Below are 144,179 nucleotides of genomic sequence, written 5' to 3' on the forward strand. Positions count from 1 at the left end.
AGAAGAAATATCTCGAAATATGTCCGTCAGGACCCTTCCCTTGAGATAAATCTGCAAATATCTCGGAAACGAAGCGAGCTATGGCAAAATGTTAAGAGACCTTTTTTGTAGAGAATTAAGTTTCCTACTTTTTATGTTCTATGATATTTTTTGATCTGATGCGTAGTTCTCGAGATATATCAAGATATTTAAAAGCTCCGAAGCTGCACCAACATAATAGAGGTACAGAAACACCGTGGCCCCTTTCTTTGAGATAACTCTGCACTATTGCGAGCTGCAAATGCCACTTCCAGCTTAGCTGTGCAGAAGAAGAACAACAAGAATAAGAAATATTTCGAAATATGTCCGTCAGGCCCCTTCCCTTGAGATAAATCTGCAAATATCTCGGAAACGAAGCGAGCTATGGCAAAATGTTAAGAGACCTTTTTTGTAGAGAATTAAGTTTCCTACTTTTTATGTTGTATGATATTTTTTGATCAGATGCGTAGTTCTCGAGATATATCCAGATATTTAAAAGTTCCGAAGCGGCACCAACATAATAGAGATACAGAAACACCGTGGCCCCTTTCTTTGAGGTAACTCTGCACTATTGCGAGCTGCAAATGCCACTTCCAGCTTAGCTGTGCAGAAGAAGAACAACAAGAAGAAGAAATATCTCGAAATATGTCCCTCAGGCCCCTTCCCTTGAGATAAATCTGCAAATATCTCGGAAACCAAGCGAGCTATGGCAAAATGTTAAGAGACCTTATTTGTAGAGAATTAAGTTTCCTACTTTTTATGTTCTACGATATTTTTTGATCAGATGCGTAGTTCTCGAGATATATCAAGATATTTAAAAGTTCCGAAGCCGCACCAACATAATAGAGATACAGAAACACCGTGGCCCCTTTCTTTGCGATAACTCTGCACTATTGCGAGCTGCAAATGCCACTTCCAGCTTAGCTGTGCAGAAGAAGAACAACAAGAAGAAGAAATATCTCGAAATATGTCCGTCAGGCCCCTTCCGTTGAGATAAATCTGCAAATATCTCGGAAACGAAGCGAGCTACGGCAAAATGTTAAGAGACCTTTTTTGTAGAAAATTAGGTTTCCTACTTTTTATGTTCTATGATATTTTTTGATCAGATGCGTAGTTCTCGAGATATATCAAGATATTTAAAAGTTCCGAAGCCGCACCAACATAATAGAGATACAGAAACACCGTGGCCCCTTTCTTTGCGATAACTCTGCACTATTGCGAGCTGCAAATGCCACTTCCAGCTTAGCTGTGCAGAAGAAGAACAACAAGAAGAAGAAATATCTCGAAATATGTCCGTCAGGCCCCTTCCCTTGAGATAGATCTGTAAATATCTCGGAAACGAAGCGAGCTATGGCAAAATGTTAAGAGACCTTATTTGTAGAGAATTAAGTTTCCTACTTTTTATGTTCTACGATATTTTTTGATCAGATGCGTAGTTCTCGAGATATATCAAGATATTTAAAAGTTCCGAAGCCGCACCAACATAATAGAGATACAGAAACACCGTGGCCCCTTTCTTTGAGATAACTCTGCACTATTGCGAGCTGCAAATGCCACTTCCAGCTTAGCTATGCAGAAGAAGAACAACAAGAAGAAGAAATATCTCGAAATATGTCCGTCAGGCCCCTTCCCTTGAGATAAATCTGCAAATATCTCGGAAACGAAGCGAGCTATGGCAAAATGTTAAGAGACCTTTTTTGTAGAGAATTATGTTTCCTACAATTTACGTTGTCTGATATTTTTTGATCAGAAGCGTAGTTTTCGAGATATATCAAGATATTTAAAAGTTCCGAAGCCGCAGCAACATAATAGAGATACAGAAACACCGTGGCCCCTTTCTTTGAGATAACTCTGCACTATTGCGCGCTGCAAATGCCACATCCAGCTTAGCTGTGCAGAAGAAGAACAACAAGAAGAAGAAATATCTCGAAATATGTCCGTCAGGCCCCTTCCCTTGAGATAAATCTGCAAATATCTCGGAAACGAAGCGAGCTATGGCAAAATGTTAAGAGACCTTTTTTGTAGAGAATTAAGTTTCCGACTTTTTATGTTCTATGATATTTTTTGATCAGATGCGTAGTTCTCGAGATATATCAAGATATTTAAAAGCTCCGAAGCTGCACCAACATAATAGAGGTACAGAAACACCGTGGCCCCTTTCTTTGAGATAACTCTGCACTATTGCGAGCTGCAAATGCCACTTCCAGCTTAGCTGTGCAGAAGAAGAACAACAAGAATAAGAAATATCTCGAAATATGTCCCTCAGGCCCCTTCCCTTGAGATAAATCTGCAAATATCTCGGAAACCAAGCGAGCTATGGCAAAATGTTAAGAGACCTTATTTGTAGAGAATTAAGTTTCCTACTTTTTATGTTCTACGATATTTTTTGATCAGATGCGTAGTTCTCGAGATATATCAAGATATTTAAAAGTTCCGAAGCCGCACCAACATAATAGAGATACAGAAACACCGTGGCCCCTTTCTTTGAGGTAACTCTGCACTATTGCGAGCTGCAAATGCCACTTCCAGCTTAGCTGTGCAGATGAAGAACAACAAGAAGAAGAAATATCTCGAAATATGTCCCTCAGGCCCCTTCCCTTGAGATAAATCTGCAAATATCTCGGAAACCAAGCGAGCTATGGCAAAATGTTAAGAGACCTTATTTGTAGAGAATTAAGTTTCCTACTTTTTATGTTCTATGATATTTTTTGATCAGATGCGTAGTTCTCGAGATATATCAAGATATTTAAAAGTTCCGAAGCCGCACCAACATAATAGAGATACAGAAACACCGTGGCCCCTTTCTTTGCGATAACTCTGCACTATTGCGAGCTGCAAATGCCACTTCCAGCTTAGCTGTGCAGAAGAAGAACAACAAGAAGAAGAAATATCTCGAAATATGTCCGTCAGGCCCCTTCCCTTGAGATAAATCTGTAAATATCTCGGAAACGAAGCGAGCTATGGCAAAATGTTAAGAGACCTTTTTTGTAGAGAATTAAGTTTCCTACTTTCTTTGTTCTATGATATTTTTCGATCAGAGGCGTAGTTCTCGAGATATATCAAGATATTTAAAAGTTCCGAAGCCGCACCAACATAATAGAGATACAGAAACACCGTGGCCCCTCTCTTTGAGATAACTCTGCACGATTGCGAGCTGGAAATGCCACTTCCAGTTTAGCTGTGCAGAAGAAGAACAACAAGAAGAAGAAATATCTCGAAATATGTCCGTCAGGCCCCTTCCGTTGAGATAAATCTGCAAATATCTCGGAAACGAAGCGAGCTACGGCAAAATGTTAAGAGACCTTTTTTGTAGAAAATTAGGTTTCCTACTTTTTATGTTCTATGATATTTTTTGATCAGATGCGTAGTTCTCGAGATATATCAAGATATTTAAAAGTTCCGAAGCCGCACCAACATAATAGAGATACAGAAACACCGTGGCCCCTTTCTTTGCGATAACTCTGCACTATTGCGAGCTGCAAATGCCACTTCCAGCTTAGCTGTGCAGAAGAAGAACAACAAGAAGAAGAAATATCTCGAAATATGTCCGTCAGGCCCCTTCCCTTGAGATAAATCTGTAAATATCTCGGAAACGAAGCGAGCTATGGCAAAATGTTTAAAGACCTTTTTTGTAGAGAATTAAGTTTCCTACTTTCTTTGTTCTATGATATTTTTCGATCAGAGGCGTAGTTCTCGAGATATATCAAGATATTTAAAAGTTCCGAAGCCGCACCAACATAATAGAGATACAGAAACACCGTGGCCCCTTTCTTTGCGATAACTCTGCACTATTGCGAGCTGCAAATGCCACTTCCAGCTTAGCTGTGCAGAAGAAGAACAACAAGAAGAAGAAATATCTCGAAATATGTCCGTCAGGCCCCTTCCCTTGAGATAAATCTGTAAATATCTCGGAAACGAAGCGAGCTATGGCAAAATGTTTAGAGACCTTTTTTGTAGAGAATTAAGTTTCCTACTTTCTTTATTCTATGATATTTTTCGATCAGAGGCGTAGTTCTCGAGATATATCAAGATATTTAAAAGTTCCGAAGCCGCACCAACATAATAGAGATACAGAAACACCGTGGCCCCTCTCTTTGAGATAACTCTGCACGATTGCGAGCTGGAAATGCCACTTCCAGTTTAGCTGTGCAGAAGAAGAACAACAAGAAGAAGAAATATCTCGAAATATGTCCGTCAGGCCCCTTCCGTTGAGATAAATCTGCAAATATCTCGGAAACGAAGCGAGCTATGGCAAAATGTTAAGAGACCTTTTTTGTAGAGAATTAAGTTTCCTACTTTTTATGTTCTATGATATTTTTTGATCAGATGCGTAGTTCTCGAGATATATCAAGATATTTAAAAGCTCCGAAGCTGCACCAACATAATAGAGGTACAGAAACACCGTGGCCCCTTTCTTTGAGATAACTCTGCACTATTGCGAGCTGCAAATGCCACTTCCAGCTTAGCTGTGCAGAAGAAGAACAACAAGAATAAGAAATATTTCGAAATATGTCCGTCAGGCCCCTTCCCTTGAGATATATCTGCAAATATCTCGGAAACGAAGCGAGCTATGGCAAAATGTTAAGAGACCTTTTTTGTAGAAAATTAGGTTTCCTACTTTTTATGTTCTATGATATTTTTTGATCAGATGCGTAGTTCTCGAGATATATCAAGATATTTAAAAGTTCCGAAGCCGCACCAACATAATAGAGATACAGAAACACCGTGGCCCCTTTCTTTGCGATAACTCTGCACTATTGCGAGCTGCAAATGCCACTTCCAGCTTAGCTGTGCAGAAGAAGAACAACAAGAAGAAGAAATATCTCGAAATATGTCCGTCAGGCCCCTTCCCTTGAGATAAATCTGTAAATATCTCGGAAACGAAGCGAGCTATGGCAAAATGTTAAGAGACCTTTTTTGTAGAGAATTAAGTTTCCTACTTTCTTTGTTCTATGATATTTTTCGATCAGAGGCGTAGTTCTCGAGATATATCAAGATATTTAAAAGTTCCGAAGCCGCACCAACATAATAGAGATACAGAAACACCGTGGCCCCTCTCTTTGAGATAACTCTGCACGATTGCGAGCTGGAAATGCCACTTCCAGTTTAGCTGTGCAGAAGAAGAACAACAAGAAGAAGAAATATCTCGAAATATGTCCGTCAGGCCCCTTCCGTTGAGATAAATCTGCAAATATCTCGGAAACGAAGCGAGCTACGGCAAAATGTTAAGAGACCTTTTTTGTAGAAAATTAGGTTTCCTACTTTTTATGTTCTATGATATTTTTTGATCAGATGCGTAGTTCTCGAGATATATCAAGATATTTAAAAGTTCCGAAGCCGCACCAACATAATAGAGATACAGAAACACCGTGGCCCCTTTCTTTGCGATAACTCTGCACTATTGCGAGCTGCAAATGCCACTTCCAGCTTAGCTGTGCAGAAGAAGAACAACAAGAAGAAGAAATATCTCGAAATATGTCCGTCAGGCCCCTTCCCTTGAGATAAATCTGTAAATATCTCGGAAACGAAGCGAGCTATGGCAAAATGTTAAGAGACCTTTTTTGTAGAGAATTAAGTTTCCTACTTTCTTTGTTCTATGATATTTTTCGATCAGAGGCGTAGTTCTCGAGATATATCAAGATATTTAAAAGTTCCGAAGCCGCACCAACATAATAGAGATACAGAAACACCGTGGCCCCTCTCTTTGAGATAACTCTGCACGATTGCGAGCTGGAAATGCCACTTCCAGTTTAGCTGTGCAGAAGAAGAACAACAAGAAGAAGAAATATCTCGAAATATGTCCGTCAGGCCCCTTCCGTTGAGATAAATCTGCAAATATCTCGGAAACGAAGCGAGCTATGGCAAAATGTTAAGAGACCTTTTTTGTAGAGAATTAAGTTTCCTACTTTTTATGTTCTATGATATTTTTTGATCAGATGCGTAGTTCTCGAGATATATCAAGATATTTAAAAGCTCCGAAGCTGCACCAACATAATAGAGGTACAGAAACACCGTGGCCCCTTTCTTTGAGATAACTCTGCACTATTGCGAGCTGCAAATGCCACTTCCAGCTTAGCTGTGCAGAAGAAGAACAACAAGAATAAGAAATATTTCGAAATATGTCCGTCAGGCCCCTTCCCTTGAGATAAATCTGCAAATATCTCGGAAACGAAGCGAGCTATGGCAAAATGTTAAGAGACCTTTTTTGTAGAGAATTAAGTTTCCTACTTTTTATGTTGTATGATATTTTTTGATCAGATGCGTAGTTCTCGAGATATATCCAGATATTTAAAAGTTCCGAAGCGGCACCAACATAATAGAGATACAGAAACACCGTGGCCCCTTTCTTTGAGGTAACTCTGCACTATTGCGAGCTGCAAATGCCACTTCCAGCTTAGCTGTGCAGAAGAAGAACAACAAGAAGAAGAAATATCTCGAAATATGTCCCTCAGGCCCCTTCCCTTGAGATAAATCTGCAAATATCTCGGAAACCAAGCGAGCTATGGCAAAATGTTAAGAGACCTTATTTGTAGAGAATTAAGTTTCCTACTTTTTATGTTCTACGATATTTTTTGATCAGATGCGTAGTTCTCGAGATGTATCAAGATATTTAAAAGTTCCGAAGCCGCACCAACATAATAGAGATACAGAAACACCGTGGCCCCTTTCTTTGCGATAACTCTGCACTATTGCGAGCTGCAAATGCCACTTCCAGCTTAGCTGTGCAGAAGAAGAACAACAAGAAGAAGAAATATCTCGAAATATGTCCGTCAGGACCCTTCCCTTGAGATAAATCTGCAAATATCTCGGAAACGAAGCGAGCTATGGCAAAATGTTAAGAGACCTTTTTTGTAGAGAATTAAGTTTCCTACTTTTTATGTTCTATGATATTTTTTGATCTGATGCGTAGTTCTCGAGATATATCAAGATATTTAAAAGCTCCGAAGCTGCACCAACATAATAGAGGTACAGAAACACCGTGGCCCCTTTCTTTGAGATAACTCTGCACTATTGCGAGCTGCAAATGCCACTTCCAGCTTAGCTGTGCAGAAGAAGAACAACAAGAATAAGAAATATTTCGAAATATGTCCGTCAGGCCCCTTCCCTTGAGATAAATCTGCAAATATCTCGGAAACGAAGCGAGCTATGGCAAAATGTTAAGAGACCTTTTTTGTAGAGAATTAAGTTTCCTACTTTTTATGTTGTATGATATTTTTTGATCAGATGCGTAGTTCTCGAGATATATCCAGATATTTAAAAGTTCCGAAGCGGCACCAACATAATAGAGATACAGAAACACCGTGGCCCCTTTCTTTGAGGTAACTCTGCACTATTGCGAGCTGCAAATGCCACTTCCAGCTTAGCTGTGCAGAAGAAGAACAACAAGAAGAAGAAATATCTCGAAATATGTCCCTCAGGCCCCTTCCCTTGAGATAAATCTGCAAATATCTCGGAAACCAAGCGAGCTATGGCAAAATGTTAAGAGACCTTATTTGTAGAGAATTAAGTTTCCTACTTTTTATGTTCTACGATATTTTTTGATCAGATGCGTAGTTCTCGAGATATATCAAGATATTTAAAAGTTCCGAAGCCGCACCAACATAATAGAGATACAGAAACACCGTGGCCCCTTTCTTTGCGATAACTCTGCACTATTGCGAGCTGCAAATGCCACTTCCAGCTTAGCTGTGCAGAAGAAGAACAACAAGAAGAAGAAATATCTCGAAATATGTCCGTCAGGCCCCTTCCGTTGAGATAAATCTGCAAATATCTCGGAAACGAAGCGAGCTACGGCAAAATGTTAAGAGACCTTTTTTGTAGAAAATTAGGTTTCCTACTTTTTATGTTCTATGATATTTTTTGATCAGATGCGTAGTTCTCGAGATATATCAAGATATTTAAAAGTTCCGAAGCCGCACCAACATAATAGAGATACAGAAACACCGTGGCCCCTTTCTTTGCGATAACTCTGCACTATTGCGAGCTGCAAATGCCACTTCCAGCTTAGCTGTGCAGAAGAAGAACAACAAGAAGAAGAAATATCTCGAAATATGTCCGTCAGGCCCCTTCCCTTGAGATAGATCTGTAAATATCTCGGAAACGAAGCGAGCTATGGCAAAATGTTAAGAGACCTTATTTGTAGAGAATTAAGTTTCCTACTTTTTATGTTCTACGATATTTTTTGATCAGATGCGTAGTTCTCGAGATATATCAAGATATTTAAAAGTTCCGAAGCCGCACCAACATAATAGAGATACAGAAACACCGTGGCCCCTTTCTTTGAGATAACTCTGCACTATTGCGAGCTGCAAATGCCACTTCCAGCTTAGCTATGCAGAAGAAGAACAACAAGAAGAAGAAATATCTCGAAATATGTCCGTCAGGCCCCTTCCCTTGAGATAAATCTGCAAATATCTCGGAAACGAAGCGAGCTATGGCAAAATGTTAAGAGACCTTTTTTGTAGAGAATTATGTTTCCTACAATTTACGTTGTCTGATATTTTTTGATCAGAAGCGTAGTTTTCGAGATATATCAAGATATTTAAAAGTTCCGAAGCCGCAGCAACATAATAGAGATACAGAAACACCGTGGCCCCTTTCTTTGAGATAACTCTGCACTATTGCGCGCTGCAAATGCCACATCCAGCTTAGCTGTGCAGAAGAAGAACAACAAGAAGAAGAAATATCTCGAAATATGTCCGTCAGGCCCCTTCCCTTGAGATAAATCTGCAAATATCTCGGAAACGAAGCGAGCTATGGCAAAATGTTAAGAGACCTTTTTTGTAGAGAATTAAGTTTCCTACTTTTTATGTTCTATGATATTTTTTGATCAGATGCGTAGTTCTCGAGATATATCAAGATATTTAAAAGCTCCGAAGCTGCACCAACATAATAGAGGTACAGAAACACCGTGGCCCCTTTCTTTGAGATAACTCTGCACTATTGCGAGCTGCAAATGCCACTTCCAGCTTAGCTGTGCAGAAGAAGAACAACAAGAATAAGAAATATCTCGAAATATGTCCCTCAGGCCCCTTCCCTTGAGATAAATCTGCAAATATCTCGGAAACCAAGCGAGCTATGGCAAAATGTTAAGAGACCTTATTTGTAGAGAATTAAGTTTCCTACTTTTTATGTTCTACGATATTTTTTGATCAGATGCGTAGTTCTCGAGATATATCAAGATATTTAAAAGTTCCGAAGCCGCACCAACATAATAGAGATACAGAAACACCGTGGCCCCTTTCTTTGAGGTAACTCTGCACTATTGCGAGCTGCAAATGCCACTTCCAGCTTAGCTGTGCAGATGAAGAACAACAAGAAGAAGAAATATCTCGAAATATGTCCCTCAGGCCCCTTCCCTTGAGATAAATCTGCAAATATCTCGGAAACCAAGCGAGCTATGGCAAAATGTTAAGAGACCTTATTTGTAGAGAATTAAGTTTCCTACTTTTTATGTTCTATGATATTTTTTGATCAGATGCGTAGTTCTCGAGATATATCAAGATATTTAAAAGTTCCGAAGCCGCACCAACATAATAGAGATACAGAAACACCGTGGCCCCTTTCTTTGCGATAACTCTGCACTATTGCGAGCTGCAAATGCCACTTCCAGCTTAGCTGTGCAGAAGAAGAACAACAAGAAGAAGAAATATCTCGAAATATGTCCGTCAGGCCCCTTCCCTTGAGATAAATCTGTAAATATCTCGGAAACGAAGCGAGCTATGGCAAAATGTTAAGAGACCTTATTTGTAGAGAATTAAGTTTCCTACTTTTTATGTTCTACGATATTTTTTGATCAGATGCGTAGTTCTCGAGATATATCAAGATATTTAAAAGTTCCGAAGCCGCACCAACATAATAGAGATACAGAAACACCGTGGCCCCTTTCTTTGAGATAACTCTGCACTATTGCGAGCTGCAAATGCCACTTCCAGCTTAGCTATGCAGAAGAAGAACAACAAGAAGAAGAAATATCTCGAAATATGTCCGTCAGGCCCCTTCCCTTGAAATAAATCTGCAAATATCTCGGAAACGAAGCGAGCTATGGCAAAATGTTAAGAGACCTTTTTTGTAGAGAATTATGTTTCCTACAATTTACGTTCTCTGATATTTTTTGATCAGAAGCGTAGTTTTCGAGATATATCAAGATATTTAAAAGTTCCGAAGCCGCAGCAACATAATAGAGATACAGAAACACCGTGGCCCCTTTCTTTGAGATAACTCTACACTATTGTGCGCTGCAAATGCCACATCCAGCTTAGCTGTGCAGAAGAAGAACAACAAGAAGAAGAAATATCTCGAAATATGTCCGTCAGGCCCCTTCCCTTGAGATAAATCTGCAAATATCTCGGAAACGAAGCGAGCTATGGCAAAATGTTAAGAGACCTTTTTTGTAGAGAATTAAGTTTCCTACTTTTTATGTTCTATGATATTTTTTGATCAGATGCGTAGTTCTCGAGATATATCAAGATATTTAAAAGCTCCGAAGCTGCACCAACATAATAGAGGTACAGAAACACCGTGGCCCCTTTCTTTGAGATAACTCTGCACTATTGCGAGCTGCAAATGCCACTTCCAGCTTAGCTGTGCAGAAGAAGAACAACAAGAATAAGAAATATCTCGAAATATGTCCCTCAGGCCCCTTCCCTTGAGATAAATCTGCAAATATCTCGGAAACCAAGCGAGCTATGGCAAAATGTTAAGAGACCTTATTTGTAGAGAATTAAGTTTCCTACTTTTTATGTTCTACGATATTTTTTGATCAGATGCGTAGTTCTCGAGATATATCAAGATATTTAAAAGTTCCGAAGCCGCACCAACATAATAGAGATACAGAAACACCGTGGCCCCTTTCTTTGAGGTAACTCTGCACTATTGCGAGCTGCAAATGCCACTTCCAGCTTAGCTGTGCAGATGAAGAACAACAAGAAGAAGAAATATCTCGAAATATGTCCCTCAGGCCCCTTCCCTTGAGATAAATCTGCAAATATCTCGGAAACCAAGCGAGCTATGGCAAAATGTTAAGAGACCTTATTTGTAGAGAATTAAGTTTCCTACTTTTTATGTTCTACGATATTTTTTGATCAGATGCGTAGTTCTCGAGATATATCAAGATATTTAAAAGTTCCGAAGCCGCACCAACATAATAGAGATACAGAAACACCGTGGCCCCTTTCTTTGAGGTAACTCTGCACTATTGCGAGCTGCAAATGCCACTTCCAGCTTAGCTGTGCAGATGAAGAACAACAAGAAGAAGAAATATCTCGAAATATGTCCCTCAGGCCCCTTCCCTTGAGATAAATCTGCAAATATCTCGGAAACCAAGCGAGCTATGGCAAAATGTTAAGAGACCTTATTTGTAGAGAATTAAGTTTCCTACTTTTTATGTTCTACGATATTTTTTGATCAGATGCGTAGTTCTCGAGATATATCAAGATATTTAAAAGTTCCGAAGCCGCACCAACATAATAGAGATACAGAAACACCGTGGCCCCTCTCTTTGAGATAACTCTGCACGATTGCGAGCTGGAAATGCCACTTCCAGTTTAGCTGTGCAGAAGAAGAACAACAAGAAGAAGAAATATCTCGAAATATGTCCGTCAGGACCCTTCCCTTGAGATAAATCTGCAAATATCTCGGAAACGAAGCGAGCTATGGCAAAATGTTAAGAGACCTTTTTTGTAGAGAATTAAGTTTCCTACTTTTTATGTTCTATGATATTTTTTGATCAGATGCGTAGTTCTCGAGATATATCAAGATATTTAAAAGTTCCGAAGCCGCACCAACATAATAGAGATACAGAAACAACGTGGCCCCTTTCTTTGAGATGACTCTGCACTATTGCGCGCTGCAAATGCCACTTCCAGCTTAGCTGTGCAGAAGAAGAACAACAAGAAGAAGAAATATCTCGAAATATGTCGGTCAGGCCCCTTCCCTTGAGATAAATCTGCAAATATCTCGGAAACGAAGCGAGCTATGGCAAAATGTTAAGAGACCTTTTTTGTAGAGAATTAAGTTTCCTACTTTTTATGTTCTATGATATTTTTTGATCAGATGCGTAGTTCTCGAGATATATCAAGATATTTAAAAGCTCCGAAGCTGCACCAACATAATAGAGGTACAGAAACACCGTGGCCCCTTTCTTTGAGATAACTCTGCACTATTGCGAGCTGCAAATGCCACTTCCAGCTTAGCTGTGCGGAAGAAGAACAACAAGAATAAGAAATATTTCGAAATATGTCCGTCAGGCCCCTTCCCTTGAGATAAATCTGCAAATATCTCAGAAACGAAGCGAGCTACGGCAAAATGTTAAGCGACCTTTTTTGTAGAAAGTTAGGTTTCCTGCTTTTTATGTTCTATGATATTTTTCGATCAGAGGCGTAGTTCTCGAGATATATCAAGATATTTAAAAGTTCCGAAGCCGCACCAACATAATAGAGATACAGAAACACCCTGGCCCCTTTCTTTGAGATAACTCTGCACGATTGCGAGCTGGAAATGCCACTTCCAGTTTAGCTGTGCAGAAGAAGAACAACAAGAAGAAGAAATATCTCGAAATATGTCCATCAGGACCCTTCCCTTGAGATAAATCTGCAAATATCTCGGAAACGAAGCGAGCTATGGCAAAATATTAGGAGACCTTTTTTGTAGAGAATTAAGTTTCCTACTTTTTATGTTCTATGATATTTTTTGATCAGATGCGTAGTTCTCGAGATATATCCAGATATTTAAAAGTTCCGAAGCGGCACAAACATAATAGAGATACAGAAACACCGTGGCCCCTTTCTTTGAGGTAACTCTGCACTATTGCGAGCTGGAAATGCCACTTCCAGTTTAGCTGTGCAGAAGAAGAACAACAAGAAGAAGAAATATCTCGAAATATGTCCGTCAGGACCCTTCCCTTGAGATAAATCTGCAAATATCTCGGAAACGAAGCGAGCTATGGCAAAATGTTAAGAGACCTTTTTTGTAGAGAATTAAGTTTCCTACTTTTTATGTTCTATGATATTTTTTGATCAGATGCGTAGTTCTCGAGATATATCAAGATATTTAAAAGTTCCGAAGCCGCACCAACATAATAGAGATACAGAAACAACGTGGCCCCTTTCTTTGAGATGACTCTGCACTATTGCGCGCTGCAAATGCCACTTCCAGCTTAGCTGTGCAGAAGAAGAACAACAAGAAGAAGAAATATCTCGAAATATGTCGGTCAGGCCCCTTCCCTTGAGATAAATCTGCAAATATCTCGGAAACGAAGCGAGCTACGGCAAAATGTTAAGAGACCTTTTTTGTAGAAAATTAGGTTTCCTACTTTTTATGTTCTATGATATTTTTTGATCAGATGCGTAGTTCTCGAGATATATCAAGATATTTAAAAGTTCCGAAGCCGCACCAACATAATAGAGATACAGAAACACCGTGGCCCCTTTCTTTGCGATAACTCTGCACTATTGCGAGCTGCAAATGCCACTTCCAGCTTAGCTGTGCAGAAGAAGAACAACAAGAAGAAGAAATATCTCGAAATATGTCCGTCAGGCCCCTTCCCTTGAGATAAATCTGTAAATATCTCGGAAACGAAGCGAGCTATGGCAAAATGTTAAGAGACCTTATTTGTAGAGAATTAAGTTTCCTACTTTTTATGTTCTACGATATTTTTTGATCAGATGCGTAGTTCTCGAGATATATCAAGATATTTAAAAGTTCCGAAGCCGCACCAACATAATAGAGATACAGAAACACCGTGGCCCCTTTCTTTGAGATAACTCTGCACTATTGCGAGCTGCAAATGCCACTTCCAGCTTAGCTATGCAGAAGAAGAACAACAAGAAGAAGAAATATCTCGAAATATGTCCGTCAGGCCCCTTCCCTTGAAATAAATCTGCAAATATCTCGGAAACGAAGCGAGCTATGGCAAAATGTTAAGAGACCTTTTTTGTAGAGAATTATGTTTCCTACAATTTACGTTCTCTGATATTTTTTGATCAGAAGCGTAGTTTTCGAGATATATCAAGATATTTAAAAGTTCCGAAGCCGCAGCAACATAATAGAGATACAGAAACACCGTGGCCCCTTTCTTTGAGATAACTCTGCACTATTGCGCGCTGCAAATGCCACATCCAGCTTAGCTGTGCAGAAGAAGAACAACAAGAAGAAGAAATATCTCGAAATATGTCGGTCAGGCCCCTTCCCTTGAGATAAATCTGCAAATATCTCGGAAACGAAGCGAGCTACGGCAAAATGTTAAGAGACCTTTTTTGTAGAAAATTAGGTTTCCTACTTTTTATGTTCTATGATATTTTTTGATCAGATGCGTAGTTCTCGAGATATATCAAGATATTTAAAAGTTCCGAAGCCGCACCAACATAATAGAGATACAGAAACACCGTGGCCCCTTTCTTTGCGATAACTCTGCACTATTGCGAGCTGCAAATGCCACTTCCAGCTTAGCTGTGCAGAAGAAGAACAACAAGAAGAAGAAATATCTCGAAATATGTCCGTCAGGCCCCTTCCCTTGAGATAAATCTGTAAATATCTCGGAAACGAAGCGAGCTATGGCAAAATGTTAAGAGACCTTATTTGTAGAGAATTAAGTTTCCTACTTTTTATGTTCTACGATATTTTTTGATCAGATGCGTAGTTCTCGAGATATATCAAGATATTTAAAAGTTCCGAAGCCGCACCAACATAATAGAGATACAGAAACACCGTGGCCCCTTTCTTTGAGATAACTCTGCACTATTGCGAGCTGCAAATGCCACTTCCAGCTTAGCTATGCAGAAGAAGAACAACAAGAAGAAGAAATATCTCGAAATATGTCCGTCAGGCCCCTTCCCTTGAAATAAATCTGCAAATATCTCGGAAACGAAGCGAGCTATGGCAAAATGTTAAGAGACCTTTTTTGTAGAGAATTATGTTTCCTACAATTTACGTTCTCTGATATTTTTTGATCAGAAGCGTAGTTTTCGAGATATATCAAGATATTTAAAAGTTCCGAAGCCGCAGCAACATAATAGAGATACAGAAACACCGTGGCCCCTTTCTTTGAGATAACTCTGCACTATTGCGCGCTGCAAATGCCACATCCAGCTTAGCTGTGCAGAAGAAGAACAACAAGAAGAAGAAATATCTCGAAATATGTCCGTCAGGCCCCTTCCCTTGAGATAAATCTGCAAATATCTCGGAAACGAAGCGAGCTATGGCAAAATGTTAAGAGACCTTTTTTGTAGAGAATTAAGTTTCCTACTTTTTATGTTCTATGATATTTTTTGATCAGATGCGTAGTTCTCGAGATATATCAAGATATTTAAAAGCTCCGAAGCTGCACCAACATAATAGAGGTACAGAAACACCGTGGCCCCTTTCTTTGAGATAACTCTGCACTATTGCGAGCTGCAAATGCCACTTCCAGCTTAGCTGTGCAGAAGAAGAACAACAAGAATAAGAAATATCTCGAAATATGTCCCTCAGGCCCCTTCCCTTGAGATAAATCTGCAAATATCTCGGAAACCAAGCGAGCTATGGCAAAATGTTAAGAGACCTTATTTGTAGAGAATTAAGTTTCCTACTTTTTATGTTCTACGATATTTTTTGATCAGATGCGTAGTTCTCGAGATATATCAAGATATTTAAAAGTTCCGAAGCCGCACCAACATAATAGAGATACAGAAACACCGTGGCCCCTTTCTTTGAGGTAACTCTGCACTATTGCGAGCTGCAAATGCCACTTCCAGCTTAGCTGTGCAGATGTAGAACAACAAGAAGAAGAAATATCTCGAAATATGTCCCTCAGGCCCCTTCCCTTGAGATAAATCTGCAAATATCTCGGAAACCAAGCGAGCTATGGCAAAATGTTAAGAGACCTTATTTGTAGAGAATTAAGTTTCCTACTTTTTATGTTCTACGATATTTTTTGATCAGATGCGTAGTTCTCGAGATATATCAAGATATTTAAAAGTTCCGAAGCCGCACCAACATAATAGAGATACAGAAACACCGTGGCCCCTCTCTTTGAGATAACTCTGCACGATTGCGAGCTGGAAATGCCACTTCCAGTTTAGCTGTGCAGAAGAAGAACAACAAGAAGAAGAAATATCTCGAAATATGTCCGTCAGGACCCTTCCCTTGAGATAAATCTGCAAATATCTCGGAAACGAAGCGAGCTATGGCAAAATGTTAAGAGACCTTTTTTGTAGAGAATTAAGTTTCCTACTTTTTATGTTCTATGATATTTTTTGATCAGATGCGTAGTTCTCGAGATATATCAAGATATTTAAAAGCTCCGAAGCTGCACCAACATAATAGAGGTACAGAAACACCGTGGCCCCTTTCTTTGAGATAACTCTGCACTATTGCGAGCTGCAAATGCCACTTCCAGCTTAGCTGTGCGGAAGAAGAACAACAAGAATAAGAAATATTTCGAAATATGTCCGTCAGGCCCCTTCCCTTGAGATAAATCTGCAAATATCTCAGAAACGAAGCGAGCTACGGCAAAATGTTAAGCGACCTTTTTTGTAGAAAGTTAGGTTTCCTGCTTTTTATGTTCTATGATATTTTTCGATCAGAGGCGTAGTTCTCGAGATATATCAAGATATTTAAAAGTTCCGAAGCCGCACCAACATAATAGAGATACAGAAACACCCTGGCCCCTTTCTTTGAGATAACTCTGCACGATTGCGAGCTGGAAATGCCACTTCCAGTTTAGCTGTGCAGAAGAAGAACAACAAGAAGAAGAAATATCTCGAAATATGTCCATCAGGACCCTTCCCTTGAGATAAATCTGCAAATATCTCGGAAACGAAGCGAGCTATGGCAAAATATTAGGAGACCTTTTTTGTAGAGAATTAAGTTTCCTACTTTTTATGTTCTATGATATTTTTTGATCAGATGCGTAGTTCTCGAGATATATCCAGATATTTAAAAGTTCCGAAGCGGCACAAACATAATAGAGATACAGAAACACTGTGGCCCCTTTCTTTGAGGTAACTCTGCACTATTGCGAGCTGCAAATGCCACTTCCAGCTTAGCTGTGCAGAAGAAGAACAACAAGAAGAAGAAATATCTCGAAATATGTCCCTCAGGCCCCTTCCCTTGAGATAAATCTGCAAATATCTCGGAAACCAAGCGAGCTATGGCAAAATGTTAAGAGACCTTATTTGTAGAGAATTAAGTTTCCTACTTTTTATGTTCTACGATATTTTTTGATCAGATGCGTAGTTCTCGAGATATATCAAGATATTTAAAAGTTCCCAAGCCGCACCAACATAATAGAGATACAGAAACACCGTGGCCCCTTTCTTTGAGATAACTCTGCACTATTGCGAGCTGCAAATGCCACTTCCAGCTTAGCTGTGCAGAAGAAGAACAACAAGAACAAGAAATATCTCGAAATATGTCCGTCAGGCCCGTTCCCTTGAGATAAATCTGCAAATATCTCGGAAACGAAGCGAGCTATGGCAAAATGTTAAGAGACCTTTTTTGTAGAGAATTATGTTTCCTACAATTTACATTCTCTGATATTTTTTGATCAGAAGCGTAGTTTTCGAGATATATCGAGATATTTAAAAGTTCCGAAGCCGCACCAACATAATAGAGATACAGAAACACGGTGGCCCCTTTCTTTGAGATAACTCTGCACTATTGCGACCTGCAAATGCCACTTCCAGCTTAGCTGTGCAGAAGAGGAACAACAAGAAGAAGAAATATCTCGGAATATGTCGTCAGGCCCCTTCCCTTGAGCTAAATCTGCAAATATCTCGGAAACGATGCCAGCTATGGGAAAATGTTAAGAGACCTTTTTTGTAGAGAATTAAGTTTCCTACTTTTTATGTTCTATGATATTTTTTGATCAGATGCGTAGTTTTCGAGATATATCGAGATATTTAAAAGTTCCGAAGCCGCACCAACATAATAGGGATACAGAAACACCGTGGCCCCTTTCTTTGAGATAACTCTGCACTAGTGCGAGCCGCAAATGCCACTTCCAGCTCAGCTGTGCAGAAGAAGAACAACAAGAAGAAGAAATATCTCGAAATATGTCCGTCAGGCCCCTTCCCTTGAGATATATCTGCAAATATCTCGGAAACGAAGCGAGCTATGGCAAAATGTTAAGAGACCTTTTTTGTAGATAATTAAGTTTCCTACTTTTTATGTTCTATGATATTTTTTGATCAGATGCGTAGTTCTCGAGATATATCAAGATATTTAAAAGTTCCGAAGCCGCACCAACATAATAGAGATACAGAAACACCGTGGCCCCTTTCTTAGGGGATAACTATGCACTATGGCGAGCTGCAAATGCCACTTCCAGCTTAGCTGTGCAGAAGAAGAACAACAAGAAGAAGAAATATCTCGAAATATGTCCGTCAGGCCCCTTCCCTTGAGATAAATCTGCAAATATCTCGGAAACGAAGAGAGCTATGGCAAAATGTTAAGAGACCTTTTTTGTAGAGAATTAAGTTTCCTACAATTTATGTTCTATGATATTTTTTGATCAGAAGCGTAGTTTTCGAGATATATCGAGATATTTAAAATTTCCGAAGCCGCACCAACATAATAGGGATACAGAAACACCGTGGCCCCTTTCTTTGAGATAACTCTGCACTATTGCGAGCTGCAAATGCCACTTCCAGCTTAGCTGTGCAGAGGAAGAACAACAAGAAGAAGAAATATCTCGAAATATGTCCGTCAGGCCAGTTCCTTTGAGCTGAATCTGCAAATATCTCGGAAAGGAAGCGAGCTATGGCAAAATGTTAAGAGAAGTTTTTTGTAGAGAATTATGTTTCCTACAATTTATGTTCTATGATATTTTTTGATCCGAAGCGTAGTTTTCGAGATATATCGAGATATTTAAAAGTTCCGAAGCCGCACCAACATAATAGGGATACAGAAACACCGTGGCCCCTTTCTTTGAGATAACTCTGCACTAGTGCGAGCCGCAAATGCCACTTCCAGCTTAGCTGTGCAGAAGAAGAACAACAAGAAGAAGAAATATCTCGAAATATGTCCGTCAGGCCCCTTCCCTTGAGATAAATCTGCAAATATCTCGGAAACGAAGCGAGCTACGGCAAAATGTTAAGCGACCTTTTTTGTAGAAAGTTAGGTTTCCTGCTTTTTATGTTCTATGATATTTTTCGATCAGAGGCGTAGTTCTCGAGATATATCAAGATATTTAAAAGTTCCGAAGCCGCACCAACATAATAGAGATACAGAAACACCGTGGCCCCTTTCTTTGCGATAACTCTGCACTATTGCGAGCTGCAAATGCCACTTCCAGCTTAGCTGTGCAGAAGAAGAACAACAAGAAGAAGAAATATCTCGAAATATGTCCGTCAGGCCCCTTCCCTTGAGATAAATCTGTAAATATCTCGGAAACGAAGCGAGCTATGGCAAAATGTTAAGAGACCTTATTTGTAGAGAATCAAGTTTCCTACTTTTTATGTTCTACGATATTTTTTGATCACATGCGTAGTTCTCGAGATATATCAAGATATTTAAAAGTTCCGAAGCCGCACCAACATAATAGAGATACAGAAACTCCGTGGCCCCTTTCTTTGAGATAACTCTGCACTATTGCGAGCTGCAAATGCCACTTCCAGCTTAGCTATGCAGAAGAAGAACAACAAAAAGAAGAAATATCTCGAAATATGTCCGTCAGGCCCCTTCCCTTGAGATAAATCTGCAAATATCTCGGAAACGAAGCGAGCTATGGCAAAATGTTAAGAGACCTTTTTTGTAGAGAATTATGTTTCCTACAATTTACGTTCTCTGATGTTTTTTGATCAGAAGCGTAGTTTTCGAGATATATCAAGATATTTAAAAGTTCCGAAGCCGCAGCAACATAATAGAGATACAGAAACACCGTGGCCCCTTTCTTTGAGATAACTCTGCACTATTGCGCGCTGCAAATGCCACATCCAGCTTAGCTGTGCAGAAGAAGAACAACAAGAAGAAGAAATATCTCGAAATATGTCCGTCAGGCCCCTTCCCTTGAGATAAATCTGCAAATATCTCGCAAACGAAGCGAGCTATGGCAAAATGTTAAGAGACCTTTTTTGTAGAGAATTAAGTTTCCTACTTTTTATGTTCTATGATATTTTTTGATCAGATGCGTAGTTCTCGAGATATATCAAGATATTTAAAAGCTCCGAAGCTGCACCAACATAATAGAGGTACAGAAACACCGTGGCCCCTTTCTTTGAGGTAACTCTGCACTATTGCGAGCTGCAAATGCCACTTCCAGCTTAGCTGTGCAGAAGAAGAACAACAAGAATAAGAAATATCTCGAAATATGTCCCTCAGGCCCCTTCCCTTGAGATAAATCTGCAAATATCTCGGAAACCAAGCGAGCTATGGCAAAATGTTAAGAGACCTTATTTGTAGAGAATTAAGTTTCCTACTTTTTATGTTCTACGATATTTTTTGATCAGATGCGTAGTTCTCGAGATATATCAAGATATTTAAAAGTTCCGAAGCCGCACCAACATAATAGAGATACAGAAACACCGTGGCCCCTTTCTTTGAGGTAACTCTGCACTATTGCGAGCTGCAAATGCCACTTCCAGCTTAGCTGTGCAGATGAAGAACAACAAGAAGAAGAAATATCTCGAAATATGTCCCTCAGGCCCCTTCCCTTGAGATAAATCTGCAAATATCTCGGAAACCAAGCGAACTATGGCAAAATGTTAAGAGACCTTTTTTGTAGAGAATTAGGTTTCCTACTTTTTATGTTCTATGATATTTTTTGATCAGATGCGTAGTTCTCGAGATATATCAAGATATTTAAAAGCTCCGAAGCTGCACCAACATAATAGAGGTACAGAAACACCGTGGCCCCTTTCTTTGAGATAACTCTGCACTATTGCGAGCTGCAAATGCCACTTCCAGCTTAGCTGTGCGGAAGAAGAACAACAAGAATAAGAAATATTTCGAAATATGTCCGTCAGGCCCCTTCCCTTGAGATAAATCTGCAAATATCTCAGAAACGAAGCGAGCTACGGCAAAATGTTAAGCGACCTTTTTTGTAGAAAGTTAGGATTCCTGCTTTTTATGTTCTATGATATTTTTCGATCAGAGGCGTAGTTCTCGAGATATATCAAGATATTTAAAAGTTCCGAAGCCGCACCAACATAATAGAGATACAGAAACACCGTGGCCCCTTTCTTTGAGATAACTCTGCACGATTGCGAGCTGGAAATGCCACTTCCAGTTTAGCTGTGCAGAAGAAGAACAACAAGAAGAAGAAATATCTCGAAATATGTCCATCAGGACCCTTCCCTTGAGATAAATCTGCAAATATCTCGGAAACGAAGCGAGCTATGGCAAAATATTAGGAGACCTTTTTTGTAGAGAATTAAGTTTCCTACTTTTTATGTTCTATGATATTTTTTGATCAGATGCGTAGTTCTCGAGATATATCCAGATATTTAAAAGTTCCGAAGCGGCACAAACATAATAGAGATACAGAAACACCGTGGCCCCTTTCTTTGAGGTAACTCTGCACTATTGCGAGCTGCAAATGCCACTTCCAGCTTAGCTGTGCAGAAGAAGAACAACAAGAAGAAGAAATATCTCGAAATATGTCCCTCAGGCCCCTTCCCTTGAGATAAATCTGCAAATATCTCGGAAACGAAGCGAGCTATGGCAAAATGTTAAGAGAGCTTTTTTGTAGAGAATTAAGTTTGCTACTTTTTATGTTCTATGATATTTTTTGATCAGATGCGTAGTTCTCGAGATATATCCAGATATTTAAAAGTTCCGAAGCGGCACAAACATAATAGAGATACAGAAACACTGTGGCCCCTTTCTTTGAGGTAACTCTGCACTATTGCGAGCTGCAAATGCCACTTCCAGCTTAGCTGTGCAGAAGAAGAACAACAAGAAGAAGAAATATCTCGAAATATGTCCCTCAGGCCCCTTCCCTTGAGATAAATCTGCAAATATCTCGGAAACCAAGCGAGCTATGGCAAAATGTTAAGAGACCTTATTTGTAGAGAATTAAGTTTCCTACTTTTTATGTTCTACGATATTTTTTGATCAGATGCGTAGTTCTCGAGATATATCAAGATATTTAAAAGTTCCCAAGCCGCACCAACATAATAGAGATACAGAAACACCGTGGCCCCTTTCTTTGAGATAACTCTGCACTATTGCGAGCTGCAAATGCCACTTCCAGCTTAGCTGTGCAGAAGAAGAACAACAAGAACAAGAAATATCTCGAAATATGTCCGTCAGGCCCCTTCCCTTGAGATAAATCTGCAAATATCTCGGAAACGAAGCGAGCTATGGCAAAATGTTAAGAGACCTTTTTTGTAGAGAATTATGTTTCCTACAATTTACATTCTCTGATATTTTTTGATCAGAAGCGTAGTTTTCGAGATATATCGAGATATTTAAAAGTTCCGAAGCCGCACCAACATAATAGAGATACAGAAACACGGTGGCCCCTTTCTTTGAGATAACTCTGCACTATTGCGACCTGCAAATGCCACTTCCAGCTTAGCTGTGCAGAAGAGGAACAACAAGAAGAAGAAATATCTCGGAATATGTCGTCAGGCCCCTTCCCTTGAGCTAAATCTGCAAATATCTCGGAAACGATGCCAGCTATGGGAAAATGTTAAGAGACCTTTTTTGTAGAGAATTAAGTTTCCTACTTTTTATGTTCTATGATATTTTTTGATCAGAAGCGTAGTTTTCGAGATATATCGAGATATTTAAAAGTTCCGAAGCCGCACCAACATAATAGGGATACAGAAACACCGTGGCCCCTTTCTTTGAGATAACTCTGCACTAGTGCGAGCCGCAAATGCCACTTCCAGCTCAGCTGTGCAGAAGAAGAACAACAAGAAGAAGAAATATCTCGAAATATGTCCGTCAGGCCCCTTCCCTTGAGATATATCTGCAAATATCTCGGAAACGAAGCGAGCTATGGCAAAATGTTAAGAGACCTTTTTTGTAGATAATTAAGTTTCCTACTTTTTATGTTCTATGATATTTTTTGATCAGATGCGTAGTTCTCGAGATATATCAAGATATTTAAAAGTTCCGAAGCCGCACCAACATAATAGAGATACAGAAACACCGTGGCCCCTTTCTTAGGGGATAACTATGCACTATGGCGAGCTGCAAATGCCACTTCCAGCTTAGCTGTGCAGAAGAAGAACAACAAGAAGAAGAAATATCTCGAAATATGTCCGTCAGGCCCCTTCCCTTGAGATAAATCTGCAAATATCTCGGAAACGAAGAGAGCTATGGCAAAATGTTAAGAGACCTTTTTTGTAGAGAATTAAGTTTCCTACAATTTATGTTCTATGATATTTTTTGATCAGAAGCGTAGTTTTCGAGATATATCGAGATATTTAAAATTTCCGAAGCCGCACCAACATAATAGGGATACAGAAACACCGTGGCCCCTTTCTTTGAGATAACTCTGCACTATTGCGAGCTGCAAATGCCACTTCCAGCTTAGCTGTGCAGAGGAAGAACAACAAGAAGAAGAAATATCTCGAAATATGTCCGTCAGGCCAGTTCCTTTGAGCTGAATCTGCAAATATCTCGGAAACGAAGCGAGCTATGGCAAAATGTTAAGAGACGTTTTTTGTAGAGAATTATGTTTCCTACAATTTATGTTCTATGATATTTTTTGATCCGAAGCGTAGTTTTCGAGATATATCGAGATATTTAAAAGTTCCGAAGCCGCACCAACATAATAGGGATACAGAAACACCGTGGCCCCTTTCTTTGAGATAACTCTGCACTAGTGCGAGCCGCAAATGCCACTTCCAGCTTAGCTGTGCAGAAGAAGAACAACAAGAAGAAGAAATATCTCGAAATATGTCCGTCAGGCCCCTTCCCTTGAGATAAATCTGCAAATATCTCGGAAACGAAGCGAGCTACGGCAAAATGTTAAGAGACCTTTTTTGTAGAGAATTGAGTTTCCTACTTTTTATCTTCTATGATATTTTTTGATCAGATGCGTAGTTCTCGAGATATATCAAGATATTTAAAAGTTCCGAAGCCGCACCAACATAATAGAGATACAGAAACACCGTGGCCCCTCTCTTTGAGATAACTCTGCACTATTGCGAGCTGGAAATGCCACTTCCAGTTTAGCTGTGCAGAAGAAGAACAACAAGAAGAAGAAATACCTCGAAATATGTCCGTTAGGCCCCTTCCCTTGAGATAAATCTGCAAATATCTCGGAAACGAAGCGAGCTATGGCAAAATGTTAAGAGACCTTTTTTGTAGAGAATTAAGTTTCCTACTTTTTATGTTCTATGATATTTTTTGATCAGATGCGTAGTTCTCGAGATATATCAAGATATTTAAAAGTTCCGAAGCCGCACCAACATAATAGAGATACAGAAACACCGTGGCCCCTTTCTTTGAGATAACTCTGCACTGTTGCGAGCTGTAAATGCCACTTCCAGCTTAGGTTCGCAGAAGAAGAATAACAAGAAGAAGAAATATCTCGAAATATGTCCGTCAGGCCCCTTCCCTTGAGATATATCTGCAAATATCTCGGAAACGAAGCGAGCTATGGCAAAATGTTAAGAGACCTTTTTTGTAGAGAATTATGTTTCCTACAATTTACATTCTCTGATATTTTTTGATCAGAAGCGTAGTTTTCGAGATATATCGAGATATTTAAAAGTTCCGAAGCCGCACCAACATAATAGAGATACAGAAACACGGTGGCCCCTTTCTTTGAGATAACTCTGCACTATTGCGACCTGCAAATGCCACTTCCAGCTTAGCTGTGCAGAAGAGGAACAACAAGAAGAAGAAATATCTCGGAATATGTCGTCAGGCCCCTTCCCTTGAGCTAAATCTGCAAATATCTCGGAAACGATGCCAGCTATGGGAAAATGTTAAGAGACCTTTTTTGTAGAGAATTAAGTTTCCTACTTTTTATGTTCTATGATATTTTTTGATCAGATGCGTAGTTCTCGAGATATATCAAGATATTTAAAAGTTCCGAAGCCGCACCAACATAATAGAGATACAGAAACACCGTGGCCCCTTTCTTTGAGATAACTCTGCACTGTTGCGAGCTGTAAATGCCACTTCCAGCTTAGCTTCGCAGAAGAAGAATAACAAGAAGAAGAAATATCTCGAAATATGTCCGTCAGGCCCCTTCCCTTGAGATATATCTGCAAATATCTCGGAAACGAAGCGAGCTATGGCAAAATGTTAAGAGACCTTTTTTGTAGAGAATTATGTTTCCTACAATTTAGGTTCTATGATATTTTTTGATCAGAAGCGTAGTTTTCGAGATGTATCGAGATATTTAAAAGTTCCGAAGCCGCACCAACATAATAGAGATACAGAAACACCGTGGCCCCTTTCTTTGAGATAACTCTGCACTATTGCGAGCTGCAAATGCCACTTCCAGCTTAGCTGTGCGGAAGAAGAACAACAAGAATAAGAAATATTTCGAAATATGTCCGTCAGGCCCCTTCCCTTGAGATAAATCTGCAAATATCTCAGAAACGAAGCGAGCTACGGCAAAATGTTAAGCGACCTTTTTTGTAGAAAGTTAGGTTTCCTGCTTTTTATGTTCTATGATATTTTTCGATCAGAGGCGTAGTTCTCGAGATATATCAAGATATTTAAAAGTTCCGAAGCCGCACCAACATAATAGAGATACAGAAACACCGTGGCCCCTTTCTTTGAGATAACTCTGCACGATTGCGAGCTGGAAATGCCACTTCCAGTTTAGCTGTGCAGAAGAAGAACAACAAGAAGAAGAAATATCTCGAAATATGTCCATCAGGACCCTTCCCTTGAGATAAATCTGCAAATATCTCGGAAACGAAGCGAGCTATGGCAAAATATTAGGAGACCTTTTTTGTAGAGAATTAAGTTTCCTACTTTTTATGTTCTATGATATTTTTTGATCAGATGCGTAGTTCTCGAGATATATCCAGATATTTAAAAGTTCCGAAGCGGCACAAACATAATAGAGATACAGAAACACCGTGGCCCCTTTCTTTGAGGTAACTCTGCACTATTGCGAGCTGCAAATGCCACTTCCAGCTTAGCTGTGCAGAAGAAGAACAACAAGAAGAAGAAATATCCCGAAATATGTCCCTCAGGCCCCTTCCCTTGAGATAAATCTGCAAATATCTCGGAAACGAAGCGAGCTATGGCAAAATGTTAAGAGACCTTTTTTGTAGAGAATTAAGTTTCCTACTTTTTATGTTCTATGATATTTTTTGATCAGATGCGTAGTTCTCGAGATATATCCAGATATTTTAAAGTTCCGAAGCGGCACAAACATAATAGAGATACAGAAACACTGTGGCCCCTTTCTTTGAGGTAACTCTGCACTATTGCGAGCTGCAAATGCCACTTCCAGCTTAGCTGTGCAGAAGAAGAACAACAAGAAGAAGAAATATCTCGAAATATGTCCCTCAGGCCCCTTCCCTTGAGATAAATCTGCAAATATCTCGGAAACCAAGCGAGCTATGGCAAAATGTTAAGAGACCTTATTTGTGGAGAATTAAGTTTCCTACTTTTTATGTTCTACGATATTTTTTGATCAGATGCGTAGTTCTCGAGATATATCAAGATATTTAAAAGTTCCCAAGCCGCACCAACATAATAGAGATACAGAAACACCGTGGCCCCTTTCTTTGAGATAACTCTGCACTATTGCGAGCTGCAAATGCCACTTCCAGCTTAGCTGTGCAGAAGAAGAACAACAAGAACAAGAAATATCTCGAAATATGTCCGTCAGGCCCCTTCCCTTGAGATAAATCTGCAAATATCTCGGAAACGAAGCGAGCTATGGCAAAATGTTAAGAGACCTTTTTTGTAGAGAATTATGTTTCCTACAATTTACATTCTCTGATATTTTTTGATCAGAAGCGTAGTTTTCGAGATATATCGAGATATTTAAAAGTTCCGAAGCCGCACCAACATAATAGAGATACAGAAACACGGTGGCCCCTTTCTTTGAGATAACTCTGCACTATTGCGACCTGCAAATGCCACTTCCAGCTTAGCTGTGCAGAAGAGGAACAACAAGAAGAAGAAATATCTCGGAATATGTCGTCAGGCCCCTTCCCTTGAGCTAAATCTGCAAATATCTCGGAAACGATGCCAGCTATGGGAAAATGTTAAGAGACCTTTTTTGTAGAGAATTAAGTTTCCTACTTTTTATGTTGTATGATATTTTTTGATCAGAAGCGTAGTTTTCGAGATATATCGAGATATTTAAAAGTTCCGAAGCCGCACCAACATAATAGGGATACAGAAACACCGTGGCCCCTTTCTTTGAGATAACTCTGCACTAGTGCGAGCCGCAAATGCCACTTCCAGCTCAGCTGTGCAGAAGAAGAACAACAAGAAGAAGAAATATCTCGAAATATGTCCGTCAGGCCCCTTCCCTTGAGATATATCTGCAAATATCTCGGAAACGAAGCGAGCTATGGCAAAATGTTAAGAGACCTTTTTTGTAGATAATTAAGTTTCCTACTTTTTATGTTCTATGATATTTTTTGATCAGATGCGTAGTTCTCGAGATATATCAAGATATTTAAAAGTTCCGAAGCCGCACCAACATAATAGAGATACAGAAACACCGTGGCCCCTTTCTTAGGGGATAACTATGCACTATGGCAAGCTGCAAATGCCACTTCCAGCTTAGCTGTGCAGAAGAAGAACAACAAGAAGAAGAAATATCTCGAAATATGTCCGTCAGGCCCCTTCCCTTGAGATAAATCTGCAAATATCTCGGAAACGAAGAGAGCTATGGCAAAATGTTAAGAGACCTTTTTTGTAGAGAATTAAGTTTCCTACAATTTATGTTCTATGATATTTTTTGATCAGAAGCGTAGTTTTCGAGATATATCGAGATATTTAAAATTTCCGAAGCCGCACCAACATAATAGGGATACAGAAACACCGTGGCCCCTTTCTTTGAGATAACTCTGCACTATTGCGAGCTGCAAATGCCACTTCCAGCTTAGCTGTGCAGAGGAAGAACAACAAGAAGAAGAAATATCTCGAAATATGTCCGTCAGGCCAGTTCCTTTGAGCTGAATCTGCAAATATCTCGGAAACGAAGCGAGCTATGGCAAAATGTTAAGAGACGTTTTTTGTAGAGAATTATGTTTCCTACAATTTATGTTCTATGATATTTTTTGATCCGAAGCGTAGTTTTCGAGATATATCGAGATATTTAAAAGTTCCGAAGCCGCACCAACATAATAGGGATACAGAAACACCGTGGCCCCTTTCTTTGAGATAACTCTGCACTAGTGCGAGCCGCAAATGCCACTTCCAGCTTAGCTGTGCAGAAGAAGAACAACAAGAAGAAGAAATATCTCGAAATATGTCCGTCAGGCCCCTTCCCTTGAGATAAATCTGCAAATATCTCGGAAACGAAGCGAGCTACGGCAAAATGTTAAGAGACCTTTTATGTAGAGAATTGAGTTTCCTACTTTTTATCTTCTATGATATTTTTTGATCAGATGCGTAGTTCTCGAGATATATCAAGATATTTAAAAGTTCCGAAGCCGCACCAACATAATAGAGATACAGAAACACCGTGGCCCCTCTCTTTGAGATAACTCTGCACTATTGCGAGCTGGAAATGCCACTTCCAGTTTAGCTGTGCAGAAGAAGAACAACAAGAAGAAGAAATATCTCGAAATATGTCCGTTAGGCCCCTTCCCTTGAGATAAATCTGCAAATATCTCGGAAACGAAGCGAGCTATGGCAAAATGTTAAGAGACCTTTTTTGTAGAGAATTAAGTTTCCTACTTTTTATGTTCTATGATATTTTTTGATCAGATGCGTAGTTCTCGAGATATATCAAGATATTTAAAAGTTCCGAAGCCGCACCAACATAATAGAGATACAGAAACACCGTGGCCCCTTTCTTTGAGATAACTCTGCACTGTTGCGAGCTGTAAATGCCACTTCCAGCTTAGCTTCGCAGAAGAAGAATAACAAGAAGAAGAAATATCTCGAAATATGTCCGTCAGGCCCCTTCCCTTGAGATATATCTGCAAATATCTCGGAAACGAAGCGAGCTATGGCAAAATGTTAAGAGACCTTTTTTGTAGAGAATTATGTTTCCTACAATTTAGGTTCTATGATATTTTTTGATCAGAAGCGTAGTTTTCGAGATGTATCGAGATATTTAAAAGTTCCGAAGCCGCACCAACATAATAGAGATACAGAAACACCGTGGCCCCTTTCTTTGAGATAACTCTGCACTAGTGCGAGCCGCAAATGCCACTTCCAGCTTAGCTGTGCAGAAGAAGAACAACAAGAAGAAGAAATATCTCGAAATATGTCCGTCAGGCCCCTTCCCTTGAGATAAATCTGCAAATATCTCGGAAACGAAGCGAGCTATGGCAAAATGTTAAGAGACCTTTTTTGTAGAGAATTAAGTTTCCTACTTTTTATGTTCTATGATATTTTTTGATCAGATGCGTAGTTCTCGAGATATATCAAGATATTTAAAAGTTCCGAACCCGCACCAACATAATAGAGATACAGAAACACCGTGGCCCCTTTCTTTGAGATAACTCTGCACTATTGCGAGCTGCAAATGCCACTTCCAGCTTAGCTGTGCAGAGGAAGAACAACAAGAAGAAGAAATATCTCGAAATATGTCCGTCAGGCCAGTTCCTTTGAGCTGAATCTGCAAATATCTCGGAAACGAAGCGAGCTATGGCAAAATGTTAAGAGGCGTTGTTTATAGAGAATTATGTTTGCTACAATTTATGTTCTATGATATTTTTTGATCAGAAGCGTAGTTTTCGAGATATATCGAGATATTTAAAAGTTCCGAAGCCGCACCAACATAATAGGGATACAGAAACACCGTGGCCCCTTTCTTTGAGATAACTCTGCACTAGTGCGAGCCGCAAATGCCACTTCCAGCTTAGCTGTGCAGAAGAAGAACAACAAGAAGAAGAAATATCTCGAAATATGTCCGTCAGGCCCCTTCCCTTGAGATAAATCTGCAAATATCTCGGAAACGAAGCGAGCTATGGCAAAATGTTAAGAGACCTTTTTTGTAGATAATTAAGTTTCCTACTTTTTATGTTCTATGATATTTTTTGATCAGATGCGTAGTTCTCGAGATATATCAAGATATTTAAAAGTTCCGAAGCCGCACCAACATAATAGAGATACAGAAACACCGTGGCCCCTTTCTTTGAGATAACTCTGCACTATGGCGAGCTGCAAATGCCACTTCCAGCTTAGCTGTGCAGAAGAAGAACAACAAGAAGAAGAAATATCTCGAAATATGTCCGTCAGGCCCCTTCCCTTGAGATAAATCTGCAAATATCTCGGGAACGAAGAGAGCTATGGCAAAATGTTAAGAGACCTTTTTTGTAGAGAATTAAGTTTCCTACAATTTATGTTCTATGATATTTTTTGATCAGAAGCGTAGTTTTCGAGATATATCGAGATATTTAAAAGTTCCGAAGCCGCACCAACATAATAGGGATACAGAAACACCGTGGCCCCTTTCTTTGAGATAACTCTGCACTAGTGCGAGCCGCAAATGCCACTTCCAGCTTAGCTGTGCAGAAGAAGAACAACAAGAAGAAGAAATATCTCGAAATATGTCCGTCAGGCCCCTTCCCTTGAGATATATCGGCAAATATCTCGGAAACGAAGCGAGCTATGGCAAAATGTTAAGAGACCTTTTTTGTAGAGAATTATGTTTCCTACAATTTAGGTTCTATGATATTTTTTGATCAGAAGCGTAGTTTTCGAGATGTATCGAGATATTTAAAAGTTCCGAAGCCGCACCAACATAATAGAGATACAGAAACACCGTGGCCCCTTTCTTTGAGATAACTCTGCACTAGTGCGAGCCGCAAATGCCACTTCCAGCTTAGCTGTGCAGAAGAAGAACAACAAGAAGAAGAAATATCTCGAAATATGTCCGTCAGGCCCCTTCCCTTGAGATATATCTGCAAATATCTCGGAAACGAAGCGAGCTATGGCAAAATGTTAAGAGACCTTTTTTGTAGAGAATTCTGTTTCCTACAATTTATGTTCTATGATATTTTTTGATCAGAAGCGTAGTTTTCGAGATATATCGAGATATTTAAAAGTTCCGAAGCCGCACCAACATAATAGGGATACAGAAACACCGTGGCCCCTTTCTTTGAGATAACTCTGCACTAGTGCGAGCCGCAAATGCCACTTCCAGCTTAGCTGTGCAGAAGAAGAACAACAAGAAGAAGAAATATCTCGAAATATGTCCGTCAGGCCCCTTCCCTTGAGATAAATCTGCAAATATCTCGGAAACGAAGCGAGCTATTGCAAAATGTTAAGAGACCTTTTTTGTAGAGAATTAAGTTTCCTACTTTTTATGTTCTATGATATTTTTTGATCAGATGCGTAGTTCTCGAGATATATCAAGATATTTAAAAGTTCCGAACCCGCACCAACATAATAGAGATACAGAAACACCGTGGCCCCTTTCTTTGAGATAACTCTGCACTATTGCGAGCTGCAAATGCCACTTCCAGCTTAGCTGTGCAGAGGAAGAACAACAAGAAGAAGAAATATCTCGAAATATGTCCGTCAGGCCAGTTCCTTTGAGCTGAATCTGCAAATATCTCGGAAACGAAGCGAGCTATGGCAAAATGTTAAGAGGCGTTGTTTATAGAGAATTATGTTTGCTACAATTTATGTTCTATGATATTTTTTGATCAGAAGCGTAGTTTTCGAGATATATCGAGATATTTAAAAGTTCCGAAGCCGCACCAACATAATAGGGATACAGAAACACCGTGGCCCCTTTCTTTGAGATAACTCTGCACTAGTGCGAGCCGCAAATGCCACTTCCAGCTTAGCTGTGCAGAAGAAGGACAACAAGAAGAAGAAATATCTCGAAATATGTCCGTCAGGCCCCTTCCCTTGAGATAAATCTGCAAATATCTCGGAAACGAAGCGAGCTATGGCAAAATGTTAAGAGACCTTTTTTGTAGATAATTAAGTTTCCTACTTTTTATGTTCTATGATATTTTTTGATCAGATGCGTAGTTCTCGAGATATATCAAGATATTTAAAAGTTCCGAAGCCGCACCAACATAATAGAGATACAGAAACACCGTGGCCCCTTTCTTTGAGATAACTCTGCACTATGGCGAGCTGCAAATGCCACTTCCAGCTTAGCTGTGCAGAAGAAGAACAACAAGAAGAAGAAATATCTCGAAATATGTCCGTCAGGCCCCTTCCCTTGAGATAAATCTGCAAATATCTCGGGAACGAAGAGAGCTATGGCAAAATGTTAAGAGACCTTTTTTGTAGAGAATTAAGTTTCCTACAATTTATGTTCTATGATATTTTTTGATCAGAAGCGTAGTTTTCGAGATATATCGAGATATTTAAAAGTTCCGAAGCCGCACCAACATAATAGGGATACAGAAACACCGTGGCCCCTTTCTTTGAGATAACTCTGCACTAGTGCGAGCCGCAAATGCCACTTCCAGCTTAGCTGTGCAGAAGAAGAACAACAAGAAGAAGAAATATCTCGAAATATGTCCGTCAGGCCCCTTCCCTTGAGATATATCGGCAAATATCTCGGAAACGAAGCGAGCTATGGCAAAATGTTAAGAGACCTTTTTTGTAGAGAATTATGTTTCCTACAATTTATGTTCTATGATATTTATTGATCAGAAGCGTAGTTTTCGAGATATATCGAGATATTTAAAAGTTCCGAAGCCGCACCAACATAATAGGGATACAGAAACACCGTGGCCCCTTTCTTTGAGATAACTCTGCACTAGTGCGAGCCGCAAATGCCACTTCCAGCTTAGCTGTGCAGAAGAAGAACAACAAGAAGAAGAAATATCTCGAAATATGTCCGTCAGGCCCCTTCCCTTGAGATAAATCTGCAAATATCTCGGAAACGAAGCGAGCTATGGCAAAATGTTAAGAGATCTTTTTTGTAGAGAATTAAGTTTCCTACTTTTTATGTTCTATGATATTTTTTGATCAGATGCGTATTTCTCGAGATATATCAAGATATTTAAAAGTTCCGAAGCCGCACCAACATAATAGAGATACAGAAACACCGTGGCCCCTTTCTTTGAGATAACTCTGCACTATTGCGAGCTGGAAATGCCACTTCCAGTTTAGCTGTGCACAAGAAGAACAACAAGAAGAAGAAATATCTCGAAATATGTCCATCAGGACCCTTCCCTTGAGATAAATCTGCAAATATCTCGGAAACGAAGCGAGCTATGGCAAAATGTTAAGAGACCTTTTTTGTAGAGAATTATGTTTCCTACAATTTATGTTCTATGATATTTTTTGATCAGAAGCGTAGTTTTCGAGATATATCGAGATATTTAAAAGTTCCGAAGCCGCACCAACATAATAGGGATACAGAAACACCGTGGCCCCTTTCTTTGAGATAACTCTGCACTAGTGCGAGCCGCAAATGCCACTTCCAGCTTAGCTGTGCAGAAGAAGAACAACAAGAAGAAGAAATATCTCGAAATATGTCCGTCAGGCCCCTTCCCTTGAGATATATCTGCAAATATCTCGGAAACGAAGCGAGCTATGGCAAAATGTTAAGAGACCTTTTTTGTAGAGAATTATGTTTCCTACAATTTATGTTCTATGATATTTATTGATCAGAAGCGTAGTTTTCGAGATATATCGAGATATTTAAAAGTTCCGAAGCCGCACCAACATAATAGGGATACAGAAACACCGTGGCCCCTTTCTTTGTGATAACTCTGCACTAGTGCGAGCCGCAAATAGCACTTCCAGCTTAGCTGTGCAGAAGAAGAACAACAAGAAGAAGAAATATCTCGAAATATGTCCGTCAGGCCCCTTCCCTTGAGATAAATCTGCAAATATCTCGGAAACGAAGCGAGCTATTGCAAAACGTTAAGAGACCTTTTTTGTAGAGAATTAGGTTTCCTACTTTTTATGTTCTATGATATTTTTTGATCAGACGCGTAGTTCTCGAGATATATCAAGATATTTAAAAGTTCCGAAGCCGCACCAACATAATAGGGATACAGAAACACCGTGGCCCCTTTCTTTGAGATAACTCTGCACTAGTGCGAGCCGCAAATGCCACTTCCAGCTTAGCTGTGCAGAAGAAGAACAACAAGAAGAAGAAATATCTCGAAATATGTCCGTCAGGCCCCTTCCCTTGAGATAAATCTGCAAATATCTCGGAAACGAAGCGAGCTATGGCAAAATGTTAAGAGACCTTTTTTGTAGAGAATTATGTTTCCTACTTTTTATGTTCTATGATATTTTTTGATCCGACGCGTAGTTCTCGAGATATATCAAGATATTTAAAAGTTCCGAAGCCGCACCAACATAATAGAGATACAGAAACACCGTGGCCCCTTTCTTTGAGATAACTCTGCACTATTGCGAGCTGCAAATGCCACTTCCAGCTTAGCTGTGCAGAAGAAGGACAAGAAGAAGAAGAAATATCTCGAAATATGTCCGTCAGGCCCCTTCCCTTGAGATAAATCTGCAAATATCTCGGAAACGAAGAGAGCTATGGCAAAATGTTAAGCGACCTTTTTTGTAGAGAATTATGTTTCCTACAATCTATGTTCTATGATATTTTTTGATCAGAAGCGTAGTTTTCGAGATATATCGAGATATTTAAAAGTTCCGAAGCCGCACCAACATAATAGAGATACAGAAACACCGTGGCCCCTTTCTTTGAGATAACTCTGCACTAGTGCGAGCCGCAAATGCCACTTCCAGCTTAGCTGTGCAGAAGAAGAACAACAAGAAGAAGAAATATCTCGAAATATGTCCGTCAGGCCCCTTCCCTTGAAATATATCTGCAAATATCTCGGAAACGAAGCGAGCTATGGCAAAATGTTAAGAAACCGTTTTTGTAGAGAATTAAGTTTCCTACTTTTTATGTTCTATGATATTTTTTGATCGGACGCGTAGTTCTCGAGATATATCAAGATATTTAAAAGTTCCGAAGCCGCACCAACATAATAGAGATACAGAAACACCGTGGCCCCTTTCTTTGAGATAACTCTGCACTGTTGCGAGCTGTAAATGCCACTTCCAGCTTAGCTTCGCAGAAGAAGAATAACAAGAAGAAGAAATATCTCGAAATATGTCCGTCAGGCCCCTTCCCTTGAGATATATCTGCAAATATCTCGGAAACGAAGCGAGCTATGGCAAAATGTTAAGAGACCTTTTTTGTAGAGAATTATGTTTCCTACAATTTAGGTTCTATGATATTTTTTGATCAGAAGCGTAGTTTTCGAGATGTATCGAGATATTTAAAAGTTCCGAAGCCGCACCAACATAATAGAGATACAGAAACACCGTGGCCCCTTTCTTTGAGATAACTCTGCACTAGTGCGAGCCGCAAATGCCACTTCCAGCTTAGCTGTGCAGAAGAAGAACAACAAGAAGAAGAAATATCTCGAAATATGTCCGTCAGGCCCCTTCCCTTGAGATATATCTGCAAATATCTCGGAAACGAAGCGAGCTATGGCAAAATGTTAAGAGACCTTTTTTGTAGAGAATTCTGTTTCCTACAATTTATGTTCTATGATATTTTTTGATCAGAAGCGTAGTTTTCGAGATATATCGAGATATTTAAAAGTTCCGAAGCCGCACCAACATAATAGGGATACAGAAACACCGTGGCCCCTTTCTTTGAGATAACTCTGCACTAGTGCGAGCCGCAAATGCCACTTCCAGCTTAGCTGTGCAGAAGAAGAACAACAAGAAGAAGAAATATCTCGAAATATGTCCGTCAGGCCCCTTCCCTTGAGATAAATCTGCAAATATCTCGGAAACGAAGCGAGCTATGGCAAAATGTTAAGAGACCTTTTTTGTAGAGAATTAAGTTTCCTACTTTTTATGTTCTATGATATTTTTTGATCAGATGCGTAGTTCTCGAGATATATCAAGATATTTAAAAGTTCCGAACCCGCACCAACATAATACAGATACAGAAACACCGTGGCCCCTTTCTTTGAGATAACTCTGCACTATTGCGAGCTGCAAATGCCACTTCCAGCTTAGCTGTGCAGAGGAAGAACAACAAGAAGAAGAAATATCTCGAAATATGTCCGTCAGGCCAGTTCCTTTGAGCTGAATCTGCAAATATCTCGGAAACGAAGCGAGCTATGGCAAAATGTTAAGAGGCGTTGTTTATAGAGAATTATGTTTGCTACAATTTATGTTCTATGATATTTTTTGATCAGAAGCGTAGTTTTCGAGATATATCGAGATATTTAAAAGTTCCGAAGCCGCACCAACATAATAGGGATACAGAAACACCGTGGCCCCTTTCTTTGAGATAACTCTGCACTAGTGCGAGCCGCAAATGCCACTTCCAGCTTAGCTGTGCAGAAGAAGAACAACAAGAAGAAGAAATATCTCGAAATATGTCCGTCAGGCCCCTTCCCTTGAGATAAATCTGCAAATATCTCGGAAACGAAGCGAGCTATGGCAAAATGTTAAGAGACCTTTTTTGTAGATAATTAAGTTTCCTACTTTTTATGTTCTATGATATTTTTTGATCAGAAGCGTAGTTTTCGAGATATATCGAGATATTTAAAAGTTCCGAAGCCGCACCAACATAATAGGGATACAGAAACACCGTGGCCCCTTTCTTTGAGATAACTCTGCACTAGTGCGAGCCGCAAATGCCACTTCCAGCTTAGCTGTGCAGAAGAAGAACAACAAGAAGAAGAAATATCTCGAAATATGTCCGTCAGGCCCCTTCCCTTGAGATATATCTGCAAATATCTCGGAAACGAAGCGAGCTATGGCAAAATGTTAAGAGACCTTTTTTGTAGAGAATTATGTTTCCTACAATTTATGTTCTATGATATTTATTGATCAGAAGCGTAGTTTTCGAGATATATCGAGATATTTAAAAGTTCCGAAGCCGCACCAACATAATAGGGATACAGAAACACCGTGGCCCCTTTCTTTGAGATAACTCTGCACTAGTGCGAGCCGCAATCGCCACTTCCAGCTTAGCTGTGCAGAAGAAGAACAACAAGAAGAAGAAATATCTCGAAATATGTCCGTCAGGCCCCTTCCCTTGAGGTAAATCTGCAAATATCTCGGAAACGAAGCGAGCTATGGCAAAATGTTAAGAGACCTTTTTTGTAGATAATTAAGTTTCCTACTTTTTATGTTCTATGATATTTATTGATCAGAAGCGTAGTTTTCGAGATATATCGAGATATTTAAAAGTTCCGAAGCCGCACCAACATAATAGGGATACAGAAACACCGTGGCCCCTTTCTTTGAGATAACTCTGCACTAGTGCGAGCCGCAAATGCCACTTCCAGCTTAGCTGTGCAGAAGAAGAACAACAAGAAGAAGAAATATCTCGAAATATGTCCGTCAGGCCCCTTCCCTTGAGATATATCTGCAAATATCTCGGAAACAAAGCGAGCTATGGCAAAATGTTAAGAGACCTTTTTTGTAGAGAATTATGTTTCCTACAATTTATGTTCTATGATATTTTTTGTTCAGAAGCGTAGTTTTCGAGATATATCGAGATATTTTAAAGTTGCGAAGCCGCACCATCATAATAGAGATACAGAAACACCGTGGCCCCTTTCTTTGAGATAACTCTGCACTAGCGCGAGCCGCAAATGCCACTTCCAGCTTAGCTGTGCAGAAGAAGAACAACAAGAAGAAGAAATATCTCGAAATATGTCCGTCAGGCCCCTTCCCTTGAGATAAATCTGCAAATATCTCGGAAACGAAGCGAGCTATGGCAAAATGTTAAGAGACCTTTTTTGTAGATAATTAAGTTTCCTACTTTTTATGTTCTATGATATTTTTTGATCAGATGCGTAGTTCTCGAGATATATCAAGATATTTAAAAGTTCCGAAGCCGCACCAACATAATAGAGATACAGAAACACCGTGGCCCCTTTCTTAGGGGATAACTATGCACTATGGCGAGCTGCAAATGCCACTTCCAGCTTAGCTGTGCAGAAGAAGAACAACAAGAAGAAGAAATATCTCGAAATATGTCCGTCAGGCCCCTTCCCTTGAGATAAATCTGCAAATATCTCGGAAACGAAGAGAGCTATGGCAAAATGTTAAGCGACCTTTTTTGTAGAGAATTAAGTTTCCTACTTTTTATGTGCTATGATATTTTTTGATCAGATGCGTATTTCTCGAGATATATCAAGATATTTAAAAGTTCCGAAGCCGCACCAACATAATAGAGATACAGAAACACCGTGGCCCCTTTCTTTGAGATAACTCTGCACTATTGCGAGCTGGAAATGCCACTTCCAGTTTAGCTGTGCACAAGAAGAACAACAAGAAGAAGAAATATCTCGAAATATGTCCATCAGGACCCTTCCCTTGAGATAAATCTGCAAATATCTCGGAAACGAAGCGAGCTATGGCAAAATGTTAAGAGACCTTTTTTGTAGAGAATTATGTTTCCTACAATTTATGTTCTATGATATTTTTTGATCAGAAGCGTAGTTTTCGAGATATATCGAGATATTTAAAAGTTCCGAAGCCGCACCAACATAATAGGGATACAGAAACAGCGTGGCCCCTTTCTTTGGGATAACTCTGCACTATTGCGAGCTGGAAATGCCACTTCCAGCTTAGCTGTGCAGAAGAAGAACAACAAGAAGAAGAAATATCTCGAAATATGTCCATCAGGACCCTTCCCTTGAGATAAATATGCAAATATCTCGGAAACGAAGCGAGCTATGGCAAAATGTTAAGAGACCTTTTTTGTAGAGAATTATGTTTCCTACAATTTATGTTCTATGATATTTTTTGATCAGAAGCGTAGTTTTCGAGATATATCGAGATATTTAAAAGTTCCGAAGCCGCACCAACATAATAGAGATACAGAAACAGCGTGGCCCCTTTCTTTGGGATAACTCTGCACTATTGCGAGCTGGAAATGCCACTTCCAGTTTAGCTGTGCAGAAGAAGAACAACAAGAAGAAGAAATATCTCGAAATATGTCCGTCAGGACCCCTCCCTTGAGATAAATCTGCAAATATCTCGGAAACGAAGCGAGCTATTGCAAAACGTTAAGAGACCTTTTTTGTAGAGAATTAGGTTTCCTACTTTTTATGTTCTATGATATTTTTTGATCAGATGCGTAGTTCTCGAGATATATCAAGATATTTAAAAGTTCCGAAGCCGCACCAACATAATAGAGATACAGAAACACCGTCGCCCCTTTCTTTGCGATAACTCTGCACTATTGCGAACTGCAAATGCCACTTCCAGCTTAGCTGTGCAGGAGAAGAACAACAAGAAGAAGAAATATCTCGAAATATGTCCGTCAGGCCCCTTCCCTTGAGATAAATCTGCAAATATCTCGGAAACGAAGCGAGCTATGCCAAAATGTTAACAGACCTTATTTGTAGAGAATTAAGTTTCCTACTTTTTATGTTCTATGATATTTTTTGATCAGATGCGTAGTTCTCGAGATATATCGAGATATTTAAAAGTTCCGAAGCCGCACCAACATAATAGAGATACAGAAACACCGTGGCCCCTTTCTTTGAGATAACTCTGCACTATTGCGAGCTGCAAATGCCACTTCCAGCTTAGCTGTGCAGAAGAAGAACAACAAGAAGAAGAAATATCTCGAAATATGTCCGTCAGGCCCCTTCCCTTGAGATAAATCGGCAAGTATCTCGGAAACGAAGCGAGCTATGGCAAAATGTTAAGAGACCTTTTCTGTAGAGAATTAAGTTTTCTACTTTTTATGTTCCATGATATTTTTTGATCAGATGCGTAGTTCTCGAGATATATCAAGATATTTAAAAGTTCCGAAGCCGCACCAACATAATAGAGATACAGAAACACCGTGGCCCTTTTCTTTGAGATAACTCTGCACTATTGCGAGCTGCAAATGCCACTTCCAGCTTAGCTGTGCAGAAGAAGAACAACAAGAAGAAGAAATATCTCGAAATATGTCCGTCAGGCCCCTTCCCTTGAGATAAATCTGCAAATATCTCGGAAACGAAGCGAGCTATGGCAAAATGTTAAGAGACCTTTTCTGTAGAGAATTAAGTTTTCTACTTTTTATGTTCCATGATATTTTTTGATCAGATGCGTAGTTCCCGAGATATATCAAGATATTTAAAAGTCCTGAAGCTGCACCAACTTAATAGAGATACAGAAACACCGTGGCCCCTTTCTTTGAGATAACTCTGCACTAGTGCGAGCCGCAAATGCCACTTCCAGCTTAGCTGTGCAGAAGAAGAACAACAAGAAGAAGAAATATCTGGAAATATGTCCGTTAGGCCCCTTCCCTTGAGATAAATCTGCAAATATCTCGGAAACGAAGCGAGCTATGGCAAAATGTTAAGATACCTTTTTTGTAGAGAATTATGTTTCCTACTTTTTATGTTCTATGATATTTTTTGATCAGACGCGTAGTTCTCGAGATATATCAAGATATTTAAAAGTTCCGAAGCCGCACCAACATAATAGGGATACAGAAACACCGTGGCCCCTTTCTTTGAGATAACTCTGCACTAGTGCGAGCCGCAAATGCCACTTCCAGCTTAGCTGTGCAGAAGAAGAACAACAAGAAGAAGAAATATCTCGAAATACGTCCGTCAGGCCCCTTCCCTTGAGATAAATCTGCAAATATCTCGGAAACGAAGCGAGCTATGGCAAAATGTTAAGAGACCTTTTTTGTAGAGAATTATGTTTCCTACTTTTTATGTTCTATGATATTTTTTGATCCGACGCGTAGTTCTCGAGATATATCAAGATATTTAAAAGTTCCGAAGCCGCACCAACATAATAGAGATACAGAAACACCGTGGCCCCTTTCTTTGAGATAACTCTGCACTATTGCGAGCTGCAAATGCCACTTCCAGCTTAGCTGTGCAGAAGAAGGACAAGAAGAAGAAGAAATATCTCGAAATATGTCCGTCAGGCCCCTTCCCTTGAGATAAATCTGCAAATATCTCGGAAACGAAGAGAGCTATGGCAAAATGTTAAGCGACCTTTTTTGTAGAGAATTATGTTTCCTACAATCTATGTTCTATGATATTTTTTGATCAGAAGCGTAGTTTTCGAGATATATCGAGATATTTAAAAGTTCCGAAGCCGCACCAACATAATAGAGATGCAGAAACACCGTGGCCCCTTTCTTTGAGATAACTCTGCACTAGTGCGAGCCGCAAATGCCACTTCCAGCTTAGCTGTGCAGAAGAAGAACAACAAGAAGAAGAAATATCTCGAAATATGTCCGTCAGGCCCCTTCCCTTGAAATATATCTGCAAATATCTCGGAAACGAAGCGAGCTATGGCAAAATGTTAAGAAACCGTTTTTGTAGAGAATTAAGTTTCCTACTTTTTATGTTCTATGATATTTTTTGATCGGACGCGTAGTTCTCGAGATATATCAAGATATTTAAAAGTTCCGAAGCCGCACCAACATAATAGAGATACAGAAACACCGTGGCCCCTTTCGTTGAGATAACTCTGCACTAGTGCCAGCCGCAAATGCCACTTCCAGCTTAACTGTGCAGAAGAAGAACAACAAGAAGAAGAAATATCTCGAAATATGTCCGACAGGCCCCTTCCCTTGAGATAAATCTGCAAATATCTCGGAAAAGAAGCGAGCTATGGCAAAATGTTAAGAGACCTTTTTTGTAGAGAATTAAGTTTCCTACTTTTTATGTTCTATGATATTTTTTCATCAGATGCGTAGTTCTCGAGATATATCAAGATATTTAAAAGTTCCGAAGCCGCACCAACATAATAGAGATACAGAAACACCGTGGCCCCTTTCTTTGAGATAACTCTGCACTATTGCGAGCTGCAAATGCCACTTCCAGCTTAGCTGTGCAGAAGAAGAACAACAAGAAGAAGAAATATCTCGAAATATGTCCGTCAGGCCAGTTCCTTTGAGTTGAATCTGCAAATATCTCGGAAACGAAGCGAGCTATGGCAAAATGTTAAGAGACGTTTTTTGTAGAGAATTATGTTTCCTACAATTTATGTTCTATGATATTTTTTGATCAGAAGCGTAGTTTTCGAGATATATCGAGATATTTAAAAGTTCCGAAGCCGCACCAACATAATAGGGATACAGAAACACCGTGGCCCCTTTCTTTGAGATAACTCTGCACTAGTGCGAGCCGCAAATGCCACTTCCAGCTTAGCTGTGCAGAAGAAGAACAACAAGAAGAAGAAATATCTCGAAATATGTCCGTCAGGCCCCTTCCCTTGAGATAAATCTGCAAATATCTCGGAAACGAAGCGAGCTATGGCAAAATGTTAAGAGACGTTTTTTGTAGAGAATTATGTTTTCTACAATTTATGTTCTATGATATTTTTTGATCAGAAGCGTAGTTTTCGCGATATATCGAGATATTTAAAAGTTCCGAAGCCGCACCAACATAATAGAGATACAGAAACACCGTGGCCCCTTTCTTTGAGATAACTCTGCACTAGTGCGAGCCGCAAATGCCACTTCCAGCTTAGCTGTGCAGAAGAAGAACAACAACAAGAAGAAATATCTCGAAATATGTCCGACAGGCCCCTTCCCTTGAGATAAATCTGCAAATATCTCGGAAACGAAGCGAGCTATGGCGAAATGTTAAGAGACCTTTTTTGTAGAGAATTAAGTTTCCTACTTTTTATCTTCTATGATATTTTGTGATCAGATGCGTAGTTCTCGAGATATATCAAGATATTTAAAAGTTCCGAAGCCGCACCAACATAATAGAGATACAGAAACACCGTGGCCCCTCTCTTTGAGATAACTCTGCACTATTGCGAGCTGCAAATGCCACTTCCAGTTTAGCTGTGCAGAAGAAGAACAACAAGAAGAAGAAACATCTCGAAATATGTCCGTCAGGCCCCTTCCCTTGAGATAAATCTGCAAATATCTCGGAAACGAAGCGAGCTATGGCAAAATGTTTAGAGACCTTTCTTGTAGAGAATTAAGTTTCCTACTTTTTATGTAGTATGATATTTTTTGATCAGATGCGTAGTTCTCGAGATATATCAAGATATTTAAAAGTTCCGAAGCCGCACCAACATAATAGAGATACAGAAACACCGTGGCCCCTTTCTTTGAGATAACTCTGCACTATTGCGCGCTGCAAATGCCACTTCCAGCTTAGCTGTGCAGAAGAAGAACAACAAGAAAAAGAAATATCTCGAAATATGTCCGTCAGGCCCCTTCCCTTGAGATAAATCTGCAAATATCTCGGAAACGAAGCGAGCTATGGCAAAATGTTAACAGACCTTTTTTGTAGAGAATTAAGTTTCCTACTTTTCATGTTCGATGATATTTTTTGATCAGATGCGTAGTTCTCGAGATATATCAAGATATTTAAAAGTTCCGAAGCTGCACCAACATAATAGAGGTACAGAAACACCGTGGCCTCTTTCTTTGAGATAACTCTGCACTATTGCGAGCTGCAAATGCCACTTCGAGCTTAGCTGTGCAGAAGGAGAACAACAAGAAGAAGAAATATCTCGAAATATGTCCGTCAGACCCCTTCCCTTGAGATGAATCTGCAAATATCTCGGAAACGAAGCGAGCTATGGCAAAATGTTAAGAGACCTTTTTTGTAGAGAATAATGTTTTCTACAATTTATGTTCTATGATATTTTTTGATCAGAAGCGTAGTTTTCGCGATATATCGAGATACTTTAAAGTTCCGAAGCCGCACCAACATAATAGAGATACAGAAACACCGTGGCCCCTTTCTTAGGGGATAACTATGCACTATGGCGAGCTGCAAATGCCACTTCCAGCTTAGCTGTGCAGAAGAAGAACAACAAGAAGAAGAAATATCTCGAAATATGTCCGTCAGGCCCCTTCCCTTGAGATAAATCTGCAAATATCTCGGAAACGAAGAGAGCTATGGCAAAATGTTAAGCGACCTCTTTTGTAGAGAATTAAGTTTCCTACTTTTTATGTTCTATGATATTTTTTGATCAGATGCGTATTTCTCGAGATATATCAAGATATTTAAAAGTTCCGAAGCCGCACCAACATAATAGAGATACAGAAACACCGTGGCCCCTTTCTTTGAGATAACTCTGCACTATTGCGAGCTGGAAATGCCACTTCCAGTTTAGCTGTGCACAAGAAGAACAACAAGAAGAAGAAATATCTCGAAATATGTCCATCAGGACCCTTCCCTTGAGATAAATCTGCAAATATCTCGGAAACGAAGCGAGCTATGGCAAAATGTTAAGAGACCTTTTTTGTAGAGAATTATGTTTCCTACAATTTATGTTCTATGATATTTTTTGATCAGAAGCGTAGTTTTCGAGATATATCGAGATATTTAAAAGTTCCGAAGCCGCACCAACATAATAGGGATACAGAAACAGCGTGGCCCCTTTCTTTGGGATAACTCTGCACTATTGCGAGCTGGAAATGCCACTTCCAGCTTAGCTGTGCAGAAGAAGAACAACAAGAAGAAGAAATATCTCGAAATATGTCCATCAGGACCCTTCCCTTGAGATAAATATGCAAATATCTCGGAAACGAAGCGAGCTATGGCAAAATGTTAAGAGACCTTTTTTGTAGATAATTAAGTTTCCTACTTTTTATGTTCTATGATATTTTTTGATCAGATGCGTAGTTCTCGAGATATATCAAGATATTTAAAAGTTCCGAAGCCGCACCAACATAATAGAGATACAGAAACACCGTGGCCCCTTTCTTAGGGGATAACTATGCACTATGGCGAGCTGCAAATGCCACTTCCAGCTTAGCTGTGCAGAAGAAGAACAACAAGAAGAAGAAATATCTCGAAATATGTCCGTCAGGCCCCTTCCCTTGAGATAAATCTGCAAATATCTCGGAAACGAAGAGAGCTATGGCAAAATGTTAAGCGACCTCTTTTGTAGAGAATTAAGTTTCCTACTTTTTATGTTCTATGATATTTTTTGATCAGATGCGTATTTCTCGAGATATATCAAGATATTTAAAAGTTCCGAAGCCGCACCAACATAATAGAGATACAGAAACACCGTGGCCCCTTTCTTTGAGATAACTCTGCACTATTGCGAGCTGGAAATGCCACTTCCAGTTTAGCTGTGCAGAAGAAGAACAACAAGAAGAAGAAATATCTCGAAATATGTCCGTCAGGACCCCTCCCTTGAGATAAATCTGCAAATATCTCGGAAACGAAGCGAGCTATTGCAAAACGTTAAGAGACCTTTTTTGTAGAGAATTAGGTTTCCTACTTTTTATGTTCTATGATATTTTTTGATCAGATGCGTAGTTCTCGAGATATATCAAGATATTTAAAAGTTCCGAAGCCGCACCAACATAATAGAGATACAGAAACACCGTCGCCCCTTTCTTTGCGATAACTCTGCACTATTGCGAACTGCAAATGCCACTTCCAGCTTAGCTGTGCAGGAGAAGAACAACAAGAAGAAGAAATATCTCGAAATATGTCCGTCAGGCCCCTTCCCTTGAGATAAATCGGCAAGTATCTCGGAAACGAAGCGAGCTATGGCAAAATGTTAAGAGACCTTTTCTGTAGAGAATTAAGTTTTCTACTTTTTATGTTCCATGATATTTTTTGATCAGATGCGTAGTTCTCGAGATATATCAAGATATTTAAAAGTTCCGAAGCCGCACCAACATAATAGAGATACAGAAACACCGTGGCCCTTTTCTTTGAGATAACTCTGCACTATTGCGAGCTGCAAATGCCACTTCCAGCTTAGCTGTGCAGAAGAAGAACAACAAGAAGAAGAAATATCTCGAAATATGTCCGTCAGGCGCCTTCCCTTGAGATAAATCTGCAAATATCTCGGAAACGAAGCGAGCTATGGCAAAATGTTAAGAGACCTTTTTTGTAGAGAATTATGTTTCCTACTTTTTATGTTCTATGATATTTTTTGATCCGACGCGTAGTTCTCGAGATATATCAAGATATTTAAAAGTTCCGAAGCCGCACCAACATAATAGAGATACAGAAACACCGTGGCCCCTTTCTTTGAGATAACTCTGCACTATTGCGAGCTGCAAATGCCACTTCCAGCTTAGCTGTGCAGAAGAAGGACAAGAAGAAGAAGAAATATCTCGAAATATGTCCGTCAGGCCCCTTCCCTTGAGATAAATCTGCAAATATCTCGGAAACGAAGAGAGCTATGGCAAAATGTTAAGCGACCTTTTTTGTAGAGAATTATGTTTCCTACAATCTATGTTCTATGATATTTTTTGATCAGAAGCGTAGTTTTCGAGATATATCGAGATATTTAAAAGTTCCGAAGCCGCACCAACATAATAGAGATGCAGAAACACCGTCGCCCCTTTCTTTGAGATAACTCTGCACTAGTGCGAGCCGCAAATGCCACTTCCAGCTTAGCTGTGCAGAAGAAGAACAACAAGAAGAAGAAATATCTCGAAATATGTCCGTCAGGCCCCTTCCCTTGAAATATATCTGCAAATATCTCGGAAACGAAGCGAGCTATGGCAAAATGTTAAGAAACCGTTTTTGTAGAGAATTAAGTTTCCTACTTTTTATGTTCTATGATATTTTTTGATCGGACGCGTAGTTCTCGAGATATATCAAGATATTTAAAAGTTCCGAAGCCGCACCAACATAATAGAGATACAGAAACACCGTGGCCCCTTTCGTTGAGATAACTCTGCACTAGTGCCAGCCGCAAATGCCACTTCCAGCTTAACTGTGCAGAAGAAGAACAACAAGAAGAAGAAATATCTCGAAATATGTCCGACAGGCCCCTTCCCTTGAGATAAATCTGCAAATATCTCGGAAAAGAAGCGAGCTATGGCAAAATGTTAAGAGACCTTTTTTGTAGAGAATTAAGTTTCCTACTTTTTATGTTCTATGATATTTTTTCATCAGATGCGTAGTTCTCGAGATATATCAAGATATTTAAAAGTTCCGAAGCCGCACCAACATAATAGAGATACAGAAACACCGTGGCCCCTTTCTTTGAGATAACTCTGCACTATTGCGAGCTGCAAATGCCACTTCCAGCTTAGCTGTGCAGAAGAAGAACAACAAGAAGAAGAAATATCTCGAAATATGTCCGTCAGGCCAGTTCCTTTGAGTTGAATCTGCAAATATCTCGGAAACGAAGCGAGCTATGGCAAAATGTTAAGAGACGTTTTTTGTAGAGAATTATGTTTCCTACAATTTATGTTCTATGATATTTTTTGATCAGAAGCGTAGTTTTCGAGATATATCGAGATATTTAAAAGTTCCGAAGCCGCACCAACATAATAGGGATACAGAAACACCGTGGCCCCTTTCTTTGAGATAACTCTGCACTAGTGCGAGCCGCAAATGCCACTTCCAGCTTAGCTGTGCAGAAGAAGAACAACAAGAAGAAGAAATATCTCGAAATATGTCCGTCAGGCCCCTTCCCTTGAGATAAATCTGCAAATATCTCGGAAACGAAGCGAGCTATGGCAAAATGTTAAGAGACGTTTTTTGTAGAGAATTATGTTTTCTACAATTTATGTTCTATGATATTTTTTGATCAGAAGCGTAGTTTTCGCGATATATCGAGATATTTAAAAGTTCCGAAGCCGCACCAACATAATAGAGATACAGAAACACCGTGGCCCCTTTCTTTGAGATAACTCTGCACTAGTGCGAGCCGCAAATGCCACTTCCAGCTTAGCTGTGCAGAAGAAGAACAACAACAAGAAGAAATATCTCGAAATATGTCCGACAGGCCCCTTCCCTTGAGATAAATCTACAAATATCTCGGAAACGAAGCGAGCTATGGCGAAATGTTAAGAGACCTTTTTTGTAGAGAATTAAGTTTCCTACTTTTTATCTTCTATGATATTTTGTGATCAGATGCGTAGTTCTCGAGATATATCAAGATATTTAAAAGTTCCGAAGCCGCACCAACATAATAGAGACACAGAAACACCGTGGCCCCTCTCTTTGAGATAACTCTGCACTATTGCGAGCTGCAAATGCCACTTCCAGCTTAGCTGTGCAGAAGAAGAACAACAAGAAGAAGAAACATCTCGAAATATGTCCGTCAGGCCCCTTCCCTTGAGATAAATCTGCAAATATCTCGGAAACGAAGCGAGCTATGGCAAAATGTTTAGAGACCTTTCTTGTAGAGAATTAAGTTTCCTACTTTTTATGTAGTATGATATTTTTTGATCAGATGCGTAGTTCTCGAGATATATCAAGATATTTAAAAGTTCCGAAGCCGCACCAACATAATAGAGATACAGAAACACCGTGGCCCCTTTCTTTGAGATAACTCTGCACTATTGCGAGCTGCAAATGCCACTTCCAGCTTAGCTGTGCAGAGGAAGAACAACAAGAAGAAGAAATATCTCGAAATATGTCCGTCAGGCCAGTTCCTTTGAGCTGAATCTGCAAATATCTCGGAAACGAAGCGAGCTATGGCAAAATGTTAAGAGACGTTTTTTGTAGAGAATTAAGTTTCCTACTTTTTATGTTCGATGATATTTTTTGATCAGATGCGTAGTTCTCGAGATATATCAAGATATTTAAAAGTTCCGAAGCCGCACCAACATAATAGAGATACAGAAACACCGTGGCCCCTCTCTTTGAGATAACTCTGCACTATTGCGAGCTGCAAATGCCACTTCCAGCTTAGCTGTGCAGAAGAAGAACAACAAGAAGAAGAAACATCTCGAAATATGTCCGTCAGGCCCCTTCCCTTGAGATAAATCTGCAAATATCTCGGAAACGAAGCGAGCTATGGCAAAATGTTTAGAGACCTTTCTTGTAGAGAATTAAGTTTCCTACTTTTTATGTAGTATGATATTTTTTGATCAGATGCGTAGTTCTCGAGATATATCAAGATATTTAAAAGTTCCGAAGCCGCACCAACATAATAGAGATACAGAAACACCGTGGCCCCTTTCTTTGAGATAACTCTGCACTATTGCGAGCTGCAAATGCCACTTCCAGCTTAGCTGTGCAGAAGAACAACAAGAAGAAGAAATATCTCGAAATATGTCCGTCAGGCCAGTTCCTTTGAGCTGAATCTGCAAATATCTCGGAAACGAAGCGAGCTATGGCAAAATGTTAAGAGACGTTTTTGGTAGAGAATTATGTTTCCTACAATTTATGTTCTATGATATTTTTTGATCAGAAGCGTAGTTTTCGAGATATATCGAGATATTTAAAAGTTCCGAAGACGCACCAACATAATAGAGATACAGAAACACCGTGGCCCCTTTCTTTGAGATAACTGTGCACTAGTGCGAGCCGCAAATGCCACTTCCAGCTTAGCTGTGCAGAAGAAGAACAACAAGAAGAAGAAATATCTCGTAATATGCCCGTCAGGCCCCTTCCCTTGAAATATATCTGCAAATATCTCGGAAACGAAGCGAGCTATGGCAAAATGTTAAGAGACCGTTTTTGTAGAGAATTAAGTTTGCTACTTTTTATGTTCTATGATATTTTTTGATCAGACGCGTAGTTCTCGAGATATATCAAGATATTTAAAAGTTCCGAAGCCGCACCAACATAATAGAGATACAGAAACACCGTGGCCCCTTTCTTTGGGATAACTCTGCACTAGTGCGAGCCGCAAATGCCCCTTCCAGCTTAGCTGTGCAGAAGAAGAACAACAAGAAGAAGAAATATCTCGAAATATGCCCGACAGGCCCCTTCCCTTGAGATAAATCTGCAAATATCTCGGAAACGAAGCGAGCTATGGCGAAATGTTAAGAGACCTTTTTTGTAGAGAATTAAGTTTCCTACTTTTTATCTTCTATGATATTTTTTGATCAGATGCGTAGTTCTCGAAATGTATCAAGATATTTAAAAGTTCCGAAGCCGCACCAACATAATAGAGATACAGAAACACGGTGGCCCCTCTCTTTGAGATAACTCTGCACTATTGCGAGCTGCAAATGCCACTTCCAGCTTAGCTGTGCAGAAGAAGAACAACAAGAAGAAGAAATATCTCGAAATATGTCCGTCACGCCCCTTCCCTTGAGATATATCTGCAAATATCTCGGAAACGAAGAGAGCTATGGCAAAATGTTAAGAGACCTTTTTTGTAGAGAATTAAGTTTCCTACAATTTATGTTCTATGATATTTTTTGATCAGAAGCGTAGTTTTCGAGATATATCGAGATATTTAAAAGTTCCGAAGCCGCACCAACATAATAGGGATACAGAAACACCGTGGCCCCTTTCTTTGAGATAACTCTGCACTAGTGCGAGCCGCAAATGCCACTTCCAGCTTAGCTGTGCAGAAGAAGAACAACAAGAAGAAGAAATATCTCGAAATATGTCCGTCAGGCCCCTTCCCTTGAGATATATCTGCAAATATCTCGGAAACGAAGCAAGCTATGGCAAAATGTTAAGAGACCTTTTTTGTAGAGAATTATGTTTCCTACAATTTATGTTCTATGATATTTATTGATCAGAAGCGTAGTTTTCGAGATATATCGAGATATTTAAAAGTTCCGAAGCCGCACCAACATAATAGGGATACAGAAACACCGTGGCCCCTTTCTTTGAGATAACTCTGCACTATGGCGAGCTGCAAATGCCACTTCCAGCTTAGCTGTGCAGAAGAAGAACAACAAGAAGAAGAAATATCTCGAAATATGTCCATCAGGACCCTTCCCTTGAGATAAATCTGCAAATATCTCGGAAACGAAGCGAGCTATGGCAAAATGTTAAGAGACCTTTTTTGTAGAGAATTATGTTTCCTACAATTTATGTTCTATGATATTTTTTGATCAGAAGCGTAGTTTTCGAGATATATCGAGATATTTAAAAGTTCCGAAGCCGCACCAACATAATAGGGATACAGAAACAGGGTGGCCCCTTTCTTTGGGATAACTCTGCACTATTGCGAGCTGGAAATGCCACTTCCAGCTTAGCTGTGCAGAAGAAGAACAACAAGAAGAAGAAGTATCTCGAAATATGTCCATCAGGACCCTTCCCTTGAGATAAATCTGCAAATATCTCGGAAACGAAGCGAGCTATGGCAAAATGTTAAGAGACCTTTTTTGTAGAGAATTATGTTTCCTACAATTTATGTTCTATGATATTTTTTTATCAGAAGCGTAGTTTTCGAGATATATCGAGATATTTAAAAGTTCCGAAGCCGCACCAACATAATAGGGATACAGAAACACCGTGGCCCCTTTCTTTGAGATAACTCTGCACTATGGCGAGCTGCAAATGCCACTTCCAGCTTAGCTGTGCAGAAGAAGAACAACAAGAAGAAGAAATATCTCGAAATATGTCCATCAGGACCCTTCCCTTGAGATAAATCTGCAAATATCTCGGAAACGAAGCGAGCTATGGCAAAATGTTAAGAGACCTTTTTTGTAGAGAATTATGTTTCCTACAATTTATGTTCTATGATATTTTTTGATCAGAAGCGTAGTTTTCGAGATATATCGAGATATTTAAAAGTTCCGAAGCCGCACCAACATAATAGGGATACAGAAACAGGGTGGCCCCTTTCTTTGGGATAACTCTGCACTATTGCGAGCTGGAAATGCCACTTCCAGCTTAGCTGTGCAGAAGAAGAACAACAAGAAGAAGAAGTATCTCGAAATATGTCCATCAGGACCCTTCCCTTGAGATAAATCTGCAAATATCTCGGAAACGAAGCGAGCTATGGCAAAATGTTAAGAGACCTTTTTTGTAGAGAATTATGTTTCCTACAATTTATGTTCTATGATATTTTTTGATCAGAAGCGTAGTTTTCGAGATATATCGAGATATTTAAAAGTTCCGAAGCCGCACCAACATAATAGAGATACAGAAACAGCGTGGCCCCTTTCTTTGGGATAACTCTGCACTATTGCGAGCTGGAAATGCCACTTCCAGTTTAGCTGTGCAGAAGAAGAACAACAAGAAGAAGAAATATCTCGAAATATGTCCGTCAGGACCCCTCCCTTGAGATAAATCTGCAAATATCTCGGAAACGAAGCGAGCTATTGCAAAACGTTAAGAGACCTTTTTTGTAGAGAATTAGGTTTCCTACTTTTTATGTTCTATGATATTTTTTGATCAGAAGCGTAGTTTTCGAGATATATCGAGATATTTAAAAGTTCCGAAGCCGCACCAACATAATAGAGATACAGAAACACCGTGGCCCCTTTCTTTGAGATAACTCTGCACTAGTGCGAGCCGCAAATGCCACTTCCAGCTTAGCTGTGCAGAAGAAGAACAACAAGAAGAAGAAATATCTCGAAATATGTCCGTCAGGCCCCTTCCCTTGAAATATATCTGCAAATATCTCGGAAACGAAGCGAGCTATGGCAAAATGTTAAGAAACCGTTTTTGTAGAGAATTAAGTTTCCTACTTTTTATGTTCTATGATATTTTTTCATCAGATGCGTAGTTCTCGAGATATATCAAGATATTTAAAAGTTCCGAAGCCGCACCAACATAATAGAGATACAGAAACACCGTGGCCCCTTTCTTTGAGATAACTCTGCACTATTGCGAGCTGCAAATGCCACTTCCAGCTTAGCTGTGCAGAAGAAGAACAACAAGAAGAAGAAATATCTCGAAATATGTCCGTCAGGCCAGTTCCTTTGAGTTGAATCTGCAAATATCTCGGAAACGAAGCGAGCTATGGCAAAATGTTAAGAGACGTTTTTTGTAGAGAATTATGTTTCCTACAATTTATGTTCTATGATATTTTTTGATCAGAAGCGTAGTTTTCGAGATATATCGAGATATTTAAAAGTTCCGAAGCCGCACCAACATAATAGGGATACAGAAACACCGTGGCCCCTTTCTTTGAGATAACTCTGCACTAGTGCCAGCCGCAAATGCCACTTCCAGCTTAGCTGTGCAGAAGAAGAACAACAAGAAGAAGAAATATCTCGAAATATGTCCGTCAGGCCCCTTCCCTTGAGATAAATCTGCAAATATCTCGGAAACGAAGCGAGCTATGGCAAAATGTTAAGAGACGTTTTTTGTAGAGAATTATGTTTTCTACAATTTATGTTCTATGATATTTTTTGATCAGAAGCGTAGTTTTCGCGATATATCGAGATATTTAAGAGTTCCGAAGCCGCACCAACATAATAGAGATACAGAAACACCGTGGCCCCTTTCTTTGAGATAACTCTGCACTAGTGCGAGCCGCAAATGCCACTTCCAGCTTAGCTGTGCAGAAGAAGAACAACAACAAGAAGAAATATCTCGAAATATGTCCGACAGGCCCCTTCCCTTGAGATAAATCTGCAAATATCTCGGAAACGAAGCGAGCTATGGCGAAATGTTAAGAGACCTTTTTTGTAGAGAATTAAGTTTCCTACTTTTTATCTTCTATGATATTTTGTGATCAGATGCGTATTTCTCGAGATATATCAAGATATTTAAAAGTTCCGAAGCCGCACCAACATAATAGAGATACAGAAACACCGTGGCCCCTTTCTTTGAGATAACTCTGCACTAGTGCGAGCCGCAAATGCCACTTCCAGCTTAGCTGTGCAGAAGAAGAACAACAAGAAGAAGAAATATCTCGAAATATGTCCGTCAGGCCCCTTCCCTTGAGATAAATCTGCAAATATCTCGGAAACGAAGCGAGCTATGGCAAAATGTTAAGAGACCTTTTTTGTAGATAATTAAGTTTCCTACTTTTTATGTTCTATGATATTTTTTGATCAGATGCGTAGTTCTCGAGATATATCAAGATATTTAAAAGTTCCGAAGCCGCACCAACATAATAGAGATACAGAAACACCGTGGCCCCTTTCTTAGGGGATAACTATGCACTATGGCGAGCTGCAAATGCCACTTCCAGCTTAGCTGTGCAGAAGAAGAACAACAAGAAGAAGAAATATCTCGAAATATGTCCGTCAGGCCCCTTCCCTTGAGATAAATCTGCAAATATCTCGGAAACGAACAGAGCTATGGCAAAATGTTAAGCGACCTTTTTTGTAGAGAATTAAGTTTCCTACTTTTTATGTTCTATGATATTTTTTGATCAGATGCGTATTTCTCGAGATATATCAAGATATTTAAAAGTTCCGAAGCCGCACCAACATAATAGAGATACAGAAACACCGTGGCCCCTTTCTTTGAGATAACTCTGCACTATTGCGAGCTGGAAATGCCACTTCCAGTTTAGCTGTGCACAAGAAGAACAACAAGAAGAAGAAATATCTCGAAATATGTCCATCAGGACCCTTCCCTTGAGATAAATCTGCAAATATCTCGGAAACGAAGCGAGCTATGGCAAAATGTTAAGAGACCTTTTTTGTAGAGAATTATGTTTCCTACAATTTATGTTCTATGATATTTTTTGATCCGACGCGTAGTTCTCGAGATATATCAAGATATTTAAAAGTTCCGAAGCCGCACCAACATAATAGAGATACAGAAACACGTGGCCCCTTTCTTTGAGATAACTCTGCACTGTTGCGAGCTGCAAATGCCACTTCCAGCTTAGCTGTGCAGAAGAAGGACAAGAAGAAGAAGAAATATCTCGAAATATGTCCGTCAGGTCCCTTCCCTTGAGATAAATCTGCAAATATCTCGGAAACGAAGAGAGCTATGGCAAAATGTTAAGCGACCTTTTTTGTAGAGAATTATGTTTCCTACAATCTATGTTCTATGATATTTTTTGATCAGAAGCGTAGTTTTCGAGATATATCGAGATATTTAAAAGTTCCGAAGCCGCACCAACATAATAGAGATACAGAAACACCGTGGCCCCTTTCTTTGAGATAACTCTGCACTAGTGCGAGCCGCAAATGCCACTTCCAGCTTAGCTGTGCAGAAGAAGAACAACAAGAAGAAGAAATATCTCGAAATATGTCCGTCAGGCCCCTTCCCTTGAAATATATCTGCAAATATCTCGGAAACGAAGCGAGCTATGGCAAAATGTTAACAAACCTTTTTGTAGAGAATTAAGTTTCCTACTTTTTATGTTCTATGATATTTTTTGATCGGACGCGTAGTTCTCGAGATATATCAAGATATTTAAAAGTTCCGAAGCCGCACCAACATAATAGAGATACAGAAACACCGTGGCCCCTTTCGTTGAGATAACTCTGCACTAGTGCCAGCCGCAAATGCCACTTCCAGCTTAACTGTGCAGAAGAAGAACAACAAGAAGAAGAAATATCTCGAAATATGTCCGTCAGGCCCCTTCCCTTGAGATAAATCTGCAAATATCTCGGAAACGAAGCGAGCTATGGCAAAATGTTAAGAGACCTTTTTTGTAGAGAATTATGTTTCCTACAATTTATGTTCTATGATATTTTTTGATCCGACGCGTAGTTCTCGAGATATATCAAGATATTTAAAAGTTCCGAAGCCGCACCAACATAATAGAGATACAGAAACACGTGGCCCCTTTCTTTGAGATAACTCTGCACTGTTGCGAGCTGCAAATGCCACTTCCAGCTTAGCTGTGCAGAAGAAGGACAAGAAGAAGAAGAAATATCTCGAAATATGTCCGTCAGGTCCCTTCCCTTGAGATAAATCTGCAAATATCTCGGAAACGAAGAGAGCTATGGCAAAATGTTAAGCGACCTTTTTTGTAGAGAATTATGTTTCCTACAATCTATGTTCTATGATATTTTTTGATCAGAAGCGTAGTTTTCGAGATATATCGAGATATTTAAAAGTTCCGAAGCCGCACCAACATAATAGAGATACAGAAACACCGTGGCCCCTTTCTTTGAGATAACTCTGCACTAGTGCGAGCCGCAAATGCCACTTCCAGCTTAGCTGTGCAGAAGAAGAACAACAAGAAGAAGAAATATCTCGAAATATGTCCGTCAGGCCCCTTCCCTTGAAATATATCTGCAAATATCTCGGAAACGAAGCGAGCTATGGCAAAATGTTAACAAACCTTTTTGTAGAGAATTAAGTTTCCTACTTTTTATGTTCTATGATATTTTTTGATCGGACGCGTAGTTCTCGAGATATATCAAGATATTTAAAAGTTCCGAAGCCGCACCAACATAATAGAGATACAGAAACACCGTGGCCCCTTTCGTTGAGATAACTCTGCACTAGTGCCAGCCGCAAATGCCACTTCCAGCTTAACTGTGCAGAAGAAGAACAACAAGAAGAAGAAATATCTCGAAATATGTCCGTCAGGCCCCTTCCCTTGAGATAAATCTGCAAATATCTCGGAAAAGAAGCGAGCTATGGCAAAATGTTAAGAGACCTTTTTTGTAGAGAATTAAGTTTCCTACTTTTTATGTTCTATGATATTTTTTCATCAGATGCGTAGTTCTCGAGATATATCAAGATATTTAAAAGTTCCGAAGCCGCACCAACATAATAGAGATACAGAAACACCGTGGCCCCTTTCTTTGAGATAACTCTGCACTATTGCGAGCTGGAAATGCCACTTCCAGTTTAGCTGTGCACAAGAAGAACAACAAGAAGAAGAAATATCTCGAAATATGTCCGTCAGGCCCCTTCCCTTGAGATAAATCGGCAAGTATCTCGGAAACGAAGCGAGCTATGGCAAAATGTTGAGAGACCTTTTCTGTAGAGAATTAAGTTTTCTACTTTTTATGTTCCATGATATTTTTTGATCAGATGCGTAGTTCTCGAGATATATCAAGATATTTAAAAGTTCCGAAGCCGCACCAACATAATAGAGATACAGAAACACCGTGGCCCTTTTCTTTGAGATAACTCTGCACTATTGCGAGCTGCAAATGCCACTTCCAGCTTAGCTGTGCAGAAGAAGAACAACAAGAAGAAGAAATATCTCGAAATATGTCCGTCAGGCCCCTTCCCTTGAAATAAATCTGCAAATATCTCGGAAACGAAGCGAGCTATGGCAAAATGTTAAGAGACCTTTTCTGTAGAGAATTAAGTTTTCTACTTTTTATGTTCCATGATATTTTTTGATCAGATGCGTAGTTCCCGAGATATATCAAGATATTTAAAAGCCCTGAAGCTGCACCAACTTAATAGAGATACAGAAACACCGTGGCCCCTTTCTTTGAGATAACTCTGCACTAGTGCGAGCCGCAAATGCCACTTCCAGCTTAGCTGTGCAGAAGAAGAACAACAAGAAGAAGAAATATCTGGAAATATGTCCGTTAGGCCCCTTCCCTTGAGATAAATCTGCAAATATCTCGGAAACGAAGCGAGCTATGGCAAAATGTTAAGATACCTTTTTTGTAGAGAATTATGTTTCCTACTTTTTATGTTCTATGATATTTTTTGATCAGACGCGTAGTTCTCGAGATATATCAAGATATTTAAAAGTTCCGAAGCCGCACCAACATAATAGGGATACAGAAACACCGTGGCCCCTTTCTTTGAGATAACTCTGCACTAGTGCGAGCCGCAAATGCCACTTCCAGCTTAGCTGTGCAGAAGAAGAACAACAAGAAGAAGAAATATCTCGAAATATGTCCGTCAGGCCCCTTCCCTTGAGATAAATCTGCAAATATCTCGGAAACGAAGCGAGCTATGGCAAAATGTTAAGAGACCTTTTTTGTAGAGAATTATGTTTCCTACTTTTTATGTTCTATGATATTTTTTGATCCGACGCGTAGTTCTCGAGATATATCAAGATATTTAAAAGTTCCGAAGCCGCACCAACATAATAGAGATACAGAAACACCGTGGCCCCTTTCTTTGAGATAACTCTGCACTATTGCGAGCTGCAAATGCCACTTCCAGCTTAGCTGTGCAGAAGAAGGACAAGAAGAAGAAGAAATATCTCGAAATATGTCCGTCAGGTCCCTTCCCTTGAGATAAATCTGCAAATATCTCGGAAACGAAGAGAGCTATGGCAAAATGTTAAGCGACCTTTTTTGTAGAGAATTATGTTTCCTACAATCTATGTTCTATGATATTTTTTGATCAGAAGCGTAGTTTTCGAGATATATCGAGATATTTAAAAGTTCCGAAGCCGCACCAACATAATAGAGATACAGAAACACCGTGGCCCCTTTCTTTGAGATAACTCTGCACTAGTGCGAGCCGCAAATGCCACTTCCAGCTTAGCTGTGCAGAAGAAGAACAACAAGAAGAAGAAATATCTCGAAATATGTCCGTCAGGCCCCTTCCCTTGAAATATATCTGCAAATATCTCGGAAACGAAGCGAGCTATGGCAAAATGTTAAGAAACCGTTTTTGTAGAGAATTAAGTTTCCTACTTTTTATGTTCTATGATATTTTTTGATCGGACGCGTAGTTCTCGAGATATATCAAGATATTTAAAAGTTCCGAAGCCGCACCAACATAATAGAGATACAGAAACACCGTGGCCCCTTTCGTTGAGATAACTCTGCACTAGTGCCAGCCGCAAATGCCACTTCCAGCTTAACTGTGCAGAAGAAGAACAACAAGAAGAAGAAATATCTCGAAATATGTCCGTCAGGCCCCTTCCCTTGAGATAAATCTGCAAATATCTCGGAAAAGAAGCGAGCTATGGCAAAATGTTAAGAGACCTTTTTTGTAGAGAATTAAGTTTCCTACTTTTTATGTTCTATGATATTTTTTCATCAGATGCGTAGTTCTAGCGATATATCAAGATATTTAAAAGTTCCGAAGCCGCACCAACATAATAGAGATACAGAAACACCGTGGCCCCTTTCTTTGAGATAACTCTGCACTATTGCGAGCTGCAAATGCCACTTCCAGCTTAGCTGTGCAGAAGAAGAACAACAAGAAGAAGAAATATCTCGAAATATGTCCGTCAGGCCAGTTCCTTTGAGTTGAATCTGCAAATATCTCGGAAACGAAGCGAGCTATGGCAAAATGTTAAGAGACGTTTTTTGTAGAGAATTATGTTTCCTACAATTTATGTTCTATGATATTTTTTGATCAGAAGCGTAGTTTTCGAGATATATCGAGATATTTAAAAGTTCCGAAGCCGCACCAACATAATAGGGATACAGAAACACCGTGGCCCCTTTCTTTGAGATAACTCTGCACTAGTGCCAGCCGCAAATGCCACTTCCAGCTTAGCTGTGCAGAAGAAGAACAACAAGAAGAAGAAATATCTCGAAATATGTCCGTCAGGCCCCTTCCCTTGAGATAAATCTGCAAATATCTCGGAAACGAAGCGAGCTATGGCAAAATGTTAAGAGACGTTTTTTGTAGAGAATTATGTTTTCTACAATTTATGTTCTATGATATTTTTTGATCAGAAGCGTAGTTTTCGCGATATATCGAGATATTTAAGAGTTCCGAAGCCGCACCAACATAATAGAGATACAGAAACACCGTGGCCCCTTTCTTTGAGATAACTCTGCACTAGTGCGAGCCGCAAATGCCACTTCCAGCTTAGCTGTGCAGAAGAAGAACAACAACAAGAAGAAATATCTCGAAATATGTCCGACAGGCCCCTTCCCTTGAGATAAATCTGCAAATATCTCGGAAACGAAGCGAGCTATGGCGAAATGTTAAGAGACCTTTTTTGTAGAGAATTAAGTTTCCTACTTTTTATCTTCTATGATATTTTGTGATCAGATGCGTATTTCTCGAGATATATCAAGATATTTAAAAGTTCCGAAGCCGCACCAACATAATAGAGATACAGAAACACCGTGGCCCCTTTCTTTGAGATAACTCTGCACTAGTGCGAGCCGCAAATGCCACTTCCAGCTTAGCTGTGCAGAAGAAGAACAACAAGAAGAAGAAATATCTCGAAATATGTCAGTCAGGCCCCTTCCCTTGAGATAAATCTGCAAATATCTCGGAAACGAAGCGAGCTATGGCAAAATGTTAAGAGACCTTTTTTGTAGATAATTAAGTTTCCTACTTTTTATGTTCTATGATATTTTTTGATCAGATGCGTAGTTCTCGAGATATATCAAGATATTTAAAAGTTCCGAAGCCGCACCAACATAATAGAGATACAGAAACACCGTGGCCCCTTTCTTAGGGGATAACTATGCACTATGGCGAGCTGCAAATGCCACTTCCAGCTTAGCTGTGCAGAAGAAGAACAACAAGAAGAAGAAATATCTCGAAATATGTCCGTCAGGCCCCTTCCCTTGAGATAAATCTGCAAATATCTCGGAAACGAACAGAGCTATGGCAAAATGTTAAGCGACCTTTTTTGTAGAGAATTAAGTTTCCTACTTTTTATGTTCTATGATATTTTTTGATCAGATGCGTATTTCTCGAGATATATCAAGATATTTAAAAGTTCCGAAGCCGCACCAACATAATAGAGATACAGAAACACCGTCGCCCCTTTCTTTGCGATAACTCTGCACTATTGCGAACTGCAAATGCCACTTCCAGCTTAGCTGTGCAGGAGAAGAACAACAAGAAGAAGAAATATCTCGAAATATGTCCGTCAGGCCCCTTCCCTTGAGATAAATCTGCAAATATCTCGGAAACGAAGCGAGCTATGGCAAAATGTTAAGAGACCTTTTTTGTAGAGAATTATGTTTCCTACTTTTTATGTTCTATGATATTTTTTGATCCGACGCGTAGTTCTCGAGATATATCAAGATATTTAAAAGTTCCGAAGCCGCACCAACATAATAGAGATACAGAAACACCGTGGCCCCTTTCTTTGAGATAACTCTGCACTATTGCGAGCTGCAAATGCCACTTCCAGCTTAGCTGTGCAGAAGAAGGACAAGAAGAAGAAGAAATATCTCGAAATATGTCCGTCAGGTCCCTTCCCTTGAGATAAATCTGCAAATATCTCGGAAACGAAGAGAGCTATGGCAAAATGTTAAGCGACCTTTTTTGTAGAGAATTATGTTTCCTACAATCTATGTTCTATGATATTTTTTGATCAGAAGCGTAGTTTTCGAGATATATCGAGATATTTAAAAGTTCCGAAGCCGCACCAACATAATAGAGATACAGAAACACCGTGGCCCCTTTCTTTGAGATAACTCTGCACTAGTGCGAGCCGCAAATGCCACTTCCAGCTTAGCTGTGCAGAAGAAGAACAACAAGAAGAAGAAATATCTCGAAATATGTCCGTCAGGCCCCTTCCCTTGAAATATATCTGCAAATATCTCGGAAACGAAGCGAGCTATGGCAAAATGTTAAGAAACCGTTTTTGTAGAGAATTAAGTTTCCTACTTTTTATGTTCTATGATATTTTTTGATCGGACGCGTAGTTCTCGAGATATATCAAGATATTTAAAAGTTCCGAAGCCGCACCAACATAATAGAGATACAGAAACACCGTGGCCCCTTTCGTTGAGATAACTCTGCACTAGTGCCAGCCGCAAATGCCACTTCCAGCTTAACTGTGCAGAAGAAGAACAACAAGAAGAAGAAATATCTCGAAATATGTCCGTCAGGCCCCTTCCCTTGAGATAAATCTGCAAATATCTCGGAAAAGAAGCGAGCTATGGCAAAATGTTAAGAGACCTTTTTTGTAGAGAATTAAGTTTCCTACTTTTTATGTTCTATGATATTTTTTCATCAGATGCGTAGTTCTAGCGATATATCAAGATATTTAAAAGTTCCGAAGCCGCACCAACATAATAGAGATACAGAAACACCGTGGCCCCTTTCTTTGAGATAACTCTGCACTATTGCGAGCTGCAAATGCCACTTCCAGCTTAGCTGTGCAGAAGAAGAACAACAAGAAGAAGAAATATCTCGAAATATGTCCGTCAGGCCAGTTCCTTTGAGTTGAATCTGCAAATATCTCGGAAACGAAGCGAGCTATGGCAAAATGTTAAGAGACGTTTTTTGTAGAGAATTATGTTTCCTACAATTTATGTTCTATGATATTTTTTGATCAGAAGCGTAGTTTTCGAGATATATCGAGATATTTAAAAGTTCCGAAGCCGCACCAACATAATAGGGATACAGAAACACCGTGGCCCCTTTCTTTGAGATAACTCTGCACTAGTGCCAGCCGCAAATGCCACTTCCAGCTTAGCTGTGCAGAAGAAGAACAACAAGAAGAAGAAATATCTCGAAATATGTCCGTCAGGCCCCTTCCCTTGAGATAAATCTGCAAATATCTCGGAAACGAAGCGAGCTATGGCAAAATGTTAAGAGACGTTTTTTGTAGAGAATTATGTTTTCTACAATTTATGTTCTATGATATTTTTTGATCAGAAGCGTAGTTTTCGCGATATATCGAGATATTTAAGAGTTCCGAAGCCGCACCAACATAATAGAGATACAGAAACACCGTGGCCCCTTTCTTTGAGATAACTCTGCACTAGTGCGAGCCGCAAATGCCACTTCCAGCTTAGCTGTGCAGAAGAAGAACAACAACAAGAAGAAATATCTCGAAATATGTCCGACAGGCCCCTTCCCTTGAGATAAATCTGCAAATATCTCGGAAACGAAGCGAGCTATGGCGAAATGTTAAGAGACCTTTTTTGTAGAGAATTAAGTTTCCTACTTTTTATCTTCTATGATATTTTGTGATCAGATGCGTATTTCTCGAGATATATCAAGATATTTAAAAGTTCCGAAGCCGCACCAACATAATAGAGATACAGAAACACCGTGGCCCCTTTCTTTGAGATAACTCTGCACTAGTGCGAGCCGCAAATGCCACTTCCAGCTTAGCTGTGCAGAAGAAGAACAACAAGAAGAAGAAATATCTCGAAATATGTCAGTCAGGCCCCTTCCCTTGAGATAAATCTGCAAATATCTCGGAAACGAAGCGAGCTATGGCAAAATGTTAAGAGACCTTTTTTGTAGATAATTAAGTTTCCTACTTTTTATGTTCTATGATATTTTTTGATCAGATGCGTAGTTCTCGAGATATATCAAGATATTTAAAAGTTCCGAAGCCGCACCAACATAATAGAGATACAGAAACACCGTGGCCCCTTTCTTAGGGGATAACTATGCACTATGGCGAGCTGCAAATGCCACTTCCAGCTTAGCTGTGCAGAAGAAGAACAACAAGAAGAAGAAATATCTCGAAATATGTCCGTCAGGCCCCTTCCCTTGAGATAAATCTGCAAATATCTCGGAAACGAACAGAGCTATGGCAAAATGTTAAGCGACCTTTTTTGTAGAGAATTAAGTTTCCTACTTTTTATGTTCTATGATATTTTTTGATCAGATGCGTATTTCTCGAGATATATCAAGATATTTAAAAGTTCCGAAGCCGCACCAACATAATAGAGATACAGAAACACCGTGGCCCCTTTCTTTGAGATAACTCTGCACTGTTGCGAGCTGCAAATGCCACTTCCAGCTTAGCTGTGCAGAAGAAGGACAAGAAGAAGAAGAAATATCTCGAAATATGTCCGTCAGGTCCCTTCCCTTGAGATAAATCTGCAAATATCTCGGAAACGAAGAGAGCTATGGCAAAATGTTAAGCGACCTTTTTTGTAGAGAATTATGTTTCCTACAATCTATGTTCTATGATATTTTTTGATCAGAAGCGTAGTTTTCGAGATATATCGAGATATTTAAAAGTTCCGAAGCCGCACCAACATAATAGAGATACAGAAACACCGTGGCCCCTTTCTTTGAGATAACTCTGCACTAGTGCGAGCCGCAAATGCCACTTCCAGCTTAGCTGTGCAGAAGAAGAACAACAAGAAGAAGAAATATCTCGAAATATGTCCGTCAGGCCCCTTCCCTTGAAATATATCTGCAAATATCTCGGAAACGAAGCGAGCTATGGCAAAATGTTAACAAACCTTTTTGTAGAGAATTAAGTTTCCTACTTTTTATGTTCTATGATATTTTTTGATCGGACGCGTAGTTCTCGAGATATATCAAGATATTTAAAAGTTCCGAAGCCGCACCAACATAATAGAGATACAGAAACACCGTGGCCCCTTTCGTTGAGATAACTCTGCACTAGTGCCAGCCGCAGATGCCACTTCCAGCTTAACTGTGCAGAAGAAGAACAACAAGAAGAAGAAATATCTCGAAATATGTCCGTCAGGCCCCTTCCCTTGAGATAAATCTGCAAATATCTCGGAAAAGAAGCGAGCTATGGCAAAATGTTAAGAGACCTTTTTTGTAGAGAATTAAGTTTCCTACTTTTTATGTTCTATGATATTTTTTCATCAGATGCGTAGTTCTCGAGATATATCAAGATATTTAAAAGTTCCGAAGCCGCACCAACATAATAGAGATACAGAAACACCGTGGCCCCTTTCTTTGAGATAACTCTGCACTATTGCGAGCTGCAAATGCTACTTCCAGCTTAGCTGTGCAGAAGAAGAACAACAAGAAGAAGAAATATCTCGAAATATGTCCGTCAGGCCAGTTCCTTTGAGTTGAATCTGCAAATATCTCGGAAACGAAGCGAGCTATGGCAAAATGTTAAGAGACGTTTTTTGTAGAGAATTATGTTTTCTACAATTTATGTTCTATGATATTTTTTGATCAGAAGCGTAGTTTTCGCGATATATCGAGATATTTAAGAGTTCCGAAGCCGCACCAACATAATAGAGATACAGAAACACCGTGGCCCCTTTCTTTGAGATAACTCTGCACTATTGCGAGCTGGAAATGCCACTTCCAGTTTAGCTGTGCACAAGAAGAACAACAAGAAGAAGAAATATCTCGAAATATGTCCATCAGGACCCTTCCCTTGAGATAAATCTGCAAATATCTCGGAAACGAAGCGAGCTATGGCAAAATGTTAAGAGACCTTTTTTGTAGAGAATTATGTTTCCTACAATTTATGTTCTATGATATTTTTTGATCAGAAGCGTAGTTTTCGAGATATATCGAGATATTTAAAAGTTCCGAAGCCGCACCAACATAATAGGGATACAGAAACAGGGTGGCCCCTTTCTTTGGGATAACTCTGCACTATTGCGAGCTGGAAATGCCACTTCCAGCTTAGCTGTGCAGAAGAAGAACAACAAGAAGAAGAAAGATCTCGAAATATGTCCATCAGGACCCTTCCCTTGAGATAAATCTGCAAATATCTCGGAAACGAAGCGAGCTATGGCAAAATGTTAAGAGACCTTTTTTGTAGAGAATTATGTTTCCTACAATTTATGTTCTATGATATTTTTTGATCAGAAGCGTAGTTTTCGAGATATATCGAGATATTTAAAAGTTCCGAAGCCGCACCAACATAATAGAGATACAGAAACAGCGTGGCCCCTTTCTTTGGGATAACTCTGCACTATTGCGAGCTGGAAATGCCACTTCCAGTTTAGCTGTGCAGAAGAAGAACAACAAGAAGAAGAAATATCTCGAAATATGTCCGTCAGGACCCCTCCCTTGAGATAAATCTGCAAATATCTCGGAAACGAAGCGAGCTATTGCAAAACGTTAAGAGACCTTTTTTGTAGAGAATTAGGTTTCCTACTTTTTATGTTCTATGATATTTTTTGATCAGATGCGTAGTTCTCGAGATATATCAAGATATTTAAAAGTTCCGAAGCCGCACCAACATAATAGAGATACAGAAACACCGTCGCCCCTTTCTTTGCGATAACTCTGCACTATTGCGAACTGCAAATGCCACTTCCAGCTTAGCTGTGCAGGAGAAGAACAACAAGAAGAAGAAATATCTCGAAATATGTCCGTCAGGCCAGTTCCTTTGAGTTGAATCTGCAAATATCTCGGAAACGAAGCGAGCTATGCCAAAATGTTAACAGACCTTATTTGTAGAGAATTAAGTTTCCTACTTTTTATGTTCTATGATATTTTTTGATCAGATGCGTAGTTCTCGAGATATATCGAGATATTTAAAAGTTCCGAAGCCGCACCAACATAATAGAGATACAGAAACACCGTGGCCCCTTTCTTTGAGATAACTCTGCACGATTGCGAGCTGCAAATGCCACTTCCAGCTTAGCTGTGCAGAAGAAGAACAACAAGAAGAAGAAATATCTCGAAATATGTCCGTCAGGCCCCTTCCCTTGAGATAAATCGGCAAGTATCTCGGAAACGAAGCGAGCTATGGCAAAATGTTAAGAGACCTTTTCTGTAGAGAATTAAGTTTTCTACTTTTTATGTTCCATGATATTTTTTGATCAGATGCGTAGTTCTCGAGATATATCAAGATATTTAAAAGTTCCGAAGCCGCACCAACATAATAGAGATACAGAAACACCGTGGCCCTTTTCTTTGAGATAACTCTGCACTATTGCGAGCTGCAAATGCCACTTCCAGCTTAGCTGTGCAGAAGAAGAACAACAAGAAGAAGAAATATCTCGAAACATGTCCGTCAGGCCCCTTCCCTTGAGATAAATCTGCAAATATCTCGGAAACGAAGCGAGCTATGGCAAAATGTTAAGAGACCTTTTCTGTAGAGAATTAAGTTTTCTACTTTTTATGTTCCATGATATTTTTTGATCAGATGCGTAGTTCCCGAGATATATCAAGATATTTAAAAGTCCTGAAGCTGCACCAACTTAATAGAGATACAGAAACACCGTGGCCCCTTTCTTTGAGATAACTCTGCACTAGTGCGAGCCGCAAATGCCACTTCCAGCTTAGCTGTGCAGAAGAAGAACAACAAGAAGAAGAAATATCTGGAAATATGTCCGTTAGGCCCCTTCCCTTGAGATAAATCTGCAAATATCTCGGAAACGAAGCGAGCTATGGCAAAATGTTAAGATACCTTTTTTGTAGAGAATTATGTTTCCTACTTTTTATGTTCTATGATATTTTTTGATCAGAAGCGTAGTTTTCGAGATATATCGAGATATTTAAAAGTTCCGAAGCCGCACCAACATAATAGAGATACAGAAACACCGTGGCCCCTTTCTTTGAGATAACTCTGCACTAGTGCGAGCCGCAAATGCCACTTCCAGCTTAGCTGTGCAGAAGAAGAACAACAAGAAGAAGAAATATCTCGAAATATGTCCGTCAGGCCAGTTCCTTTGAGCTGAATCTGCAAATATCTCGGAAACGAAGCGAGCTATGGCAAAATGTTAAGAGACGTTTTTTGTAGAGAATTATGTTTCCTACAATTTATGTTCTATGATATTTTTTGATCAGAAACGTAGTTTTCGAGATATATCGAGATATTTAAAAGTTCCGAAGCCGCACCAACATAATAGGGATACAGAAACACCGTGGCCCCTTTCTTTGAGATAGCTCTGCACTAGTGCGAGCCGCAAATGCCACTTCCAGCTTAGCTGTGCAGAAGAAGAACAACAAGAAGAAGAAATATGTCGAAATATGTCCGTCAGGCCCCTTCCCTTGAGATAAATCTGCAAATATCTCGGAAACGAAGCGAGCTATGGCAAAATGTTAAGAGACCTTTTTCGTAGAGAATTATGTTTTCTACAATTTATGTTCTATGATATTTTTTGATCAGAAGCGTAGTTTTCGAGATATATCGAGATATTTAAAAGTTCCGAAGCCGCACCAACATAATAGAGATACAGAAACACCGTGGCCCCTTTCTTTGAGATAACTCTGCACTAGTGCGAGCGGCAAATGCCACTTCCAGCTTAGCTGTGCAGAAGAAGAACAACAAGAAGAAGAAATATCTCGAAATATGTCCGTCAGGCCCCTTCCCTTGAGATAAATCTGCAAATATCTCGGAAACGAAGCGAGCTATGGCAAAATGTTAAGAGACCTTTTTTGTAGAGAATTAAGTTTCCTACTTTTTATGTTCTATGATATTTTTTGATCAGATGCTTAGTTCTCGAGATATATCAAGATATTTAAAAGTTCCGAAGCCGCACCAACATAATAGAGATACAGAAACACCGTGGCCCCTTTCTGTGAGATAACTCTGCAATATTGCGAGCTGCAAATGCCACTTCCAGCTTAGCTGTGCAGAGGAAGAACAACAAGAAGAAGAAATATCTCGAAATATGTCCGTCAGGCCAGTTCCTTTGAGCTGAATCTGCAAATATCTCGGAAACGAAGCGAGCTATGGCAAAATGTTAAGAGACCTTTTTTGTAGAGAATTAAGTTTCCTACTTTTTATGTTCGATGATATTTTTTGATCAGATGCGTAGTTCTCGAGATATATCAAGATATTTAAAAGTTCCGAAGCTGCACCAACATAATAGAGGTACAGAAACACCGTGGCCTCTTTCTTTGAGATAACTCTGCACTATTGCGAGCTGCAAATGCCACTTCGAGCTTAGCTGTGCAGAAGAAGAACAACAAGAAGAAGAAATATCTCGAAATATGTCCGTCAGACCCCTTCCCTTGAGATGAATCTGCAAATATCTCGGAAACGAAGCGAGCTATGGCAAAATGTTAAGAGACCTTTTTTGTAGAGAATTAAGTTTCCTACTTTTTATGTTCTATGATATTTTTTGATCAGATGCGTAGTTCTCGAGATATATCAAGATATTTAAAAGTTCCGAAGCCGCACCAACATAATAGAGATACAGAAACACCGTGGCCCCTTTCTTTGAGATAACTCTGCACTAGTGCGAGCCGCAAATGCCACTTCCAGCTTAGCTGTGCAGAAGAAGAACAACAAGAAGAAGAAATATCTCGAAATATGTCCGTCAGGCCCCTTCCCTTGAGATAAATCTGCAAATATCTCGGAAACGAAGCGAGCTATGGCAAAATGTTAAGAGACCTTTTTTGTAGAGAATTAAGTTTCCTACTTTTTATGTTCTATGATATTTTTTGATCAGATGCGTAGTTCTCGAGATACATCAAGATATTTAAAAGTTCCGAAGCCGCACCAACATAATGGAGATACAGAAACACCGTGGCCCCTTTCTTTGAGATAACTCTGCACTATTGCGAGCTGGAAATGCCACTTCCAGTTTAGCTGTGCAGAAGAAGAACAACAAGAAGAAGAAATATCTCGAAATATGTCCGTTAGGCCCCTTCCCTTGAGATAAATCTGCAAATATCTCGGAAACGAAGCGAGCTATGGCAAAATGTTAAGAGACCTTTTTTGTAGAGAATTAAGTTTCCTACTTTTTATGTTCTATGATATTTTTTGATCAGAAGCGTAGTTTTCGAGATATATCGAGATATTTAAAAGTTCCGAAGCCGCACCAACATAATAGAGATACAGAAACACCGTGGCCCCTTTCTTTGAGATAACTCTGCACTAGTGCGAGCCGCAAATGCCACTTCCAGCTTAGCTGTGCAGAAGAAGAACAACAAGAAGAAGAAATATCTCGAAATATGTCCGTCAGGCCCCTTCCCTTGAGATATATCTGCAAATATCTCGGAAACGAAGCGAGCTATGGCAAAATGTTAAGAGACCTTTTTTGTAGAGAATTAAGTTTCCTACTTTTTATGTTCTATGATATTTTTTGATCAGAAGCGTAGTTTTCGAGATATATCGAGATATTTAAAAGTTCCGAAGCCGCACCAACATAATAGAGATACAGAAACAACGTGGCCCCTTTCTTTGAGATAACTTTGCACTAGTGCGAGCCGCAAATGCCACTTCCAGCTTAGCTGTGCAGAAGAAGAACAACAAGAAGAAGAAATATCTCGAAATATGTCCGTCAGGCCCCTTCCCTTGAGATAAATATGCAAATATCTCGGAAACGAAGCGAGCTATGGCAAAATGTTAAGAGACCTTTTTTGTAGAGAATTAAGTTTCCTACTTTTTATGTTCTATGATATTTTTTGATCAGATGCGTAGTTCTCGAGATATATCAAGATATTTAAAAGTTCCGAAGCTGCACCAACATAATAGAGGTACAGAAACACCGTGGCCTCTTTCTTTGAGATAACTCTGCACTATTGCGAGCTGCAAATGCCACTTCGAGCTTAGCTGTGCAGAAGAAGAACAACAAGAAGAAGAAATATCTCGAAATATGTCCGTCAGACCCCTTCCCTTGAGATGAATCTGCAAATATCTCGGAAACGAAGCGAGCTATGGCAAAATGTTAAGAGACCTTTTTTGTAGAGAATTAAGTTTCCTACTTTTTATGTTCTATGATATTTTTTGATCAGAAGCGTAGTTTTCGAGATATATCGAGATATTTAAAAGTTCCGAAGCCGCACCAACATAATAGAGATACAGAAACACCGTGGCCCCTTTCTTTGAGATAACTCTGCACTAGTGCGAGCCGCAAATGCCACTTCCAGCTTAGCTGTGCAGAAGAAGAACAACAAGAAGAAGAAATATCTCGAAATATGTCCGTCAGGCCCCTTCCCTTGAGATAAATATGCAAATATCTCGGAAACGAAGCGAGCTATGGCAAAATGTTAAGAGACCTTTTTTGTAGAGAATTAAGTTTCCTACTTTTTATGTTCTATGATATTTTTTGATCAGATGCGTAGTTCTCGAGATATATCCAGATATTTAAAAGTTCCGAAGCCGCACCAACATAATAGAGATACAGAAACACCGTGGCCCCTTTCTTTGAGATAACTCTGCACTATTGCGAGCTGGAAATGCCACTTCCAGTTTAGCTGTGCAGAAGAAGAACAACAAGAAGAAGAAATATCTCGAAATATGTCCGTTAGGCCCCTTCCCTTGAGATAAATCTGCAAATATCTCGGAAACGAAGCGAGCTATGGCAAAATGTTAAGCGACCTTTTTTGTAGAGAATTAAGTTTCCTACTTTTTATGTTCTATGATATTTTTTGATCAGAAGCGTAGTTTTCGAGATATATCGAGATATTTAAAAGTTCCGAAGCCGCACCAACATAATAGAGATACAGAAACACCGTGGCCCCTTTCTTTGAGATAACTCTGCACTAGTGCGAGCCGCAAATGCCACTTCCAGTTTAGCTGTGCAGAAGAAGAACAACAAGAAGAAGAAATATCTCGAAATATGTCCGTCAGGCCCCTTCCCTTGAGATAAATATGCAAATATCTCGGAAACGAAGCGAGCTATGGCAAAATGTTAAGAGACCTTTTTTGTAGAGAATTAAGTTTCCTACTTTTTATGTTCTATGATATTTTTTGATCAGATGCGTAGTTCTCGAGATATATCAAGATATTTAAAAGTTCCGAAGCCGCACCAACATAATAGAGATACAGAAACACCGTGGCCCCTTTCTTTGAGATAACTCTGCACTAGTGCGAGCCGCAAATGCCACTTCCAGCTTAGCTGTGCAGAAGAAGAACAACAAGAAGAAGAAATATCTCGAAATATGTCCGTCAGGCCCCTTCCCTTGAGATAAATATGCAAATATCTCGGAAACGAAGCGAGCTATGGCAAAATGTTAAGAGACCTTTTTTGTAGAGAATTAAGTTTCCTACTTTTTATGTTCTATGATATTTTTTGATCAGATGCGTAGTTCTCGAGATATATCAAGATATTTAAAAGTTCCGAAGCCGCACCAACATAATAGAGATACAGAAACACCGTGGCCCCTTTCTTTGAGATAACTCTGCACTAGTGCGAGCCGCAAATGCCGCTTCCAGCTTAGCTGTGCAGAAGAAGAACTACAAGAAGAAGAAATATCTCGAAATATGTCCGTCAGGCCCCTTCCCTTGAGATAAATATGCAAATATCTCGGAAACGAAGCGAGCTATGGCAAAATGTTAAGAGACCTTTTTTGTAGAGAATTAAGTTTCCTACTTTTTATGTTCTATGACATTTTTTGATCAGATGCGTAGTTCTCGAGATATATCAAGATATTTAAAAGTTCCGAAGCCGCACCAACATAATAGAGATACAGAAACACCGTGGCCCCTTTCTTTGAGATAACTCTGCACTAGTGCGAGCCGCAAATGCCACTTCCAGCTTAGCTGTGCAGAAGAAGAACAACAAGAAGAAGAAATATCTCGAAATATGTCCGTCAGGCCCCTTCCCTTGAGATAAATATGCAAATATCTCGGAAACGAAGCGAGCTATGGCAAAATGTTAAGAGACCTTTTTTGTAGAGAATTAAGTTTCCTACTTTTTATGTTCTATGATATTTTTTGATCAGATGCGTAGTTCTCGAGATATATCAAGATATTTAAAAGTTCCGAAGCCGCACCAACATAATAGAGATACAGAAACACCGTGGCCCCTTTCTTTGAGATAACTCTGCACTAGTGCGAGCCGCAAATGCCACTTCCAGCTTAGCTGTGCAGAAGAAGAACTACAAGAAGAAGAAATATCTCGAAATATGTCCGTCAGGCCCCTTCCCTTGAGATAAATATGCAAATATCTCGGAAACGAAGCGAGCTATGGCAAAATGTTAAGAGACCTTTTTTGTAGAGAATTAAGTTTCCTACTTTTTATGTTCTATGATATTTTTTGATCAGATGCGTAGTTCTCGAGATATATCAAGATATTTAAAAGTTCCGAAGCCGCACCAACATAATAGAGATACAGAAACACCGTGGCCCCTTTCTTTGAGATAACTCTGCACTATTGCGAGCTGGAAATGCCACTTCCAGTTTAGCTGTGCAGAAGAAGAACAACAAGAAGAAGAAATATCTCGAAATATGTCCGTTAGGCCCCTTCCCTTGAGATAAATCTGCAAATATCTCGGAAACGAAGCGAGCTATGGCAAAATGTTAAGCGACCTTTTTTGTAGAGAATTAAGTTTCCTACTTTTTATGTTCTATGATATTTTTTGATCAGAAGCGTAGTTTTCGAGATATATCGAGATATTTAAAAGTTCCGAAGCCGCACCAACATAATAGAGATACAGAAACACCGTGGCCCCTTTCTTTGAGATAACTCTGCACTAGTGCGAGCCGCAAATGCCACTTCCAGCTTAGCTGTGCAGAAGAAGAACAACAAGAAGAAGAAATATCTCGAAATATGTCCGTCAGGCCCCTTCCCTTGAGATAAATATGCAAATATCTCGGAAACGAAGCGAGCTATGGCAAAATGTTAAGAGACCTTTTTTGTAGAGAATTAAGTTTCCTACTTTTTATGTTCTATGATATTTTTTGATCAGATGCGTAGTTCTCGAGATATATCAAGATATTTAAAAGTTCCGAAGCCGCACCAACATAATAGAGATACAGAAACACCGTGGCCCCTTTCTTTGAGATAACTCTGCACTAGTGCGAGCCGCAAATGCCACTTCCAGCTTAGCTGTGCAGAAGAAGAACAACAAGAAGAAGAAATATCTCGAAATATGTCCGTCAGGCCCCTTCCCTTGAGATAAATATGCAAATATCTCGGAAACGAAGCGAGCTATGGCAAAATGTTAAGAGACCTTTTTTGTAGAGAATTAAGTTTCCTACTTTTTATGTTCTATGATATTTTTTGATCAGATGCGTAGTTCTCGAGATATATCAAGATATTTAAAAGTTCCGAAGCCGCACCAACATAATAGAGATACAGAAACACCGTGGCCCCTTTCTTTGAGATAACTCTGCACTAGTGCGAGCCGCAAATGCCGCTTCCAGCTTAGCTGTGCAGAAGAAGAACTACAAGAAGAAGAAATATCTCGAAATATGTCCGTCAGGCCCCTTCCCTTGAGATAAATATGCAAATATCTCGGAAACGAAGCGAGCTATGGCAAAATGTTAAGAGACCTTTTTTGTAGAGAATTAAGTTTCCTACTTTTTATGTTCTATGATATTTTTTGATCAGATGCGTAGTTCTCGAGATATATCAAGATATTTAAAAGTTCCGAAGCCGCACCAACATAATAGAGATACAGAAACACCGTGGCCCCTTTCTTTGAGATAACTCTGCACTAGTGCGAGCCGCAAATGCCACTTCCAGCTTAGCTGTGCAGAAGAAGAACAACAAGAAGAAGAAATATCTCGAAATATGTCCGTCAGGCCCCTTCCCTTGAGATAAATATGCAAATATCTCGGAAACGAAGCGAGCTATGGCAAAATGTTAAGAGACCTTTTTTGTAGAGAATTAAGTTTCCTACTTTTTATGTTCTATGATATTTTTTGATCAGATGCGTAGTTCTCGAGATATATCAAGATATTTAAAAGTTCCGAAGCCGCACCAACATAATAGAGATACAGAAACACCGTGGCCCCTTTCTTTGAGATAACTCTGCACTAGTGCGAGCCGCAAATGCCACTTCCAGCTTAGCTGTGCAGAAGAAGAACTACAAGAAGAAGAAATATCTCGAAATATGTCCGTCAGGCCCCTTCCCTTGAGATAAATATGCAAATATCTCGGAAACGAAGCGAGCTATGGCAAAATGTTAAGAGACCTTTTTTGTAGAGAATTAAGTTTCCTACTTTTTATGTTCTATGATATTTTTTGATCAGATGCGTAGTTCTCGAGATATATCAAGATATTTAAAAGTTCCGAAGCCGCACCAACATAATAGAGATACAGAAACACCGTGGCCCCTTTCTTTGAGATAACTCTGCACTAGTGCGAGCCGCAAATGCCACTTCCAGCTTAGCTGTGCAGAAGAAGAACAACAAGAAGAAGAAATATCTCGAAATATGTCCGTCAGGCCCCTTCCCTTGAGATAAATATGCAAATATCTCGGAAACGAAGCGAGCTATGGCAAAATGTTAAGAGACCTTTTTTGTAGAGAATTAAGTTTCCTACTTTCTATGTTCTATGATATTTTTTGATCAGATGCGTAGTTCTCGAGATATATCAAGATATTTAAAAGTTCCGAAGCCGCACCAACATAATAGAGATACAGAAACACCGTGGCCCCTTTCTTTGAGATAACTCTGCACTAGTGCGAGCCGCAAATGCCACTTCCAGCTTAGCTGTGCAGAAGAAGAACAACAAGAAGAAGAAATATCTCGAAATATGTCCGTCAGGCCCCTTCCCTTGAGATAAATATGCAAATATCTCGGAAACGAAGCGAGCTATGGCAAAATGTTAAGAGACCTTTTTTGTAGAGAATTAAGTTTCCTACTTTCTATGTTCTATGATATTTTTTGATCAGATGCGTAGTTCTCGAGATATATCAAGATATTTAAAAGTTCCGAAGCCGCACCAACATAATAGAGATACAGAAACACCGTGGCCCCTTTCTTTGAGATAACTCTGCACTAGTGCGAGCCGCAAATGCCACTTCCAGCTTAGCTGTGCAGAAGAAGAACAACAAGAAGAAGAAATATCTCGAAATATGTCCGTCAGGCCCCTTCCCTTGAGATAAATCTGCAAATATCTCGGAAACGAAGCTAGCTATGGAAAAATGTTAAGAGACCTTTTTTGTAGAGAATTAAGTTTCCTACTTTTTATGTTCTATGATATTTTTTGATCAGATGCGTAGTTCTCGAGATATATCGAGATATTTAAAAGTTCCGAAGCCGCACCAACATAATAGAGATACAGAAACACCGTGGCCCCTTTCTTTGAGATAACTCTGCACTAGTGCGAGCCGCAAATGCCACTTCCAGCTTAGCTGTGCAGAAGAAGAACAACAAGAAGAAGAAATATCTCGAAATATGTCCGTCAGGCCCCTTCCCTTGAGATAAATCTGCAAATATCTCGGAAACGAAGCTAGCTATGGCAAAATGTTAAGAGACCTTTTTTGTAGAGAATTAAGTTTCCTACTTTTTATGTTCTATGATATTTTTTGATCAGATGCGTAGTTCTCGAGATATATCGAGATATTTAAAAGTTCCGAAGCCGCACCAACATAATAGAGATACAGAAACACCGTGGCCCCTTTCTTTGAGATAACTCTGCACTAGTGCGAGCCGCAAATGCCACTTCCAGCTTAGCTGTGCAGAAGAAGAACAACAAGAAGAAGAAATATCTCGAAATATGTCCGTCAGGCCCCTTCCCTTGAGATAAATATGCAAATATCTCGGAAACGAAGCGAGCTATGGCAAAATGTTAAGAGACCTTTTTTGTAGAGAATTAAGTTTCCTACTTTCTATGTTCTATGATATTTTTTGATCAGATGCGTAGTTCTCGAGATATATCAAGATATTTAAAAGTTCCGAAGCCGCACCAACATAATAGAGATACAGAAACACCGTGGCCCCTTTCTTTGAGATAACTCTGCACTAGTGCGAGCCGCAAATGCCACTTCCAGCTTAGCTGTGCAGAAGAAGAACAACGAGAAGAAGAAATATCTCGAAATATGTCCGTCAGGCCCCTTCCCTTGAGATAAATCTGCAAATATCTCGGAAACGAAGCTAGCTATGGCAAAATGTTAAGAGACCTTTTTTGTAGAGAATTAAGTTTCCTACTTTTTATGTTCTATGATATTTTTTGATCAGATGCGTAGTTCTCGAGATATATCGAGATATTTAAAAGTTCCGAAGCCGCACCAACATAATAGAGATACAGAAACACCGTGGCCCCTTTCTTTGAGATAACTCTGCACTAGTGCGAGCCGCAAATGCCACTTCCAGCTTAGCTGTGCAGAAGAAGAACAACAAGAAGAAGAAATATCTCGAAATATGTCCGTCAGGCCCCTTCCCTTGAGATAAATCTGCAAATATCTCGGAAACGAAGCTAGCTATGGCAAAATGTTAAGAGACCTTTTTTGTAGAGAATTAAGTTTCCTACTTTTTATGTTCTATGATATTTTTTGATCAGATGCGTAGTTCTCGAGATATATCGAGATATTTAAAAGTTCCGAAGCCGCACCAACATAATAGAGATACAGAAACACCGTGGCCCCTTTCTTTGAGATAACTCTGCACTAGTGCGAGCCGCAAATGCCACTTCCAGCTTAGCTGTGCAGAAGAAGAACAACAAGAAGAAGAAATATCTCGAAATATGTCCGTCAGGCCCCTTCCCTTGAGATGAATCTGCAAATATCTCGGAAACGAAGCGAGCAATGGCAAAATGTTAAGAGACCTTTTTTGTAGAGAATTAAGTTTCCTACTTTTTATGTTCTATGATATTTTTTGATCAGAAGCGTAGTTTTCGAGATATATCGAGATATTTAAAAGTTCCGAAGCCGCACCAACATAATAGAGATACAGAAACACCGTGGCCCCTTTCTTTGAGATAACTCTGCACTAGTGCGAGCCGCAAATGCCACTTCCAGCTTAGCTGTGCAGAAGAAGAACAACAAGAAGAAGAAATATCTCGAAATATGTCCGTCAGGCCCCTTCCCTTGAGATAAATATGCAAATATCTCGGAAACGAAGCGAGCTATGGCAAAATGTTAAGAGACCTTTTTTGTAGAGAATTAAGTTTCCTACTTTTTATGTTCTATGATATTTTTTGATCAGATGCGTAGTTCTCGAGATATATCAAGATATTTAAAAGTTCCGAAGCCGCACCAACATAATAGAGATACAGAAACACCGTGGCCCCTTTCTTTGAGATAACTCTGCACTATTGCGAGCTGGAAATGCCACTTCCAGTTTAGCTGTGCAGAAGAAGAACAACAAGAAGAAGAAATATCTCGAAATATGTCCGTTAGGCCCCTTCCCTTGAGATAAATCTGCAAATATCTCGGAAACGAAGCGAGCTATGGCAAAATGTTAAGCGACCTTTTTTGTAGAGAATTAAGTTTCCTACTTTTTATGTTCTATGATATTTTTTGATCAGAAGCGTAGTTTTCGAGATATATCGAGATATTTAAAAGTTCCGAAGACGCACCAACATAATAGAGATACAGAAACACCGTGGCCCCTTTCTTTGAGATAACTCTGCACTAGTGCGAGCCGCAAATGCCACTTCCAGTTTAGCTGTGCAGAAGAAGAACAACAAGAAGAAGAAATATCTCGAAATATGTCCGTCAGGCCCCTTCCCTTGAGATAAATATGCAAATATCTCGGAAACGAAGCGAGCTATGGCAAAATGTTAGGAGACCTTTTTTGTAGAGAATTAAGTTTCCTACTTTTTATGTTCTATGATATTTTTTGATCAGATGCGTAGTTCTCGAGATATATCAAGATATTTAAAAGTTCCGAAGCCGCACCAACATAATAGAGATACAGAAACACCGTGGCCCCTTTCTTTGAGATAACTCTGCACTAGTGCGAGCCGCAAATGCCACTTCCAGCTTAGCTGTGCAGAAGAAGAACAACAAGAAGAAGAAATATCTCGAAATATGTCCGTCAGGCCCCTTCCCTTGAGATAAATATGCAAATATCTCGGAAACGAAGCGAGCTATGGCAAAATGTTAAGAGACCTTTTTTGTAGAGAATTAAGTTTCCTACTTTTTATGTTCTATGATATTTTTTGATCAGATGCGTAGTTCTCGAGATATATCAAGATATTTAAAAGTTCCGAAGCCGCACCAACATAATAGAGATACAGAAACACCGTGGCCCCTTTCTTTGAGATAACTCTGCACTAGTGCGAGCCGCAAATGCCGCTTCCAGCTTAGCTGTGCAGAAGAAGAACTACAAGAAGAAGAAATATCTCGAAATATGTCCGTCAGGCCCCTTCCCTTGAGATAAATATGCAAATATCTCGGAAACGAAGCGAGCTATGGCAAAATGTTAAGAGACCTTTTTTGTAGAGAATTAAGTTTCCTACTTTTTATGTTCTATGACATTTTTTGATCAGATGCGTAGTTCTCGAGATATATCAAGATATTTAAAAGTTCCGAAGCCGCACCAACATAATAGAGATACAGAAACACCGTGGCCCCTTTCTTTGAGATAACTCTGCACTAGTGCGAGCCGCAAATGCCACTTCCAGCTTAGCTGTGCAGAAGAAGAACAACAAGAAGAAGAAATATCTCGAAATATGTCCGTCAGGCCCCTTCCCTTGAGATAAATATGCAAATATCTCGGAAACGAAGCGAGCTATGGCAAAATGTTAAGAGACCTTTTTTGTAGAGAATTAAGTTTCCTACTTTTTATGTTCTATGATATTTTTTGATCAGATGCGTAGTTCTCGAGATATATCAAGATATTTAAAAGTTCCGAAGCCGCACCAACATAATAGAGATACAGAAACACCGTGGCCCCTTTCTTTGAGATAACTCTGCACTAGTGCGAGCCGCAAATGCCACTTCCAGCTTAGCTGTGCAGAAGAAGAACTACAAGAAGAAGAAATATCTCGAAATATGTCCGTCAGGCCCCTTCCCTTGAGATAAATATGCAAATATCTCGGAAACGAAGCGAGCTATGGCAAAATGTTAAGAGACCTTTTTTGTAGAGAATTAAGTTTCCTACTTTTTATGTTCTATGATATTTTTTGATCAGATGCGTAGTTCTCGAGATATATCCAGATATTTAAAAGTTCCGAAGCCGCACCAACATAATAGAGATACAGAAACACCGTGGCCCCTTTCTTTGAGATAACTCTGCACTATTGCGAGCTGGAAATGCCACTTCCAGTTTAGCTGTGCAGAAGAAGAACAACAAGAAGAAGAAATATCTCGAAATATGTCCGTTAGGCCCCTTCCCTTGAGATAAATCTGCAAATATCTCGGAAACGAAGCGAGCTATGGCAAAATGTTAAGCGACCTTTTTTGTAGAGAATTAAGTTTCCTACTTTTTATGTTCTATGATATTTTTTGATCAGAAGCGTAGTTTTCGAGATATATCGAGATATTTAAAAGTTCCGAAGCCGCACCAACATAATAGAGATACAGAAACACCGTGGCCCCTTTCTTTGAGATAACTCTGCACTAGTGCGAGCCGCAAATGCCACTTCCAGCTTAGCTGTGCAGAAGAAGAACAACAAGAAGAAGAAATATCTCGAAATATGTCCGTCAGGCCCCTTCCCTTGAGATAAATATGCAAATATCTCGGAAACGAAGCGAGCTATGGCAAAATGTTAAGAGACCTTTTTTGTAGAGAATTAAGTTTCCTACTTTTTATGTTCTATGATATTTTTTGATCAGATGCGTAGTTCTCGAGATATATCAAGATATTTAAAAGTTCCGAAGCCGCACCAACATAATAGAGATACAGAAACACCGTGGCCCCTTTCTTTGAGATAACTCTGCACTAGTGCGAGCCGCAAATGCCACTTCCAGCTTAGCTGTGCAGAAGAAGAACAACAAGAAGAAGAAATATCTCGAAATATGTCCGTCAGGCCCCTTCCCTTGAGATAAATATGCAAATATCTCGGAAACGAAGCGAGCTATGGCAAAATGTTAAGAGACCTTTTTTGTAGAGAATTAAGTTTCCTACTTTTTATGTTCTATGATATTTTTTGATCAGATGCGTAGTTCTCGAGATATATCAAGATATTTAAAAGTTCCGAAGCCGCACCAACATAATAGAGATACAGAAACACCGTGGCCCCTTTCTTTGAGATAACTCTGCACTAGTGCGAGCCGCAAATGCCGCTTCCAGCTTAGCTGTGCAGAAGAAGAACTACAAGAAGAAGAAATATCTCGAAATATGTCCGTCAGGCCCCTTCCCTTGAGATAAATATGCAAATATCTCGGAAACGAAGCGAGCTATGGCAAAATGTTAAGAGACCTTTTTTGTAGAGAATTAAGTTTCCTACTTTTTATGTTCTATGATATTTTTTGATCAGATGCGTAGTTCTCGAGATATATCAAGATATTTAAAAGTTCCGAAGCCGCACCAACATAATAGAGATACAGAAACACCGTGGCCCCTTTCTTTGAGATAACTCTGCACTAGTGCGAGCCGCAAATGCCACTTCCAGCTTAGCTGTGCAGAAGAAGAACAACAAGAAGACGAAATATCTCGAAATATGTCCGTCAGGCCCCTTCCCTTGAGATAAATATGCAAATATCTCGGAAACGAAGCGAGCTATGGCAAAATGTTAAGAGACCTTTTTTGTAGAGAATTAAGTTTCCTACTTTTTATGTTCTATGATATTTTTTGATCAGATGCGTAGTTCTCGAGATATATCAAGATATTTAAAAGTTCCGAAGCCGCACCAACATAATAGAGATACAGAAACACCGTGGCCCCTTTCTTTGAGATAACTCTGCACTAGTGCGAGCCGCAAATGCCACTTCCAGCTTAGCTGTGCAGAAGAAGAACTACAAGAAGAAGAAATATCTCGAAATATGTCCGTCAGGCCCCTTCCCTTGAGATAAATATGCAAATATCTCGGAAACGAAGCGAGCTATGGCAAAATGTTAAGAGACCTTTTTTGTAGAGAATTAAGTTTCCTACTTTTTATGTTCTATGATATTTTTTGATCAGATGCGTAGTTCTCGAGATATATCAAGATATTTAAAAGTTCCGAAGCCGCACCAACATAATAGAGATACAGAAACACCGTGGCCCCTTTCTTTGAGATAACTCTGCACTAGTGCGAGCCGCAAATGCCACTTCCAGCTTAGCTGTGCAGAAGAAGAACAACAAGAAGAAGAAATATCTCGAAATATGTCCGTCAGGCCCCTTCCCTTGAGATAAATCTGCAAATATCTCGGAAACGAAGCTAGCTATGGCAAAATGTTAAGAGACCTTTTTTGTAGAGAATTAAGTTTCCTACTTTTTATGTTCTATGATATTTTTTGATCAGATGCGTAGTTCTCGAGATATATCGAGATATTTAATAGTTCCGAAGCCGCACCAACATAATAGAGATACAGAAACACCGTGGCCCCTTTCTTTGAGATAACTCTGCACTAGTGCGAGCCGCAAATGCCACTTCCAGCTTAGCTGTGCAGAAGAAGAACAACAAGAAGAAGAAATATCTCGAAATATGTCCGTCAGGCCCCTTCCCTTGAGATAAATCTGCAAATATCTCGGAAACGAAGCGAGCTATGGCAAAATGTTAAGAGACCTTTTTTGTAGAGAATTAAGTTTCCTACTTTTTATGTTCTATGATATTTTTTGATCAGATGCGTAGTTCTCGAGATATATCAAGATATTTAAAAGTTCCGAAGCCGCACCAACATAATAGAGATACAGAAACACCGTGGCCCCTTTCTTTGAGATAACTCTGCACTAGTGCGAGCCGCAAATGCCACTTCCAGCTTAGCTGTGCAGAAGAAGAACAACAAGAAGAAGAAATATCTCGAAATATGTCCGTCAGGCCCCTTCCCTTGAGATAAATATGCAAATATCTCGGAAACGAAGCGAGCTATGGCAAAATGTTAAGAGACCTTTTTTGTAGAGAATTAAGTTTCCTACTTTTTATGTTCTATGATATTTTTTGATCAGATGCGTAGTTCTCGAGATATATCAAGATATTTAAAAGTTCCGAAGCCGCACCAACATAATAGAGATACAGAAACACCGTGGCCCCTTTCTTTGAGATAACTCTGCACTAGTGCGAGCCGCAAATGCCACTTCCAGCTTAGCTGTGCAGAAGAAGAACAACAAGAAGAAGAAATATCTCGAAATATGTCCGTCAGGCCCCTTCCCTTGAGATAAATATGCAAATATCTCGGAAACGAAGCGAGCTATGGCAAAATGTTAAGAGACCTTTTTTGTAGAGAATTAAGTTTCCTACTTTTTATGTTCTATGATATTTTTTGATCAGATGCGTAGTTCTCGAGATATATCAAGATATTTAAAAGTTCCGAAGCCGCACCAACATAATAGAGATACAGAAACACCGTGGCCCCTTTCTTTGAGATAACTCTGCACTAGTGCGAGCCGCAAATGCCGCTTCCAGCTTAGCTGTGCAGAAGAAGAACTACAAGAAGAAGAAATATCTCGAAATATGTCCGTCAGGCCCCTTCCCTTGAGATAAATATGCAAATATCTCGGAAACGAAGCGAGCTATGGCAAAATGTTAAGAGACCTTTTTTGTAGAGAATTAAGTTTCCTACTTTTTATGTTCTATGATATTTTTTGATCAGATGCGTAGTTCTCGAGATATATCAAGATATTTAAAAGTTCCGAAGCCGCACCAACATAATAGAGATACAGAAACACCGTGGCCCCTTTCTTTGAGATAACTCTGCACTAGTGCGAGCCGCAAATGCCACTTCCAGCTTAGCTGTGCAGAAGAAGAACAACAAGAAGACGAAATATCTCGAAATATGTCCGTCAGGCCCCTTCCCTTGAGATAAATATGCAAATATCTCGGAAACGAAGCGAGCTATGGCAAAATGTTAAGAGACCTTTTTTGTAGAGAATTAAGTTTCCTACTTTTTATGTTCTATGATATTTTTTGATCAGATGCGTAGTTCTCGAGATATATCAAGATATTTAAAAGTTCCGAAGCCGCACCAACATAATAGAGATACAGAAACACCGTGGCCCCTTTCTTTGAGATAACTCTGCACTAGTGCGAGCCGCAAATGCCACTTCCAGCTTAGCTGTGCAGAAGAAGAACTACAAGAAGAAGAAATATCTCGAAATATGTCCGTCAGGCCCCTTCCCTTGAGATAAATATGCAAATATCTCGGAAACGAAGCGAGCTATGGCAAAATGTTAAGAGACCTTTTTTGTAGAGAATTAAGTTTCCTACTTTTTATGTTCTATGATATTTTTTGATCAGATGCGTAGTTCTCGAGATATATCAAGATATTTAAAAGTTCCGAAGCCGCACCAACATAATAGAGATACAGAAACACCGTGGCCCCTTTCTTTGAGATAACTCTGCACTAGTGCGAGCCGCAAATGCCACTTCCAGCTTAGCTGTGCAGAAGAAGAACAACAAGAAGAAGAAATATCTCGAAATATGTCCGTCAGGCCCCTTCCCTTGAGATAAATCTGCAAATATCTCGGAAACGAAGCTAGCTATGGCAAAATGTTAAGAGACCTTTTTTGTAGAGAATTAAGTTTCCTACTTTTTATGTTCTATGATATTTTTTGATCAGATGCGTAGTTCTCGAGATATATCGAGATATTTAAAAGTTCCGAAGCCGCACCAACATAATAGAGATACAGAAACACCGTGGCCCCTTTCTTTGAGATAACTCTGCACTAGTGCGAGCCGCAAATGCCACTTCCAGCTTAGCTGTGCAGAAGAAGAACAACAAGAAGAAGAAATATCTCGAAATATGTCCGTCAGGCCCCTTCCCTTGAGATAAATCTGCAAATATCTCGGAAACGAAGCGAGCTATGGCAAAATGTTAAGAGACCTTTTTTGTAGAGAATTAAGTTTCCTACTTTTTATGTTCTATGATATTTTTTGATCAGATGCGTAGTTCTCGAGATATATCAAGATATTTAAAAGTTCCGAAGCCGCACCAACATAATAGAGATACAGAAACACCGTGGCCCCTTTCTTTGAGATAACTCTGCACTAGTGCGAGCCGCAAATGCCACTTCCAGCTTAGCTGTGCAGAAGAAGAACAACAAGAAGAAGAAATATCTCGAAATATGTCCGTCAGGCCCCTTCCCTTGAGATAAATATGCAAATATCTCGGAAACGAAGCGAGCTATGGCAAAATGTTAAGAGACCTTTTTTGTAGAGAATTAAGTTTCCTACTTTTTATGTTCTATGATATTTTTTGATCAGAAGCGTAGTTTTCGAGATATATCGAGATATTTAAAAGTTCCGAAGCCGCACCAACATAATAGAGATACAGAAACACCGTGGCCCCTTTCTTTGAGATAACTCTGCACTAGTGCGAGCCGCAAATGCCACTTCCAGCTTAGCTGTGCAGAAGAAGAACAACAAGAAGAAGAAATATCTCGAAATATGTCCGTCAGGCCCCTTCCCTTGAGATAAATCTGCAAATATCTCGGAAACGAAGCGAGCTATGGCAAAATGTTAAGAGACCTTTTTTGTAGAGAATAAGTTTCCTACTTTTTATGTTCTGTGATATTTTTTAATCAGATGCGTAGTTCTCGAGATATATCAAGATATTTAAAAGTTCCGAAGCCGCACCAACATAATAGAGATACAGAAACACCGTGGCCCCTTTCTTTGAGATAACTCTGCACTAGTGCGAGCCGCAAATGCCACTTCCAGCTTAGCTGTGCAGAAGAAGAACAACAAGAAGAAGAAATATCTCGAAATATGTCCGTCAGGCCCCTTCCCATGAGATAAATATGCAAATATCTCGGAAACGAAGCGAGCTATGGCAAAATGTTAAGAGACCTTTTTTGTAGAGAATTAAGTTTCCTACTTTTTATGTTCTATGATATTTTTTGATCAGATGCGTAGTTCTCGAGATATATCAAGATATTTAAAAGTTCCGAAGCCGCACCAACATAATAGAGATACAGAAACACCGTGGCCCCTTTCTTTGAGATAACTCTGCACTATTGCGAGCTGCAAATGCCACTTCCAGCTTAGCTGTGCAGAGGAAGAACAACAAGAAGAAGAAATATCTCGAAATATGTCCGTCAGGCCCCTTCCCTTGAGATATATCTGCAAATATCTCGGAAACGAAGCGAGCTATGGCAAAATGTTAAGAGACCTTTTTTGTAGAGAATTATGTTTCCTACAATTTATGTTCTATGATATTTTTTGATCAGAAGCGTAGTTTTCGAGATATATCGAGATATTTAAAAGTTCCGAAGCCGCACCAACATAATAGAGATACAGAAACACCGTGGCCCCTTTCTTTGAGATAACTCTGCACTAGTGCGAGCCGCAAATGCCACTTCCAGCTTAGCTGTGCAGAAGAAGAACAACAAGAAGAAGAAATATCTCGAAATATGTCCGTCAGGCCCCTTCCCTTGAGATAAATCTGCAAATATCTCGGAAACGAAGCGAGCTATGGCAAAATGTTAAGAGACCTTTTTTGTAGAGAATTAAGTTTCCTACTTTTTATGTTCTATGATATTTTTTGATCAGATGCGTAGTTCTCGAGATATATCAGGATATTTAAAAGTTCCGAAGCCGCACCAACATAATAGAGATACAGAAACACCGTGGCCCCTTTCTTTGAGATAACTCTGCACTAGTGCGAGCCGCAAATGCCACTTCCAGCTTAGCTGTGCAGAAGAAGAACAACAAGAAGAAGAAATATCTCGAAATATGTCCGTCAGGCCCCTTCCCTTGAGATAAATCTGCAAATATCTCGGAAACGAAGCGAGCTATGGCAAAATGTTAAGAGACCTTTTTTGTAGAGAATTAAGTTTCCTACTTTTTATGTTCTATGATATTTTTTGATCAGATGCGTAGTTCTCGAGATATATCAAGATATTTAAAAGTTCCGAAGCCGCACCAACATAATAGAGATACAGAAACACCGTGGCCCCTTTCTTTGAGATAACTCTGCACTATTGCGAGCTGGAAATGCCACTTCCAGTTTAGCTGTGCAGAAGAAGAACAACAAGAAGAAGAAATATCTCGAAATATGTCCGTCAGGCCCCTTCCCATGAGATAAATATGCAAATATCTCGGAAACGAAGCGAGCTATGGCAAAATGTTAAGAGACCTTTTTTGTAGAGAATTAAGTTTCCTACTTTTTATGTTCTATGATATTTTTTGATCAGATGCGTAGTTCTCGAGATATATCAAGATATTTAAAAGTTCCGAAGCCGCACCAACATAATAGAGATACAGAAACACCGTGGCCCCTTTCTTTGAGATAACTCTGCACTAGTGCGAGCCGCAAATGCCACTTCCAGCTTAGCTGTGCAGAAGAAGAACAACAAGAAGAAGAAATATCTCGAAATATGTCCGTCAGGCCCCTTCCCTTGAGATAAATCTGCAAATATCTCGGAAACGAAGCGAGCTATGGCAAAATGTTAAGAGACCTTTTTTGTAGAGAATTAAGTTTCCTACTTTTTATGTTCTATGATATTTTTTGATCAGATGCGTAGTTCTCGAGATATATCAAGATATTTAAAAGTTCCGAAGCCGCACCAACATAATAGAGATACAGAAACACCGTGGCCCCTTTCTTTGAGATAACTCTGCACTATTGCGAGCTGGAAATGCCACTTCCAGTTTAGCTGTGCAGAAGAAGAACAACAAGAAGAAGAAATATCTCGAAATATGTCCGTCAGGCCCCTTCCCATGAGATAAATATGCAAATATCTCGGAAACGAAGCGAGCTATGGCAAAATGTTAAGAGACCTTTTTTGTAGAGAATTAAGTTTCCTACTTTTTATGTTCTATGATATTTTTTGATCAGATGCGTAGTTCTCGAGATATATCAAGATATTTAAAAGTTCCGAAGCCGCACCAACATAATAGAGATACAGAAACACCGTGGCCCCTTTCTTTGAGATAACTCTGCACTATTGCGAGCTGCAAATGCCACTTCCAGCTTAGCTGTGCAGAGGAAGAACAACAAGAAGAAGAAATATCTCGAAATATGTCCGTCAGGCCCCTTCCCTTGAGATATATCTGCAAATATCTCGGAAACGAAGCGAGCTATGGCAAAATGTTAAGAGACCTTTTTTGTAGAGAATTATGTTTCCTACAATTTATGTTCTATGATATTTTTTGATCAGAAGCGTAGTTTTCGAGATATATCGAGATATTTAAAAGTTCCGAAGCCGCACCAACATAATAGAGATACAGAAACACCGTGGCCGCTTTCTTTGAGATAACTCTGCACTAGTGCGAGCCGCAAATGCCACTTCCAGCTTAGCTCTGCAGAAGAAGAACAACAAGAAGAAGAAATATCTCGAAATATGTCCGTCAGGCCCCTTCCCTTGAGATAAATATGCAAATATCTCGGAAACGAAGCGAGCTATGGCAAAATGTTAAGAGACCTTTTTTGTAGAGAATTAAGTTTCCTACTTTTTATGTTCTATGATATTTTTTGATCAGATGCGTAGTTCTCGAGATATATCGAGATATTTAAAAGTTCCGAAGCCGCACCAACATAATAGAGATACAGAAACACCGTGGCCCCTTTCTTTGAGATAACTCTGCACTAGTGCGAGCCGCAAATGCCACTTCCAGCTTAGCTGTGCAGAAGAAGAACAACAAGAAGAAGAAATATCTCGAAATATGTCCGTCAGGCCCCTTCCCTTGAGATAAATATGCAAATATCTCGGAAACGAAGCGAGCTATGGCAAAATGTTAAGAGACCTTTTTTGTAGAGAATTAAGTTTCCTACTTTTTATCTTCTATGATATTTTTTGATCAGATGCGTAGTTCTCGAGATATATCAAGATATTTAAAAGTTCCGAAGCCGCACCAACATAATAGAGATACAGAAACACCGTGGCCCCTTTCTTTGAGATAACTCTGCACTATTGCGAGCTGCAAATGCCACTTCCAGCTTAGCTGTGCAGAGGAAGAACAACAAGAAGAAGAAATATCTCGAAATATGTCCGTCAGGCCCCTTCCCTTGAGATATATCTGCAAATATCTCGGAAACGAAGCGAGCTATGGCAAAATGTTAAGAGACCATTTTTGTAGAGAATTATGTTTCCCACAATTTATGTTCTATGATATTTTTTGATCAGAAGCGTAGTTTTCGAGATATATCGAGATATTTAAAAGTTCCGAAGCCGCACCAACATAATAGAGATACAGAAACACCGTGGCCCCTTTCTTTGAGATAACTCTGCACTAGTGCGAGCCGCATATGCCACTTCCAGCTTAGCTGTGCAGAAGAAGAACAACAAGAAGAAGAAATATCTCGAAATATGTCCGTCAGGCCCCTTCCCTTGAGATAAATATGCAAATATCTCGGAAACGAAGCGAGCTATGGCAAAATGTTAAGAGACCTTTTTTGTAGAGAATTAAGTTTCCTACTTTTTATGTTCTATGATATTTTTTGATCAGATGCGTAGTTCTCGAGATATATCAAGATATTTAAAAGTTCCGAAGCCGCACCAACATAATAGAGATACAGAAACACCGTGGCCCCTTTCTTTGAGATAACTCTGCACTAGTGCGAGCCGCAAATGCCACTTCCAGCTTAGCTGTGCAGAAGAAGAACAACAAGAAGAAGAAATATCTCGAAATATGTCCGTCAGGCCCCTTCCCTTGAGATAAATCTGCAAATATCTCGGAAACGAAGAGAGCTATGGCAAAATGTTAAGAGACCTTTTTTGTAGAGAATTAAGTTTCGTACTTTTTATGTTCTATGATATTTTTTGATCAGATGCGTAGTTCTCGAGATATATCAAGATATTTAAAAGTTCCGAAGCCGCACCAACATAATAGAGATACAGAAACACCGTGGCCCCTTTCTTTGAGATAACTCTGCACTAGTGCGAGCCGCAAATGCCACTTCCAGCTTAGCTGTGCAGCAGAAGAACAACAAGAAGAAGAAATATCTCGAAATATGTCCGTCAGGCCCCTTCCCTTGAGATAAATCTGCAAATATCTCGGAAACGAAGCGAGCTATGGCAAAATGTTAAGAGACCTTTTTTGTAGAGAATTAAGTTTCCTACTTTTTATGTTCTATGATATTTTTTGATCAGATGCGTAGTTCTCCAGATATATCAAGATATTTAAAAGTTCCGAAGCCGCACCAACATAATAGAAATACAGAAACACCGTGGCCCCTTTCTTTCAGATAACTATGCACTATTGCGAGCTGCAAATGCCACTTCCAGCTTAGCTGTGCAGAAGAACAACAAGAAGAAGAAATATCTCGAAATATGTCCGTCAGGCCCCTTCCCTTGAGATAAATCTGCAAATATCTCGGAAACGAAGAGAGCTATGGCAAAATGTTAAGAGACTTTTTTTGTAGAGAATTAAGTTTCCTACTTTTTATGTTCTATGATATTTTTTGATCTGATGCGTAGTTCTCGAGATATATCAAGATATTTAAAAGTTCCGAAGCCGCACCAACATAATAGAGATACAGAAACACCGTGGCCCCTTTCTTTGAGATAACTCTGCACTATTGCGAGCTGGGAATGCCACCTCCAGCTTAGCTGTGCAGAAGAAGAACAACAAGAAGAAGAAATATCTCGAAATATGTCCGTCAGGCCCCTTCCCTTGAGATATATCAGCAAATATCTCGGAAACGAAGCGAGCTATGGCAAAATGTTAAGAGACCTTTTTTGTAGAGAATTATGTTTCCTACAATTTATGTTCTATGATATTTTTTGATCAGAAGCGTAGTTTTCGAGATACATCGAGATATTTAAAAGTTCCGAAGCCGCACCAACATAATAGAGATACAGAAACACCGTGGCCCCTTTCTTTGAGATAACTCTGCACTAGTGCGAGCCGCAAATGCCACTTCCAGCTTAGCTGTGCAGAAGAAGAACAACAAGAAGAAGAAATATCTCGAAATATGTCCGTCAGGCCCCTTCCCTTGAGATATATCTGCAAATATCTCGGAAACGAAGCGAGCTATGGCAAAATGTTAAGAGACCTTTTTTGTAGAGAATTCTGTTTCCTACCATTTATGTTGTATGATATTTTTTGATCAGAGCGTAGTTTTCGAGATATATCGAGATATTTAAAAGTTCCGAAGCCGCACCAACATAATAGAGATACAGAAACACCGTGGCCCCTTTCTTTGAGATAACTCTGCACTAGTGCGAGCCGCAAATGCCACTTCCAGCTTAGCTGTGCAGAAGAAGAACAACAAGAAGAAGAAATATCTCGAAATATGTCCGTCAGGCCCCTTCCCTTGAGATAAATCTGCAAATATCTCGGAAACGAAGCGAGCTATGGCAAAATGTTAAGAGACCTTTTTTGTAGAGAATTAAGTTTCCTACTTTTTATGTTCTATGATATTTTTTGATCAGATGCGTAGTTCTCGAGATATATCAAGATATTTAAAAGTTCCGAAGCCGCACCAACATAATAGAGATACAGAAACACCGTGGCCCCTTTCTTTGAGATAACTCTGCACTATTGCGAGCTGCAAATGCCACTTCCAGCTTAGCTGTGCAGAGGAAGAACAACAAGAAGAAGAAATATCTCGAAATATGTCCGTCAGGCCAGTTCCTTTGAGCTGAATCTGCAAATATCTCGGAAACGAAGCGAGCTATGGCAAAATGTTAAGAGACGTTTTTTATAGAGAATTATGTTTCCTACAATTTATGTTCTATGATATTTTTTGATCAGAAGCGTAGTTTTCGAGATACATCGAGATATTTAAAAGTTCCGAAGCCGCACCAACATAATAGAGATACAGAAACACCGTGGCCCCTTTCTTTGAGATAACTCTGCACTAGTGCGAGCCGCAAATGCCACTTCCAGCTTAGCTGTGCAGAAGAAGAACAACAAGAAGAAGAAATATCTCGAAATATGTCCGTCAGGCCCCTTCCCTTGAGATAAATCTGCAAATATTTCGGAAACGAAGCGAGCTATGGCAAAATGTTAAGAGACGTTTTTTATAGAGAATTATGTTTCCTACAATTTATGTTCTATGATATTTTTTGATCAGAAGCGTAGTTTTCGAGATACATCGAGATATTTAAAAGTTCCGAAGCCGCACCAACATAATAGAGATACAGAAACGCCGTGGCCCCTTTCTTTGAGATAACTCTGCACTAGTGCGAGCCGCAAATGCCACTTCCAGCTTAGCTGTGCAGAAGAAGAACAACAAGAAGAAGAAATATCTCGAAATATGTCCGTCAGGCCCCTTCCCTTGAGATAAATCTGCAAATATCTCGGAAACGAAGCGAGCTATGGCAAAATCTTAAGAGACCTTTTTTGTAGAGAATTAAGTTTGCTACTTTTTATGTTCTATGATATTTTTTGATCAGATGCGTAGTTCTCCAGATATATCAAGATATTTAAAAGTTCCGAAACCGCACCAACATAATAGAAATACAGAAACACCGTCGCCCCTTTCTTTCAGATAACTATGCACTATTGTGAGCTGCAAATGCCACTTCAAGCTTAGCTGTGCAGAAGGACAACAAGAAGAAGAAATATCTCGAAATATGTCCGTCAGGCCCCTTCCCTTGAGATAAATCTGCAAATATCTCGGAAACGAAGCGAGCTATAGCAAAATGTTAAGAGACCGTTTTTGTAGAGAATTAAGTTTCCTACTTTTTATGTTCTATGATATTTTTTGATCAGATGCGTAGTTCTCGAGATATATCAAGATATTTAAAAGTTCCGAAGCCGCACCAACATAATAGAGATACAGAAACACCGTGGCCCCTTTCTTTGAGATAACTCTGCACTATTGCGAGCTGTAAATGCCACTTCCAGCTTAGCTGTGCAGAAGAAGAACAACAAGAAGAAGAAATATCTCGAAATATGTCCGTCAGGCCCCTTCCCTTGAGATATATCTGCAAATATCTCGGAAACGAAGCGAGCTATGGCAAAATGTTAAGAGACCTTTTTTGTTGAGAATTATGTTTCCTACAATTTATGTTCTATGATATTTTTTGATCAGAAGCGTAGTTTTCGAGATACATCGAGATATTTAAAAGTTCCGAAGCCGCACCAACATAATAGAGATACAGAAACACCGTGGCCCCTTTCTTTGAGATAACTCTGCACTAGTGCGAGCCGCAAATGCCACTTCCAGCTTAGCTGTGCAGAAGAAGAACAACAAGAAGAAGAAATATCTCGAAATATGTCCGTCAGGCCCCTTCCCTTGAGATAAATATGCAAATATCTCGGAAACGAAGCGATCTATGGCAAAATGTTAAGAGACGTTTTTTGTAGAGAATTATGTTTCCTACAATTTATGTTCTATGATATTTTTTGATCTGAAGCGTAGTTTTCGAGATATATCGAGATATTTAAAAGTTCCGAAGCCGCGCCAACATAATAAAGATACAGAAACACCGTGGCCCCTTTCTTTGAGATAACTGTGCACTAGTGCGAGCCGCAAATGCCACTTCCAGCTTAGCTGTGCAGAAGAAGAACAACAAGAAGAAGAAATATCTCGAAATATGTCCGTCAGGCCCCTTCCCTTGAGATAAATCTGCAAATATCTCGGAAACGAAGCGAGCTATAGCAAAATGTTAAGAGACCGTTTTTGTAAAGAATTAAGTTTCCTACTTTTTATGTTCTATGATATTTTTTTATGAGACGCGTAGTTCTCGAGATATATCAAGATATTTAAAAGTTCCGAAGCCGCACCAACATAATAGAGATACAGAAACACCGTGGCCCCTTTCTTTGAGATAACTCTGCACTATTGCGAGCTGCAAATGCCACTTCCAGCTTAGCTGTGCAGAAGAAGAACAACAAGAAGAAGAAATATCTCGAAATATGTCCGTCAGGCCCCTTCCCTTGAGATAAATCTGCAAATATCTCGGAAACGAAGAGAGCTATGGCAAAATGTTAAGAGACCTTTTTTGTAGAGAATTAAGTTTCCTACTTTTCATGTTCTATGATATTTTTTGATCAGATGCGTAGTTCTCGAGATATATCAAGATATTTAAAAGTTCCGAAGCCGCACCAACATAATAGAGATACAGAAACACCGTGGCCCCTTTCTTTGAGATAACTCTGCACTATTGCGAGCTGTAAATGCCACTTCCAGCTTAGCTGTGCAGAAGAAGAACAACAAGAAGAAGAAATATCTCGAAATATGTCCGTCAGGCCCCTTCCCTTGAGATATATCTGCAAATATCTCGGAAACGAAGCGAGCTATGGCAAAATGTTAAGAGACCTTTTTTGTAGAGAATTATGTTTCCTACAATTTATGTTCTATGATATTTTTTGATCAGAAGCGTAGTTTTCGAGATACATCGAGATATTTAAAAGTTCCGAAGCCGCACCAACATAATAGAGATACAGAAACACCGTGGCCCCTTTCTTTGAGATAACTCTGCACTAGTGCGAGCCGCAAATGCCACTTCCAGCTTAGCTGTGCAGAAGAAGAACAACAAGAAGAAGAAATATCTCGAAATATGTCCGTCAGGCCCCTTCCCTTGAGATAAATCTGCAAATATCTCGGAAACGAAGCGAGCTATGGCAAAATGTTAAGAGACCTTTTTTGTAGAGAATTAAGTTTCCTACTTTTTATGTTCTATGATATTTTTTGATCAGATGCGTAGTTCTCGAGATATATCAAGATATTTAAAAGTTCCGAAGCCGCACCAACATAATAGAGATACAGAAACACCGTGGCCCCTTTCTTTGAGATAACTCTGCACTATTGCGAGCTGCAAATGCCACTTCCAGCTTAGCTGTGCAGAGGAAGAACAACAAGAAGAAGAAATATCTCGAAATATGTCCGTCAGGCCAGTTCCTTTGAGCTGAATCTGCAAATATCTCGGAAACGAAGCGAGCTATGGCAAAATGTTAAGAGACGTTTTTTATAGAGAATTATGTTTCCTACAATTTATGTTCTATGATATTTTTTGATCAGAAGCGTAGTTTTCGAGATACATCGAGATATTTAAAAGTTCCGAAGCCGCACCAACATAATAGAGATACAGAAACACCGTGGCCCCTTTCTTTGAGATAACTCTGCACTAGTGCGAGCCGCAAATGCCACTTCCAGCTTAGCTGTGCAGAAGAAGAACAACAAGAAGAAGAAATATCTCGAAATATGTCCGTCAGGCCCCTTCCCTTGAGATATATCTGCAAATATCTCGGAAACGAAGCGAGCTATGGCAAAATGTTAAGAGACCTTTTTTGTAGAGAATTCTGTTTCCTACAATTTATGTTCTATGATATTTTTTGATCAGAAGCGTAGTTTTCGAGATATATCGAGATATTTAAAAGTTCCGAAGCCGCACCAACATAATAGAGATACAGAAACACCGTGGCCCCTTTCTTTGAGATAACTCTGCACTAGTGCGAGCCGCAAATGCCACTTCCAGCTTAGCTGTGCAGAAGAAGAACAACAAGAAGAAGAAATATCTCGAAATATGTCCGTCAGGCCCCTTCCCTTGAGATAAATCTGCAAATATCTCGGAAACGAAGCGAGCTATGGCAAAATGTTAGGAGACCTTTTTTGTAGAGAATTAAGTTTCCTACTTTTTATGTTCTATGATATTTTTTGATCAGATGCGTAGTTCTCGAGATATATCAAGATATTTAAAAGTTCCGAAGCCGCACCAACATAATAGAGATACAGAAACACCGTGGCCCCTTTCTTTGAGATAACTCTGCACTATTGCGAGCTGCAAATGCCACTTCCAGCTTAGCTGTGCAGAGGAAGAACAACAAGAAGAAGAAATATCTCGAAATATGTCCGTCAGGCCAGTTCCTTTGAGCTGAATCTGCAAATATCTCGGAAACGAAGCGAGCTATGGCAAAATGTTAAGAGACGTTTTTTATAGAGAATTATGTTTCCTACAATTTATGTTCTATGATATTTTTTGATCAGAAGCGTAGTTTTCGAGATACATCGAGATATTTAAAAGTTCCGAAGCCGCACCAACATAATAGAGATACAGAAACGCCGTGGCCCCTTTCTTTGAGATAACTCTGCACTAGTGCGAGCCGCAAATGCCACTTCCAGCTTAGCTGTGCAGAAGAAGAACAACAAGAAGAAGAAATATCTCGAAATATGTCCGTCAGGCCCCTTCCCTTGAGATAAATCTGCAAATATCTCGGAAACGAAGCGAGCTATGGCAAAATGTTAAGAGACCTTTTTTGTAGAGAATTAAGTTTCCTACTTTTTATGTTCTATGATATTTTTTGATCAGATGCGTAGTTCTCGAGATATATCAAGATATTTAACAGTTCCGAAGCCGCACCAACATAATAGAGATACAGAAACACCGTGGCCCCTTTCTTTGAGATAACTCTGCACGATTGCGAGCTGGAAATGCCACTTCCAGTTTAACTGTGCAGAAGAAGAACAACAAGAAGAAGAAATATCTCGAAATATGTCCATCAGGACGCTTCCCTTGAGATAAATCTGCAAATATCTCGGAAACGAAGCGAGCTATGGCAAAATGTTAAGAGACCTTTTTTGTAGAGAATAATGTTTCCTACAATTTACGCTGTATTATATTTTTTGATCAGAAGCGTAGTTTTCGAGATATATCGATATATTTAAAAGTTCCGAAGCCGCACCAACATAATAGAGATACAGAAACACCGTGGCCCCTTTCTTTGAGATAACTCTGCACTATTGCGACCGGCAAATGCCACTTCCAGCTCAGCTGTGCAGAAGAAGAACAACAAGAAGAAGAAGTATCTCGAAATATGTCCGTCAGGCCCCTTCCCTTGAGATAAATCTGCAAATATCTCGGAAACGAAGCGAGCTATGGCAAAATGTTAAGAGACCTTTTTTGTAGAGAATTAAGTTTCCTACTTTTTATGTTCTATGATATTTTTTGATCAGATGCGTAGTTCTCGAGATATATCAAGATATTTAAAAGTTCCGAAGCCGCACCAACATAATAGAGATACAGAAACACCGTGGCCCCTTTCTTTGAGATAACTCTGCACAATTGCGAGCTGGAAATGCCACTTCCAGTTTAGCTGTGCAGAAGAAGAACAACAAGAAGAAGAAATATCTCGAAATATGTCCGTTAGGCCCCTTCCCTTGAGATAAATCTGCAAATATCTCGGAAACGAAGCGAGCTATGGCAAAATGTTAAGAGACCTTTTTTGTAGAGAATTAAGTTTCCTACTTTTTATGTTCTATGATATTTTTTGATCAGATGCGTAGTTCTCGAGATATATCAAGATATTTAAAAGTTCCGAAGCCGCACCAACATAATAGAGATACAGAAACACCGTGGCCCCTTTCTTTGAGATAACTCTGCACTATTGCGAGCTGTAAATGCCACTTCCAGCTTAGCTGTGCAGAAGAAGAACAACAAGAAGAAGAAATATCTCGAAATATGTCCGTCAGGCCCCTTCCTTGAGATATATCTGCAAATATCTCGGAAACGAAGCGAGCTATGGCAAAATGTTAAGAGACCTTTTTTGTAGAGAATTATGTTTCCTACAATTTATGTTCTATGATATTTTTTGATCAGAAGCGTAGTTTTCGAGATACATCGAGATATTTAAAAGTTCCGAAGCCGCACCAACATAATAGAGATACAGAAACACCGTGGCCCCTTTCTTTGAGATAACTCTGCACTATTGCGAGCTGCAAATGCCACTTCCAGCTTAGCTGTGCAGAGGAAGAACAACAAGAAGAAGAAATATCTCGAAATATGTCCGTCAGGCCAGTTCCTTTGAGCTGAATCTGCAAATATCTCGGAAACGAAGCGAGCTATGGCAAAATGTTAAGAGACGTTTTTTATAGAGAATTATGTTTCCTACAATTTATGTTCTATGATATTTTTTGATCAGAAGCGTAGTTTTCGAGATACATCGAGATATTTAAAAGTTCCGAAGCCGCACCAACATAATAGAGATACAGAAACACCGTGGCCCCTTTCTTTGAGATAACTCTGCACTAGTGCGAGCCGCAAATGCCACTTCCAGCTTAGCTGTGCAGAAGAAGAACAACAAGAAGAAGAAATATCTCGAAATATGTCCGTCAGGCCCCTTCCCTTGAGATATATCTGCAAATATCTCGGAAACGAAGCGAGCTATGGCAAAATGTTAAGAGACCTTTTTTGTAGAGAATTCTGTTTCCTACAATTTATGTTCTATGATATTTTTTGATCAGAAGCGTAGTTTTCGAGATATATCGAGATATTTAAAAGTTCCGAAGCCGCACCAACATAATAGAGATACAGAAACACCGTGGCCCCTTTCTTTGAGATAACTCTGCACTAGTGCGAGCCGCAAATGCCACTTCCAGCTTAGCTGTGCAGAAGAAGAACAACAAGAAGAAGAAATATCTCGAAATATGTCCGTCAGGCCCCTTCCCTTGAGATAAATCTGCAAATATCTCGGAAACGAAGCGAGCTATGGCAAAATGTTAGGAGACCTTTTTTGTAGAGAATTAAGTTTCCTACTTTTTATGTTCTATGATATTTTTTGATCAGATGCGTAGTTCTCGAGATATATCAAGATATTTAAAAGTTCCGAAGCCGCACCAACATAATAGAGATACAGAAACACCGTGGCCCCTTTCTTTGAGATAACTCTGCACTATTGCGAGCTGCAAATGCCACTTCCAGCTTAGCTGTGCAGAGGAAGAACAACAAGAAGAAGAAATATCTCGAAATATGTCCGTCAGGCCAGTTCCTTTGAGCTGAATCTGCAAATATCTCGGAAACGAAGCGAGCTATGGCAAAATGTTAAGAGACGTTTTTTATAGAGAATTATGTTTCCTACAATTTATGTTCTATGATATTTTTTGATCAGAAGCGTAGTTTTCGAGATACATCGAGATATTTAAAAGTTCCGAAGCCGCACCAACATAATAGAGATACAGAAACGCCGTGGCCCCTTTCTTTGAGATAACTCTGCACTAGTGCGAGCCGCAAATGCCACTTCCAGCTTAGCTGTGCAGAAGAAGAACAACAAGAAGAAGAAATATCTCGAAATATGTCCGTCAGGCCCCTTCCCTTGAGATAAATCTGCAAATATCTCGGAAACGAAGCGAGCTATGGCAAAATGTTAAGAGACCTTTTTTGTAGAGAATTAAGTTTCCTACTTTTTATGTTCTATGATATTTTTTGATCAGATGCGTAGTTCTCGAGATATATCAAGATATTTAACAGTTCCGAAGCCGCACCAACATAATAGAGATACAGAAACACCGTGGCCCCTTTCTTTGAGATAACTCTGCACGATTGCGAGCTGGAAATGCCACTTCCAGTTTAACTGTGCAGAAGAAGAACAACAAGAAGAAGAAATATCTCGAAATATGTCCATCAGGACCCTTCCCTTGAGATAAATCTGCAAATATCTCGGAAACGAAGCGAGCTATGGCAAAATGTTAAGAGACCTTTTTTGTAGAGAATAATGTTTCCTACAATTTACGCTGTATTATATTTTTTGATCAGAAGCGTAGTTTTCGAGATATATCGATATATTTAAAAGTTCCGAAGCCGCACCAACATAATAGAGATACAGAAACACCGTGGCCCCTTTCTTTGAGATAACTCTGCACTATTGCGACCGGCAAATGCCACTTCCAGCTCAGCTGTGCAGAAGAAGAACAACAAGAAGAAGAAGTATCTCGAAATATGTCCGTCAGGCCCCTTCCCTTGACATAAATCTGCAAATATCTCGGAAACGAAGCGAGCTATGGCAAAATGTTAAGAGACCTTTTTTGTAGAGAATTAAGTTTCCTACTTTTTATGTTCTATGATATTTTTTGATCAGATGCGTAGTTCTCGAGATATATCAAGATATTTAAAAGTTCCGAAGCCGCACCAACATAATAGAGATACAGAAACACCGTGGCCCCTTTCTTTGAGATAACTCTGCACAATTGCGAGCTGGAAATGCCACTTCCAGTTTAGCTGTGCAGAAGAAGAACAACAAGAAGAAGAAATATCTCGAAATATGTCCGTTAGGCCCCTTCCCTTGAGATAAATCTGCAAATATCTCGGAAACGAAGCGAGCTATGGCAAAATGTTAAGAGACCTTTTTTGTAGAGAATTAAGTTTCCTACTTTTTATGTTCTATGATATTTTTTGATCAGATGCGTAGTTCTCGAGATATATCAAGATATTTAAAAGTTCCGAAGCCGCACCAACATAATAGAGATACAGAAACACCGTGGCCCCTTTCTTTGAGATAACTCTGCACTATTGCGAGCTGTAAATGCCACTTCCAGCTTAGCTGTGCAGAAGAAGAACAACAAGAAGAAGAAATATCTCGAAATATGTCCGTCAGGCCCCTTCCTTGAGATATATCTGCAAATATCTCGGAAACGAAGCGAGCTATGGCAAAATGTTAAGAGACCTTTTTTGTAGAGAATTATGTTTCCTACAATTTATGTTCTATGATATTTTTTGATCAGAAGCGTAGTTTTCGAGATACATCGAGATATTTAAAAGTTCCGAAGCCGCACCAACATAATAGAGATACAGAAACACCGTGGCCCCTTTCTTTGAGATAACTCTGCACTATTGCGACCGGCAAATGCCACTTCCAGCTCAGCTGTGCAGAAGAAGAACAACAAGAAGAAGAAGTATCTCGAAATATGTCCGTCAGGCCCCTTCCCTTGAGATAAATCTGCAAATATCTCGGAAACGAAGCGAGCTATGGCAAAATGTTAAGAGACCTTTTTTGTAGAGAATTAAGTTTCCTACTTTTTATGTTCTATGATATTTTTTGATCAGATGCGTAGTTCTCGAGATATATCAAGATATTTAAAAGTTCCGAAGCCGCACCAACATAATAGAGATACAGAAACACCGTGGCCCCTTTCTTTGAGATAACTCTGCACAATTGCGAGCTGGAAATGCCACTTCCAGTTTAGCTGTGCAGAAGAAGAACAACAAGAAGAAGAAATATCTCGAAATATGTCCGTTAGGCCCCTTCCCTTGAGATAAATCTGCAAATATCTCGGAAACGAAGCGAGCTATGGCAAAATGTTAAGAGACCTTTTTTGTAGAGAATTAAGTTTCCTACTTTTTATGTTCTATGATATTTTTTGATCAGATGCGTAGTTCTCGAGATATATCAAGATATTTAAAAGTTCCGAAGCCGCACCAACATAATAGAGATACAGAAACACCGTGGCCCCTTTCTTTGAGATAACTCTGCACTATTGCGAGCTGCAAATGCCACTTCCAGCTTAGCTGTGCAGAAGAAGAACAACAAGAAGAAGAAATATCTCGAAATATGTCCGTCAGGCCCCTTCCCTTGAGATAAATATGCAAATATCTCGGAAACGAAGCGAGGTATGGCAAAATGTTAAGAAACCTTTTTTGTAGAGAATTAAGTTTCCTACTTTTTATGTTCTATGATATTTTTTGATCAGATGCGTAGTTCTCGAGATATATCAAGATATTTAAAAGTTCCGAAGCCGCACCAACATAATAGAGATACAGAAACACCGTGGCCCCTTTCTTTGAGATAACTCTGCACTAGTGCGAGCCGCAAATGCCACTTCCAGCTTAGCTGTGCAGAAGAAGAACAACAAGAAGAAGAAATATCTCGAAATATGTCCGTCAGGCCCCTTCCCTTGAGATAAATCTGCAAATATCTCGGAAACGAAGCGAGCTATGGCAAAATGTTAAGAGACCTTTTTTGTAGAGAATTAAGTTTCCTACTTTTTATGTTCTATGATATTTTTTGATCAGATGCGTAGTTCTCGAGATATATCAAGATATTTAACAGTTCCGAAGCCGCACCAACATAATAGAGATACAGAAACACCGTGGCCCCTTTCTTTGAGATAACTCTGCACGATTGCGAGCTGGAAATGCCACTTCCAGTTTAACTGTGCAGAAGAAGAACAACAAGAAGAAGAAATATCTCGAAATATGTCCATCAGGACCCTTCCCTTGAGATAAATCTGCAAATATCTCGGAAACGAAGCGAGCTATGGCAAAATGTTAAGAGACCTTTTTTGTAGAGAATAATGTTTCCTACAATTTACGCTGTATTATATTTTTTGATCAGAAGCGTAGTTTTCGAGATATATCGATATATTTAAAAGTTCCGAAGCCGCACCAACATAATAGAGATACAGAAACACCGTGGCCCCTTTCTTTGAGATAACTCTGCACTATTGCGACCGGCAAATGCCACTTCCAGCTCAGCTGTGCAGAAGAAGAACAACAAGAAGAAGAAGTATCTCGAAATATGTCCGTCAGGCCCCTTCCCTTGACATAAATCTGCAAATATCTCGGAAACGAAGCGAGCTATGGCAAAATGTTAAGAGACCTTTTTTGTAGAGAATTAAGTTTCCTACTTTTTATGTTCTATGATATTTTTTGATCAGATGCGTAGTTCTCGAGATATATCAAGATAGTTAAAAGTTCCGAAGCCGCACCAACATAATAGAGATACAGAAACACCGTGGCCCCTTTCTTTGAGATAACTCTGCACAATTGCGAGCTGGAAATGCCACTTCCAGTTTAGCTGTGCAGAAGAAGAACAACAAGAAGAAGAAATATCTCGAAATATGTCCGTTAGGCCCCTTCCCTTGAGATAAATCTGCAAATATCTCGGAAACGAAGCGAGCTATGGCAAAATGTTAAGAGACCTTTTTTGTAGAGAATTAAGTTTCCTACTTTTTATGTTCTATGATATTTTTTGATCAGATGCGTAGTTCTCGAGATATATCAAGATATTTAAAAGTTCCGAAGCCGCACCAACATAATAGAGATACAGAAACACCGTGGCCCCTTTCTTTGAGATAACTCTGCACTATTGCGAGCTGTAAATGCCACTTCCAGCTTAGCTGTGCAGAAGAAGAACAACAAGAAGAAGAAATATCTCGAAATATGTCCGTCAGGCCCCTTCCTTGAGATATATCTGCAAATATCTCGGAAACGAAGCGAGCTATGGCAAAATGTTAAGAGACCTTTTTTGTAGAGAATTATGTTTCCTACAATTTATGTTCTATGATATTTTTTGATCAGAAGCGTAGTTTTCGAGATACATCGAGATATTTAAAAGTTCCGAAGCCGCACCAACATAATAGAGATACAGAAACACCGTGGCCCCTTTCTTTGAGATAACTCTGCACTATTGCGACCGGCAAATGCCACTTCCAGCTCAGCTGTGCAGAAGAAGAACAACAAGAAGAAGAAGTATCTCGAAATATGTCCGTCAGGCCCCTTCCCTTGAGATAAATCTGCAAATATCTCGGAAACGAAGCGAGCTATGGCAAAATGTTAAGAGACCTTTTTTGTAGAGAATTAAGTTTCCTACTTTTTATGTTCTATGATATTTTTTGATCAGATGCGTAGTTCTCGAGATATATCAAGATATTTAAAAGTTCCGAAGCCGCACCAACATAATAGAGATACAGAAACACCGTGGCCCCTTTCTTTGAGATAACTCTGCACAATTGCGAGCTGGAAATGCCACTTCCAGTTTAGCTGTGCAGAAGAAGAACAACAAGAAGAAGAAATATCTCGAAATATGTCCGTTAGGCCCCTTCCCTTGAGATAAATCTGCAAATATCTCGGAAACGAAGCGAGCTATGGCAAAATGTTAAGAGACCTTTTTTGTAGAGAATTAAGTTTCCTACTTTTTATGTTCTATGATATTTTTTGATCAGATGCGTAGTTCTCGAGATATATCAAGATATTTAAAAGTTCCGAAGCCGCACCAACATAATAGAGATACAGAAACACCGTGGCCCCTTTCTTTGAGATAACTCTGCACTATTGCGAGCTGCAAATGCCACTTCCAGCTTAGCTGTGCAGAAGAAGAACAACAAGAAGAAGAAATATCTCGAAATATGTCCGTCAGGCCCCTTCCCTTGAGATAAATATGCAAATATCTCGGAAACGAAGCGAGGTATGGCAAAATGTTAAGAAACCTTTTTTGTAGAGAATTAAGTTTCCTACTTTTTATGTTCTATGATATTTTTTGATCAGATGCGTAGTTCTCGAGATATATCAAGATATTTAAAAGTTCCGAAGCCGCACCAACATAATAGAGATACAGAAACACCGTGGCCCCTTTCTTTGAGATAACTCTGCACTAGTGCGAGCCGCAAATGCCACTTCCAGCTTAGCTGTGCAGAAGAAGAACAACAAGAAGAAGAAATATCTCGAAATATGTCCGTCAGGCCCCTTCCCTTGAGATAAATATGCAAATATCTCGGAAACGAAGCGAGGTATGGCAAAATGTTAAGAGACCTTTTTTGTAGAGAATTAAGTTTCCTACTTTTTATGTTCTATGATATTTTTTGATCAGATGCGTAGTTCTCGAGATATATCAAGATATTTAAAAGTTCCGAAGCCGCACCAACATAATAGAGATACAGAAACACCGTGGCCCCTTTCTTTGAGATAACTCTGCACTATTGCGAGCTGCAAATGCCACTTCCAGCTTAGCTGTGCAGAGGAAGAACAACAAGAAGAAGAAATATCTCGAAATATGTCCGTCAGGCCAGTTCCTTTGAGCTGAATCTGCAAATATCTCGGAAACGAAGCGAGCTATGGCAAAATGTTAAGCGACGTTTTTTGTAGAGAATTATGTTTCCTACAATTTATGTTCTATGATATTTTTTGATCAGAAGCGTAGTTTTCGAGATATATCGAGATATTTAAAAGTTCCGAAGACGCACCAACATAATAGAGATACAGAAACACCGTGGCCCCTTTCTTTGAGATAACTGTGCACTAGTGCGAGCTGCAAATGGCTCTTCCAGCTTAGCTGTGCAGAAGAAGAACAACAAGAAGAAGAAATATCTCGAAATATGTCCGTCAGGCCCCTTCCCTTGAGATATATGTGCAAATATCTCGGAAACGAAGCGAGCTATGGCAAAATGTTAAGAGACCGTTTTTGTAGAGAATTAAGTTTCCTACTTTTTATGTTCTATGATATTTTTCCATCAGTAGCGTAGTTCTCGAGATATATCAAGATATTTAAAAGTTCCGAAGCCGCACCAACATAATAGAGATACAGAAACACCGTGGCCCCTTTCTTTGAGATAACTCTGCACGATTGCGAGCTGGAAATGCCACTTCCAGTTTAGCTGTGCAGAAGAAGAACAACAAGAAGAAGAAATATCTCGAAATATGTCCATCAGGACCCTTCCCTTGAGATAAATCTGCAAATATCTCGGAAACGAAGCGAGCTATGGCAAAATGTTAAGAGACCTTTTTTGTAGAGAATTATGTTTCCTACAATTTATGTTCTATGATATTTTTTGATCAGAAGCGTAGTTTTCGAGATATATCGAGATATTTAAAAGTTCCGAAGCCGCACCAACATAATAGAGATACAGAAACACCGTGGCCCCTTTCTTTGAGATAACTCTGCACTATTGCGAGCTGCAAATGCCACTTCCAGCTTAGCTGTGCAGAGGAAGAACAACAAGAAGAAGAAATATCTCGAAATATGTCCGTCAGGCCAGTTCCTTTGAGCTGAATCTGCAAATATCTCGGAAACGAAGCGAGCTATGGCAAAATGTTAAGAGACGTTTTTTGTAGAGAATTATATTTCCTACAATTTATGTTCTATGATATTTTTTGATCAGAAGCGTAGTTTTCGAGATATATCGAGATATTTAAAAGTTCCGAAGACGCACCAACATAATAGAGATACAGAAACACCGTGGCCCCTTTCTTTGAGATAACTGTGCACTAGTGCGAGCCGCAAATGCCACTTCCAGCTTAGCTGTGCAGAAGAAGAACAACAAGAAGAAGAAATATCTTGAAATATGTCCGTCAGACCCCTTCCCTTGAGATATATGTGCAAATATCTCGGAAACGAAGCGAGCTATGGCAAAATGTTAAGAGACCGTTTTTGTAGAGAATTAAGTTTCCTACTTTTCATGTTCTATGATATTTTTTGATCAGACGCGTAGTTCTCGAGATATATCAAGATATTTAAAAGTTCCGAAGCCGCACCAACATAATAGAGATACAGAAACACCGTGGCCCCTTTCTTTGAGATAACTCTGCACTATTGCGAGCTGCAAATGCCACTTCGAGCTTAGCTGTGCAGAAGAAGAACAACAAGAAGAAGAAATATCTCGAAATATGTCCGTCAGACCCCTTCCCTTGAGATGAATCTGCAAATATCTCGGAAACGAAGCGAGCTATGGCAAAATGTTAAGAGACCTTTTTTGTAGACAATAATGTTTCCTACAATTTATGTTCTATGATATTTTTTGATCAGAAGCGTAGTTCTCGAGATATATCAAGATATTTAAAAGTTCCGAAGCCGCACCAACATAATAGAGATACAGAAACACCGTGGCCCCTTTCTTTGAGATAACTCTGCACTAGTGCGAGCCGCAAATGCCACTTCCAGCTTAGCTGTGCAGAAGAAGAACAACAAGAAGAAGAAATATCTCGAAATATGTCCGTCAGGCCCCTTCCCTTGAGATAAATATGCAAATATCTCGGAAACGAAGCGAGCTATGGCAAAATGTTAAGAGACCTTTTTTGTAGAGAATTAAGTTTCCTACTTTTTATGTTCTATGATATTTTTTGATCAGATGCGTAGTTCTCGAGATATATCAAGATATTTAAAAGTTCCGAAGCCGCACCAACATAATAGAGATACAGAAACACCGTGGCCCCTTTCTTTGAGATAACTCTGCACGATTGCGAGCTGGAAATGCCACTTCCAGTTTAGCTGTGCAGAAGAAGAACAACAAGAAGAAGAAATATCTCGAAATATGTCCGTTAGGCCCCTTCCCTTGAGATAAATCTGCAAATATCTCGGAAACGAAGCGAGCTATGGCAAAATGTTAAGAGACCGTTTTTGTAGAAAATTAAGTTTCCTACTTTTTATGTTCTATGATATTTTTCGATCAGAGGCGTAGTTCTCGAGATATATCAAGATATTTAAAAGTTCCGAAGCCGCACCAACATAATAGAGATACAGAAACACCGTGGCCCCTTTCTTTGAGATAACTCTGCACGATTGCGAGCTGGAAATGCCACTTCCAGTTTAGCTGTGCAGAAGAAGAACAACAAGAAGAAGAAATATCTCGAAATATGTCCATCAGGACCCTTCCCTTGAGATAAATCTGCAAATATCTCGGAAACGAAGCGAGCTATGGCAAAATGTTAAGAGACCTTTTTTGTAGAGAATAATGTTTCCTACAATTTACGCTCTATTATATTTTTTGATCAGAAGCGTAGTTTTCGAGATATATCGATATATTTAAAAGTTCCGAAGCCGCACCAACATAATAGAGATACAGAAACACCGTGGCCCCTTTCTTTGAGATAACTCTGCACTATTGCGACCGGCAAATGCCACTTCCAGCTTAGCTGTGCAGAAGAAGAACAACAAGAAGAAGAAATATCTCGAAATATGTCCGTCAGGCCCCTTCCCTTGAGATATATGTGCAAATATCTCGGAAACGAAGCGAGCTATGGCAAAATGTTAAGAGACCGTTTTTGTAGAGAATTAAGTTTCCTACTTTTTATGTTCTATGATATTTTTCCATCAGTAGCGTAGTTCTCGAGATATATCAAGATATTTAAAAGTTCCGAAGCCGCACCAACATAATAGAGATACAGAAACACCGTGGCCCCTTTCTTTGAGATAACTCTGCACGATTGCGAGCTGGAAATGCCACTTCCAGTTTAGCTGTGCAGAAGAAGAACAACAAGAAGAAGAAATATCTCGAAATATGTCCATCAGGACCCTTCCCTTGAGATAAATCTGCAAATATCTCGGAAACGAAGCGAGCTATGGCAAAATGTTAAGAGACCTTTTCTGTAGAGAATTATGTTTCCTACAATTTATGTTCTATGATATTTTTTGATCAGAAGCGTAGTTTTCGAGATATATCGAGATATTTAAAAGTTCCGAAGCCGCACCAACATAATAGAGATACAGAAACACCGTGGCCCCTTTCTTTGAGATAACTCTGCACTATTGCGAGCTGCAAATGCCACTTCCAGCTTAGCTGTGCAGAAGAAGAACAACAAGAAGAAGAAATATCTCGAAATATGTCCGTCAGGCCCCTTCCCTTGAGATAAATATGCAAATATCTCGGAAACGAAGCGAGGTATGGCAAAATGTTAAGAGACCTTTTTTGTAGAGAATTAAGTTTCCTACTTTTTATGTTCTATGATATTTTTTGATCAGATGCGTAGTTCTCGAGATATATCAAGATATTTAAAAGTTCCGAAGCCGCACCAACATAATAGAGATACAGGAACACCGTGGCCCCTTTCTTTGAGATAACTCTGCACTATTGCGAGCTGCAAATGCCACTTCCAGCTTAGCTGTGCAGAGGAAGAACAACAAGAAGAAGAAATATCTCGAAATATGTCCGTCAGGCCAGTTCCTTTGAGCTGAATCTGCAAATATCTCGGAAACGAAGCGAGCTATGGCAAAATGTTAAGAGACGTTTTTTGTAGAGAATTATGTTTCCTACAATTTATGTTCTATGATATTTTTTGATCAGAAGCGTAGTTTTCGAGATATATCGAGATATTTAAAAGTTCCGAAGCCGCACCAACATAATAGAGATACAGAAACACCGTGGCCCCTTTCTTTGAGATAACTCTGCACTATTGCGAGCTGCAAATGCCACTTCCAGCTTAGCTGTGCAGAAGAAGAACAACAAGAAGAAGAAATATCTCGAAATATGTCCGTCAGGCCCCTTCCCTTGAGATAAATATGCAAATATCTCGGAAACGAAGCGAGGTATGGCAAAATGTTAAGAGACCTTTTTTGTAGAGAATTAAGTTTCCTACTTTTTATGTTCTATGATATTTTTTGATCAGATGCGTAGTTCTCGAGATATATCAAGATATTTAAAAGTTCCGAAGCCGCACCAACATAATAGAGATACAGGAACACCGTGGCCCCTTTCTTTGAGATAACTCTGCACTATTGCGAGCTGCAAATGCCACTTCCAGCTTAGCTGTGCAGAGGAAGAACAACAAGAAGAAGAAATATCTCGAAATATGTCCGTCAGGCCAGTTCCTTTGAGCTGAATCTGCAAATATCTCGGAAACGAAGCGAGCTATGGCAAAATGTTAAGAGACGTTTTTTGTAGAGAATTATGTTTCCTACAATTTATGTTCTATGATATTTTTTGATCAGAAGCGTAGTTTTCGAGATATATCGAGATATTTAAAAGTTCCGAAGACGCACCAACATAATAGAGATACAGAAACACCGTGGCCCCTTTCTTTGAGATAACTGTGCACTAGTGCGAGCCGCAAATGCCACTTCCAGCTTAGCTGTGCAGAAGAAGAACAACAAGAAGAAGAAATATCTTGAAATATGTCCGTCAGGCCCCTTCCCTTGAGATATATGTGCAAATATCTCGGAAACGAAGCGAGCTATGGCAAAATGTTAAGAGACCGTTTTTGTAGAGAATTAAGTTGCCTACTTTTCATGTTCTATGATATTTTTTGATCAGACGCGTAGTTCTCGAGATATATCAAGATATTTAAAAGTTCCGAAGCCGCACCAACATAATAGAGATACAGAAACACCGTGGCCCCTTTCTTTGAGATAACTCTGCACTATTGCGAGCTGCAAATGCCACTTCGAGCTTAGCTGTGCAGAAGAAGAACAACAAGAAGAAGAAATATCTCGAAATATGTCCGTCAGACCCCTTCCCTTGAGATGAATCTGCAAATATCTCGGAAACGAAGCGAGCTATGGCAAAATGTTAAGAGACCTTTTTTGTAGACAATAATGTTTCCTACAATTTATGTTCTATGATATTTTTTGATCAGAAGCGTAGTTCTCGAGATATATCAAGATATTTAAAAGTTCCGAAGCCGCACCAACATAATAGAGATACAGAAACACCGTGGCCCCTTTCTTTGAGATAACTCTGCACTAGTGCGAGCCGCAAATGCCACTTCCAGCTTAGCTGTGCAGAAGAAGAACAACAAGAAGAAGAAATATCTCGAAATATGTCCGTCAGGCCCCTTCCCTTGAGATAAATATGCAAATATCTCGGAAACGAAGCGAGCTATGGCAAAATGTTAAGAGACCTTTTTTGTAGAGAATTAAGTTTCCTACTTTTTATGTTCTATGATATTTTTTGATCAGATGCGTAGTTCTCGAGATATATCAAGATATTTAAAAGTTCCGAAGCCGCACCAACATAATAGAGATACAGAAACACCGTGGCCCCTTTCTTTGAGATAACTCTGCACTAGTGCGAGCCGCAAATGCCACTTCCAGCTTAGCTGTGCAGAAGAAGAACAACAAGAAGAAGAAATATCTCGAAATATGTCCGTCAGGCCCCTTCCCTTGAGATAAATCTGCACATATCTCGGAAACGAAGCGAGCTATGGCAAAATGTCAAGAGACCTTTTCTGTAGAGAATTAAGTGTCCTACTTTTTATCTTCTATGATATTTTTTGATCAGATGCGTAGTTCTCGAGATATATCAAGATATTTAAAAGTTCCGAAGCCGCACCAACATAATAGAGATACAGAAACACCGTGGCCCCTCTCTTTGAGATAACTCTGCACTATTGCGAGCTGGAAATGCCACTTCCAGTTTAGCTGTGCAGAAGAAGAACAACAAGAAGAAGAAATATCTCGAAATATGTCCGTCAGGCCCCTTCCCTTGAGATAAATCTGCAAATATCGCGGAAACGAAGAGAGCTATGGCAAAATGTTAAGAGACGTTTTTTGTAGAGAATTAAGTTTCCTACTTTTCATGTTCTATGATGTTTTTTGATCAGATGCGTAGTTCTCGAGATATATCAAGATATTTAAAAGTTCCGAAGCCGCACCAACATAATAGAGATACAGAAACACCGTGGCCCCTTTCTTTGAGATAACTCTGCACTATTGCGAGCTGTAAATGCCACTTCCAGCTTAGCTGTGCAGAAGAAGAACAACAAGAAGAAGAAATATCTCGAAATATGTCCGTCAGGCCCCTTCCCTTGAGATATATCTGCAAATATCTCGGAAACGAAGTGAGCTATGGCAAAATGTTAAGAGACCTTTTTTGTAGAGAATTGTTTCCTACAATTTATGTTCTATGATATTTTTTGATCGGAAGCGTAGTTTTCGAGATATATCGATATATTTAAAAGTTCCGAAGCCGCACCAACATAATAGAGATACAGAAACACCGTGGCCCCTTTCTTTGAGATAACTCTGCACTAGTGCGAGCCGCAAATGCCACTTCCAGCTTAGCTGTGCAGAAGAAGAACAACAAGAAGAAGAAGTATCTCGAAATATGTCCGTCAGGCCCGTTCCTTTGAGCTGAATCTGCAAATATCTCGGAAACAAAGCGAGCTATGGCAAAATGTTAAGAGACGTTTTTTGTAGAGAATTATGTTTCCTACAATTTATGCTCTATGATATTTTTTGATCAGAAGCGTAGTTTTCGAGATATATCGAGATATTTAAAAGTTCCGAAGCCGCACCAACATAATAGAGATACAGAAACACCGTGGCCCCTTTCTTTGAGATAACTCTGCACGATTGCGAGCTGGAAATGCCACTTCCAGTTTAGCTGTGCAGAAGAAGAACAACAAGAAGAAGAAATATCTCGAAATATGTCCATCAGGACCCTTCCCTTGAGATGAATCTGCAAATATCTCGGAAACGAAGCGAGCTATGGCAAAATGTTAAGAGACCTTTTTGGTAGAGAATAATGTTTCCTACAATTTACGTTCTATGATATTTTTTGATCAGAAGCGTAGTGTTCGAGATATATCGAGATATTTAAAAGTTCCGAAGCCGCACCAACATAATAGAGATACAGAAACACCGTGGCCCCTTTCTTTGAGATAACCCTGCACTAGTGCGAGCCGCAAATGCCGCTTCCAGCTTAGCTGTGCAGAAGAAGAACAACAAGAAGAAGAAATATCTCGAAATATGTCCGTCAGGCCCCTTCCCTTGAGATATATGTGCAAATATCTCGGAAACGAAGCGAGCTATGGCAAAATGTTAAGAGACCGTTTTTGTAGAGAATTAAGTTTCCTACTTTTTATGTTCTATGATATTTTTCCATCAGTAGCGTAGTTCTCGAGATATATCAAGATATTTAAAAGTTCCGAAGCCGCACCAACATAATAGAGATACAGAAACACCGTGGCCCCTTTCTTTGAGATAACTCTGCACGATTGCGAGCTGGAAATGCCACTTCCAGTTTAGCTGTGCAGAAGAAGAACAACAAGAAGAAGAAATATCTCGAAATATGTCCATCAGGACCCTTCCCTTGAGATAAATCTGCAAATATCTCGGAAACGAAGCGAGCTATGGCAAAATGTTAAGAGACCTTTTTTGTAGAGAATTATGTTTCCTACAATTTATGTTCTATGATATTTTTTGATCAGAAGCGTAGTTTTCGAGATATATCGAGATATTTAAAAGTTCCGAAGCCGCACCAACATAATAGAGATACAGAAACACCGTGGCCCCTTTCTTTGAGATAACTCTGCACTATTGCGAGCTGCAAATGCCACTTCCAGCTTAGCTGTGCAGAAGAAGAACAACAAGAAGAAGAAATATCTCGAAATATGTCCGTCAGGCCCCTTCCCTTGAGATAAATATGCAAATATCTCGGAAACGAAGCGAGGTATGGCAAAATGTTAAGAGACGTTTTTTGTAGAGAATTAAGTTTCCTACAATTTATGTACTATGATATTTTTTGATCAGAAGCGTAGTTTTCGAGATATATCGAGATATTTAAAAGTTCCGAAGACGCACCAACATAATAGAGATACAGAAACACCGTGGCCCCTTTCTTTGAGATAACTGTGCACTAGTGCGAGCCACAAATGCCACTTCCAGCTTAGCTGTGCAGAAGAAGAACAACAAGAAGAAGAAATATCTTGAAATATGTCCGTCAGGCCCCTTCCCTTGAGATATATGTGCAAATATCTCGGAAACGAAGCGAGCTATGGCAAAATGTTAAGAGACCGTTTTTGTAGAGAATTAAGTTTCCTACTTTTCATGTTCTATGATATTTTTTGATCAGACGCGTAGTTCTCGAGATATATCAAGATATTTAAAAGTTCCGAAGCCGCACCAACATAATAGAGATACAGAAACACCGTGGCCCCTTTCTTTGAGATAACTCTGCACTATTGCGAGCTGTAAATGCCACTTCCAGCTTAGCTGTGCAGAAGAAGAGCAACAAGAAGAAGAAATATCTCGAAATATGTCCGTCAGGCCCCTTCCCTTGAGATATATGTGCAAATATCTCGGAAACGAAGCGAGCTATGGCAAAATGTTAAGAGACCGTTTTTGTAGAGAATTAAGTTTCCTACTTTTTATGTTCTATGATATTTTTCCATCAGTAGCGTAGTTCTCGAGATATATCAAGATATTTAAAAGTTCCGAAGCCGCACCAACATAATAGAGATACAGAAACACCGTGGCCCCTTTCTTTGAGATAACTCTGCACGATTGCGAGCTGGAAATGCCACTTCCAGTTTAGCTGTGCAGAAGAAGAACAACAAGAAGAAGAAATATCTCGAAATATGTCCATCAGGACCCTTCCCTTGAGATAAATCTGCAAATATCTCGGAAACGAAGCGAGCTATGGCAAAATGTTAAGAGACCTTTTTTGTAGAGAATTATGTTTCCTACAATTTATGTTCTATGATATTTTTTGATCAGAAGCGTAGTTTTCGAGATATATCGAGATATTTAAAAGTTCCGAAGCCGCACCAACATAATAGAGATACAGAAACACCGTGGCCCCTTTCTTTGAGATAACTCTGCACTATTGCGAGCTGCAAATGCCACTTCCAGCTTAGCTGTGCAGAAGAAGAACAACAAGAAGAAGAAATATCTCGAAATATGTCCGTCAGGCCCCTTCCCTTGAGATAAATATGCAAATATCTCGGAAACGAAGCGAGGTATGGCAAAATGTTAAGAGACGTTTTTTGTAGAGAATTATGTTTCCTACAATTTATGTACTATGATATTTTTTGATCAGAAGCGTAGTTTTCGAGATATATCGAGATATTTAAAAGTTCCGAAGACGCACCAACATAATAGAGATACAGAAACACCGTGGCCCCTTTCTTTGAGATAACTGTGCACTAGTGCGAGCCACAAATGCCACTTCCAGCTTAGCTGTGCAGAAGAAGAACAACAAGAAGAAGAAATATCTTGAAATATGTCCGTCAGGCCCCTTCCCTTGAGATATATGTGCAAATATCTCGGAAACGAAGCGAGCTATGGCAAAATGTTAAGAGACCGTTTTTGTAGAGAATTAAGTTTCCTACTTTTCATGTTCTATGATATTTTTTGATCAGACGCGTAGTTCTCGAGATATATCAAGATATTTAAAAGTTCCGAAGCCGCACCAACATAATAGAGATACAGAAACACCGTGGCCCCTTTCTTTGAGATAACTCTGCACTATTGCGAGCTGTAAATGCCACTTCCAGCTTAGCTGTGCAGAAGAAGAACAACAAGAAGAAGAAATATCTCGAAATATGTCCGTCAGGCCCCTTCCCTTGAGATAAATCTGCAAATATCTCGGAAACGAAGCGAGCTATGGCAAAATGTTAAGAGACCTTATTTGTAGAGAATTAAGTTTCCTACTTTTTATGTTCTATGATATTTTTTGATCAGATGCGTAGTTCTCGAGATATATCGAGATATTTAAAAGTTCCGAAGCCGCACCAACATAATAGAGATACAGAAACACCGTGGCCCCTTTCTTTGAGATAACTCTGCACTATTGCGAGCTGCAAATGCCACTTCCAGCTTAGCTGTGCAGAAGAAGAACAACAAGAAGAAGAAATATCTCGAAATATGTCCGTCAGGCCCCTTCCCTTGAGATAAATCTGCAACTATCTCGGAAACGAAGCGAGCTATGGCAAAATGTTAAGAGACCTTTTTTGTAGAGAATTATGTTTCCTACAAGTTATGTTCTATGATATTTTTTGATCAGAAGCGTAGTTTTCGAGATATATCAAGATATTTAAAAGTTCCGAAGCCGCACCAACATAATAGAGATACAGATACACCGTGGCCCCTTTCTTTGAGATAACTCTGCACTATTGCGAGCTGCAAATGCCACTTCCAGCTTAGCTGTGCAGAAGAAGAACAACAACAAGAAGAAATATCTCGAAATATGTCCGTTAGGCCCCTTCCCTTGAGATAAATCTGCAAATATCTCGGAAACGAAGCGAGCTATGGCAAAATGTTAAGAGACCTTTTTTGTAGAGGATTAAGTTTCCTACTTTTTACGTTGTATGATATTTTTTGATCAGATGCGTAGTTTTCGAGATATATCAAGATATTTAAAAGTTCCGAAGCCGCACCAACATAATAGAGATACAGAAACACCGTGGCCCCTTTCTTTGAGATAACTCTGCACTATTGCGAGCTGCAAATGCCACTTCCAGCTTAGCTGTGCAGAAGAAGAACAACAAGAAGAAGAAATATCTCGAAATATGTCCGTCAGGCCCCTTCCCTTGAGCTAAATCTGCAAATATCTCGGAAACAATGCGAGCTATGGCAAAATAGTAAGAGATCTTTTTTGTAGGAAATTAATTTTCCTACTATTTATGTTCTATGATATTTTTTGATCAGATGCGTAGTTCTCGAGATATATCGAGATATTTAAAAGTTCCGAAGCCGCACCAACATAATAGAGATACAGAAACACCGTGGCCCCTTTCTTTGAGATAACTCTGCACTATTGCGAGCTGCAAATGCCACTTCCAGCTTAGCTGTGCAGAAGAAGAACAACAAGAAGAAGAAATATCTCGAAATATGTCCGTCAGGCCCCTTCCCTTGAGATAAATCTGCAACTATCTCGGAAACGAAGCGAGCTATGGCAAAATGTTAAGAGACCTTTTTTGTAGAGAATTATGTTTCCTACAAGCTATGTTCTATGGTATTTTTTGATCAGAAGCGTAGTTTTCGAGATATATCGAGATATTTAAAAGTTCCGAAGCCGCACCAACATAATAGAGATACAGAAACACGTGGCCCCTTTCTTTGAGATAACTCTGCACTATTGCGAGCTGCAAATGCCACTTCCAGCTTAGCTGTGCAGAAGAAGAACAACAAGAAGAAGAAATATCTCGAAATATGTCCGTCAGGCCCCTTCCCTTGAGATAAATCTGCAAATATCTCGGAAACGAAGCGAGCTATGGCAAAATGTTAAGAGACCTTATTTGTAGAGAATTAAGTTTCCTACTTTTTATGTTCTATGATATTTTTTGATCAGATGCGTAGTTCTCGAGATATATCGAGATATTTAAAAGTTCCGAAGCCGCACCAACATAATAGAGATACAGAAACACCGTGGCCCCTTTCTTTGAGATAACTCTGCACTATTGCGAGCTGCAAATGCCACTTCCAGCTTAGCTGTGCAGAAGAAGAACAACAAGAAGAGGAAATATCTCGAAATATGTCCGTCAGGCCCCTTCCCTTGAGATAAATCTGCAACTATCTCGGAAACGAAGCGAGCTATGGCAAAATGTTAAGAGACCTTTTTTGTAGAGAATTATGTTTCCTACAAGTTATGTTCTATGATATTTTTTGATCAGAAGCGTAGTTTTCGAGATATATCAAGATATTTAAAAGTTCCGAAGCCGCACCAACATAATAGAGATACAGATACACCGTGGCCCCTTTCTTTGAGATAACTCTGCACTATTGCGAGCTGCAAATGCCACTTCCAGCTTAGCTGTGCAGAAGAAGAACAACAACAAGAAGAAATATCTCGAAATATGTCCGTTAGGCCCCTTCCCTTGAGATAAATCTGCAAATATCTCGGAAACGAAGCGAGCTATGGCAAAATGTTAAGAGACCTTTTTTGTAGAGGATTAAGTTTCCTACTTTTTACGTTGTATGATATTTTTTGATCAGATGCGTAGTTTTCGAGATATATCAAGATATTTAAAAGTTCCGAAGCCGCACCAACATAATAGAGATACAGAAACACCGTGGCCCCTTTCTTTGAGATAACTCTGCACTATTGCGAGCTGCAAATGCCACTTCCAGCTTAGCTGTGCAGAAGAAGAACAACAAGAAGAAGAAATATCTCGAAATATGTCCGTCAGGCCCCTTCCCTTGAGCTAAATCTGCAAATATCTCGGAAACAATGCGAGCTATGGCAAAATAGTAAGAGATCTTTTTTGTAGGAAATTAATTTTCCTACTATTTATGTTCTATGATATTTTTTGATCAGATGCGTAGTTCTCGAGATATATCGAGATATTTAAAAGTTCCGAAGCCGCACCAACATAATAGAGATACAGAAACACCGTGGCCCCTTTCTTTGAGATAACTCTGCACTATTGCGAGCTGCAAATGCCACTTCCAGCTTAGCTGTGCAGAAGAAGAACAACAAGAAGAAGAAATATCTCGAAATATGTCCGTCAGGCCCCTTCCCTTGAGATAAATCTGCAACTATCTCGGAAACGAAGCGAGCTATGGCAAAATGTTAAGAGACCTTTTTTGTAGAGAATTATGTTTCCTACAAGCTATGTTCTATGGTATTTTTTGATCAGAAGCGTAGTTTTCGAGATATATCGAGATATTTAAAAGTTCCGAAGCCGCACCAACATAATAGAGATACAGAAACACGTGGCCCCTTTCTTTGAGATAACTCTGCACTATTGCGAGCTGCAAATGCCACTTCCAGCTTAGCTGTGCAGAAGAAGAACAACAAGAAGAAGAAATATCTCGAAATATGTCCGTCAGGCCCCTTCCCTTGAGATAAATCTGCAAATATCTCGGAAACGAAGCGAGCTATGGCAAAATGTTAAGAGACCTTATTTGTAGAGAATTAAGTTTCCTACTTTTTATGTTCTATGATATTTTTTGATCAGATGCGTAGTTCTCGAGATATATCGAGATATTTAAAAGTTCCGAAGCCGCACCAACATAATAGAGATACAGAAACACCGTGGCCCCTTTCTTTGAGATAACTCTGCACTATTGCGAGCTGCAAATGCCACTTCCAGCTTAGCTGTGCAGAAGAAGAACAACAAGAAGAAGAAATATCTCGAAATATGTCCGTCAGGCCCCTTCCCTTGAGATAAATCTGCAACTATCTCGGAAACGAAGCGAGCTATGGCAAAATGTTAAGAGACCTTTTTTGTAGAGAATTATGTTTCCTACAAGTTATGTTCTATGATATTTTTTGATCAGAAGCGTAGTTTTCGAGATATATCAAGATATTTAAAAGTTCCGAAGCCGCACCAACATAATAGAGATACAGATACACCGTGGCCCCTTTGTTTGAGATAACTCTGCACTATTGCGAGCTGCAAATGCCACTTCCAGCTTAGCTGTGCAGAAGAAGAACAACAAGAAGAAGAAATATCTCGAAATATGTCCGTTAGGCCCCTTCCCTTGAGATAAATCTGCAAATATCTCGGAAACGAAGCGAGCTATGGCAAAATGTTAAGAGACCTTTTTTGTAGAGGATTAAGTTTCCTACTTTTTATGTTGTATGATATTTTTTGATCAGATGCGTAGTTTTCGAGATATATCAAGATATTTAAAAGTTCCGAAGCCGCACCAACATAATAGAGATACAGAAACACCGTGGCCCCTTTCTTTGAGATAACTCTGCACTATTGCGAGCTGCAAATGCCACTTCCAGCTTAGCTGTGCAGAAGAAGAACAACAAGAAGAAGAAATATCTCGAAATATGTCCGTCAGGCCCCTTCCCTTGAGCTAAATCTGCAAATATCTCGGAAACAATGCGAGCTATGGCAAAATAGTAAGAGATCTTTTTGGAGGAAATTAATTTTCCTACTATTTATGTTCTATGATATTTTTTGATCAGATGCGTAGTTCTCGAGATATATCAAGATATTTAAAAGTTCCGAAGCCGCACCAACATAATAGAGATACAGAAACACCGTGGCCCCTTTCTTTGAGATAACTCTGCACTATTGCGAGCTGTAAATGCCACTTCCAGCTTAGCTGTGCAGAAGAAGAACAACAAGAAGAAGAAATATCACGAAATATGTCCGTCAGGCCCCTTCCCTTGAGATAAATCTGCAACTATCTCGGAAACGAAGCGAGCTATGGCAAAATGTTAAGAGACCTTTTTTGTAGAGAATTATGTTTCCTACAAGCTATGTTCTATGGTATTTTTTGATCAGAAGCGTAGTTTTCGAGATATATCGAGATATTTAAAAGTTCCGAAGCCGCACCAACATAATAGAGATACAGAAACACGTGGCCCCTTTCTTTGAGATAACTCTGCACTATTGCGAGCTGCAAATGCCACTTCCAGCTTAGCTGTGCAGAAGAAGAACAACAAGAAGAAGAAATATCTCGAAATATGTCCGTCAGGCCCCTTCCCTTGAGATAAATCTGCAAATATCTCAGAAACGAAGCGAGCTATGGCAAAATGTTAAGAGACCTTATTTGTAGAGAATTAAGTTTCCTACTTTTTATGTTCTATGATATTTTTTGATCAGATGCGTAGTTCTCGAGATATATCGAGATATTTAAAAGTTCCGAAGCCGCACCAACATAATAGAGATACAGAAACACCGTGGCCCCTTTCTTTGAGATAACTCTGCACTATTGCGAGCTGCAAATGCCACTTCCAGCTTAGCTGTGCAGAAGAAGAACAACAAGAAGAAGAAATATCTCGAAATATGTCCGTCAGGCCCCTTCCCTTGAGATAAATCTGCAACTATCTCGGAAACGAAGCGAGCTATGGCAAAATGTTAAGAGACCTTTTTTGTAGAGAATTATGTTTCCTACAAGTTATGTTCTATGATATTTTTTGATCAGAAGCGTAGTTTTCGAGATATATCAAGATATTTAAAAGTTCCGAAGCCGCACCAACATAATAGAGATACAGATACACCGTGGCCCCTTTCTTTGAGATAACTCTGCACTATTGCGAGCTGCAAATGCCACTTCCAGCTTAGCTGTGCAGAAGAAGAACAACAAGAAGAAGAAATATCTCGAAATATGTCCGTTAGGCCCCTTCCCTTGAGATAAATCTGCAAATATCTCGGAAACGAAGCGAGCTATGGCAAAATGTTAAGAGACCTTTTTTGTAGAGGATTAAGTTTCCTACTTTTTATGTTGTATGATATTTTTTGATCAGATGCGTAGTTTTCGAGATATATCAAGATATTTAAAAGTTCCGAAGCCGCACCAACATAATAGAGATACAGAAACACCGTGGCCCCTTTCTTTGAGATAACTCTGCACTATTGCGAGCTGCAAATGCCACTTCCAGCTTAGCTGTGCAGAAGAAGAACAACAAGAAGAAGAAATATCTCGAAATATGTCCGTCAGGCCCCTTCCCTTGAGCTAAATCTGCAAATATCTCGGAAACAATGCGAGCCATGGCAAAATAGTAACAGATCTTTTTTGTAGGAAATTAATTTTCCTACTATTTATGTTCTATGATATTTTTTGATCAGATGCGTAGTTCTCGAGATATATCAAGATATTTAAAAGTTCCGAAGCCGCACCAACATAATAGAGATACAGACACACCGTGGCCCCTTTCTTTGAGATAACTCTGCACTATTGCGAGCTGTAAATGCCACTTCCAGCTTAGCTGTGCAGAAGAAGAACAACAAGAAGAAGAAATATCACGAAATATGTCCGTCAGGCCCCTTCCCTTGAGATAAATCTGCAAATATCTCGGAAACGAAGCGAGCTATGGCAAAATGTTGAGAGACCCTTTTTGTAGAGAATTAAGTTTCCTACTTTTTATGTTCTATGATATTTTTTGATCAGATGCGTAGTTCTCGAGATATATCAAGATATTTAAAAGTTCCGAAGCCGCACCACCATAATAGAGATACAGAAACACCGTGGCCCCTTTCTTTGAGATAACTCTGCACTATTGCGAGCTGCAAATGCCACTTCCAGCTTAGCTGTGCAGAAGAAGAACAACAAGAAGAAGAAATATCTCGAAATATGTCCGTCAGGCCCCTTCCCTTGAGATAAATCTGCAAATATCTCGGAAACGAAGCGAGCTATGGCAAAATGTTAAGAGACCTTTTTTGTAGAGAATTAAGTTTCCTACTTTTTATGTTCTATGATATTTTTTGATCAGATGCGTAGTTCTCGAGATATATCAAGATATTTAAAAGTTCCGAAGCCGCACCAACATAATAGAGATACAGACACACCGTGGCCCCTTTCTTTGAGATAACTCTGCACTATTGCGAGCTGTAAATGCCACTTCCAGCTTAGCTGTGCAGAAGAAGAACAACAAGAAGAAGAAATATCACGAAATATGTCCGTCAGGCCCCTTCCCTTGAGATAAATCTGCAAATATCTCGGAAACGAAGCGAGCTATGGCAAAATGTTGAGAGACCCTTTTTGTAGAGAATTAAGTTTCCTACTTTTTATGTTCTATGATATTTTTTGATCAGATGCGTAGTTCTCGAGATATATCAAGATATTTAAAAGTTCCGAAGCCGCACCAACATAATAGAGATACAGACACACCGTGGCCCCTTTCTTTGAGATAACTCTGCACTATTGCGAGCTGTAAATGCCACTTCCAGCTTAGCTGTGCAGAAGAAGAACAACAAGAAGAAGAAATATCACGAAATATGTCCGTCAGGCCCCTTCCCTTGAGATAAATCTGCAAATATCTCGGAAACGAAGCGAGCTATGGCAAAATGTTGAGAGACCCTTTTTGTAGAGAATTAAGTTTCCTACTTTTTATGTTCTATGATATTTTTTGATCAGATGCGTAGTTCTCGAGATATATCAAGATATTTAAAAGTTCCGAAGCCGCACCACCATAATAGAGATACAGAAACACCGTGGCCCCTTTCTTTGAGATAACTCTGCACTATTGCGAGCTGCAAATGCCACTTCCAGCTTAGCTGTGCAGAAGAAGAACAACAAGAAGAAGAAATATCTCGAAATATGTCCGTCAGGCCCCTTCCCTTGAGATAAATCTGCAAATATCTCGGAAACGAAGCGAGCTATGGCAAAATCTTAAGAGACCTTTTTTGTAGAGAATTAAGTTTCCTACTTTTTATGTTCTATGATATTTTTTGATCAGATGCGTAGTTCTCGAGATATATCAAGATATTTAAAAGTTCCGAAGCCGCACCAACATAATAGAGATACAGAAACACCGTGGCCCCTTTCTTTGAGATAACTCTGCACTATTGCGAGCTGGAAATGCCACTTCCAGTTTAGCTGTGCAGAAGAAGAACAACAAGAAGAAGAAATATCTCGAAATATGTCCGTCAGGCCCCTTCCCTTGAGATAAATCTGCAAATATCTCGGAAACGAAGCGAGCTATGGCAAAATGTTAAGAGACCTCTTTTGTAGAGAATTATGTTTCCTACAATTTATGTTCTATGATATTTTTTGATCAGATGCGTAGTTCTCGAGATATATCAAGATATTTAAAAGCTCCGAAGCTGCACCAACATAATAGAGGTACAGAAACACCGTGGCCCCTTTCTTTGAGATAACTCTGCACTATTGCGAGCTGCAAATGCCACTTCCAGCTTAGCTGTGCAGAAGAAGAACAACAAGAATGAGAAATATTTCGAAATATGTCCGTCAGGCCCCTTCCCTTGAGATAAATCTGCAAATATCTCGGAAACGAAGCGAGCTACGGCAAAATGTTAAGAGACCTTTTTTGTAGAAAATTAGGTTTCCTACTTTTTATGTTCTATGATATTTTTTGATCAGATGCGTAGTTCTCGAGATATATCAAGATATTTAAAAGTTCCGAAGCCGCACAAACATAATAGAGATACAGAAACACCGTGGCCCCTTTCTTTGCGATAACTCTGCACTATTGCGAGCTGCAAATGCCACTTCCAGCTTAGCTGTGCAGAAGAAGAACAACAAGAAGAAGAAATATCTCGAAATATGTCCGTCAGGCCCCTTCCCTTGAGCTAAATCTGCAAATATCTCGGAAACAATGCGAGCTATGGCAAAATAGTAAGAGACCTTTTTTGTAGGAAATTAAGTTTCCTACTATTTATGTTCTATGATATTTTTTGATCAGATGCGTAGTTCTCGAGATATATCAAGATATTTAAAAGCTCCGAAGCTGCACCAACATAATAGAGATACAGAAACACCGTGGCCCCTTTCTTTGAGATAACTCTGCACTATTGCGAGCTGCAAATGCCACTTCCAGCTTAGCTGTGCAGAAGAAGAACAACAAGAAGAAGAAATATCTCGAAATATGTCCGTCAGGCCCCTTCCCTTGAGATAAATCTGCAAATATCTCGGAAACGAAGCGAGCTACGGCAAAATGTTAAGAGACCTTATTTGTAGAGAATTAAGTTTCCTACTTTCTATGTTCTATGATATTTTTTGATCAGATGCGTAGTTCTCGAGATATATCGAGATATTTAAAAGTTCCGAAGCCGCACCAACATAATAGAGATACAGAAACACCGTGGCCCCTTTCTTTGAGATAACTCTGCACTATTGCGAGCTGTAAATGCCACTTCCAGCTTAGCTGTGCAGAAGAAGAACAACAAGAAGAAGAAATATCTCGAAATATGTCCGTCAGGCCCCTTCCCTTGAGATATATCTGCAAATATCTCGGAAACGAAGCAAGCTATGGCAAAATGTTAAGAGACCTTTTTTGTAGAGAATTAAGTTTCCTACTTTTTATGTTCTATGATATTTTTTGATCAGACGCGCAGTTCTCGAGATATATCAAGATATTTAAAAGTTCCGAAACCGCACCACCATAATAGAGATACAGAAACACCGTGGCCCCTTTCTTGGAGATAACTCTGCACGATTGCGAGCTGGAAATGCCACTTCCAGTTTAGCTGTGCAGAAGAAGAACAACAAGAAGAAGAAATATCTCGAAATATGTCCATCAGGACCCTTCCCTTGAGATAAATCTGCAAATATCTCGGAAACGAAGCGAGCTATGGCAAAATGTTAAGAGACCTTTTTTGTAGAGAATTATGTTTCCTCGATTTATGTTGTATGATATTTTTTGATCAGAAGCGTAGTTTTCGAGATATATCGAGATATTTAAAAGTTCCGAAGCCGCACCAACATAATAGATATACAGAAACACCGTGGCCCCTCTCTTTGAGATAACTCTGCACTATTGCGAGCTCGAAATGCCACTTCCAGTTTAGCTGTGCAGAAGAAGAACAACAAGAAGAAGAAATATCTCGAAATGTGTCCGTCAGGCCCCTTCCCTTGAGATAAATCTGCAAATATCTCGGAAACGAAGAGAGCTATGGCAAAATGTTAAGAGACCTTTTTTGTAGAGAATTAAGTTTCCTACTTTTTATGTTCTATGATATTTTTTGATCAGATGCGGAGTTCTCGAGATATATCAAGATATTTAAAAGTTCCGAAGCCGCACCAACATAATAGAGATACAGAAACACCGTGGCCCCTTTCTTAGAGATAACTCTGCACTATTGCGAGCTGCAAATGCCACTTCCTGTTTAGCTGTGCAGAAGAAGAACAACAAGAAGAAGAAATATCTCGAAATATGTCCGTTAGGCCCCTTCCCTAGAGATAAATCGGCAAGTATCTCGGAAACGAAGCGAGCTATGGCAAAATGTTGAGAGACCTTTTTTGTAGAGAATTAAGTTTCCTACTTTTTATGTTCTATGATATTTTTTGATCAGATGCGTAGATCTCGAGATATATCAAGATATTTAAAAGTTCCGAAGCCGCACCAACATAATAGAGATACAGAAACACCGTGGCCCCTTTCTTTGAGATAACTCTGCACTATTGCGAGCTGCAAATGCCACTTCCAGCTTAGCTGTGCAGAAGAAGAACAACAAGAAGAAGAAATATCTCGAAATATGTCGGTCAGGCCCCTTCCCTTGAGATAAATCTGCAAATATCTCGGAAACGAAGCGAGCTATAGCAAAATGTTAAGAGACCTTTTTTGTATGGAATTATGTTTCCTACTTTTTATGTTGCATGATATTTTTTTATCAGACGCGTAGTTCTCGAGTTATATCAAGATATTTAAAAGTTCCGAAGCCGCACCAACATAATAGAGATACAGAAACACTGTGGCCCCTCTCTTTGAGATAACTCTGCACTATTGCGAGCTGCAAATGCCACTTCCAGTTTAGCTGTGCAGAAGAAGAACAACAAGAAGAAGAAATATCTCGAAATATGTCCGTTAGGCCCCTTCCCTTGAGATAAATCGGCAAGTATCTCGGAAACGAAGCGAGCTATGGCAAACTGTTGAGAGACCTTTTTTGTAGAGAATTAAGTTTCCTACTTTATATGTTCTATGATATTTTTTGATCAGATGCGTAGATCTCGAGATATATCAAGATATTTAAAAGTTCCGAAGCCGCACCAACATAATAGAGATACAGAAACACCGTGGCCCCTTTCTTTGAGATAACTCTGCACTATTGCGAGCTGCAAATGCCACTTCCAGCTTAGCTGTGCAGAAGAAGAACAACAAGAAGAAGAAATATCTCGAAATATGTCCGTCAGGCCCCTTCCCTTGAGATAAATCTGCAAATATCTCGGAAACGAAGCGAGCTATGGCAAAATGTTAAGAGACCTTTTTTGTATGGAATCATGTTTCCTACTTTTTATGTTCTATGATATTTTTTGATCAGACGCGTAGTTCTCGAGATATATCAAGATATTTAAAAGTTCCGAAGCCGCACCAACATAATAGAGATACAGAAACACCGTGGCTCCTTTCTTTTAGAGAACTCTGCACTATTGCGACCTGGAAATGCCACTTCCAGTTTAGCTGTGCAGAAGAAGAACAACAAGAAGAAGAAATATCTCGAAATAAGTCCGTTAGGCCCCTTCCCTTGAGATAAATCTGCAAATATCTCGGAAACGAAGCGAGCTATGGCAAAATGTTAAGAGACCTTTTTTGTAGAGAATTAAGTTTCCTACGTTTTATGTTGTATGATATTTTTTGATCAGATGCGTAGTTCTCGAGATATATCAAGATATTTAAAAGTTCCGAAGCCGCACCAACATAATAGAGATACAGAAACACCGTGGCCCCTTTCTTTGAGATAACTCTGTACTAGTGCGAGCCGCAAATGCCACTTCCAGCTTAGCTGTGCAGAAGAAGAACAACATGAAGAAGAAATATCACGAAATATGTCCGTTAGGCCCCTTCCCTTGAGATAAATCTGCAAATATCTCGGAAACGAAGCGAGCTATGGCAAAATGTTAAGAGACCTTTTTTGTAGCGAATTAAGTTTCCTACTTTTTATGTTCTATGATATTTTTTGATCAGATGCGTAGTTCTCGAGATATATCAAGATATTTAAAAGTTCCGAAGCCGCACCAACATAATAGAGATACAGAAACACCGTGGCCCCTCTCTTTGAGATAACTCTGCACAATTGCGAGCTGCAAATGCCACTTCCAGCTTAGCTGTGCAGAAGAAGAACAACAAGAAGAAGAAATATCTCGAAATATGTCCGTCAGGCCCCTTCGGTTGAGATAAATCTGCAAATATCTCGGAAACGAAGCGAGCTATTGCAAAATGTTATGAGACCTTTTTTGTAGAGAATTGAGTTTCCTACTTTTTATGTTCTATGATATTTTTTGATCAGATGCGTAGTTCTCGAGATATATCAAGATATTTAAAAGTTAAGAAGCCGCACCAACATAATAGAGATACAGAAACACCGTGGCCCCTTTCTTTGAGATAACTCTGCACTAATGCGAGCTGCAAATGCCACTTCCAGCTTAGCTGTGCAGAAGAAGAACAACAAGAAGAAGAAATATCTCGAAATGTGTCCGTCAGGCCCCTTCCCTTGAGATAAATCTGCAAATATCTCGGAAACGAAGAGAGCTATGGCAAAATGTTAAGAGACCTTTTTTGTAGAGAATTAAGTTTCCTACTTTTTATGTTCTATGATATTTTTTGATCAGATGCGTAGTTCTCGAGATATATCAGGATATTTAAAAGTTCCGAAGCCGCACCAACATAATAGAGATACAGAAACACCGTGGCCCCTTTCTTTGAGATAACTCTGTACTATTGCGAGCTGGAAATGCCACTTCCAGTTTAGCTGTGCAGAAGAAGAACAACAAGAAGAAGAAATATCTCGAAATATGTCCGTTAGGCCCCTTCCCTTGAGATAAATCTGCAAATATCTCGGAAACGAAGCGAGCTATGGCAAAATGTTAAGAGACGTTTTTTGTAGAGAATTATGTTTCCTACAATTTATGTTCTATGATATTTTTTGATCAGAAGCGTAGTTTTCGAGATATATCGAGATATTTAAAAGTTCCGAAGCAGCACCAACATAATAGAGATACAGAAACACCGTGGCCCCTCTCTTTGAGATAACTCTGCACTATTGCGAGCTGGAAATGCCACTTCCAGTTTAGCTGTGCAGAAGAAGAACAACAAGAAGAAGAAATATCTCGAAATATGTCCGTCAGGCCCCTTCCCTTGAGATAAATCTGCAAATATCTCGGAAACGAAGCGAGCTATTGCAAAATGTTAAGAGACCTTTTTTGTAGAGAATTGAGTTTCCTACTTTTTATGTTGTATGATATTTTTTGATCAGATGCGTAGTTCTCGAGATATATCAAGATATTTAAAAGTTAAGAAGCCGCACCAACATAATAGAGATACAGAAACACCGTGGCCCCTTTCTTTGAGATAACTCTGCACTATTGCGAGCTGGAAATGCCACTTCCAGTTTAGCTGTGCAGGAGAAGAACAACAAGAAGAAGAAATATCTCGAAATATGTCCGTTAGGCCCCTTCCCTTGAGATAAATCTGCAAATATCTCGGAAACGAAGCGAGCTATGGCAAAATGTTAAGAGACCTTTTTTGTAGAGAATTAAGTTTCCTACGTTTTATGTTGTATGATATTTTTTGATCAGATGCGTAGTTCTCGAGATATATCAAGATATTTAAAAGTTCCGAAGCCGCACCAACATAATAGAGATACAGAAACACCGTGGCCCCTCTCTTTGAGATAACTCTGCACTATTGCGAGCTGGAAATGCCACTTCCAGTTTAGCTGTGCAGAAGAAGAACAACAAGAAGAAGAAATATCTCGCAATATGTCCGTTAGGTCCCTTCCCTTGAGATAAATCTGCAAATATCTCGGAAACGAAGCGAGCTATGGCAAAATCTTAAGAGACTTTTTTGTAGAGAATTAAGTTTCCTACTTTCTATGTTCTATGATATTTTTTGATCAGATGCGTAGTTCTCGAGATATATCAAGATATTTAAAAGTTCCGAAGCCGCACCAACATAATAGAGATACAGAAACACCGTGGCCCCTTTCTTTGAGATAACTCTGCACTATTGCGAGCTGCAAATGCCACTTCCAGCTTAGCTGTGCAGAAGAAGAACAACAAGAAGAAGAAATATCTCGAAATGTGTCCGTCAGGCCCCTTCCCTTGAGATAAATCTGCAAATATCTCGGAAACGAAGAGAGCTATAGCAAAATGTTAAGAGACCTTTTTTGTAGAGAATTAAGTTTCCTACCTTTTATGTTCTATGATATTTTTTGCTCAGATGCGTAGTTCTCGAGATATATCAAGATATTTAAAAGTTCCGAAGCCGCACCAACATAATAGAGATACAGAAACACCGTGGCCCCTTTCTTTGAGATAACTCTGTACTATTGCGAGCTGGAAATGCCACTTCCAGTTTAGCTGTGCAGAAGAAGAACAACAAGAAGAAGAAATATCTCGAAATATGTCCGTTAGGCCCCTTCCCTTGAGATAAATCTGCAAATATCTCGGAAACGAAGCGAGCTATTGCAAAATGTTAAGAGACGTTTTTTGTAGCGAATTATGTTTCCTACAATTTATGTTCTATGATATTTTTTGATCAGAAGCGTAGTTTTCGAGATATATCGAGATATTTAAAAGTTCCGAAGCAGCACCAACATAATAGAGATACAGAAACACCGTGGCCCCTTTCTTTGAGATAACTCTGCACTATTGCGAGCTGGAAATGCCACTTCCAGTTTAGCTGTGCAGAAGAAGAACAACAAGAAGAAGAAATATCTCGCAATATGTCCGTTAGGCCCCTTCCCTTGAGATATATCTGCAAATATCTCGGAAACGAAGCGAGCTATGGCAAAATGTTAAGAGACCTTTTTTGTAGCGAATTAAGTTTCCTACTTTTTATGTTCTATGATATTTTTTGATCAGATGCGTAGTTCTCGAGATATATCAAGATATTTAAAAGTTCCGAAGCCGCACCAACATAATAGAGATACAGAAACACCGTGGCCCCTCTCTTTGAGATAACTCTGCACAATTGCGAGCTGCAAATGCCACTTCCAGCTTAGCTGTGCAGAAGAAGAACAACAAGAAGAAGAAATATCTCGAAATATGTCCGTCAGGCCCCTTCGGTTGAGATAAATCTGCAAATATCTCGGAAACGAAGCGAGCTATTGCAAAATGTTATGAGACCTTTTTTGTAGAGAATTGAGTTTCCTACTTTTTATGTTCTATGATATTTTTTGATCAGATGCGTAGTTCTCGAGATATATCAAGATATTTAAAAGTTAAGAAGCCGCACCAACATAATAGAGATACAGAAACACCGTGGCCCCTTTCTTTGAGATAACTCTGCACTAATGCGAGCTGCAAATGCCACTTCCAGCTTAGCTGTGCAGAAGAAGAACAACAAGAAGAAGAAATATCTCGAAATGTGTCCGTCAGGCCCCTTCCCTTGAGATATATCTGCAAATATCTCGGAAACGAAGAGAGCTATGGCAAAATGTTAAGAGACCTTTTCTGTAGAGAATTAAGTTTCCTACTTTTTATGTTCTATGATATTTTTTTATCAGATGCGTAGTTCTCGAGATATATCAAGATATTTAAAAGTTCCGAAGCCGCACCAACATAATAGAGATACAGAAACACCGTGGCCCCTTTCTTTGAGATAACTCTGTACTATTGCGAGCTGGAAATGCCACTTCCAGTTTAGCTGTGCAGAAGAAGAACAACAAGAAGAAGAAATATCTCGAAATATGTCCGTTAGGCCCCTTCCCTTGAGATAAATCTGCAAATATCTCGGAAACGAAGCGAGCTATGGCAAAATGTTAAGAGACGTTTTTTGTAGAGAATTATGTTTCCTACAATTTATGTTGTATGATATTTTTTGATCAGAAGCGTAGTTTTCGAGATATATCGAGATATTTAAAAGTTCCGAAGCAGCACCAACATAATAGAGATACAGAAACACCGTGGCCCCTCTCTTTGAGATAACTCTGCACTATTGCGAGCTGGAAATGCCACTTCCAGTTTAGCTGTGCAGAAGAAGAACAACAAGAAGAAGAAATATCTCGAAATATGTCCGTCAGGCCCCTTCCCTTGAGATAAATCTGCAAATATCTCGGAAACGAAGCGAGCTATTGCAAAATGTTAAGAGACCTTTTTTGTAGAGAATTGAGTTTCCTACTTTTTATGTTGTATGATATTTTTTGATCAGATGCGTAGTTCTCGAGATATATCAAGATATTTAAAAGTTAAGAAGCCGCACCAACATAATAGAGATACAGAAACACCGTGGCCCCTTTCTTTGAGATAACTCTGCACTATTGCGAGCTGGAAATGCCACTTCCAGTTTAGCTGTGCAGGAGAAGAACAACAAGAAGAAGAAATATCTCGAAATATGTCCGTTAGGCCCCTTCCCTTGAGATAAATCTGCAAATATCTCGGAAACGAAGCGAGCTATGGCAAAATGTTAAGAGACCTTTTTTGTAGAGAATTAAGTTTCCTACGTTTTATGTTGTATGATATTTTTTGATCAGATGCGTAGTTCTCGAGATATATCAAGATATTTAAAAGTTCCGAAGCCGCACCAACATAATAGAGATACAGAAACACCGTGGCCCCTCTCTTTGAGATAACTCTGCACTATTGCGAGCTGGAAATGCCACTTCCAGTTTAGCTGTGCAGAAGAAGAACAACAAGAAGAAGAAATATCTCGCAATATGTCCGTTAGGTCCCTTCCCTTGAGATAAATCTGCAAATATCTCGGAAACGAAGCGAGCTATGGCAAAATCTTAAGAGACTTTTTTGTAGAGAATTAAGTTTCCTACTTTCTATGTTCTATGATATTTTTTGATCAGATGCGTAGTTCTCGAGATATATCAAGATATTTAAAAGTTCCGAAGCCGCACCAACATAATAGAGATACAGAAACACCGTGGCCCCTTTCTTTGAGATAACTCTGCACTATTGCGAGCTGCAAATGCCACTTCCAGCTTAGCTGTGCAGAAGAAGAACAACAAGAAGAAGAAATATCTCGAAATGTGTCCGTCAGGCCCCTTCCCTTGAGATAAATCTGCAAATATCTCGGAAACGAAGAGAGCTATGGCAAAATGTTAAGAGACCTTTTTTGTAGAGAATTAAGTTTCCTACTTTTTATGTTCTATGATATTTTTTGCTCAGATGCGTAGTTCTCGAGATATATCAAGATATTTATAAGTTCCGAAGCCGCACCAACATAATAGAGATACAGAAACACCGTGGCCCCTTTCTTTGAGATAACTCTGTACTATTGCGAGCTGGAAATGCCACTTCCAGTTTAGCTGTGCAGAAGAAGAACAACAAGAAGAAGAAATATCTCGAAATATGTCCGTTAGGCCCCTTCCCTTGAGATAAATCTGCAAATATCTCGGAAACGAAGCGAGCTATAGCAAAATGTTAAGAGACGTTTTTTGTAGCGAATTATGTTTCCTACAATTTATGTTCTATGATATTTTTTGATCAGAAGCGTAGTTTTCGAGATATATCGAGATATTTAAAAGTTCCGAAGCAGCACCAACATAATAGAGATACAGAAACACCGTGGCCCCTTTCTTTGAGATAACTCTGCACTATTGCGAGCTGGAAATGCCACTTCCAGTTTAGCTGTGCAGAAGAAGAACAACAAGAAGAAGAAATATCTCGCAATATGTCCGTTAGGCCCCTTCCCTTGAGATATATCTGCAAATATCTCGCAAACGAAGCGAGCTATGGCAAAATGTTAAGAGACCTTTTTTGTAGCGAATTAAGTTTCCTACTTTTTATGTTCTATGATATTTTTTGATCAGATGCGTAGTTCTCGAGATATATCAAGATATTTAAAAGTTCCGAAGCCGCACCAACATAATAGAGATACAGAAACACCGTGGCCCCTTTCTTTGAGATAACTCTGTACTAGTGCGAGCCGCAAATGCCACTTCCAGCTTAGCTGTGCAGAAGAAGAACAACAAGAAGAAGAAATATCACGAAATATGTCCGTTAGGCCCCTTCCCTTGAGATAAATCTGCAAATATCTCGGAAACGAAGCGAGCTATGGCAAAATGTTAAGAGACCTTTTTTGTAGCGAATTAAGTTTCCTACTTTTTATGTTCTATGATATTTTTTGATCAGATGCGTAGTTCTCGAGATATATCAAGATATTTAAAAGTTCCGAAGCCGCACCAACATAATAGAGATACAGAAACACCGTGGCCCCTCTCTTTGAGATAACTCTGCACAATTGCGAGCTGCAAATGCCACTTCCAGCTTAGCTGTGCAGAAGAAGAACAAGAAGAAGAAGAAATATCTCGAAATATGTCCGTCAGGCCCCTTCGGTTGAGATAAATCTGCAAATATCTCGGAAACGAAGCGAGCTATTGCAAAATGTTATGAGACCTTTTTTGTAGAGAATTGAGTTTCCTACTTTTTATGTTCTATGATATTTTTTGATCAGATGCGTAGTTCTCGAGATATATCAAGATATTTAAAAGTTAAGAAGCCGCACCAACATAATAGAGATACAGAAACACCGTGGCCCCTTTCTTTGAGATAACTCTGCACTAATGCGAGCTGCAAATGCCACTTCCAGCTTAGCTGTGCAGAAGAAGAACAACAAGAAGAAGAAATATCTCGAAATGTGTCCGTCAGGCCCCTTCCCTTGAGATAAATCTGCAAATATCTCGGAAACGAAGAGAGCTATGGCAAAATGTTGAGAGAGCTTTTTTGTAGAGAATTAAGTTTCCTACTTTTTATGTTCTATGATATTTTTTGATCAGATGCGTAGTTCTCGAGATATATCAAGATATTTAAAAGTTCCGAAGCCGCACCAACATAATAGAGATACAGAAACACCGTGGCCCCTTTCTTTGAGATAACTCTGTACTATTGCGAGCTGGAAATGCCACTTCCAGTTTAGCTGTGCAGAAGAAGAACAACAAGAAGAAGAAATATCTCGAAATATGTCCGTTAGGCCCCTTCCCTTGAGATAAATCTGCAAATATCTCGGAAACGAAGCGAGCTATGGCAAAATGTTAAGAGACGTTTTTTGTAGAGAATTATGTTTCCTACAATTTATGTTCTATGATATTTTTTGATCAGAAGCGTAGTTTTCGAGATATATCGAGATATTTAAAAGTTCCGAAGCAGCACCAACATAATAGAGATACAGAAACACCGTGGCCCCTCTCTTTGAGATAACTCTGCACTATTGCGAGCTGGAAATGCCACTTCCAGTTTAGCTGTGCAGAAGAAGAACAACAAGAAGAAGAAATATCTCGAAATATGTCCGTCAGGCCCCTTCCCTTGAGATAAATCTGCAAATATCTCGGAAACGAAGCGAGCTATTGCAAAATGTTAAGAGACCTTTTTTGTAGAGAATTGAGTTTCCTACTTTTTATGTTGTATGATATTTTTTGATCAGATGCGTAGTTCTCGAGATATATCAAGATATTTAAAAGTTAAGAAGCCGCACCAACATAATAGAGATACAGAAACACCGTGGCCCCTTTCTTTGAGATAACTCTGCACTATTGCGAGCTGGAAATGCCACTTCCAGTTTAGCTGTGCAGGAGAAGAACAACAAGAAGAAGAAATATCTCGAAATATGTCCGTTAGGCCCCTTCCCTTGAGATAAATCTGCAAATATCTCGGAAACGAAGCGAGCTATGGCAAAATGTTAAGAGACCTTTTTTGTAGAGAATTAAGTTTCCTACGTTTTATGTTGTGTGATATTTTTTGATCAGATGCGTAGTTCTCGAGATATATCAAGATATTTAAAAGTTCCGAAGCCGCACCAACATAATAGAGATACAGAAACACCGTGGCCCCTCTCTTTGAGATAACTCTGCACTATTGCGAGCTGGAAATGCCACTTCCAGTTTAGCTGTGCAGAAGAAGAACAACAAGAAGAAGAAATATCTCGCAATATGTCCGTTAGGTCCCTTCCCTTGAGATAAATCTGCAAATATCTCGGAAACGAAGCGAGCTATGGCAAAATCTTAAGAGACTTTTTTGTAGAGAATTATGTTTCCTACAATTTATGTTCTATGATATTTTTTGATCAGAAGCGTAGTTTTCGAGATATATCGAGATATTTAAAAGTTCCGAAGCAGCACCAACATAATAGAGATACAGAAACACCGTGGCCCCTCTCTTTGAGATAACTCTGCACTATTGCGAGCTGGAAATGCCACTTCCAGTTTAGCTGTGCAGAAGAAGAACAACAAGAAGAAGAAATATCTCGAAATATGTCCGTCAGGCCCCTTCCCTTGAGATAAATCTGCAAATATCTCGGAAACGAAGCGAGCTATTGCAAAATGTTAAGAGACCTTTTTTGTAGAGAATTGAGTTTCCTACTTTTTATGTTGTATGATATTTTTTGATCAGATGCGTAGTTCTCGAGATATATCAAGATATTTAAAAGTTAAGAAGCCGCACCAACATAATAGAGATACAGAAACACCGTGGCCCCTTTCTTTGAGATAACTCTGCACTATTGCGAGCTGGAAATGCCACTTCCAGTTTAGCTGTGCAGGAGAAGAACAACAAGAAGAAGAAATATCTCGAAATATGTCCGTTAGGCCCCTTCCCTTGAGATAAATCTGCAAATATCTCGGAAACGAAGCGAGCTATGGCAAAATGTTAAGAGACCTTTTTTGTAGAGAATTAAGTTTCCTACGTTTTATGTTGTATGATATTTTTTGATCAGATGCGTAGTTCTCGAGATATATCAAGATATTTAAAAGTTCCGAAGCCGCACCAACATAATAGAGATACAGAAACACCGTGGCCCCTCTCTTTGAGATAACTCTGCACTATTGCGAGCTGGAAATGCCACTTCCAGTTTAGCTGTGCAGAAGAAGAACAACAAGAAGAAGAAATATCTCGCAATATGTCCGTTAGGTCCCTTCCCTTGAGATAAATCTGCAAATATCTCGGAAACGAAGCGAGCTATGGCAAAATCTTAAGAGACTTTTTTGTAGAGAATTAAGTTTCCTACTTTCTATGTTCTATGATATTTTTTGATCAGATGCGTAGTTCTCGAGATATATCAAGATATTTAAAAGTTCCGAAGCCGCACCAACATAATAGAGATACAGAAACACCGTGGCCCCTTTCTTTGAGATAACTCTGCACTATTGCGAGCTGCAAATGCCACTTCCAGCTTAGCTGTGCAGAAGAAGAACAACAAGAAGAAGAAATATCTCGAAATGTGTCCGTCAGGCCCCTTCCCTTGAGATAAATCTGCAAATATCTCGGAAACGAAGAGAGCTATGGCAAAATGTTGAGAGACCTTTTTTGTAGAGAATTAAGTTTCCTACTTTTTATGTTCTATGATATTTTTCGCTCAGATGCGTAGTTCTCGAGATATATCAAGATATTTAAAAGTTCCGAAGCCGCACCAACATAATAGAGATACAGAAACACCGTGGCCCCTTTCTTTGAGATAACTCTGTACTATTGCGAGCTGGAAATGCCACTTCCAGTTTAGCTGTGCAGAAGAAGAACAACAAGAAGAAGAAATATCTCGAAATGTGTCCGTCAGGCCCCTTCCCTTGAGATAAATCTGCAAATATCTCGGAAACGAAGAGAGCTATGGCAAAATGTTAAGAGACCTTTTTTGTAGAGAATTAAGTTTCCTACTTTTTATGTTCTATGATATTTTTTGATTAGATGCGTAGTTCTCGAGATATATCAAGATATTTAAAAGTTCCGAAGCCGCACCAACATAATAGAGATACAGAAACACCGTGGCCCCTTTCTTTGAGATAACTCTGTACTATTGCGAGCTGGAAATGCCACTTCCAGTTTAGCTGTGCAGAAGAAGAACAACAAGAAGAAGAAATATCTCGAAATATGTCCGTTAGGCCCCTTCCCTTGAGATAAATCTGCAAATATCTCGGAAACGAAGCGAGCTATGGCAAAATGTTAAGGGACGTTTTTTGTAGCGAATTATGTTTCCTACAATTTATGTTCTATGATATTTTTTGATCAGAAGCGTAGTTTTCGAGATATGTCGAGATATTTAAAAGTTCCGAAGCAGCACCAACATAATAGAGATACAGAAACACCGTGGCCCCTTTCTTTGAGATAACTCTGCACTAGTGCGAGCCGCAAATGCCACTTCCAGCTTAGCTGTGCAGAAGAAGAACAACAAGAAGAAGAAATATCTCGAAATATGTCCGTCAGGCCCCTTCCCTTGAGATAAATCTGCAAATATCTCGGAAACGAAGCGAGCAATGGCAAAATGTTAAGAGACGTTTTTTGTAGAGAATTAAGTTTCCTACTTTTTAGCTTCTATGATATTTTCTGATCAGATGCGTAGTTCTCGAGATATTTCAAGATATTTAAAAGTTCCGAAGCCGCACCAACATAATAGAGATACAGAAACACCGTGGGCCCTTTCTTTGAGATAACTCTGCACTAGTGCGAGCCGCAAATGCCACTTCCAGCTTAGCTGTGCAGAAGAAGAACAACAAGAAGAAGAAATATCTCGAAATATGTCCGTCAGGCCACTTCCCTTGAGATAAATCTGCAAATATCTCGGAAACGAAGCGAGCTATGGCAAAATGTTAAGAGTCCTTTTTTGTAGAGAATTATGTTTCCTACTTTTTATGTTCTATGATATTTTTTGATCAGACGCGTAGCTCTCGAGATATATCAAGATATTTAAAAGTTCCGAAGCCGCACCAACATAATAGAGATACAGAAACACCGTGGCCCCTCTCTTTGAGATAACTCTGCACTATTGCGAGCTGGAAATGCCACTTCCAGTTTAGCTGTGCAGAAGAAGAACAACAAGAAGAAGAAATATCTCGAAATATGTCCGTTAGGCCCCTTCCCTTGAGATAAATCTGCAAATATCTCGGAAACGAAGCGAGCTATGGCAAAATGTTAAGAGACCTTTTTTGTAGAGAATTATGTTTCCTACAATTTATGTTCTATGATATTTTTTGATCAGAAGCATAGTTTTCGAGATATATCGAGATATTTAAAAGTTCCGAAGCCGCACCAACATAATAGAGATACAGAAACACCGTGGCCCCTTTCTTTGAGATAACTCTGCACTATTGCGAGCTGCAAATGCCACTTCCAGCTTAGCTGTGCAGAGGAAGAACAACAAGAAGGAGAAATATCTCGAAATATGTCCGTCAGGCCAGTTCCTTTGTGCTGAATCTGCAAATATCTCGAAAACGAAGCGAGCTATGGCAAAATGTTAAGAGACCTTTTTTGTAGAGAATTAAGTTTCCTACTTTTTATCTTCTATGATATTTTCTGATCAGATGCGTAGTTCTCGAGATATATCAAGATATTTAAAAGTTCCGAAGCCGCACCAACATAATAGAGATACAGAAACACCGTGGCCCCTCTCTTTGAGATAACTCTGCACTATTGCGAGCTGGAAATGCCACTTCCAGTTTAGCTGTGCAGAAGAAGAACAACAAGAAGAAGAAATATCTCGAAATATGTCCGTCAGGCCAGTTCCTTTGAGCTGAATCTGCAAATATCTCGGAAACGAAGCGAGCTATGGCAAAATGTTAAGAGACGTTTTTTGTAGAGAATTATGTTTCCTACAATTTATGTTCTATGATATTTTTTGATCAGAAGCGTAGTTTTCGAGATATATCGAGATATTTAAAAGTTCCGAAGCCGCACCAACATAATGGAGATACAGAAACACCGTGGCCCCTTTCTCTGAGATAACTCTGCACTATTGCGAGCTGCAAATGCCACTTCCAGCTTAGCTGTGCAGAGGAAGAACAACAAGAAGAAGAAATATCTCGAAATATGTCCGTCAGGCCAGTTCCTTTGAGCTGAATCTGCAAATATCTCGGAAACGAAGCGAGCTATGGCAAAATGTTAAGAGACGTTTTTTGTAGAGAATTATGTTTACTACAATTTATGTTCTATGATATTTTTTGATCAGAAGCGTAGTTTTCGAGATATATCGAGATATTTAAAAGTTCCGAAGCCGCACCAACATAATAGGGATACAGAAACACCGTGGCCCCTTTCTTTGAGATAACTCTGCACTAGTGCGAGCCGCAAATGCCACTTCCAGCTTAGCTGTGCAGAAGAAGAACAACAAGAAGAAGAAATATCTCGAAATATGTCCGTCAGGCCCCTTCCCTTGAGATAAATCTGCAAATATCTCGGAAACGAAGCGAGCTATGGCAAAATGTTAGGAGACCTTTTTTGTAGAGAATTAAGTTTCCTACTTTTTATGTTCTATGATATTTTTTGATCAGATGCGTAGTTCTCGAGATATATCGAGATATTTAAAAGTTCCGAAGCCGCACCAACATAATAGGGATACAGAAACACCGTGGCCCCTTTCTTTGAGATAACTCTGCAGTATTGCGAGCTGTAAATGCCACTTCCAGCTTAGCTGTGCAGAAGAAGAACAACAAGAAGAAGAAATATCTCGAAATATGTCCGTCAGGCCCCTTCCCTTGAGATAAATCTGCAAATATCTCGAAAACGAAGAGAGCTATGGCAAAATGTTAAGAGACCTTTTTTGTAGAGAATTAAGTTTCCTACTTTTTATGTTCTATGATATTTTTTGATCTGATGCGTAGTTCTCGAGATATATCAAGATATTTAAAAGTTCCGAAGCCGCACCAACATAATAGAGATACAGAAACACCGTGGCCCCTTTCGTTGAGATAACTCTGCACTAGTGCGAGCCGCAAATGCCACTTCCAGCTTAGCTGTGCAGAAGAAGAACAACAAGAAGAAGAAATATCTCGAAATATGTCCGTCAGGCCCCTTCCCTTGAGATAAATCTGCAAATATCTCGGAAACGAAGCGAGCTATGGCAAAATGTTAAGAGACGTTTTTTGTAGAGAATTATGTTTCCTACAATTTATGTTCTACGATATTTTTTGATCAGAAGCGTAGTTTTCGAGATATATCGAGATATTTAAAAGTTCCGAAGCCGCACCAACATAATAGGGATACAGAAACACCGTGGCCCCTTTCTTTGAGATAACTCTGCACTGTTGCGAGCTGTAAATGCCACTTCCAGCTTAGCTGTGCAGAAGAAGAACAACAAGAAGAAGAAATATCTCGAAATATGTCCGTCAGGCCCCTTCCCTTGAGATAAATCTGCAAATATCTCGAAAACGAAGAGAGCTATGGCAAAATGTTAAGAGACCTTTTTTGTAGAGAATTAAGTTTCCTACTTTTTATGTTCTATGATATTTTTTGATCTGATGCGTAGTTCTCGAGATATATCAAGATATTTAAAAGTTCCGAAGCCGCACCAACATAATAGAGATACAGAAACACCGTGGCCCCTTTCGTTGAGATAACTCTGCACTAGTGCGAGCCGCAAATGCCACTTCCAGCTTAGCTGTGCAGAAGAAGAACAACAAGAAGAAGAAATATCTCGAAATATGTCCGTCAGGCCCCTTCCCTTGAGATAAATCTGCAAATATCTCGGAAACGAAGCGAGCTATGGCAAAATGTTAAGAGACGTTTTTTGTAGAGAATTATGTTTCCTACAATTTATGTTCTACGATATTTTTTGATCAGAAGCGTAGTTTTCGAGATATATCGAGATATTTAAAAGTTCCGAAGCCGCACCAACATAATAGGGATACAGAAACACCGTGGCCCCTTTCTTTGAGATAACTCTGCACTGTTGCGAGCTGTAAATGCCACTTCCAGCTTAGCTGTGCAGAAGAAGAACAACAAGAAGAAGAAATATCTCGAAATATGTCCGTCAGGCCAGTTCCTTTGAGTTGAATCTGCAAATATCTCGGAAACGAAGCGAGCTATGGCAAAATGTTGAGAGACCTTTTTTGTAGAGAATTAAGTTTCCTACGTTTTATGTTCTATGATATTTTTTGATCAGATGCGTAGTTCTCGAGATATATCAAGATATTTAAAAGTTCCGAAGCCGCACCAACATAATAGAGATACAGAAACACCGTGGCCCCTTTCTTTGAGATAACTCTGCACTATTGCGAGCTGCAAATGCCACTTCCAGCTTAGCTGTGCAGAAGAAGAACATCAAGAAGAAGAAATATCTCGAAATATGTCCGTCAGGCCCCTTCCCTTGAGATAAATCTGCAAATATCTCGAAAACGAAGCGAGCTATGGCAAAATGTTAAGAGACCTTTTTTGTAGAGAATTAAGTTTCCTACTTTTTATCTTCTATGATATTTTCTGATCAGATGCGTAGTTCTCGAGATATATCAAGATATTTAAAAGTTCCGAAGCCGCACCAACATAATAGAGATACAGAAACACCGTGGCCCCTCTCTTTGAGATAACTCTGCACTATTGCGAGCTGGAAATGCCACTTCCAGTTTAGCTGTGCAGAAGAAGAACAACAAGAAGAAGAAATATCTCGAAATATGTCCGTCAGGCCACTTCCTTTGAGCTGAATCTGCAAATATCTCGGAAACGAAGCGAGCTATGGCAAAATGTTAAGAGACGTTTTTTGTAGAGAATTATGTTTCCTACAATTTATGTTCTATGATATTTTTTGATCAGAAGCGTAGTTTTCGAGATATATCGAGATATTTAAAAGTTCCGAAGCCGCACCAACATAATGGAGATACAGAAACACCGTGGCCCCTTTCTCTGAGATAACTCTGCACTATTGCGAGCTGCAAATGCCACTTCCAGCTTAGCTGTGCAGAGGAAGAACAACAAGAAGAAGAAATATCTCGAAATATGTCCGTCAGGCCAGTTCCTTTGAGCTGAATCTGCAAATATCTCGGAAACGAAGCGAGCTATGGCAAAATGTTAAGAGACGTTTTTTGTAGAGAATTATGTTTACTACAATTTATGTTCTATGATATTTTTTGATCAGAAGCGTAGTTTTCGAGATATATCGAGATATTTAAAAGTTCCGAAGCCGCACCAACATAATAGGGATACAGAAACACCGTGGCCCCTTTCTTTGAGATAACTCTGCACTAGTGCGAGCCGCAAATGCCACTTCCAGCTTAGCTGTGCAGAAGAAGTACAACAAGAAGAAGAAATATCTCGAAATATGTCCGTCAGGCCCCTTCCCTTGAGATAAATCTGCAAATATCTCGGAAACGAAGCGAGCTATGGCAAAATGTTAGGAGACCTTTTTTGTAGAGAATTAAGTTTCCTACTTTTTATGTTCTATGATATTTTTTGATCAGATGCGTAGTTCTCGAGATATATCGAGATATTTAAAAGTTCCGAAGCCGCACCAACATAATAGGGATACAGAAACACCGTGGCCCCTTTCTTTGAGATAACTCTGCAGTGTTGCGAGCTGTAAATGCCACTTCCAGCTTAGCTGTGCAGAAGAAGAACAACAAGAAGAAGAAATATCTCGAAATATGTCCGTCAGGCCCCTTCCCTTGAGATAAATCTGCAAATATCTCGAAAACGAAGAGAGCTATGGCAAAATGTTAAGAGACCTTTTTTGTAGAGAATTAAGTTTCCTACTTTTTATGTTCTATGATATTTTTTGATCTGATGCGTAGTTCTCGAGATATATCAAGATATTTAAAAGTTCCGAAGCCGCACCAACATAATAGAGATACAGAAACACCGTGGCCCCTTTCGTTGAGATAACTCTGCACTAGTGCGAGCCGCAAATGCCACTTCCAGCTTAGCTGTGCAGAAGAAGAACAACAAGAAGAAGAAATATCTCGAAATATGTCCGTCAGGCCCCTTCCCTTGAGATAAATCTGCAAATATCTCGGAAACGAAGCGAGCTATGGCAAAATGTTAAGAGACGTTTTTTGTAGAGAATTATGTTTCCTACAATTTATGTTCTACGATATTTTTTGATCAGAAGCGTAGTTTTCGAGATATATCGAGATATTTAAAAGTTCCGAAGCCGCACCAACATAATAGGGATACAGAAACACCGTGGCCCCTTTCTTTGAGATAACTCTGCACTGTTGCGAGCTGTAAATGCCACTTCCAGCTTAGCTGTGCAGAAGAAGAACAACAAGAAGAAGAAATATCTCGAAATATGTCCGTCAGGCCAGTTCCTTTGAGTTGAATCTGCAAATATCTCGGAAACGAAGCGAGCTATGGCAAAATGTTGAGAGACCTTTTTTGTAGAGAATTAAGTTTCCTACGTTTTATGTTCTATGATATTTTTTGATCAGATGCGTAGTTCTCGAGATATATCAAGATATTTAAAAGTTCCGAAGCCGCACCAACATAATAGAGATACAGAAACACCGTGGCCCCTTTCTTTGAGATAACTCTGCACTATTGCGAGCTGCAAATGCCACTTCCAGCTTAGCTGTGCAGAAGAAGAACATCAAGAAGAAGAAATATCTCGAAATATGTCCGTCAGGCCCCTTCCCTTGAGATAAATCTGCAAATATCTCGAAAACGAAGCGAGCTATGGCAAAATGTTAAGAGACCTTTTTTGTAGAGAATTAAGTTTCCTACTTTTTACCTTCTATGATATTTTTTGATCAAATGCGTAGTTCTCGAGATATATCAAGATATTTAAAAGTTCCGAAGCCGCACCAACATAATAGAGATACAGAAACACCGTGGCCCCTCTCTTTGAGATAACTCTGCCCTACTGCGAGCTGGAAATGCCACTTCCAGTTTAGCTGTGCAGAAGAAGAACAACAAGAAGAAGAAATATCTCGAAATGTATCCGTCAGGCCCCTTCCCTTGAGATATACCTGCAAATATCTCGGAAACGAAGCGAGCTATGACAAAATGTTAAGAGACCTTTTTTGTAGAGAATTATGTTTCCTACAATTTATGTTCTATGATATTTTTTGATCAGAAGCGTAGTTTTCGAGATATATCGAGATATTTAAAAGTTCCGAAGCCGCACCAACATAATAGAGATACAGAAACACCGTGGCCCCTTTCTTTGAGATAACTCTGCACTAGTGCGAGCCGCAAATGCCACTTCCAGCTTAGCTGTGCAGAAGAAGAACAACAAGAAGAAGAAATATCTCGAAATATGTCCGTCAGGCCCCTTCCCTTGAGATAAATCTGCAAATATCTCGGAAACGAAGCGAGCTATGGCAAAATGTTAAGAGACCTTTTTTGTAGAGAATTAAGTTTCCTACTTTTTATGTTCTATGATATTTTTTGATTAGATGCGTAGTTCTCGAGATATATCAAGATATTTAAAAGTTCCGAAGCCGCACCATCATAATAGAGATACAGAAACACCGTGGCCCCTTTCTTTCAGATAACTATGCACTATTGCGAGCTGCAAATGCCACTTCCAGCTTAGCTGTGCTGAAGAACAACAAGAAGAAGAAATATCTCGAAATATGTCCGTCAGGCCCCTTCCCTTGAGATAAATCTGCAAATATCTCGGAAACGAAGCGAGCTATGGCCAATTGTTAAGAGACCTTTTTTGTAGAGAATTAAGTTTCCTACTTTTTATCTTCTATGATATTTTCTGATCAGATTCGTAGTTCTCGAGATATATCAAGATATTTAAAAGTTCCGAAGCCGCACCAACATAATAGAGATACAGAAACACCGTGGCCCCTTTCTTTCAGATAACTATGCACTATTGCGAGCTGCAAATGCCACTTCCAGCTTAGCTGTGCAGAAGAACAACAAGAAGAAGCAATATCTCGAAATATGTCCGTCAGGCCCCTTCCCTTGAGATAAATCTGCAAATATCTCGGAAACGAAGAGAGCTATGGCAAAATGTTAAGAGACCTTTTTTGTAGAGAATTAAGTTTCCTACTTTTTATGTTCTATGATATTATTTGATCTGATGCGTAGTTCTCGAGATATATCAAGATATTTAAAAGTTCCGAAACCGCACCAACATAATAGAGATACAGAAACACCGTGGCCCCTTTCTTTGAGATAACTCTGCACTAGAGCGAGCCGCAAATGCCACTTCCAGCTTAGCTGTGCAGAAGAAGAACAACAAGAAGAAGAAATATCTCGAAATATGTCCGTCAGGCCACTTCCCTTGAGATAAATCTGCAAATATCTCGGAAACGAAGCGAGCTATGGCAAAATGTTAAGAGACCTTTTTTGTAGAGAATTATGTTTCCTACTTTTTATGTTCTATGATATTTTTTGATCAGACGCGTAGCTCTCGAGATATATCAAGATATTTAAAAGTTCCGAAGCCGCACCAACATAATAGAGATACAGAAACAGCGTGGCCCCTTTCTTTGAGATATCTCTGCACTATTGCGAGCTGCAAATGCCACTTCCAGCTTAGCTGCGCAGAAGAAGAACAACAAGAAGAAGAAATATCTCGAAATATGTCCGTCAGGCCCCTTCCCTTGAGATAAATCTGCAAATATCTCGGAAACGAAGCGAGCTATGGCAAAATGTTAAGAGACCTTATTTGCAGAGAATTAAGTTTCCTACTTTTTATGTTCTATGATATTTTTTGATCAGATGCGTAGTTCTCGAGATATATCAAGATATTTGAAAGTTGCGAAACCGCACCAACATAATAGAGATACAGAAACACCGTGGCCCCTTTCTTTGAGATAACTCTGCACTAGTGCGAGCCGCAAATGCCACTTCCAGCTTAGCTGTGCAGAAGAAGAACAACAAGAAGAAGAAATATCTCGAAATATGTCCGTCAGGCCCCTTCCCTTGAGATAAATCTGCAAATATCTCGGAAACGAAGCGAGCTATGGCAAAATGTTAAGAGATCTTTTTTGTAGAGAATTAAGTTTCCTACTTTTTATCTTCTATGATATTTTTTGATCAGATGCGTAGTTCTCGAGATATATCAAGATATTTAAAAGTTCCGAAGCCGCACCAACATAATAGAGATACAGAAACACCGTGGCCCCTTTCTTTGAGATAACTCTGCACTATTGCGAGCTGCAAATGCCACTTCCAGCTTAGCTGTGCAGAAGAAGAACAACAAGAAGAAGAAGTATCTCGAAATATGTCCGTGAGGCCCGTTCCTTTGAGCTGAATCTGCAAATATCTCGGAAACGAAGCGAGCTATGGCAAAATGTTAAGAGACGTTTTTTGTAGAGAATTAAGTTTCCTACTTTTTATGTTCTATGATATTTTTTGATCAGATGCGTAGTTCTCGAGATATATCAAGATATTTAAAAGTTCCGAAGCCGCACCAACATAATAGAGATACAGAAACACCGTGGCCCCTTTCTTTGAGATAACTCTGCACTAGCGCGAGCCGCAAATGCCACTTACAGCTTAACTGTGCAGAAGAAGAACAACGAGAAGAAGAAATATCTCGAAATATGTCCGTCATGCCCCTTCCCTTGAGATAAAACTGCAAATATCTCGGAAACGAAGCGAGCTATGGCAAAATGTTAAGAGACCTTTTTTGTAGAGAATTAAGTTTCCTACATTTTATGTTCTATGATATTTTTTGATCAGATGCGTAGTTCTCGAGATATATCAAGATATTTAAAAGTTCCGAAGCCGCACCAACATAATAGAGATACAGAAACACCGTGGCTCCTTTCTTTGAGATAACTCTGCACTATTGCGAGCT

This window comes from Osmia lignaria, unplaced genomic scaffold (assembly GCF_051020975.1).
Source record: "Osmia lignaria lignaria isolate PbOS001 unplaced genomic scaffold, iyOsmLign1 scaffold0001, whole genome shotgun sequence".
In the NCBI taxonomy this organism is placed as follows: domain Eukaryota; kingdom Metazoa; phylum Arthropoda; class Insecta; order Hymenoptera; family Megachilidae; genus Osmia; species Osmia lignaria.